We start from the raw sequence: 110,473 nt of genomic DNA on the forward strand, positions 1-110,473 counted from the left end.
CCCCGGGGTGGCAAAGGTTCTTCTGCCAGCACTAGCCAGCTCATGGGACACACATGGCAAGGGGACCATGTGAACCAAGCATGGATTTCACACTGATTGTCGGGAGGTGTGTCTAATGGTAACTGCTGATTACGCTAGAGTGCCCCGTTTGGACACCACACAAAGAAACCCTGGCTCGACAGGCATACCTTTCAAGTGGAAAAGCGCCTGCTCAAAATCCTATGAAAGGGAGAGGAGATGATGAGTCATCCCGTGCCTGCACGCGTCTCCGAAGTTACCCTAAGTGACTGAGGCAGCATGAGATGGCGGAAGGAGCCGGACTCGCTGTCTCGCTCCATGAGTCATCCTGGGCCAAGCGTTCCCTTCTCTGGTTCTTGGTATTGTTTTCCTCGAAGTGGGAGCAGTGATCGCCGCCAAGCCTAGCTTCCGAGGTCTTTGAGGGGAAGAGATGAGACGGTGCGTGTGAAAGCATGCCGGGAAAAGGCCAACAGCAAAGGGACACCCGGCCACAGGCGGCTGCTTAAGCACAACGATGTCCCTAGAGCCACCGGGGTCATCTGATAGGCTCATGCCGGACCTCGGGACTCAATGCTCCTGTCACTCGCATTGTCTTCCTGCCACCATCCCTAGGCTTGGTGTCTTGCACTGTGTCCTCAGGGGTGGGGACAAGATGGTGTCCAGGCGCGTCTCTCCTCGGATCATTCATGATTCCAGCGGAAGCACAGGACAGAGGTCGAGACTTCAGGCGCTGGAGTCAAAAGATGTCATCCCGTTGGCTCCAATCTGCACGTCAAAGGCTCCACTGGAGAAGATTTCTGACGCCTCTTTTGCTTTGGTGGCTCCCACCCTGCCGGGATGGAGCTGTCTACGTCCCGGCGCACCGGCCTGAGGCTCGGCAGGGGCGAGCGCGGCCGCTGACGAGGGCCGGCCCCCCTCAGAGCCCCTGCCCGCAGCCCAGCGCCGTCACGCTTTGGACTGCCTCTCGTCCGTCCACTCCTGCTTTGTGCTCTGCAGAGCTTGCGTCTTCTGCTCGTCCACTTGCACGTAGTCTACTCTCTGCTCCTCTGAGAAGAGGAGTTTCTGAAGGGGGAGAACAGAAAGCTTTCGTTACATCCAATTTAAAAATTCGGCACAATGTCAGTCAGTCTCTGGTGGCTTACAGTGTCGAGTATTGGCTGGCCCTCCCTCCTGGGTCGTCACTTGCAGAAGTGTCACGCTGCGTGTGAATGTGCGTGAATCTCTCCTCACCTCTGCTCCCTTCAACTTGGCCCTAGCCAGCTGACTCGCCTTGACCAGTATAACGTGAGTGGGGTGACGGGTGCCCCTCCTAAAGAGAAGAGAGGCGTCCTGCGATCCTGCACTCTCCCTTTTTCCCCTGCCAGGACACCGGCATGCCTCACGTGGGGACCGTGACGGACTGTCCCACAGGCGACAACTGAGAAGCCTTTGCGGTCGAAAGCCGCAGAGATTCGGGGCTTGTCTTCACTGCACAGCCGACCAGAACTGGCTAATGCACCGTCTGTGCTTCTCTGTCTATCCCGCTGACCAGCTTTGCTGGACTATCATTTTAGGTTTGTGGAATGAAACGAAAGGTAAAGGGCAAGTGGGAGCTCATTCAGCAAAAGGGAAGGGAAGCCTCCCAGACTCTTCTTTTCTCCACACACACAAAATGAAATTACACTGTATATTCTGTTCAGCAAGTGATTTTTCTCATCAAACAATAATACACTGTTAGCGCAGTCTAGACTACGACCATCCCTTGCTAAGAAATATCTAGCCGCTGTCCACTGCTTACCAGCCACTCATTCCATGGCTTCCCCTGTGCAGTGACTGACAACAGTCAATGGCTAAGGCCCCTTACACGTATTAACTCACTGAATCCTCACGACAGGCTTCAACATAGGTGTTATTTCTGCTGACCACTCCACAGACAAGAATACTACTCAGAGGAGTCAAAACTGCCCAACCTGGCACTTGAGGCCCTTGACGGAGCTGTTTCAAAGCCAGCTGACAGCTCCCGTCACCACTCCCCAGAGTCTAGCCAAACGGGGCTGTTACTTCTTCCCTCAGCAGGCCCTTCCTATGCCTGGACTACACTTTACCCCACCCTCATCTCTGCCAGAGCAATTTCTCAACAAACCTTATGGTCCGAATTTTGAAGAGCACGAAGACTACGTCCATTTACACATAGACATGCAAAGAACGTTCCCCCCGAGGGAGATACACCAGGACTTCTGGGCGGCAGAATTAGGGCTGATTTTAAGACTCTTCACTGTACGTGCCTGTATGTCTCAGACTTTGCAAAGAGAACATCCATGGTGGAATCATCGAAACAAAATCCAAACCGAAATGGAATCTCCTGGGAATTCTCAGACACAGAGTACTTCCTACCTGCTGCACAGGGGCTGGTGACGCTGAGTTGAAGTCCAGGGCTAAATAATCCAGGCTGAATTTCCTCGTCCACGTCAGGGCTCCACTGCTCAGCAAGTTGGCTTCTCCGTGCTCCTCCTAGAAACCAACGTCACAGGATGCGCGTTACCAATTTCGGGCCGGGCCGCCCAGGGGAAGAGCAGCTGCCATCGGACAACAGCGGCCCGACGAGTCCTGTGCAGCTCGGCCTGCACCTCGGAAGGAGAGCTGGCTTTGAAATACAATACAGCCCATTTGGCCTTCACATGAAGCTATGCCTTCATTCACCATTGAAGCAGCTGGCCAAAATCTCCCCCCAAGAAGAAATCATTTCACGGATCTGACAGGCCCATGATACCTTAGAGACTTTAAATCCTGAAAAGGTCAATCACACTTACGAAAGCTTTCATAAAGACATCCCAAGTGCATTTAAAGATACTTTATACAATACAAACAGGGATAACGTGTGCAGCACACAGCCATGGCATCTCCATCCGGCTTCAGACTACACCACCGCTACACGACACACACGGCACATGCCGAGGGCCCCCTTCTACTGCTGCCTTCTTGCCCCCCAAGGGGGTGAGTGCTATCCTGAACTTGGTGTTTACCACTTTTGTTTTTAAAGATGGTTTTATGAATGTGTGAGTGTCCTTAAGTGACATACTGTTTTGTTTTGCCTGTTTTGAACTTTTATCAATAGAACCGTATTGTATGCATTTTTGGTGACTTCAACTTGCGCTCCATTTACATACTTCACATTCACCCATGTCAGTGCCCTATTTCATTCATTTTCATTAGCATACATGATTCCATCGCATAATTTATTTAACTGTTCCACCAACAACAGACATTTGAGTTGTTTCCAGTTTGGAGGCTCTTACAAGCAATGCTGCTGTGAGCATTCATGCACCTGTGGAAGAATTTCTAGGGCGTGTCCCTGGGATGGGGGCCCCTTCAACTTGACTATCACCAGCCTGATATGAGGAAAATGGTACTTTACTGTGATTTGATTTTCCACGCCCTTGATAACTTAATTAATTGGCCATCCTTTCATATGTTTACGGGTCATTTCTTTTTTTCTCTTCTGTGAATTATCTGTTTTAGGTTTGTTTTTGTTTTGCTAATTTTTACACTGAAGTGTTTGTATTTTTCTGATTTTTCTCAGTACTCCCTCACGTATCTAAGAGACTAATAATTTGTTGGTTATGTGTGTTGCTAATAGCCCATCACAGTCTACAGTGGGTTTTTCTTGGTGTTTTTTAAGTTAAGAATTGTTCTCGCTTTTAATGTAACATATCAAGATTTTCCTGAGTAGCTTCTTGCTCCTGTATTTTGTTTAAAGCGTTCTTCCTATGCTGAGGTTGTAATTTGTTTTCCCACATCTTCTTCTAAGTTATAACGTTTTTTCCTTTACATTTAAGTAATAATCTAACCTCAACTCATTTTGACATGTGGTGGTGACACAGGGATACAATTAATTGCCTTTTGTTCTGTTTGTACCCCACGTGGGCAGCCCTCCTTTCCCCAGGAATGCAGCCTCTGTTCACATATCACGTTCCCATATGTGACTGGCTGGTCAGTCCTGCTGACTGTTTCTGCTGCATCTGAGACACTCACATCGCTTTTCTCCTTTAACGTGTTAATGAGCTTGACTGACTTGATAAGATTCCTTTAATTTATGGCCCTGACAGCTCACCTCTCGGGGGGTATTTGTAACAATAAGAGACTTGAAAAAAAATGTTTCTCCTTCTGGCACAGTTTTTGTTTCTTCCAACCTGTTTGTTTGGTTTCTGTCTTTATGCTAGAGCTTCCCTGAGATGTCTGATAAAATCATTGGCGCTCTGCTCATATTTAAGAGTGAAAGGCCAAAACGCTGATCCGAAGCTCCGACTATATGGGTGGTGCTTGTCAGCTGTGGGGTTCACTGCAAGGTGACCTTGCCGGACGATTTTCTGGGGGTGCCCCTAATATTATGACCCATGTCTTGCCTCTTGGGCTGCTCAAATAGGTCAGAGAACTGTCTTCGAATCTCTAGACCCAATTGTAAAGGTCTGGTTGTCAACATTCTGGAAGAGAGCCGCTGGAAAAGGGCTCGGGAAAGGCTCGCGTATCTATTGTGCCTATTTACTTACGTTGTTTTCAGCCTAGTATTCTCGGTCAGATGTGTCTAGCATCCCCCAGGGCAGAGACCCCTTGTTTTACTCTCTCCAGAGACTACACTTCATCTTTTGTGTGAAGTAGGAGAGGGGAAGTCACAGAGGTCAGCCTCCGGGGAGTGGGGGTCTTGCCTTCCCCCGCAGTGTATTTAGGATTCAACTCTCTTGGGTCTGATAAATCATTTACTACAAATCCACCTGCTTTCCAGTTTCCAATACGTTACTGTGTTGTCTTCTTCAGTTCTTCACAGCCGCGTGGGTTTATGCCTTTAACAAATCCTTCACTGTGATTTTAGAGGATGGTTTGGGACGGAGGGAAAAGAGAAGTCCGTGGTCAATCTGCCGTCTTTACCGAGATGTCCATGAACAGGTTCTCAAATGTTAAACCCACTTTGCGTACCTGGAAAAATTCCGACTTGTTCGTGCATATTTTTTAAATTAATTAATTAATTAATTTATCTTTGGCTGCGTTGGGTGTTCGTCGCTGCGTGCGGGCTTTGTCTAGTTGAGGCGAGCGGGGGCTACTCTTCGCTGCGCTGCACGGGCTTCTCATTGCGGTGGCTTCTCTTGTTGGGGAGCACGGGCTCTAGGAGCGTGGGCTTCAGTAGTTGTGGCACGCGGGCTCAGTAGTTGTGGCGCACGGGCTTCGTTTCTCCGCGGCATGTGGGATCTTCCCCGACCAGGGCTCGAACCCGTGTCCCCTGCATTGGCAGGTGGATTCTTAACCACTGCGCCACCAGGGAAGCCCGTTCATGCACATTTTCAGTTTTATAAAGTGCTGAACTTATTTTACTAAAATCTTTAGGATTCCTTATGTAAACAGCTTTACTGAGATAGAATTCCATACCATGCAATTCGCTCACTTAAAGTGTACAATTCGGTGGTGCTTAGGATATTCACATGTTTGTGCAATCATCACCTCAATTTTAGAATATTTTCATCACCCCCAAACAAAATCCTGCACCCCTTAGCCGTCATCCCCTAGTCCCAGTCTCTCCCCAAGCTCTAGGCAACCACCACGAATCTAATTTCTGTCTCTATAGGTTTGCTATTCTAGACATGTCATACAAATGGAATCATACAATACGTGGTTGTGATACTGTGATTTACAAGAAATATATATTTGGTCGTTCAGATGACCAAATATTTATTTCTCATATATAGTTGGTCTTCAGTCCACAATTCCTGGGTCACAGCTCCCAAAGCCCTTCGAATTTCCTACGTGTTGAGAATGACAGAGATGTCGCTTATGACAGGAACGAGGTGACTTTTAGGTGGCACCTAACAACGTGCCTCCTACTTGCCAGGAGAACCAACCATGTGGTCGGAAGCTTGGAACTTTCAGCCCCACTCCCCGGCCCCACCCGATCTCCGGGGAGTGGGGAGGGGCTGGAGCTTGACTCCATCGCCAACGGCCAATGATTTCACCAGTCACACTGTATAATGAAGCCTCCATAAAACCCAAGAGGACTGGGTCCAGAGGGCTCCCGGGTTGGTGAACACGTGGGGGTGCTGGGAGAGTGGCCCCTGGTGACGGCGTGGAAGCTCCGGGCCCTTTCCTCATGCCTCGCCCTGTGCCTCTCTTCCATCTGGATGTTCATCTGCATCCTTTATCATACCCTTTTAGAATAAACTGGTAAACGTAAGTAAGTGCTTCCCTGAATTCTGTGAGCTGCCCTAGCGAATGAGTCAAACCCAAGGAGGGGGACGTGGGGACCCCCCATCTGTAGCCAGCCAGTCAGAAGCACAGATAACAACCTGGGACGGTGACTAGCAGCTCAATTTGGAAGGGGTGGGCGGTCCTGTAGGACTGAACCTGCAACCTGTGGAATCGGATGCTATCTCCCGGGAGAAAGGGCCAGAATGGAGTTGACTCCTCGGACACCCTGCCGGTGTCCGAGAATTGCTTGGTGTTATGTGGGAACCCACCCCAGCCAACACACACACATCCTGGAACTGGGTCCAGAAGTCCAAAGGAGTGGTCTTTTGTGACTGGCTTCTTTCACTCAGCGTATTGTTTGCAAGGTTCATCCTTGTTGTCTCATGGATCTGATTTCATGGTATGGCTGCATAACACTCCATTGTGTAGCCATACCACATTTTATTCACCCGTTCAGCATTTGGTGAACACTTCGGTTGCTTTCGCTCGTTGGCCATTATGAAGAATGATGCTATGAACATTCACGTGCAAGATTTGGTTGGACTTATTCTTGCTTAGGAATTTTAACCTGCATGAATGAGTGAGATTGATATATAATTTTCTACTTGTGTTAGTGCTCTTTGTTTTGGTATCAAGTTATTTTAGCCTTACAAAATAAGCTGCGTAGTATTTCCTCTTTTTGCCTTTCCCTGGAGGTGCTTGTGTAAGACTGCAATGATCGCTCCCTTTTGACAGAAGGTTTCTGTAAAGTTTTGGGGGCCTCGTGATCCTTTGTAGTAAAAACTTCCCTACGTATTCAGTTTCTCTAATAATTTGTGTTTTCTGTTTTTACTTGAGTCAGTTTTTAATAATATTTTTCTGAGAATTTGCCTGTTTTCACTAAAGTTTTCAAACTCACTCAATATGAAGTTGTTCATACTATTCTCACGTCATTAATCTCTGATGTATCTGCAATTATTACCTCCTTTGCATTCTTAATATTGTTTATTTGCATGCATTGCTTTCTCTTGATCCGTTGCATTCAATTTTAATCTCTTAAAAGAGCAAATTAGGTCGGTGGTGATTCTAATTTTGCTGTTTATTTTGTTAATTTCTGTTCTCACTTTTATTCATTTTCCTTTCATGGGGTTTACTTCTTCAATTTATTATTATGAAAACTTTCTAATAATCAGCCAAATTGAAGAAGATATGCTATGAACACCCATATACCTACCATCCACATTCTACCACTAACATCTGACTACAGTGAACTATTTGTGAGTCTTTGGACTGAGGATTGGTGTCTTTCATGAACTGTGAGAAACTGACATTATCCCTTCACATACTGCTTCTCTATTTTTTCCCTATTATCTCCTTCTGCAAGGCCGACTGGACAAATGTTTGACCTTCTCATGCTATCTTCCGTTTCTCAACTTTGTTTGTGTTTTTATCTCCTTGTCCTGACTTATCAGTAACTTCAAAACTATATTCTAGTTCACTACATTACTCTTCGGGTTTAGTCTGTTTAACTCACCCATTGAGTTTCTAATTACATCCCTATTTTTATGTCTAGAAGTTCTAAATGGTCTTTTCTAACCCACGTGGTCATTTTTAAATAGTATCTTGTGACTCAGTCCAACTGTCAACTCCTCATCTTCTTTTTTAAATATATAAAACATAGTTATTTTATATGTGAAATCTAATATTTCTAATAACGACTTACTTCTATATGTGATTTTACTTTTTGTAATTCCTATTGATCCTCAGGATTTGCAATTTCTCAATATTTTTGGCCCGAGAGATCCCCTTTCCTTTCTTGGCAGTTGAGTTTTGGATTTAAAAAATACATTTAAAACTATATTCTCTACCATTTTAAGATGATTTTTAGATGGTGGTCATGTGGTTTTCACAGTACCTTGCCTACTGAAGTGCTTCATCAAAGTTTAAAAAATAGAACAGGGACTTCCCTGGTGGCGCAGTGGTTAAGAATCCACCTGCCAATGCAGGGGACACGGGTTCGAGCCCTGGTCCGGGAAGATCCCACGTGCCGCGGAGCAACTAAGCCCGTGCGCCACAACTACTGAGCTTGCGTGTCACAACTACTGAAGCCCGCGAGCCACAACTACTGAAGCCCTTGCGCCTAGAGCCCGTGCTCCGCAACAAGAGAAACCACCGCAATGAGAAGCCCGTGCACCGCAATGAAGAGTAGCCCCCGCTCGCCGCAACTAGAGAAAGCCCACGCACAGCAACGAAGACCCAACGCAGCCAAAAAGAAATTAATTAATTTTAAAAAAAGAATATGTTTTTAAAACATCCTGCTGGTCATCAAGAAGATAACAGCAATACCAATGTTTTTGGAAATGGGCGAAGGATATGAATAGGCTAGTTACAGAAAAGGAAATCCCCAAAGGTCGCAAGAATATAGTAGGAGTGCAGACGGGTACAGCCATAGCAGAGAGCAGCGTGGCGCGACTGAATCCAATGACGGCTGCCCATCCCTAAAGCCCAGCAATTCTGCTCCTGGGAACTTGCCACTGGTCCCCTTAATGGGTATGTATGAGGATGTCCATCAGGTGTTTTTCGCGGAGGCGGGAGTCAGAGCCCCCTAGACGTCCCACTGACCCTCCTTCTGCCCTTATTTCAGACCCTCAGGTGGGCCTGGTTAATTCATGAGTTTCCTCTTGTGATATGGACGACAGCAGAAGCCAACTTGCTAGACCCTTGCTCAGTACATTCTCTGGGCTTTTCCCACACATGTCCAACCAGTGTCCACGCCTACTCACTACCTACCCATGTGAGTCCGGTTCTGCAGTGATGGTTTTTTTCCCTTTTTCCAGTGATGATGATTAAAACCTATTTGCTAAACCTAAAACTAAAAAACTATAAGAATGTCTGCTCATGGCTGCCCCTCTGCAACTCCCACAGGGGAACCTGGGACAGAGAGCTCATTGAGTCTTCCGTAAGTGACTGTGAGGCTTTAATTCCCACTTGGCTTTCGTACAGGACCGCGGCTCGGCCTCCCTAGGCAGTCGGCGGTGGTGGGAGTGGGTACAGCGTGGAGATCAGCAGATGCAGGGCCCCTGCTGCGTCTGGAGAGCCAGTGTTAAAGCTTCACCAGTGCAGCACTGGCAGCCCGGGCGAGGGCGCCTGCTGAGTGAGCGTCCACCTTGGGGCAGCCTCTGGGGCCGAGGGCAGGGCTGCGGAAGGACGGTGACCAGCCCAGCAGGTGGAGGAGTGGCCTGCAAACAGCCGAGAGGAAGCCAGACCGGCCCGTGTCACCTCCTGGCCCTGGGACGCGAGGGGCCGGGCCGGCCCAGGGGGGACCTGTGAGGCCTTGGCTGGCGCATCTCTCAGGACAGCTGACGTGGATCAGCTCTCCGGCAGGAAGGATGCTGTTTCTGGGTTCGGTCAGGTAAGCCAGTGGCTCCGCGCTAAGAGTACGCACGGGAATCTAGCCCGGGTTAGCTGAGCAGCGCTGGCCTATGGCCTGAGCGTCCAGTCCCTCCCCCTCCCCCTCCCCCAGCTCACCCATGGAAGCCCTAAGCCCCCCACGGGATGGACTCTGGAGGCGGGCCTTTGGGAGGTAATAGGGTCTGGACGAGGTCATGCGGGTGGCACCTCCATGATGGGGTCAGTGAAGACGCCCACCAGCCCTGACCTCCCAGCTCGGCGGAGACCCCGCTGCTTGGAGGTCCTACGCTTCCCCTGCTGTTTGCGGTTTACTCTGGGCTTTACCGGGGGGCAGGGTCGGAGGGCTATGGGGGTGCGTGGGTGGCCCTTATTGCCTGGAGCAGATGGTTTGGGAGACGGGTCAAGGCCTCGGGAACGGAAAGGCGGCGTTCCCGTCTCGGTGGTGACTCCGTGGGCACTCGGCACCCGCCCCACGCCGCCCGGCGCCGGACAGGAGGGGCAGGTCTGCGCAGGCGCATCCGGGGCGCCCAAAAGGAGCGGGGCTTCACGCCGGAGCTGAGTCTGTGCAGCCCGACGGGGCCTCTGGGGCGGCCCGTGGGGGGCAGGGCGGCAGCCAATCCGGAGCCGGGAGGCGTCGTCAGGGGTGTCTGCGCAGGCGCCCTGGGCGTCCCGGGGCCGAAGGGGCGGGGCCGCGTGAGGCGCGCAGGCTCTCTCCTCGGCTCTCAGAGGGACGCGCGGCGGCCATGCAGGCCCCGGGGGACGGCAGCGCGGCAGGCGCAGGGGGCCGAGGTGGCCAGCAAAGCTCCGGAACTCCTGGTTGCCAGAGAAGATCAGGTAGCCCTGAAGGCGAGGGTGGTCCCTGGCGCCTGGAAGCCCGGCGTGGGCCTGGCCGAAGAGGAGCAGCGATGGGAGGCCCTGCTGCAGGCCCTCAGGGTAGGCGGGCGTCACGTGCCCTAAGACGTGGTGGAGGTGCAGCGCTCGCGGCTGTCCGGCCTGGAAGAAGACAGCTGGTGCTGTATCCTTTCCGTGGAGCCTCCCTGGGCTGGGGCAGCGGTGCGGTGGCCGGGTACGTGGCGGCCGCCTGCGGAGGGGACGGAGGGGAGCGCAGGGCGCAGTCAGGGGCAGCAGGGGCGGGCAGCCTGGCAGGAAAGGGGATTGTCAATGCCTGAGGAGCCTGGAGGGTGGGGAAGGACCGAAGGGTTAGGGAGGCGGCTCCGGGCGGTCTCATCCTGGGGTAAAAACGGGCCTCTGAGGTGTGGGCAAGCCCGAGATACCAGCAGATTCAGTAGCGGATGGTGCCTTAACCACGTCTCCCCCAGCAAGCTCACAGTGCCTTTCCGATCCCCCCTGGAGGCACACATGGCCCACAGAGCTGTGATCGCAGGTGCCCAGCGTGACCCAGGCGTGATTCAGCAGGAATATACAGTGAATGGCAGTGCCCTAACTATGTGAGTTCCAGAAGAGTCTGCCGTGGGCGGGGGTCGGTGGCAGGTGCTGGGATCTGATCTCTGTCTTAAGAGTGCTGTGATGGGGCCGCCCATATAGGGGCTTGGTATAAGGAGGGGGCTGGGGGCTGGTGCCCTGGACCTACGTGAGCGATCTCCCCTTTAACCTGATTTCCCTTTTCCCTCACTTGTAGTAGATGGACTGCTGAAGACCTTGATCTCTTTCAAATTTACATCGACTCCGTCTTCGATCAGCTTTCCCGGGTGATTGGGAATATTCAGCACCTTTGGTTCCCGCCTCCCTAAAGGCTACGCGAAGGAAAGGGGGCTGAGGGCTAACCTTGTGTCCCCTACTAGGCAAGGCTTAGGGAATTCAAACTTGAGTAATCACCACTTTGTTATTTGGGTTTAATGTTTTGCCAGTACTGGCCCTTGGTATCTCTTGGTTCACTTGTTCGGTTTCCCTGCGGCTCGAGGAGTGGGATGCTTCAATGTGTATTACTGCAGAAAATAAAACTAGGCTACTGTTTTGTGTCACAGTTTCTTTTCAGCTGATGCATTTCTGGATTTTTTATCTTTGTCCTCGTGTTGGAGGGAAGGTTCTGGAATTCAGATATTCCAGTAGTACAAGGTAATTGAAGACAGTTTAGGAAAATGAAAATCAAGCCCGATGTTCAGCACTAACTACTGTCAACATTTTAGAACTAATTTTTTAGTTGTACTTGCACGCTAAATGTATAACGGTATGCAATGTAGAAGTCATCAAGTTTAGCGTTAAATTTTTTCCTGACTTTTTTTCATTTAACATACTAGCTTCTCCACATTCTAAAAACTCTTCAAAAATATGTTATTGAGTGAAGGTATATAAGATGCATCATAATGTAATCATTGAACATTTAAGTTGTTTTCAGTTTTTTCATTGCTACGGTTAACGATTCAATGGAATTCATGTATGTAATTCTTTCCATGAATGGTTATTTCCTTAAAGTATATTCCAAAAGTTAGAAATATTGATCTAAATGTTTACTTTTCTATTTCTTTTTTGAGACTCTTGATCACAGGGAATTCCCTGGCAGTCCAGTGGTTAGGACACCGTGCTTCCACTGCAGGGGGCACGGGTTCGATCCCTGGTTGGGGAACTAAGATCCTGTAAGCCACGTGGCATGGAAAAAAAAAGAGACAGAGAGAGAGAGAGAGAGGAAACAGACTGTCTTTAAAAAAAAAAAAAAGACTCTTGTCACAATTTCTCTTCAGAAAATACACCTACTACCAGATTTCTGGTTTCCTAACATCCTTGTCACAATTGGCTTGGTTTCCTACTAGAATTAAAAACTTGGTTTGCACAAGAAGAGAAAAGCCCTAGGCACAGTAAAATAGCAGTGTTGTGGCTGACTGGACTTGTTTCAGATCAGTGCAGAAAAGTGCTGGTACAAGAACAATTAGTTGAGCGTTTGGGCAGGCGGAGTTAGCTCCCTCTGATATCCTTTATCCTGTGATCTTGCTAAACTCACTGACTGGTTCTCCTCACTCTTGTACATTGCATTCGGTTTTCTACATAGACAATCACGTTGTCCGCAGAGAAAATTTTACTTCTTCCTTTCCGATTGGGATGTCTTTTATCAATTGATCTGTCTCCTCATAACGGGCTGGAGTTTTCTGAATCTTAGCATACCCTTTTCCTTGGGTGCTGGGTATTTTTTTTCCTAAGTATATTCCAGAACTTCAAAAAATCTAATATTGTTAACTTACTTGGAAACAGTTTGATCCTTCTGAGTCTTGCCTTGAGACTTTATGGGTGGGAGCAGAGCAGCTTTTAGTTTTCCACACTACTGAGACAAGATCCCTCTGAGTACTGTATATGATGTCACCCGAATTCGGAGTTTCGACTAGCGGACCCTCCGCCCTTGGGCACGGTTCTCCCCCTGTGCCGCTGTGTCCTCTCCGGTCCTCCACCCACCAGCTCCGGCTGCCTGCGCTCTGCGATCCACCCCCGAGACCCGGGGAGGCGGCTGGACTCGGTCCGGACAGTCCGTGTAGACAGCAAGCTGGGGCAGCTGCACGGCTCACCTCTTCGGGGTCTCAGCTCCCAGAGGTCACTGAGGGTCCTCCCTCGCCTGAGGCCCAGTTTCTTCACAGCCTGTGTTTCATATCTTTTGGCTGCATTTAGGGGATTCTTGCCAGCCAGTGGCGGGGAGATCCGGTCCCTGTTCCTGCATGTGCATGAGCGGAGTCTGCCGGGACAGAACCCAGAGAGCTCTGGCCGCGTGGGCTGGAGGGAGGGGGACGCTGGTGCTGGGGATGGTGGCGGTGGGCATGGTGATGACGGTGATGAAGGAGCATCTCCCCCGCCGGCACGCAGCAGCTCTGGTGGCTACAGTGATCCTGCCTTTCAAAATGTAAGTCAGGTCACGTCTCCCCTGCCTAATTCCCGTCACGGGCTCCATTCTCACCCAGAACATAAGCCAGAGGTCCTTGTAATGGCCAGCAAGCCCCCACATTCTAATCTGTGAATCCCCCATTGCCCCTCTTACCTCCTCTGCTCTCTCTTGCTCACTCCACGCCAGCCACGCTGGCCTCTTGCCTGTGCCCTCAACATTCCAGGTTTTCTACTGAGTTAGGGCTTTTGCACAGTCTGTTCTCCCTGCCTTGAATGTGCTCTCAAATACTGCGCCTGGCTGACTCTCTCATCTCCTGCGAGTCTGCCCGGATCTCATCTTCTCACCCTACTTCTTCCTGTGGCCACCAACAGCGCAGTGTGCAGCCAATCCTCTTCATGCTCTTCTTTTCCACACCACTCATCACCTTCTCTAATACAGTATAATTTACAAGTTGACTTTTTATTTCCTGCCTCTTCCCCATAGAGATAACCACTATTCTGACTTCTACCACCGTAGAGTATGAAAGTGAATTAAAAGTCTCATGTTGAAGACCTAAACAATGGACATGATTTAAAATTTCAAGACAGATATAAAACAGTTAGGATGCAATTGTTCATGCAAAGGTAAGCAAAAGATAAAACTCATGGAAATGGAGGCTTTGACCATGAAACCAAGACCAAAACAACAGTGCTGGACAGAAGCCAAATGGCTCTGATAAGGCAGAGGGGACGCGTGCCATGGATCGTTCTGCCTTCCCCGTGGAGCTCCCCCAGGAACCGATGTCTGTACGCGGCGGCAGAGTGGGGTCAGGTTCGTTACCATCCCCGTGGAGCTCCAGTGACCTGGCAGCCTTGACTGTCCCCGCGGCTCTCCAGCCCCCCTCTGCCATCGGTAAAGTGCCTGTGGCGGGGAGTGTGCGTCTCAGCTCTGCTGTCTCCCGTCGGGCCCCCTGCTCCAGCCTCCACCACTGCCACTCGCTCTCAGTTGCAGAAAATAAAAACTAAATTTATAACAACAAATGACAATTAAAATAAGGAAATGATAACGATAAATTCAACTTAAGATCAAGGAAAATAAAGAAGTAGAAAGCTGGCAACTTAGGGAGCTGTCTGCTGAAGTAAAGGGGCCAGAGCACGAGGGGCCTGGGGCTCAGAGACCTTTAGGTCAGGTTTCCCGGCCCCTGCTTCTGAGGTTAGCCCTGTGGGCCGACCTGCTCTCCTTTAGGTCAAGGGCTCGGTCTGGAGTGTGTGTCAGGAAAAAGCGTTCATGGTAATCAGCCTCGTACTTGACCAGGGGGAGGAATTTCACGTGGCTTCTCCTCCTTCCTCTCAGCACCAGGACTCCCGTTGGCTGTAGGGTCTCTGCTTTTGGCCTGTTTTCCCCAGACCTGAGCCCCTGCTACTCTGGCGGTCTCTGCCTCACATCGTGGCCTAGAGATGCTGCTGACCTGGCAGCCAGGGCAACTGGGAGTCTCAGCCATAGGGAAAAGGGAGGCGGTGGCACAAGAGACCCCCTCTGGGGAGAAGCAAGCTGGGCGCTGTTGCTTTTTAATGTCAGTAATGACAAAGGTGGTGTTATACGTGGCATCTGGCAGAGCCGGTAACTTTACTGCCAATGATCGGAGCTAGTTGCTGACCCAGGTGTCAAGATGTGGTTTGGCTGAGCAGGAGCAGCGCTGCTTACAGCCACCCGCTCAACTGTTTGCAGCGAAGTAACATGGATGCAGGTCATGCCATGGGAGTCAGGTGAAGTCTGTTGTACTTGAAAATGGCAATGAAGTCTACTTCCACTTATTCAGGTTTCAGAATGTGTCCCGTAGTTTTTCAGATGTCGTCACTTAAATAAGAGGGCACTTAGGTCACGATTCCTCTCCTTATAAGACTTTTATTAATGCCAGACATGAAATAGTAAAAGCGTAGTGAATTGTTAAACATCTGCACGGTTGTGGATACAAAGGTGGTTTGAACGGGGCCCGAGGAGGAGGCCTTGAGAGGGGGGAAGCCAGGCCTAAGGGGAGCCATCAGTCTCGACCCGGACCCAACGGCCACGACTCAGCTGCTGCTTGCTGCGTGGTGAAGTGGCCTGGACACTGAGTCCCCAGGGTCACACCATGCGCTTGTAGCCAGGCTGTGTGCTGGGCCTCAGGGCTCCTCCCTCCCCAAGGAAAGCTTAACTCCCAACGTTCCTGGGCCTGTGGACTTAGGCTTGAGACCCTTCGGTCCCCCTTTCTGCATGACAAAACCCCTGATCTGGAAGTATTTCCTAATGAAAGGAGACGGAAGGAAACGGAGCAAAAAGGAGCTACAGAAAATAATGCGAGATTAATTGCTGCACTGTCCTGTTGATTCCCAGATCTTCTAGAAAGGTGTACTCTGCGCAGTGTACAGACATGCCATGTGTACTTGACTTGGAGTGGTATCTGGGATCATTTCTGGTAAAAAAAAACCAAAAATCCCTCAGACCCCATCAGAATCATAGCCCTCCATTACACGTGGATTACCTCTGCCGGAAAACAAGATTTGGCCGGCATCGTTGTGATTTACGGTGCCTTTCTCAGGAGCATATGCTGCCGTCAGCTCAAAACTACCTGTATTTTGTGTCCCTGAATCATTATGCCTTTGTGTAGCCATCCATTAGCAGTTTTGTCAAAGCAAGACATAATCCCATACACCCTGGGAATCCCATACACCCAAGACATAATCCTATACGCCCTGGCGAAGTCATATTTTTTTAAATCCCTAATCACTTCCAAACAAGTCACACTGCTCAAGTGTCTATTGTTTCGTGCAGTAAGTATGTCCCTGGAAACGTTTTGTAGAAACAGATTTTTGTTTTTGGGTCAACTGGATGACATTTCACTGCCGACAAAATTTCAGCTGCCTTTACTATTCCAATCTATCCTCAACCTGCTGAGGTACTTGACACTTGGACGAACAGTTTTTCTGCACTGGCCTTGGTCAGGCAATCAGTGACCTAAACACAGGTGGCCCACACATAGGGAAGCCACCGTCTATGGGAACTGGCAGTCCGTAGCCCTGGATTCCTGCCTGAGGCTCTGTGACTCCTTGCAGGTCACAGAAGGAAGAAGGCAGCTCCTTACAGGCTCTGGCCGGGGAGCCGGCCGTGGGCTCAGGGGGCCCTCTCGTGGCTCCACCCAGGCTCACTAAGGACTCTTAACTTAGTCCAAGCCCTTGGCAATTGCCCCCCGTCTTGCTCTGGGAAGAAAACGATGTCACCAGACCGTGCTGCTTTGAACATCAAAATTACTTCTTTTCTGGTCTGAAAAACCAAGATTTTGGCACTTACCTTCGGAGCAGTTCGAGACCCTGAAACCCTGCAGCAAAGCCTACAGTTGCCCTGCCTAACCCTGGCTGCCGCAGACCTGCCCGCCTACGTGATCCATCCCCGTATATGAGACACCGTGGCCGAGCAGTGGGCCAGAACCTGCCGACTACCCAGTTGTTCAGATTTGTCTTCTGGCTGCAGGTGCTCAGAAGGATCAGGTAGGGGCATTAAGTAAAACTCCGTGCCCAATCGAGCCTGTCGTCTGGGTCCCCTGAACCCCAGTGCCCCAGGAAGGAAGGGGTGACAAGATGCCCTCATTGCATGGTGGGAACGTGTGCACGCTCCAGAGCTAGTCACCACTAAAGCAGAAGGGAAACATTAGCCGGGAAACCCGAGACTTGAAGTCACCGGTTTTTGGTTGGTTTGTTTGTTGTTGTTTTTTGGGTCATAACAATCACTCAGACGCTTGAGTCCAGCACAGTGTGGCCAGGGATAGCTTTCCCCGGGGTGGCAAAGGTTCTTCTGCCAGCACTAGCCAGCTCATGGGACACACATGGCAAGGGGACCATGTGAACCAAGCATGGATTTCACACTGATTGTCGGGAGGTGTGTCTAATGGTAACTGCTGATTACGCTAGAGTGCCCCGTTTGGACACCACACAAAGAAACCCTGGCTCGACAGGCATACCTTTCAAGTGGAAAAGCGCCTGCTCAAAATCCTATGAAAGGGAGAGGAGATGATGAGTCATCCCGTGCCTGCACGCGTCTCCGAAGTTACCCTAAGTGACTGAGGCAGCATGAGATGGCGGAAGGAGCCGGACTCGCTGTCTCGCTCCATGAGTCATCCTGGGCCAAGCGTTCCCTTCTCTGGTTCTTGGTATTGTTTTCCTCGAAGTGGGAGCAGTGATCGCCGCCAAGCCTAGCTTCCGAGGTCTTTGAGGGGAAGAGATGAGACGGTGCGTGTGAAAGCATGCCGGGAAAAGGCCAACAGCAAAGGGACACCCGGCCACAGGCGGCTGCTTAAGCACAACGATGTCCCTAGAGCCACCGGGGTCATCTGATAGGCTCATGCCGGACCTCGGGACTCAATGCTCCTGTCACTCGCATTGTCTTCCTGCCACCATCCCTAGGCTTGGTGTCTTGCACTGTGTCCTCAGGGGTGGGGACAAGATGGTGTCCAGGCGCGTCTCTCCTCGGATCATTCATGATTCCAGCGGAAGCACAGGACAGAGGTCGAGACTTCAGGCGCTGGAGTCAAAAGATGTCATCCCGTTGGCTCCAATCTGCACGTCAAAGGCTCCACTGGAGAAGATTTCTGACGCCTCTTTTGCTTTGGTGGCTCCCACCCTGCCGGGATGGAGCTGTCTACGTCCCGGCGCACCGGCCTGAGGCTCGGCAGGGGCGAGCGCGGCCGCTGACGAGGGCCGGCCCCCCTCAGAGCCCCTGCCCGCAGCCCAGCGCCGTCACGCTTTGGACTGCCTCTCGTCCGTCCACTCCTGCTTTGTGCTCTGCAGAGCTTGCGTCTTCTGCTCGTCCACTTGCACGTAGTCTACTCTCTGCTCCTCTGAGAAGAGGAGTTTCTGAAGGGGGAGAACAGAAAGCTTTCGTTACATCCAATTTAAAAATTCGGCACAATGTCAGTCAGTCTCTGGTGGCTTACAGTGTCGAGTATTGGCTGGCCCTCCCTCCTGGGTCGTCACTTGCAGAAGTGTCACGCTGCGTGTGAATGTGCGTGAATCTCTCCTCACCTCTGCTCCCTTCAACTTGGCCTTAGCCAGCTGACTCGCCTTGACCAGTATAACGTGAGTGGGGTGACGGGTGCCCCTCCTAAAGAGAAGAGAGGCGTCCTGCGATCCTGCACTCTCCCTTTTTCCCCTGCCAGGACACCGGCATGCCTCACGTGGGGACCGTGACGGACTGTCCCACAGGCGACAACTGAGAAGCCTTTGCGGTCGAAAGCCGCAGAGATTCGGGGCTTGTCTTCACTGCACAGCCGACCAGAACTGGCTAATGCACCGTCTGTGCTTCTCTGTCTATCCCGCTGACCAGCTTTGCTGGACTATCATTTTAGGTTTGTGGAATGAAACGAAAGGTAAAGGGCAAGTGGGAGCTCATTCAGCAAAAGGGAAGGGAAGCCTCCCAGACTCTTCTTTTCTCCACACACACAAAATGAAATTACACTGTATATTCTGTTCAGCAAGTGATTTTTCTCATCAAACAATAATACACTGTTAGCGCAGTCTAGACTACGACCATCCCTTGCTAAGAAATATCTAGCCGCTGTCCACTGCTTACCAGCCACTCATTCCATGGCTTCCCCTGTGCAGTGACTGACAACAGTCAATGGCTAAGGCCCCTTACACGTATTAACTCACTGAATCCTCACGACAGGCTTCAACATAGGTGTTATTTCTGCTGACCACTCCACAGACAAGAATACTACTCAGAGGAGTCAAAACTGCCCAACCTGGCACTTGAGGCCCTTGACGGAGCTGTTTCAAAGCCAGCTGACAGCTCCCGTCACCACTCCCCAGAGTCTAGCCAAACGGGGCTGTTACTTCTTCCCTCAGCAGGCCCTTCCTATGCCTGGACTACACTTTACCCCACCCTCATCTCTGCCAGAGCAATTTCTCAACAAACCTTATGGTCCGAATTTTGAAGAGCACGAAGACTACGTCCATTTACACATAGACATGCAAAGAACGTTCCCCCCGAGGGAGATACACCAGGACTTCTGGGCGGCAGAATTAGGGCTGATTTTAAGACTCTTCACTGTACGTGCCTGTATGTCTCAGACTTTGCAAAGAGAACATCCATGGTGGAATCATCGAAACAAAATCCAAACCAAAATGGAATCTCCTGGGAATTCTCAGACACAGAGTACTTCCTACCTGCTGCACAGGGGCTGGTGACGCTGAGTTGAAGTCCAGGGCTAAATAATCCAGGCTGAATTTCCTCGTCCACGTCAGGGCTCCACTGCTCAGCAAGTTGGCTTCTCCGTGCTCCTCCTAGAAACCAACGTCACAGGATGCGCGTTACCAATTTCGGGCCGGGCCGCCCAGGGGAAGAGCAGCTGCCATCGGACAACAGCGGCCCGACGAGTCCTGTGCAGCTCGGCCTGCACCTCGGAAGGAGAGCTGGCTTTGAAATACAATACAGCCCATTTGGCCTTCACATGAAGCTATGCCTTCATTCACCATTGAAGCAGCTGGCCAAAATCTCCCCCCAAGAAGAAATCATTTCACGGATCTGACAGGCCCATGATACCTTAGAGACTTTAAATCCTGAAAAGGTCAATCACACTTACGAAAGCTTTCGTAAAGACATCCCAAGTGCATTTAAAGATACTTTATACAATACAAACAGGGATAACGTGTGCAGCACACAGCCATGGCATCTCCATCCGGCTTCAGACTACACCACCGCTACACGACACACACGGCACATGCCGAGGGCCCCCTTCTACTGCTGCCTTCTTGCCCCCCAAGGGGGTGAGTGCTATCCTGAACTTGGTGTTTACCACTTTTGTTTTTAAAGATGGTTTTATGAATGTGTGAGTGTCCTTAAGTGACATACTGTTTTGTTTTGCCTGTTTTGAACTTTTATCAATAGAACCGTATTGTATGCATTTTTGGTGACTTCAACTTGCGCTCCATTTACATACTTCACATTCACCCATGTCAGTGCCCTATTTCATTCATTTTCATTAGCATACATGATTCCATCGCATAATTTATTTAACTGTTCCACCAACAACAGACATTTGAGTTGTTTCCAGTTTGGAGGCTCTTACAAGCAATGCTGCTGTGAGCATTCATGCACCTGTGGAAGAATTTCTAGGGCGTGTCCCTGGGATGGGGGCCCCTTCAACTTGACTATCACCAGCCTGATATGAGGAAAATGGTACTTTACTGTGATTTGATTTTCCACGCCCTTGATAACTTAATTAATTGGCCATCCTTTCATATGTTTACGGGTCATTTCTTTTTTTCTCTTCTGTGAATTATCTGTTTTAGGTTTGTTTTTGTTTTGCTAATTTTTACACTGAAGTGTTTGTATTTTTCTGATTTTTCTCAGTACTCCCTCACGTATCTAAGAGACTAATAATTTGTTGGTTATGTGTGTTGCTAATAGCCCATCACAGTCTACAGTGGGTTTTTCTTGGTGTTTTTTAAGTTAAGAATTGTTCTCGCTTTTAATGTAACATATCAAGATTTTCCTGAGTAGCTTCTTGCTCCTGTATTTTGTTTAAAGCGTTCTTCCTATGCTGAGGTTGTAATTTGTTTTCCCACATCTTCTTCTAAGTTATAACGTTTTTTCCTTTACATTTAAGTAATAATCTAACCTCAACTCATTTTGACATGTGGTGGTGACACAGGGATACAATTAATTGCCTTTTGTTCTGTTTGTACCCCACGTGGGCAGCCCTCCTTTCCCCAGGAATGCAGCCTCTGTTCACATATCACGTTCCCATATGTGACTGGCTGGTCAGTCCTGCTGACTGTTTCTGCTGCATCTGAGACACTCACATCGCTTTTCTCCTTTAACGTGTTAATGAGCTTGACTGACTTGATAAGATTCCTTTAATTTATGGCCCTGACAGCTCACCTCTCGGGGGGTATTTGTAACAATAAGAGACTTGAAAAAAAATGTTTCTCCTTCTGGCACAGTTTTTGTTTCTTCCAACCTGTTTGTTTGGTTTCTGTCTTTATGCTAGAGCTTCCCTGAGATGTCTGATAAAATCATTGGCTGTCTGCTCATATTTAAGAGTGAAAGGCCAAAACGCTGATCCGAAGCTCCGACTATATGGGTGGTGCTTGTCAGCTGTGGGGTTCACTGCAAGGTGACCTTGCCGGACGATTTTCTGGGGGTGCCCCTAATATTATGACCCATGTCTTGCCTCTTGGGCTGCTCAAATAGGTCAGAGAACTGTCTTCGAATCTCTAGACCCAATTGTAAAGGTCTGGTTGTCAACATTCTGGAAGAGAGCCGCTGGAAAAGGGCTCGGGAAAGGCTCGCGTATCTATTGTGCCTATTTACTTACGTTGTTTTCAGCCTAGTATTCTCGGTCAGATGTGTCTAGCATCCCCCAGGGCAGAGACCCCTTGTTTTACTCTCTCCAGAGACTACACTTCATCTTTTGTGTGAAGTAGGAGAGGGGAAGTCACAGAGGTCAGCCTCCGGGGAGTGGGGGTCTTGCCTTCCCCCGCAGTGTATTTAGGATTCAACTCTCTTGGGTCTGATAAATCATTTACTACAAATCCACCTGCTTTCCAGTTTCCAATACGTTACTGTGTTGTCTTCTTCAGTTCTTCACAGCCGCGTGGGTTTATGCCTTTAACAAATCCTTCACTGTGATTTTAGAGGATGGTTTGGGACGGAGGGAAAACAGAAGTCCGTGGTCAATCTGCCGTCTTTACCGAGATGTCCATGAACAGGTTCTCAAATGTTAAACCCACTTTGCGTACCTGGAAAAATTCCGACTTGTTCGTGCATATTTTTTAAATTAATTAATTAATTAATTTATCTTTGGCTGCGTTGGGTGTTCGTCGCTGCGTGCGGGCTTTGTCTAGTTGAGGCGAGCGGGGGCTACTCTTCGCTGCGCTGCACGGGCTTCTCATTGCGGTGGCTTCTCTTGTTGGGGAGCACGGGCTCTAGGAGCGTGGGCTTCAGTAGTTGTGGCACGCGGGCTCAGTAGTTGTGGCGCACGGGCTTCGTTTCTCCGCGGCATGTGGGATCTTCCCCGACCAGGGCTCGAACCCGTGTCCCCTGCATTGGCAGGTGGATTCTTAACCACTGCGCCACCAGGGAAGCCCGTTCATGCACATTTTCAGTTTTATAAAGTGCTGAACTTATTTTACTAAAATCTTTAGGATTCCTTATGTAAACAGCTTTACTGAGATAGAATTCCATACCATGCAATTCGCTCACTTAAAGTGTACAATTCGGTGGTGCTTAGGATATTCACATGTTTGTGCAATCATCACCTCAATTTTAGAATATTTTCATCACCCCCAAACAAAATCCTGCACCCCTTAGCCGTCATCCCCTAGTCCCAGTCTCTCCCCAAGCTCTAGGCAACCACCACGAATCTAATTTCTGTCTCTATAGGTTTGCTATTCTAGACATGTCATACAAATGGAATCATACAATACGTGGTTGTGATACTGTGATTTACAAGAAATATATATTTGGTCGTTCAGATGACCAAATATTTATTTCTCATATATAGTTGGTCTTCAGTCCACAATTCCTGGGTCACAGCTCCCAAAGCCCTTCGAATTTCCTACGTGTTGAGAATGACAGAGATGTCGCTTATGACAGGAACGAGGTGACTTTTAGGTGGCACCTAACAACGTGCCTCCTACTTGCCAGGAGAACCAACCATGTGGTCGGAAGCTTGGAACTTTCAGCCCCACTCCCCGGCCCCACCCGATCTCCGGGGAGTGGGGAGGGGCTGGAGCTTGACTCCATCGCCAACGGCCAATGATTTCACCAGTCACACTGTATAATGAAGCCTCCATAAAACCCAAGAGGACTGGGTCCAGAGGGCTCCCGGGTTGGTGAACACGTGGGGGTGCTGGGAGAGTGGCCCCTGGTGACGGCGTGGAAGCTCCGGGCCCTTTCCTCATGCCTCGCCCTGTGCCTCTCTTCCATCTGGATGTTCATCTGCATCCTTTATCATACCCTTTTAGAATAAACTGGTAAACGTAAGTAAGTGCTTCCCTGAATTCTGTGAGCTGCCCTAGCGAATGAGTCAAACCCAAGGAGGGGGACGTGGGGACCCCCCATCTGTAGCCAGCCAGTCAGAAGCACAGATAACAACCTGGGACGGTGACTAGCAGCTCAATTTGGAAGGGGTGGGCGGTCCTGTAGGACTGAACCTGCAACCTGTGGAATCGGATGCTATCTCCCGGGAGAAAGGGCCAGAATGGAGTTGACTCCTCGGACACCCTGCCGGTGTCCGAGAATTGCTTGGTGTTATGTGGGAACCCACCCCAGCCAACACACACACATCCTGGAACTGGGTCCAGAAGTCCAAAGGAGTGGTCTTTTGTGACTGGCTTCTTTCACTCAGCGTATTGTTTGCAAGGTTCATCCTTGTTGTCTCATGGATCTGATTTCATGGTATGGCTGCATAACACTCCATTGTGTAGCCATACCACATTTTATTCACCCGTTCAGCATTTGGTGAACACTTCGGTTGCTTTCGCTCGTTGGCCATTATGAAGAATGATGCTATGAACATTCACGTGCAAGATTTGGTTGGACTTATTCTTGCTTAGGAATTTTAACCTGCATGAATGAGTGAGATTGATATATAATTTTCTACTTGTGTTAGTGCTCTTTGTTTTGGTATCAAGTTATTTTAGCCTTACAAAATAAGCTGCGTAGTATTTCCTCTTTTTGCCTTTCCCTGGAGGTGCTTGTGTAAGACTGCAATGATCGCTCCCTTTTGACAGAAGGTTTCTGTAAAGTTTTGGGGGCCTCGTGATCCTTTGTAGTAAAAACTTCCCTACGTATTCAGTTTCTCTAATAATTTGTGTTTTCTGTTTTTACTTGAGTCAGTTTTTAATAATATTTTTCTGAGAATTTGCCTGTTTTCACTAAAGTTTTCAAACTCACTCAATATGAAGTTGTTCATACTATTCTCACGTCATTAATCTCTGATGTATCTGCAATTATTACCTCCTTTGCATTCTTAATATTGTTTATTTGCATGCATTGCTTTCTCTTGATCCGTTGCGTTCAATTTTAATCTCTTAAAAGAGCAAATTAGGTCGGTGGTGATTCTAATTTTGCTGTTTATTTTGTTAATTTCTGTTCTCACTTTTATTCATTTTCCTTTCATGGGGTTTACTTCTTCAATTTATTATTATGAAAACTTTCTAATAATCAGCCAAATTGAAGAAGATATGCTATGAACACCCATATACCTACCATCCACATTCTACCACTAACATCTGACTACAGTGAACTATTTGTGAGTCTTTGGACTGAGGATTGGTGTCTTTCATGAACTGTGAGAAACTGACATTATCCCTTCACATACTGCTTCTCTATTTTTTCCCTATTATCTCCTTCTGCAAGGCCGACTGGACAAATGTTTGACCTTCTCATGCTATCTTCCGTTTCTCAACTTTGTTTGTGTTTTTATCTCCTTGTCCTGACTTATCAGTAACTTCAAAACTATATTCTAGTTCACTACATTACTCTTCGGGTTTAGTCTGTTTAACTCACCCATTGAGTTTCTAATTACATCCCTATTTTTATGTCTAGAAGTTCTAAATGGTCTTTTCTAACCCACGTGGTCATTTTTAAATAGTATCTTGTGACTCAGTCCAACTGTCAACTCCTCATCTTCTTTTTTAAATATATAAAACATAGTTATTTTATATGTGAAATCTAATATTTCTAATAACGACTTACTTCTATATGTGATTTTACTTTTTGTAATTCCTATTGATCCTCAGGATTTGCAATTTCTCAATATTTTTGGCCCGAGAGATCCCCTTTCCTTTCTTGGCAGTTGAGTTTTGGATTTAAAAAATACATTTAAAACTATATTCTCTACCATTTTAAGATGATTTTTAGATGGTGGTCATGTGGTTTTCACAGTACCTTGCCTACTGAAGTGCTTCATCAAAGTTTAAAAAATAGAACAGGGACTTCCCTGGTGGCGCAGTGGTTAAGAATCCACCTGCCAATGCAGGGGACACGGGTTCGAGCCCTGGTCCGGGAAGATCCCACGTGCCGCGGAGCAACTAAGCCCGTGCGCCACAACTACTGAGCTTGCGTGTCACAACTACTGAAGCCCGCGAGCCACAACTACTGAAGCCCTTGCGCCTAGAGCCCGTGCTCCGCAACAAGAGAAACCACCGCAATGAGAAGCCCGTGCACCGCAATGAAGAGTAGCCCCCGCTTGCCGCAACTAGAGAAAGCCCACGCACAGCAACGAAGACCCAACGCAGCCAAAAAGAAATTAATTAATTTTAAAAAAAGAATATGTTTTTAAAACATCCTGCTGGTCATCAAGAAGATAACAGCAATACCAATGTTTTTGGAAATGGGCGAAGGATATGAATAGGCTAGTTACAGAAAAGGAAATCCCCAAAGGTCGCAAGAATATAGTAGGAGTGCAGACGGGTACAGCCATAGCAGAGAGCAGCGTGGCGCGACTGAATCCAATGACGGCTGCCCATCCCTAAAGCCCAGCAATTCTGCTCCTGGGAACTTGCCACTGGTCCCCTTAATGGGTATGTATGAGGATGTCCATCAGGTGTTTTTCGCGGAGGCGGGAGTCAGAGCCCCCTAGACGTCCCACTGACCCTCCTTCTGCCCTTATTTCAGACCCTCAGGTGGGCCTGGTTAATTCATGAGTTTCCTCTTGTGATATGGACGACAGCAGAAGCCAACTTGCTAGACCCTTGCTCAGTACATTCTCTGGGCTTTTCCCACACATGTCCAACCAGTGTCCACGCCTACTCACTACCTACCCATGTGAGCCCGGTTCTGCAGTGATGGTTTTTTTCCCTTTTTCCAGTGATGATGATTAAAACCTATTTGCTAAACCTAAAACTAAAAAACTATAAGAATGTCTGCTCATGGCTGCCCCTCTGCAACTCCCACAGGGGAACCTGGGACAGAGAGCTCATTGAGTCTTCCGTAAGTGACTGTGAGGCTTTAATTCCCACTTGGCTTTCGTACAGGACCGCGGCTCGGCCTCCCTAGGCAGTCGGCGGTGGTGGGAGTGGGTACAGCGTGGAGATCAGCAGATGCAGGGCCCCTGCTGCGTCTGGAGAGCCAGTGTTAAAGCTTCACCAGTGCAGCACTGGCAGCCCGGGCGAGGGCGCCTGCTGAGTGAGCGTCCACCTTGGGGCAGCCTCTGGGGCCGAGGGCAGGGCTGCGGAAGGACGGTGACCAGCCCAGCAGGTGGAGGAGTGGCCTGCAAACAGCCGAGAGGAAGCCAGACCGGCCCGTGTCACCTCCTGGCCCTGGGACGCGAGGGGCCGGGCCGGCCCAGGGGGGACCTGTGAGGCCTTGGCTGGCGCATCTCTCAGGACAGCTGACGTGGATCAGCTCTCCGGCAGGAAGGATGCTGTTTCTGGGTTCGGTCAGGTAAGCCAGTGGCTCCGCGCTAAGAGTACGCACGGGAATCTAGCCCGGGTTAGCTGAGCAGCGCTGGCCTATGGCCTGAGCGTCCAGTCCCTCCCCCTCCCCCTCCCCCAGCTCACCCATGGAAGCCCTAAGCCCCCCACGGGATGGACTCTGGAGGCGGGCCTTTGGGAGGTAATAGGGTCTGGACGAGGTCATGCGGGTGGCACCTCCATGATGGGGTCAGTGAAGACGCCCACCAGCCCTGACCTCCCAGCTCGGCGGAGACCCCGCTGCTTGGAGGTCCTACGCTTCCCCTGCTGTTTGCGGTTTACTCTGGGCTTTACCGGGGGGCAGGGTCGGAGGGCTATGGGGGTGCGTGGGTGGCCCTTATTGCCTGGAGCAGATGGTTTGGGAGACGGGTCAAGGCCTCGGGAACGGAAAGGCGGCGTTCCCGTCTCGGTGGTGACTCCGTGGGCACTCGGCACCCGCCCCACGCCGCCCGGCGCCGGACAGGAGGGGCAGGTCTGCGCAGGCGCATCCGGGGCGCCCAAAAGGAGCGGGGCTTCACGCCGGAGCTGAGTCTGTGCAGCCCGACGGGGCCTCTGGGGCGGCCCGTGGGGGGCAGGGCGGCAGCCAATCCGGAGCCGGGAGGCGTCGTCAGGGGTGTCTGCGCAGGCGCCCTGGGCGTCCCGGGGCCGAAGGGGCGGGGCCGCGTGAGGCGCGCAGGCTCTCTCCTCGGCTCTCAGAGGGACGCGCGGCGGCCATGCAGGCCCCGGGGGACGGCAGCGCGGCAGGCGCAGGGGGCCGAGGTGGCCAGCAAAGCTCCGGAACTCCTGGTTGCCAGAGAAGATCAGGTAGCCCTGAAGGCGAGGGTGGTCCCTGGCGCCTGGAAGCCCGGCGTGGGCCTGGCCGAAGAGGAGCAGCGATGGGAGGCCCTGCTGCAGGCCCTCAGGGTAGGCGGGCGTCACGTGCCCTAAGACGTGGTGGAGGTGCAGCGCTCGCGGCTGTCCGGCCTGGAAGAAGACAGCTGGTGCTGTATCCTTTCCGTGGAGCCTCCCTGGGCTGGGGCAGCGGTGCGGTGGCCGGGTACGTGGCGGCCGCCTGCGGAGGGGACGGAGGGGAGCGCAGGGCGCAGTCAGGGGCAGCAGGGGCGGGCAGCCTGGCAGGAAAGGGGATTGTCAATGCCTGAGGAGCCTGGAGGGTGGGGAAGGACCGAAGGGTTAGGGAGGCGGCTCCGGGCGGTCTCATCCTGGGGTAAAAACGGGCCTCTGAGGTGTGGGCAAGCCCGAGATACCAGCAGATTCAGTAGCGGATGGTGCCTTAACCACGTCTCCCCCAGCAAGCTCACAGTGACTTTCGGATCCCTCCTGGAGGCACACATGGCCCACAGAGCTGTGATCGCAGGTGCCCAGCGTGACCCAGGCGTGATTCAGCAGGAATATACAGTGAATGGCAGTGCCCTAACTATGTGAGTTCCAGAAGAGTCTGCCGTGGGCGGGGGTCGGTGGCAGGTGCTGGGATCTGATCTCTGTCTTAAGAGTGCTGTGATGGGGCCGCCCATATAGGGGCTTGGTATAAGGAGGGGGCTGGGGGCTGGTGCCCTGGACCTACGTGAGCGATCTCCCCTTTAACCTGATTTCCCTTTTCCCTCACTTGTAGTAGATGGACTGCTGAAGACCTTGATCTCTTTCAAATTTACATCGACTCCGTCTTCGATCAGCTTTCCCGGGTGATTGGGAATATTCAGCACCTTTGGTTCCCGCCTCCCTAAAGGCTACGCGAAGGAAAGGGGGCTGAGGGCTAACCTTGTGTCCCCTACTAGGCAAGGCTTAGGGAATTCAAACTTGAGTAATCACCACTTTGTTATTTGGGTTTAATGTTTTGCCAGTACTGGCCCTTGGTATCTCTTGGTTCACTTGTTCGGTTTCCCTGCGGCTCGAGGAGTGGGATGCTTCAATGTGTATTACTGCAGAAAATAAAACTAGGCTACTGTTTTGTGTCACAGTTTCTTTTCAGCTGATGCATTTCTGGATTTTTTATCTTTGTCCTCGTGTTGGAGGGAAGGTTCTGGAATTCAGATATTCCAGTAGTACAAGGTAATTGAAGACAGTTTAGGAAAATGAAAATCAAGCCCGATGTTCAGCACTAACTACTGTCAACATTTTAGAACTAATTTTTTAGTTGTACTTGCACGCTAAATGTATAACGGTATGCAATGTAGAAGTCATCAAGTTTAGCGTTAAATTTTTTCCTGACTTTTTTTCATTTAACATACTAGCTTCTCCACATTCTAAAAACTCTTCAAAAATATGTTATTGAGTGAAGGTATATAAGATGCATCATAATGTAATCATTGAACATTTAAGTTGTTTTCAGTTTTTTCATTGCTACGGTTAACGATTCAATGGAATTCATGTATGTAATTCTTTCCATGAATGGTTATTTCCTTAAAGTATATTCCAAAAGTTAGAAATATTGATCTAAATGTTTACTTTTCTATTTCTTTTTTGAGACTCTTGATCACAGGGAATTCCCTGGCAGTCCAGTGGTTAGGACACCGTGCTTCCACTGCAGGGGGCACGGGTTCGATCCCTGGTTGGGGAACTAAGATCCTGTAAGCCACGTGGCATGGAAAAAAAAAGAGACAGAGAGAGAGAGAGAGGAAACAGACTGTCTTTAAAAAAAAAAAAAGACTCTTGTCACAATTTCTCTTCAGAAAATACACCTACTACCAGATTTCTGGTTTCCTAACATCCTTGTCACAATTGGCTTGGTTTCCTACTAGAATTAAAAACTTGGTTTGCACAAGAAGAGAAAAGCCCTAGGCACAGTAAAATAGCAGTGTTGTGGCTGACTGGACTTGTTTCAGATCAGTGCAGAAAAGTGCTGGTACAAGAACAATTAGTTGAGCGTTTGGGCAGGCGGAGTTAGCTCCCTCTGATATCCTTTATCCTGTGATCTTGCTAAACTCACTGACTGGTTCTCCTCACTCTTGTACATTGCATTCGGTTTTCTACATAGACAATCACGTTGTCCACAGAGAAAATTTTACTTCTTCCTTTCCGATTGGGATGTCTTTTATCAATTGATCTGTCTCCTCATAACGGGCTGGAGTTTTCTGAATCTTAGCATACCCTTTTCCTTGGGTGCTGGGTATTTTTTTTCCTAAGTATATTCCAGAACTTCAAAAAATCTAATATTGTTAACTTACTTGGAAACAGTTTGATCCTTCTGAGTCTTGCCTTGAGACTTTATGGGTGGGAGCAGAGCAGCTTTTAGTTTTCCACACTACTGAGACAAGATCCCTCTGAGTACTGTATATGATGTCACCCGAATTCGGAGTTTCGACTAGCGGACCCTCCGCCCTTGGGCACGGTTCTCCCCCTGTGCCGCTGTGTCCTCTCCGGTCCTCCACCCACCAGCTCCGGCTGCCTGCGCTCTGCGATCCACCCCCGAGACCCGGGGAGGCGGCTGGACTCGGTCCGGACAGTCCGTGTAGACAGCAAGCTGGGGCAGCTGCACGGCTCACCTCTTCGGGGTCTCAGCTCCCAGAGGTCACTGAGGGTCCTCCCTCGCCTGAGGCCCAGTTTCTTCACAGCCTGTGTTTCATATCTTTTGGCTGCATTTAGGGGATTCTTGCCAGCCAGTGGCGGGGAGATCCGGTCCCTGTTCCTGCATGTGCATGAGCGGAGTCTGCCGGGACAGAACCCAGAGAGCTCTGGCCGCGTGGGCTGGAGGGAGGGGGACGCTGGTGCTGGGGATGGTGGCGGTGGGCATGGTGATGACGGTGATGAAGGAGCATCTCCCCCGCCGGCACGCAGCAGCTCTGGTGGCTACAGTGATCCTGCCTTTCAAAATGTAAGTCAGGTCACGTCTCCCCTGCCTAATTCCCGTCACGGGCTCCATTCTCACCCAGAACATAAGCCAGAGGTCCTTGTAATGGCCAGCAAGCCCCCACATTCTAATCTGTGAATCCCCCATTGCCCCTCTTACCTCCTCTGCTCTCTCTTGCTCACTCCACGCCAGCCACGCTGGCCTCTTGCCTGTGCCCTCAACATTCCAGGTTTTCTACTGAGTTAGGGCTTTTGCACAGTCTGTTCTCCCTGCCTTGAATGTGCTCTCAAATACTGCGCCTGGCTGACTCTCTCATCTCCTGCGAGTCTGCCCGGATCTCATCTTCTCACCCTACTTCTTCCTGTGGCCACCAACAGCGCAGTGTGCAGCCAATCCTCTTCATGCTCTTCTTTTCCACACCACTCATCACCTTCTCTAATACAGTATAATTTACAAGTTGACTTTTTATTTCCTGCCTCTTCCCCATAGAGATAACCACTATTCTGACTTCTACCACCGTAGAGTATGAAAGTGAATTAAAAGTCTCATGTTGAAGACCTAAACAATGGACATGATTTAAAATTTCAAGACAGATATAAAACAGTTAGGATGCAATTGTTCATGCAAAGGTAAGCAAAAGATAAAACTCATGGAAATGGAGGCTTTGACCATGAAACCAAGACCAAAACAACAGTGCTGGACAGAAGCCAAATGGCTCTGATAAGGCAGAGGGGACGCGTGCCATGGATCGTTCTGCCTTCCCCGTGGAGCTCCCCCAGGAACCGATGTCTGTACGCGGCGGCAGAGTGGGGTCAGGTTCGTCACCATCCCCGTGGAGCTCCAGTGACCTGGCAGCCTTGACTGTCCCCGCGGCTCTCCAGCCCCCCTCTGCCATCGGTAAAGTGCCTGTGGCGGGGAGTGTGCGTCTCAGCTCTGCTGTCTCCCGTCGGGCCCCCTGCTCCAGCCTCCACCACTGCCACTCGCTCTCAGTTGCAGAAAATAAAAACTAAATTTATAACAACAAATGACAATTAAAATAAGGAAATGATAACGATAAATTCAACTTAAGATCAAGGAAAATAAAGAAGTAGAAAGCTGGCAACTTAGGGAGCTGTCTGCTGAAGTAAAGGGGCCAGAGCACGAGGGGCCTGGGGCTCAGAGACCTTTAGGTCAGGTTTCCCGGCCCCTGCTTCTGAGGTTAGCCCTGTGGGCCGACCTGCTCTCCTTTAGGTCAAGGGCTCGGTCTGGAGTGTGTGTCAGGAAAAAGCGTTCATGGTAATCAGCCTCGTACTTGACCAGGGGGAGGAATTTCACGTGGCTTCTCCTCCTTCCTCTCAGCACCAGGACTCCCGTTGGCTGTAGGGTCTCTGCTTTTGGCCTGTTTTCCCCAGACCTGAGCCCCTGCTACTCTGGCGGTCTCTGCCTCACATCGTGGCCTAGAGATGCTGCTGACCTGGCAGCCAGGGCAACTGGGAGTCTCAGCCATAGGGAAAAGGGAGGCGGTGGCACAAGAGACCCCCTCTGGGGAGAAGCAAGCTGGGCGCTGTTGCTTTTTAATGTCAGTAATGACAAAGGTGGTGTTATACGTGGCATCTGGCAGAGCCGGTAACTTTACTGCCAATGATCGGAGCTAGTTGCTGACCCAGGTGTCAAGATGTGGTTTGGCTGAGCAGGAGCAGCGCTGCTTACAGCCACCCGCTCAACTGTTTGCAGCGAAGTAACATGGATGCAGGTCATGCCATGGGAGTCAGGTGAAGTCTGTTGTACTTGAAAATGGCAATGAAGTCTACTTCCACTTATTCAGGTTTCAGAATGTGTCCCGTAGTTTTTCAGATGTCGTCACTTAAATAAGAGGGCACTTAGGTCACGATTCCTCTCCTTATAAGACTTTTATTAATGCCAGACATGAAATAGTAAAAGCGTAGTGAATTGTTAAACATCTGCACGGTTGTGGATACAAAGGTGGTTTGAACGGGGCCCGAGGAGGAGGCCTTGAGAGGGGGGAAGCCAGGCCTAAGGGGAGCCATCAGTCTCGACCCGGACCCAACGGCCACGACTCAGCTGCTGCTTGCTGCGTGGTGAAGTGGCCTGGACACTGAGTCCCCAGGGTCACACCATGCGCTTGTAGCCAGGCTGTGTGCTGGGCCTCAGGGCTCCTCCCTCCCCAAGGAAAGCTTAACTCCCAACGTTCCTGGGCCTGTGGACTTAGGCTTGAGACCCTTCGGTCCCCCTTTCTGCATGACAAAACCCCTGATCTGGAAGTATTTCCTAATGAAAGGAGACGGAAGGAAACGGAGCAAAAAGGAGCTACAGAAAATAATGCGAGATTAATTGCTGCACTGTCCTGTTGATTCCCAGATCTTCTAGAAAGGTGTACTCTGCGCAGTGTACAGACATGCCATGTGTACTTGACTTGGAGTGGTATCTGGGATCATTTCTGGTAAAAAAAAACCAAAAATCCCTCAGACCCCATCAGAATCATAGCCCTCCATTACACGTGGATTACCTCTGCCGGAAAACAAGATTTGGCCGGCATCGTTGTGATTTACGGTGCCTTTCTCAGGAGCATATGCTGCCGTCAGCTCAAAACTACCTGTATTTTGTGTCCCTGAATCATTATGCCTTTGTGTAGCCATCCATTAGCAGTTTTGTCAAAGCAAGACATAATCCCATACACCCTGGGAATCCCATACACCCAAGACATAAACCTATACGCCCTGGCGAAGTCATATTTTTTTAAATCCCTAATCACTTCCAAACAAGTCACACTGCTCAAGTGTCTATTGTTTCGTGCAGTAAGTATGTCCCTGGAAACGTTTTGTAGAAACAGATTTTTGTTTTTGGGTCAACTGGATGACATTTCACTGCCGACAAAATTTCAGCTGCCTTTACTATTCCAATCTATCCTCAACCTGCTGAGGTACTTGACACTTGGACGAACAGTTTTTCTGCACTGGCCTTGGTCAGGCAATCAGTGACCTAAACACAGGTGGCCCACACATAGGGAAGCCACCGTCTATGGGAACTGGCAGTCCGTAGCCCTGGATTCCTGCCTGAGGCTCTGTGACTCCTTGCAGGTCACAGAAGGAAGAAGGCAGCTCCTTACAGGCTCTGGCCGGGGAGCCGGCCGTGGGCTCAGGGGGCCCTCTCGTGGCTCCACCCAGGCTCACTAAGGACTCTTAACTTAGTCCAAGCCCTTGGCAATTGCCCCCCGTCTTGCTCTGGGAAGAAAACGATGTCACCAGACCGTGCTGCTTTGAACATCAAAATTACTTCTTTTCTGGTCTGAAAAACCAAGATTTTGGCACTTACCTTTGGAGCAGTTCGAGACCCTGAAACCCTGCAGCAAAGCCTACAGTTGCCCTGCCTAACCCTGGCTGCCGCAGACCTGCCCGCCTACGTGATCCATCCCCGTATATGAGACACCGTGGCCGAGCAGTGGGCCAGAACCTGCCGACTACCCAGTTGTTCAGATTTGTCTTCTGGCTGCAGGTGCTCAGAAGGATCAGGTAGGGGCATTAAGTAAAACTCCGTGCCCAATCGAGCCTGTCGTCTGGGTCCCCTGAACCCCAGTGCCCCAGGAAGGAAGGGGTGACAAGATGCCCTCATTGCATGGTGGGAACGTGTGCACGCTCCAGAGCTAGTCACCACTAAAGCAGAAGGGAAACATTAGCCGGGAAACCCGAGACTTGAAGTCACCGGTTTTTGGTTGGTTTGTTTGTTGTTGTTTTTTGGGTCATAACAATCACTCAGACGCTTGAGTCCAGCACAGTGTGGCCAGGGATAGCTTTCCCCGGGGTGGCAAAGGTTCTTCTGCCAGCACTAGCCAGCTCATGGGACACACATGGCAAGGGGACCATGTGAACCAAGCATGGATTTCACACTGATTGTCGGGAGGTGTGTCTAATGGTAACTGCTGATTACGCTAGAGTGCCCCGTTTGGACACCACACAAAGAAACCCTGGCTCGACAGGCATACCTTTCAAGTGGAAAAGCGCCTGCTCAAAATCCTATGAAAGGGAGAGGAGATGATGAGTCATCCCGTGCCTGCACGCGTCTCCGAAGTTACCCTAAGTGACTGAGGCAGCATGAGATGGCGGAAGGAGCCGGACTCGCTGTCTCGCTCCATGAGTCATCCTGGGCCAAGCGTTCCCTTCTCTGGTTCTTGGTATTGTTTTCCTCGAAGTGGGAGCAGTGATCGCCGCCAAGCCTAGCTTCCGAGGTCTTTGAGGGGAAGAGATGAGACGGTGCGTGTGAAAGCATGCCGGGAAAAGGCCAACAGCAAAGGGACACCCGGCCACAGGCGGCTGCTTAAGCACAACGATGTCCCTAGAGCCACCGGGGTCATCTGATAGGCTCATGCCGGACCTCGGGACTCAATGCTCCTGTCACTCGCATTGTCTTCCTGCCACCATCCCTAGGCTTGGTGTCTTGCACTGTGTCCTCAGGGGTGGGGACAAGATGGTGTCCAGGCGCGTCTCTCCTCGGATCATTCATGATTCCAGCGGAAGCACAGGACAGAGGTCGAGACTTCAGGCGCTGGAGTCAAAAGATGTCATCCCGTTGGCTCCAATCTGCACGTCAAAGGCTCCACTGGAGAAGATTTCTGACGCCTCTTTTGCTTTGGTGGCTCCCACCCTGCCGGGATGGAGCTGTCTACGTCCCGGCGCACCGGCCTGAGGCTCGGCAGGGGCGAGCGCGGCCGCTGACGAGGGCCGGCCCCCCTCAGAGCCCCTGCCCGCAGCCCAGCGCCGTCACGCTTTGGACTGCCTCTCGTCCGTCCACTCCTGCTTTGTGCTCTGCAGAGCTTGCGTCTTCTGCTCGTCCACTTGCACGTAGTCTACTCTCTGCTCCTCTGAGAAGAGGAGTTTCTGAAGGGGGAGAACAGAAAGCTTTCGTTACATCCAATTTAAAAATTCGGCACAATGTCAGTCAGTCTCTGGTGGCTTACAGTGTCGAGTATTGGCTGGCCCTCCCTCCTGGGTCGTCACTTGCAGAAGTGTCACGCTGCGTGTGAATGTGCGTGAATCTCTCCTCACCTCTGCTCCCTTCAACTTGGCCCTAGCCAGCTGACTCGCCTTGACCAGTATAACGTGAGTGGGGTGACGGGTGCCCCTCCTAAAGAGAAGAGAGGCGTCCTGCGATCCTGCACTCTCCCTTTTTCCCCTGCCAGGACACCGGCATGCCTCACGTGGGGACCGTGACGGACTGTCCCACAGGCGACAACTGAGAAGCCTTTGCGGTCGAAAGCCGCAGAGATTCGGGGCTTGTCTTCACTGCACAGCCGACCAGAACTGGCTAATGCACCGTCTGTGCTTCTCTGTCTATCCCGCTGACCAGCTTTGCTGGACTATCATTTTAGGTTTGTGGAATGAAACGAAAGGTAAAGGGCAAGTGGGAGCTCATTCAGCAAAAGGGAAGGGAAGCCTCCCAGACTCTTCTTTTCTCCACACACACAAAATGAAATTACACTGTATATTCTGTTCAGCAAGTGATTTTTCTCATCAAACAATAATACACTGTTAGCGCAGTCTAGACTACGACCATCCCTTGCTAAGAAATATCTAGCCGCTGTCCACTGCTTACCAGCCACTCATTCCATGGCTTCCCCTGTGCAGTGACTGACAACAGTCAATGGCTAAGGCCCCTTACACGTATTAACTCACTGAATCCTCACGACAGGCTTCAACATAGGTGTTATTTCTGCTGACCACTCCACAGACAAGAATACTACTCAGAGGAGTCAAAACTGCCCAACCTGGCACTTGAGGCCCTTGACGGAGCTGTTTCAAAGCCAGCTGACAGCTCCCGTCACCACTCCCCAGAGTCTAGCCAAACGGGGCTGTTACTTCTTCCCTCAGCAGGCCCTTCCTATGCCTGGACTACACTTTACCCCACCCTCATCTCTGCCAGAGCAATTTCTCAACAAACCTTATGGTCCGAATTTTGAAGAGCACGAAGACTACGTCCATTTACACATAGACATGCAAAGAACGTTCCCCCCGAGGGAGATACACCAGGACTTCTGGGCGGCAGAATTAGGGCTGATTTTAAGACTCTTCACTGTACGTGCCTGTATGTCTCAGACTTTGCAAAGAGAACATCCATGGTGGAATCATCGAAACAAAATCCAAACCGAAATGGAATCTCCTGGGAATTCTCAGACACAGAGTACTTCCTACCTGCTGCACAGGGGCTGGTGACGCTGAGTTGAAGTCCAGGGCTAAATAATCCAGGCTGAATTTCCTCGTCCACGTCAGGGCTCCACTGCTCAGCAAGTTGGCTTCTCCGTGCTCCTCCTAGAAACCAACGTCACAGGATGCGCGTTACCAATTTCGGGCCGGGCCGCCCAGGGGAAGAGCAGCTGCCATCGGACAACAGCGGCCCGACGAGTCCTGTGCAGCTCGGCCTGCACCTCGGAAGGAGAGCTGGCTTTGAAATACAATACAGCCCATTTGGCCTTCACATGAAGCTATGCCTTCATTCACCATTGAAGCAGCTGGCCAAAATCTCCCCCCAAGAAGAAATCATTTCACGGATCTGACAGGCCCATGATACCTTAGAGACTTTAAATCCTGAAAAGGTCAATCACACTTACGAAAGCTTTCATAAAGACATCCCAAGTGCATTTAAAGATACTTTATACAATACAAACAGGGATAACGTGTGCAGCACACAGCCATGGCATCTCCATCCGGCTTCAGACTACACCACCGCTACACGACACACACGGCACATGCCGAGGGCCCCCTTCTACTGCTGCCTTCTTGCCCCCCAAGGGGGTGAGTGCTATCCTGAACTTGGTGTTTACCACTTTTGTTTTTAAAGATGGTTTTATGAATGTGTGAGTGTCCTTAAGTGACATACTGTTTTGTTTTGCCTGTTTTGAACTTTTATCAATAGAACCGTATTGTATGCATTTTTGGTGACTTCAACTTGCGCTCCATTTACATACTTCACATTCACCCATGTCAGTGCCCTATTTCATTCATTTTCATTAGCATACATGATTCCATCGCATAATTTATTTAACTGTTCCACCAACAACAGACATTTGAGTTGTTTCCAGTTTGGAGGCTCTTACAAGCAATGCTGCTGTGAGCATTCATGCACCTGTGGAAGAATTTCTAGGGCGTGTCCCTGGGATGGGGGCCCCTTCAACTTGACTATCACCAGCCTGATATGAGGAAAATGGTACTTTACTGTGATTTGATTTTCCACGCCCTTGATAACTTAATTAATTGGCCATCCTTTCATATGTTTACGGGTCATTTCTTTTTTTCTCTTCTGTGAATTATCTGTTTTAGGTTTGTTTTTGTTTTGCTAATTTTTACACTGAAGTGTTTGTATTTTTCTGATTTTTCTCAGTACTCCCTCACGTATCTAAGAGACTAATAATTTGTTGGTTATGTGTGTTGCTAATAGCCCATCACAGTCTACAGTGGGTTTTTCTTGGTGTTTTTTAAGTTAAGAATTGTTCTCGCTTTTAATGTAACATATCAAGATTTTCCTGAGTAGCTTCTTGCTCCTGTATTTTGTTTAAAGCGTTCTTCCTATGCTGAGGTTGTAATTTGTTTTCCCACATCTTCTTCTAAGTTATAACGTTTTTTCCTTTACATTTAAGTAATAATCTAACCTCAACTCATTTTGACATGTGGTGGTGACACAGGGATACAATTAATTGCCTTTTGTTCTGTTTGTACCCCACGTGGGCAGCCCTCCTTTCCCCAGGAATGCAGCCTCTGTTCACATATCACGTTCCCATATGTGACTGGCTGGTCAGTCCTGCTGACTGTTTCTGCTGCATCTGAGACACTCACATCGCTTTTCTCCTTTAACGTGTTAATGAGCTTGACTGACTTGATAAGATTCCTTTAATTTATGGCCCTGACAGCTCACCTCTGGGGGGGGGTATTTGTAACAATAAGAGACTTGAAAAAAAATGTTTCTCCTTCTGGCACAGTTTTTGTTTCTTCCAACCTGTTTGTTTGGTTTCTGTCTTTATGCTAGAGCTTCCCTGAGATGTCTGATAAAATCATTGGCTGTCTGCTCATATTTAAGAGTGAAAGGCCAAAACGCTGATCCGAAGCTCCGACTATATGGGTGGTGCTTGTCAGCTGTGGGGTTCACTGCAAGGTGACCTTGCCGGACGATTTTCTGGGGGTGCCCCTAATATTATGACCCATGTCTTGCCTCTTGGGCTGCTCAAATAGGTCAGAGAACTGTCTTCGAATCTCTAGACCCAATTGTAAAGGTCTGGTTGTCAACATTCTGGAAGAGAGCCGCTGGAAAAGGGCTCGGGAAAGGCTCGCGTATCTATTGTGCCTATTTACTTACGTTGTTTTCAGCCTAGTATTCTCGGTCAGATGTGTCTAGCATCCCCCAGGGCAGAGACCCCTTGTTTTACTCTCTCCAGAGACTACACTTCATCTTTTGTGTGAAGTAGGAGAGGGGAAGTCACAGAGGTCAGCCTCCGGGGAGTGGGGGTCTTGCCTTCCCCCGCAGTGTATTTAGGATTCAACTCTCTTGGGTCTGATAAATCATTTACTACAAATCCACCTGCTTTCCAGTTTCCAATACGTTACTGTGTTGTCTTCTTCAGTTCTTCACAGCCGCGTGGGTTTATGCCTTTAACAAATCCTTCACTGTGATTTTAGAGGATGGTTTGGGACGGAGGGAAAACAGAAGTCCGTGGTCAATCTGCCGTCTTTACCGAGATGTCCATGAACAGGTTCTCAAATGTTAAACCCACTTTGCGTACCTGGAAAAATTCCGACTTGTTCGTGCATATTTTTTAAATTAATTAATTAATTAATTTATCTTTGGCTGCGTTGGGTGTTCGTCGCTGCGTGCGGGCTTTGTCTAGTTGAGGCGAGCGGGGGCTACTCTTCGCTGCGCTGCACGGGCTTCTCATTGCGGTGGCTTCTCTTGTTGGGGAGCACGGGCTCTAGGAGCGTGGGCTTCAGTAGTTGTGGCACGCGGGCTCAGTAGTTGTGGCGCACGGGCTTCGTTTCTCCGCGGCATGTGGGATCTTCCCCGACCAGGGCTCGAACCCGTGTCCCCTGCATTGGCAGGTGGATTCTTAACCACTGCGCCACCAGGGAAGCCCGTTCATGCACATTTTCAGTTTTATAAAGTGCTGAACTTATTTTACTAAAATCTTTAGGATTCCTTATGTAAACAGCTTTACTGAGATAGAATTCCATACCATGCAATTCGCTCACTTAAAGTGTACAATTCGGTGGTGCTTAGGATATTCACATGTTTGTGCAATCATCACCTCAATTTTAGAATATTTTCATCACCCCCAAACAAAATCCTGCACCCCTTAGCCGTCATCCCCTAGTCCCAGTCTCTCCCCAAGCTCTAGGCAACCACCACGAATCTAATTTCTGTCTCTATAGGTTTGCTATTCTAGACATGTCATACAAATGGAATCATACAATACGTGGTTGTGATACTGTGATTTACAAGAAATATATATTTGGTCGTTCAGATGACCAAATATTTATTTCTCATATATAGTTGGTCTTCAGTCCACAATTCCTGGGTCACAGCTCCCAAAGCCCTTCGAATTTCCTACGTGTTGAGAATGACAGAGATGTCGCTTATGACAGGAACGAGGTGACTTTTAGGTGGCACCTAACAACGTGCCTCCTACTTGCCAGGAGAACCAACCATGTGGTCGGAAGCTTGGAACTTTCAGCCCCACTCCCCGGCCCCACCCGATCTCCGGGGAGTGGGGAGGGGCTGGAGCTTGACTCCATCGCCAACGGCCAATGATTTCACCAGTCACACTGTATAATGAAGCCTCCATAAAACCCAAGAGGACTGGGTCCAGAGGGCTCCCGGGTTGGTGAACACGTGGGGGTGCTGGGAGAGTGGCCCCTGGTGATGGCGTGGAAGCTCCGGGCCCTTTCCTCATGCCTCGCCCTGTGCCTCTCTTCCATCTGGATGTTCATCTGCATCCTTTATCATACCCTTTTAGAATAAACTGGTAAACGTAAGTAAGTGCTTCCCTGAATTCTGTGAGCTGCCCTAGCGAATGAGTCAAACCCAAGGAGGGGGACGTGGGGACCCCCCATCTGTAGCCAGCCAGTCAGAAGCACAGATAACAACCTGGGACGGTGACTAGCAGCTCAATTTGGAAGGGGTGGGCGGTCCTGTAGGACTGAACCTGCAACCTGTGGAATCGGATGCTATCTCCCGGGAGAAAGGGCCAGAATGGAGTTGACTCCTCGGACACCCTGCCGGTGTCCGAGAATTGCTTGGTGTTATGTGGGAACCCACCCCAGCCAACACACACACATCCTGGAACTGGGTCCAGAAGTCCAAAGGAGTGGTCTTTTGTGACTGGCTTCTTTCACTCAGCGTATTGTTTGCAAGGTTCATCCTTGTTGTCTCATGGATCTGATTTCATGGTATGGCTGCATAACACTCCATTGTGTAGCCATACCACATTTTATTCACCCGTTCAGCATTTGGTGAACACTTCGGTTGCTTTCGCTCGTTGGCCATTATGAAGAATGATGCTATGAACATTCACGTGCAAGATTTGGTTGGACTTATTCTTGCTTAGGAATTTTAACCTGCATGAATGAGTGAGATTGATATATAATTTTCTACTTGTGTTAGTGCTCTTTGTTTTGGTATCAAGTTATTTTAGCCTTACAAAATAAGCTGCGTAGTATTTCCTCTTTTTGCCTTTCCCTGGAGGTGCTTGTGTAAGACTGCAATGATCGCTCCCTTTTGACAGAAGGTTTCTGTAAAGTTTTGGGGGCCTCGTGATCCTTTGTAGTAAAAACTTCCCTACGTATTCAGTTTCTCTAATAATTTGTGTTTTCTGTTTTTACTTGAGTCAGTTTTTAATAATATTTTTCTGAGAATTTGCCTGTTTTCACTAAAGTTTTCAAACTCACTCAATATGAAGTTGTTCATACTATTCTCACGTCATTAATCTCTGATGTATCTGCAATTATTACCTCCTTTGCATTCTTAATATTGTTTATTTGCATGCATTGCTTTCTCTTGATCCGTTGCGTTCAATTTTAATCTCTTAAAAGAGCAAATTAGGTCGGTGGTGATTCTAATTTTGCTGTTTATTTTGTTAATTTCTGTTCTCACTTTTATTCATTTTCCTTTCATGGGGTTTACTTCTTCAATTTATTATTATGAAAACTTTCTAATAATCAGCCAAATTGAAGAAGATATGCTATGAACACCCATATACCTACCATCCACATTCTACCACTAACATCTGACTACAGTGAACTATTTGTGAGTCTTTGGACTGAGGATTGGTGTCTTTCATGAACTGTGAGAAACTGACATTATCCCTTCACATACTGCTTCTCTATTTTTTCCCTATTATCTCCTTCTGCAAGGCCGACTGGACAAATGTTTGACCTTCTCATGCTATCTTCCGTTTCTCAACTTTGTTTGTGTTTTTATCTCCTTGTCCTGACTTATCAGTAACTTCAAAACTATATTCTAGTTCACTACATTACTCTTCGGGTTTAGTCTGTTTAACTCACCCATTGAGTTTCTAATTACATCCCTATTTTTATGTCTAGAAGTTCTAAATGGTCTTTTCTAACCCACGTGGTCATTTTTAAATAGTATCTTGTGACTCAGTCCAACTGTCAACTCCTCATCTTCTTTTTTAAATATATAAAACATAGTTATTTTATATGTGAAATCTAATATTTCTAATAACGACTTACTTCTATATGTGATTTTACTTTTTGTAATTCCTATTGATCCTCAGGATTTGCAATTTCTCAATATTTTTGGCCCGAGAGATCCCCTTTCCTTTCTTGGCAGTTGAGTTTTGGATTTAAAAAATACATTTAAAACTATATTCTCTACCATTTTAAGATGATTTTTAGATGGTGGTCATGTGGTTTTCACAGTACCTTGCCTACTGAAGTGCTTCATCAAAGTTTAAAAAATAGAACAGGGACTTCCCTGGTGGCGCAGTGGTTAAGAATCCACCTGCCAATGCAGGGGACACGGGTTCGAGCCCTGGTCCGGGAAGATCCCACGTGCCGCGGAGCAACTAAGCCCGTGCGCCACAACTACTGAGCTTGCGTGTCACAACTACTGAAGCCCGCGAGCCACAACTACTGAAGCCCTTGCGCCTAGAGCCCGTGCTCCGCAACAAGAGAAACCACCGCAATGAGAAGCCCGTGCACCGCAATGAAGAGTAGCCCCCGCTCGCCGCAACTAGAGAAAGCCCACGCACAGCAACGAAGACCCAACGCAGCCAAAAAGAAATTAATTAATTTTAAAAAAAGAATATGTTTTTAAAACATCCTGCTGGTCATCAAGAAGATAACAGCAATACCAATGTTTTTGGAAATGGGCGAAGGATATGAATAGGCTAGTTACAGAAAAGGAAATCCCCAAAGGTCGCAAGAATATAGTAGGAGTGCAGACGGGTACAGCCATAGCAGAGAGCAGCGTGGCGCGACTGAATCCAATGACGGCTGCCCATCCCTAAAGCCCAGCAATTCTGCTCCTGGGAACTTGCCACTGGTCCCCTTAATGGGTATGTATGAGGATGTCCATCAGGTGTTTTTCGCGGAGGCGGGAGTCAGAGCCCCCTAGACGTCCCACTGACCCTCCTTCTGCCCTTATTTCAGACCCTCAGGTGGGCCTGGTTAATTCATGAGTTTCCTCTTGTGATATGGACGACAGCAGAAGCCAACTTGCTAGACCCTTGCTCAGTACATTCTCTGGGCTTTTCCCACACATGTCCAACCAGTGTCCACGCCTACTCACTACCTACCCATGTGAGCCCGGTTCTGCAGTGATGGTTTTTTTCCCTTTTTCCAGTGATGATGATTAAAACCTATTTGCTAAACCTAAAACTAAAAAACTATAAGAATGTCTGCTCATGGCTGCCCCTCTGCAACTCCCACAGGGGAACCTGGGACAGAGAGCTCATTGAGTCTTCCGTAAGTGACTGTGAGGCTTTAATTCCCACTTGGCTTTCGTACAGGACCGCGGCTCGGCCTCCCTAGGCAGTCGGCGGTGGTGGGAGTGGGTACAGCGTGGAGATCAGCAGATGCAGGGCCCCTGCTGCGTCTGGAGAGCCAGTGTTAAAGCTTCACCAGTGCAGCACTGGCAGCCCGGGCGAGGGCGCCTGCTGAGTGAGCGTCCACCTTGGGGCAGCCTCTGGGGCCGAGGGCAGGGCTGCGGAAGGACGGTGACCAGCCCAGCAGGTGGAGGAGTGGCCTGCAAACAGCCGAGAGGAAGCCAGACCGGCCCGTGTCACCTCCTGGCCCTGGGACGCGAGGGGCCGGGCCGGCCCAGGGGGGACCTGTGAGGCCTTGGCTGGCGCATCTCTCAGGACAGCTGACGTGGATCAGCTCTCCGGCAGGAAGGATGCTGTTTCTGGGTTCGGTCAGGTAAGCCAGTGGCTCCGCGCTAAGAGTACGCACGGGAATCTAGCCCGGGTTAGCTGAGCAGCGCTGGCCTATGGCCTGAGCGTCCAGTCCCTCCCCCTCCCCCTCCCCCAGCTCACCCATGGAAGCCCTAAGCCCCCCACGGGATGGACTCTGGAGGCGGGCCTTTGGGAGGTAATAGGGTCTGGACGAGGTCATGCGGGTGGCACCTCCATGATGGGGTCAGTGAAGACGCCCACCAGCCCTGACCTCCCAGCTCGGCGGAGACCCCGCTGCTTGGAGGTCCTACGCTTCCCCTGCTGTTTGCGGTTTACTCTGGGCTTTACCGGGGGGCAGGGTCGGAGGGCTATGGGGGTGCGTGGGTGGCCCTTATTGCCTGGAGCAGATGGTTTGGGAGACGGGTCAAGGCCTCGGGAACGGAAAGGCGGCGTTCCCGTCTCGGTGGTGACTCCGTGGGCACTCGGCACCCGCCCCACGCCGCCCGGCGCCGGACAGGAGGGGCAGGTCTGCGCAGGCGCATCCGGGGCGCCCAAAAGGAGCGGGGCTTCACGCCGGAGCTGAGTCTGTGCAGCCCGACGGGGCCTCTGGGGCGGCCCGTGGGGGGCAGGGCGGCAGCCAATCCGGAGCCGGGAGGCGTCGTCAGGGGTGTCTGCGCAGGCGCCCTGGGCGTCCCGGGGCCGAAGGGGCGGGGCCGCGTGAGGCGCGCAGGCTCTCTCCTCGGCTCTCAGAGGGACGCGCGGCGGCCATGCAGGCCCCGGGGGACGGCAGCGCGGCAGGCGCAGGGGGCCGAGGTGGCCAGCAAAGCTCCGGAACTCCTGGTTGCCAGAGAAGATCAGGTAGCCCTGAAGGCGAGGGTGGTCCCTGGCGCCTGGAAGCCCGGCGTGGGCCTGGCCGAAGAGGAGCAGCGATGGGAGGCCCTGCTGCAGGCCCTCAGGGTAGGCGGGCGTCACGTGCCCTAAGACGTGGTGGAGGTGCAGCGCTCGCGGCTGTCCGGCCTGGAAGAAGACAGCTGGTGCTGTATCCTTTCCGTGGAGCCTCCCTGGGCTGGGGCAGCGGTGCGGTGGCCGGGTACGTGGCGGCCGCCTGCGGAGGGGACGGAGGGGAGCGCAGGGCGCAGTCAGGGGCAGCAGGGGCGGGCAGCCTGGCAGGAAAGGGGATTGTCAATGCCTGAGGAGCCTGGAGGGTGGGGAAGGACCGAAGGGTTAGGGAGGCGGCTCCGGGCGGTCTCATCCTGGGGTAAAAACGGGCCTCTGAGGTGTGGGCAAGCCCGAGATACCAGCAGATTCAGTAGCGGATGGTGCCTTAACCACGTCTCCCCCAGCAAGCTCACAGTGACTTTCGGATCCCTCCTGGAGGCACACATGGCCCACAGAGCTGTGATCGCAGGTGCCCAGCGTGACCCAGGCGTGATTCAGCAGGAATATACAGTGAATGGCAGTGCCCTAACTATGTGAGTTCCAGAAGAGTCTGCCGTGGGCGGGGGTCGGTGGCAGGTGCTGGGATCTGATCTCTGTCTTAAGAGTGCTGTGATGGGGCCGCCCATATAGGGGCTTGGTATAAGGAGGGGGCTGGGGGCTGGTGCCCTGGACCTACGTGAGCGATCTCCCCTTTAACCTGATTTCCCTTTTCCCTCACTTGTAGTAGATGGACTGCTGAAGACCTTGATCTCTTTCAAATTTACATCGACTCCGTCTTCGATCAGCTTTCCCGGGTGATTGGGAATATTCAGCACCTTTGGTTCCCGCCTCCCTAAAGGCTACGCGAAGGAAAGGGGGCTGAGGGCTAACCTTGTGTCCCCTACTAGGCAAGGCTTAGGGAATTCAAACTTGAGTAATCACCACTTTGTTATTTGGGTTTAATGTTTTGCCAGTACTGGCCCTTGGTATCTCTTGGTTCACTTGTTCGGTTTCCCTGCGGCTCGAGGAGTGGGATGCTTCAATGTGTATTACTGCAGAAAATAAAACTAGGCTACTGTTTTGTGTCACAGTTTCTTTTCAGCTGATGCATTTCTGGATTTTTTATCTTTGTCCTCGTGTTGGAGGGAAGGTTCTGGAATTCAGATATTCCAGTAGTACAAGGTAATTGAAGACAGTTTAGGAAAATGAAAATCAAGCCCGATGTTCAGCACTAACTACTGTCAACATTTTAGAACTAATTTTTTAGTTGTACTTGCACGCTAAATGTATAACGGTATGCAATGTAGAAGTCATCAAGTTTAGCGTTAAATTTTTTCCTGACTTTTTTTCATTTAACATACTAGCTTCTCCACATTCTAAAAACTCTTCAAAAATATGTTATTGAGTGAAGGTATATAAGATGCATCATAATGTAATCATTGAACATTTAAGTTGTTTTCAGTTTTTTCATTGCTACGGTTAACGATTCAATGGAATTCATGTATGTAATTCTTTCCATGAATGGTTATTTCCTTAAAGTATATTCCAAAAGTTAGAAATATTGATCTAAATGTTTACTTTTCTATTTCTTTTTTGAGACTCTTGATCACAGGGAATTCCCTGGCAGTCCAGTGGTTAGGACACCGTGCTTCCACTGCAGGGGGCACGGGTTCGATCCCTGGTTGGGGAACTAAGATCCTGTAAGCCACGTGGCATGGAAAAAAAAAGAGACAGAGAGAGAGGAAACAGACTGTCTTTAAAAAAAAAAAAAGACTCTTGTCACAATTTCTCTTCAGAAAATACACCTACTACCAGATTTCTGGTTTCCTAACATCCTTGTCACAATTGGCTTGGTTTCCTACTAGAATTAAAAACTTGGTTTGCACAAGAAGAGAAAAGCCCTAGGCACAGTAAAATAGCAGTGTTGTGGCTGACTGGACTTGTTTCAGATCAGTGCAGAAAAGTGCTGGTACAAGAACAATTAGTTGAGCGTTTGGGCAGGCGGAGTTAGCTCCCTCTGATATCCTTTATCCTGTGATCTTGCTAAACTCACTGACTGGTTCTCCTCACTCTTGTACATTGCATTCGGTTTTCTACATAGACAATCACATTGTCCGCAGAGAAAATTTTACTTCTTCCTTTCCGATTGGGATGTCTTTTATCAATTGATCTGTCTCCTCATAACGGGCTGGAGTTTTCTGAATCTTAGCATACCCTTTTCCTTGGGTGCTGGGTATTTTTTTTCCTAAGTATATTCCAGAACTTCAAAAAATCTAATATTGTTAACTTACTTGGAAACAGTTTGATCCTTCTGAGTCTTGCCTTGAGACTTTATGGGTGGGAGCAGAGCAGCTTTTAGTTTTCCACACTACTGAGACAAGATCCCTCTGAGTACTGTATATGATGTCACCCGAATTCGGAGTTTCGACTAGCGGACCCTCCGCCCTTGGGCACGGTTCTCCCCCTGTGCCGCTGTGTCCTCTCCGGTCCTCCACCCGCCAGCTCCGGCTGCCTGCACTCTGCGATCCACCCCCGAGACCCGGGGAGGCGGCTGGACTCGGTCCGGACAGTCCGTGTAGACAGCAAGCTGGGGCAGCTGCACGGCTCACCTCTTCGGGGTCTCAGCTCCCAGAGGTCACTGAGGGTCCTCCCTCGCCTGAGGCCCAGTTTCTTCACAGCCTGTGTTTCATATCTTTTGGCTGCATTTAGGGGATTCTTGCCAGCCAGTGGCGGGGAGATCCGGTCCCTGTTCCTGCATGTGCATGAGCGGAGTCTGCCGGGACAGAACCCAGAGAGCTCTGGCCGCGTGGGCTGGAGGGAGGGGGACGCTGGTGCTGGGGATGGTGGCGGTGGGCATGGCGATGACGGTGATGAAGGAGCATCTCCCCCGCCGGCACGCAGCAGCTCTGGTGGCTACAGTGATCCTGCCTTTCAAAATGTAAGTCAGGTCACGTCTCCCCTGCCTAATTCCCGTCACGGGCTCCATTCTCACCCAGAACATAAGCCAGAGGTCCTTGTAATGGCCAGCAAGCCCCCACATTCTAATCTGTGAATCCCCCATTGCCCCTCTTACCTCCTCTGCTCTCTCTTGCTCACTCCACGCCAGCCACGCTGGCCTCTTGCCTGTGCCCTCAACATTCCAGGTTTTCTACTGAGTTAGGGCTTTTGCACAGTCTGTTCTCCCTGCCTTGAATGTGCTCTCAAATACTGCGCCTGGCTGACTCTCTCATCTCCTGCGAGTCTGCCCGGATCTCATCTTCTCACCCTACTTCTTCCTGTGGCCACCAACAGCGCAGTGTGCAGCCAATCCTCTTCATGCTCTTCTTTTCCACACCACTCATCACCTTCTCTAATACAGTATAATTTACAAGTTGACTTTTTATTTCCTGCCTCTTCCCCATAGAGATAACCACTATTCTGACTTCTACCACCGTAGAGTATGAAAGTGAATTAAAAGTCTCATGTTGAAGACCTAAACAATGGACATGATTTAAAATTTCAAGACAGATATAAAACAGTTAGGATGCAATTGTTCATGCAAAGGTAAGCAAAAGATAAAACTCATGGAAATGGAGGCTTTGACCATGAAACCAAGACCAAAACAACAGTGCTGGACAGAAGCCAAATGGCTCTGATAAGGCAGAGGGGACGCGTGCCATGGATCGTTCTGCCTTCCCCGTGGAGCTCCCCCAGGAACCGATGTCTGTACGCGGCGGCAGAGTGGGGTCAGGTTCGTCACCATCCCCGTGGAGCTCCAGTGACCTGGCAGCCTTGACTGTCCCCGCGGCTCTCCAGCCCCCCTCTGCCATCGGTGAAGTGCCCGTGGCGGGGAGTGTGCGTCTCAGCTCTGCTGTCTCCCGTCGGGCCCCCTGCTCCAGCCTCCACCACTGCCACTCGCTCTCAGTTGCAGAAAATAAAAACTAAATTTATAACAACAAATGACAATTAAAATAAGGAAATGATAACGATAAATGCAACTTAAGATCAAGGAAAATAAAGAAGTAGAAAGCTGGCAACTTAGGGAGCTGTCTGCTGAAGTAAAGGGGCCAGAGCACGAGGGGCCTGGGGCTCAGAGGCCTTTAGGTCAGGTTTCCCGGCCCCTGCTTCTGAGGTTAGCCCTGTGGGCCGACCTGCTCTCCTTTAGGTCAAGGGCTCGGTCTGGAGTGTGTGTCAGGAAAAAGCGTTCATGGTAATCAGCCTCGTACTTGACCAGGGGGAGGAATTTCACGTGGCTTCTCCTCCTTCCTCTCAGCACCAGGACTCCCGTTGGCTGTAGGGTCTCTGCTTTTGGCCTGTTTTCCCCAGACCTGAGCCCCTGCTACTCTGGCGGTCTCTGCCTCACATCGTGGCCTAGAGATGCTGCTGACCTGGCAGCCAGGGCAACTGGGAGTCTCAGCCATAGGGAAAAGGGAGGCGGTGGCACAAGAGACCCCCTCTGGGGAGAAGCAAGCTGGGCGCTGTTGCTTTTTAATGTCAGTAATGACAAAGGTGGTGTTATACGTGGCATCTGGCAGAGCCGGTAACTTTACTGCCAATGATCGGAGCTAGTTGCTGACCCAGGTGTCAAGATGTGGTTTGGCTGAGCAGGAGCAGCGCTGCTTACAGCCACCCGCTCAACTGTTTGCAGCGAAGTAACATGGATGCAGGTCATGCCATGGGAGTCAGGTGAAGTCTGTTGTACTTGAAAATGGCAATGAAGTCTACTTCCACTTATTCAGGTTTCAGAATGTGTCCCGTAGTTTTTCAGATGTCGTCACTTAAATAAGAGGGCACTTAGGTCACGATTCCTCTCCTTATAAGACTTTTATTAATGCTAGACATGAAATAGTAAAAGCGTAGTGAATTGTTAAACATCTGCACGGTTGTGGATACAAAGGTGGTTTGAACGGGGCCCGAGGAGGAGGCCTTGAGAGGGGGGAAGCCAGGCCTAAGGGGAGCCATCAGTCTCGACCCGGACCCAACGGCCACGACTCAGCTGCTGCTTGCTGCGTGGTGAAGTGGCCTGGACACTGAGTCCCCAGGGTCACACCATGCGCTTGTAGCCAGGCTGTGTGCTGGGCCTCAGGGCTCCTCCCTCCCCAAGGAAAGCTTAACTCCCAACGTTCCTGGGCCTGTGGACTTAGGCTTGAGACCCTTCGGTCCCCCTTTCTGCATGACAAAACCCCTGATCTGGAAGTATTTCCTAATGAAAGGAGACGGAAGGAAACGGAGCAAAAAGGAGCTACAGAAAATAATGCGAGATTAATTGCTGCACTGTCCTGTTGATTCCCAGATCTTCTAGAAAGGTGTACTCTGCGCAGTGTACAGACATGCCATGTGTACTTGACTTGGAGTGGTATCTGGGATCATTTCTGGTAAAAAAAAACCAAAAATCCCTCAGACCCCATCAGAATCATAGCCCTCCATTACACGTGGATTACCTCTGCCGGAAAACAAGATTTGGCCGGCATCGTTGTGATTTACGGTGCCTTTCTCAGGAGCATATGCTGCCGTCAGCTCAAAACTACCTGTATTTTGTGTCCCTGAATCATTATGCCTTTGTGTAGCCATCCATTAGCAGTTTTGTCAAAGCAAGACATAATCCCATACACCCTGGGAATCCCATACACCCAAGACATAATCCTATACGCCCTGGCGAAGTCATATTTTTTTAAATCCCTAATCACTTCCAAACAAGTCACACTGCTCAAGTGTCTATTGTTTCGTGCAGTAAGTATGTCCCTGGAAACGTTTTGTAGAAACAGATTTTTGTTTTTGGGTCAACTGGATGACATTTCACTGCCGACAAAATTTCAGCTGCCTTTACTATTCCAATCTATCCTCAACCTGCTGAGGTACTTGACACTTGGACGAACAGTTTTTCTGCACTGGCCTTGGTCAGGCAATCAGTGACCTAAACACAGGTGGCCCACACATAGGGAAGCCACCGTCTATGGGAACTGGCAGTCCGTAGCCCTGGATTCCTGCCTGAGGCTCTGTGACTCCTTGCAGGTCACAGAAGGAAGAAGGCAGCTCCTTACAGGCTCTGGCCGGGGAGCCGGCCGTGGGCTCAGGGGGCCCTCTCGTGGCTCCACCCAGGCTCACTAAGGACTCTTAACTTAGTCCAAGCCCTTGGCAATTGCCCCCCGTCTTGCTCTGGGAAGAAAACGATGTCACCAGACCGTGCTGCTTTGAACATCAAAATTACTTCTTTTCTGGTCTGAAAAACCAAGATTTTGGCACTTACCTTCGGAGCAGTTCGAGACCCTGAAACCCTGCAGCAAAGCCTACAGTTGCCCTGCCTAACCCTGGCTGCCGCAGACCTGCCCGCCTACGTGATCCATCCCCGTATATGAGACACCGTGGCCGAGCAGTGGGCCAGAACCTGCCGACTACCCAGTTGTTCAGATTTGTCTTCTGGCTGCAGGTGCTCAGAAGGATCAGGTAGGGGCATTAAGTAAAACTCCGTGCCCAATCGAGCCTGTCGTCTGGGTCCCCTGAACCCCAGTGCCCCAGGAAGGAAGGGGTGACAAGATGCCCTCATTGCATGGTGGGAACGTGTGCACGCTCCAGAGCTAGTCACCACTAAAGCAGAAGGGAAACATTAGCCGGGAAACCCGAGACTTGAAGTCACCGGTTTTTGGTTGGTTTGTTTGTTGTTGTTTTTTGGGTCATAACAATCACTCAGACGCTTGAGTCCAGCACAGTGTGGCCAGGGATAGCTTTCCCCGGGGTGGCAAAGGTTCTTCTGCCAGCACTAGCCAGCTCATGGGACACACATGGCAAGGGGACCATGTGAACCAAGCATGGATTTCACACTGATTGTCGGGAGGTGTGTCTAATGGTAACTGCTGATTACGCTAGAGTGCCCCGTTTGGACACCACACAAAGAAACCCTGGCTCGACAGGCATACCTTTCAAGTGGAAAAGCGCCTGCTCAAAATCCTATGAAAGGGAGAGGAGATGATGAGTCATCCCGTGCCTGCACGCGTCTCCGAAGTTACCCTAAGTGACTGAGGCAGCATGAGATGGCGGAAGGAGCCGGACTCGCTGTCTCGCTCCATGAGTCATCCTGGGCCAAGCGTTCCCTTCTCTGGTTCTTGGTATTGTTTTCCTCGAAGTGGGAGCAGTGATCGCCGCCAAGCCTAGCTTCCGAGGTCTTTGAGGGGAAGAGATGAGACGGTGCGTGTGAAAGCATGCCGGGAAAAGGCCAACAGCAAAGGGACACCCGGCCACAGGCGGCTGCTTAAGCACAACGATGTCCCTAGAGCCACCGGGGTCATCTGATAGGCTCATGCCGGACCTCGGGACTCAATGCTCCTGTCACTCGCATTGTCTTCCTGCCACCATCCCTAGGCTTGGTGTCTTGCACTGTGTCCTCAGGGGTGGGGACAAGATGGTGTCCAGGCGCGTCTCTCCTCGGATCATTCATGATTCCAGCGGAAGCACAGGACAGAGGTCGAGACTTCAGGCGCTGGAGTCAAAAGATGTCATCCCGTTGGCTCCAATCTGCACGTCAAAGGCTCCACTGGAGAAGATTTCTGACGCCTCTTTTGCTTTGGTGGCTCCCACCCTGCCGGGATGGAGCTGTCTACGTCCCGGCGCACCGGCCTGAGGCTCGGCAGGGGCGAGCGCGGCCGCTGACGAGGGCCGGCCCCCCTCAGAGCCCCTGCCCGCAGCCCAGCGCCGTCACGCTTTGGACTGCCTCTCGTCCGTCCACTCCTGCTTTGTGCTCTGCAGAGCTTGCGTCTTCTGCTCGTCCACTTGCACGTAGTCTACTCTCTGCTCCTCTGAGAAGAGGAGTTTCTGAAGGGGGAGAACAGAAAGCTTTCGTTACATCCAATTTAAAAATTCGGCACAATGTCAGTCAGTCTCTGGTGGCTTACAGTGTCGAGTATTGGCTGGCCCTCCCTCCTGGGTCGTCACTTGCAGAAGTGTCACGCTGCGTGTGAATGTGCGTGAATCTCTCCTCACCTCTGCTCCCTTCAACTTGGCCCTAGCCAGCTGACTCGCCTTGACCAGTATAACGTGAGTGGGGTGACGGGTGCCCCTCCTAAAGAGAAGAGAGGCGTCCTGCGATCCTGCACTCTCCCTTTTTCCCCTGCTAGGACACCGGCATGCCTCACGTGGGGACCGTGACGGACTGTCCCACAGGCGACAACTGAGAAGCCTTTGCGGTCGAAAGCCGCAGAGATTCGGGGCTTGTCTTCACTGCACAGCCGACCAGAACTGGCTAATGCACCGTCTGTGCTTCTCTGTCTATCCCGCTGACCAGCTTTGCTGGACTATCATTTTAGGTTTGTGGAATGAAACGAAAGGTAAAGGGCAAGTGGGAGCTCATTCAGCAAAAAGGAAGGGAAGCCTCCCAGACTCTTCTTTTCTCCACACACACAAAATGAAATTACACTGTATATTCTGTTCAGCAAGTGATTTTTCTCATCAAACAATAATACACTGTTAGCGCAGTCTAGACTACGACCATCCCTTGCTAAGAAATATCTAGCCGCTGTCCACTGCTTACCAGCCACTCATTCCATGGCTTCCCCTGTGCAGTGACTGACAACAGTCAATGGCTAAGGCCCCTTACACGTATTAACTCACTGAATCCTCACGACAGGCTTCAACATAGGTGTTATTTCTGCTGACCACTCCACAGACAAGAATACTACTCAGAGGAGTCAAAACTGCCCAACCTGGCACTTGAGGCCCTTGACGGAGCTGTTTCAAAGCCAGCTGACAGCTCCCGTCACCACTCCCCAGAGTCTAGCCAAACGGGGCTGTTACTTCTTCCCTCAGCAGGCCCTTCCTATGCCTGGACTACACTTTACCCCACCCTCATCTCTGCCAGAGCAATTTCTCAACAAACCTTATGGTCCGAATTTTGAAGAGCACGAAGACTACGTCCATTTACACATAGACATGCAAAGAACGTTCCCCCCGAGGGAGATACACCAGGACTTCTGGGCGGCAGAATTAGGGCTGATTTTAAGACTCTTCACTGTACGTGCCTGTATGTCTCAGACTTTGCAAAGAGAACATCCATGGTGGAATCATCGAAACAAAATCCAAACCGAAATGGAATCTCCTGGGAATTCTCAGACACAGAGTACTTCCTACCTGCTGCACAGGGGCTGGTGACGCTGAGTTGAAGTCCAGGGCTAAATAATCCAGGCTGAATTTCCTCGTCCACGTCAGGGCTCCACTGCTCAGCAAGTTGGCTTCTCCGTGCTCCTCCTAGAAACCAACGTCACAGGATGCGCGTTACCAATTTCGGGCCGGGCCGCCCAGGGGAAGAGCAGCTGCCATCGGACAACAGCGGCCCGACGAGTCCTGTGCAGCTCGGCCTGCACCTCGGAAGGAGAGCTGGCTTTGAAATACAATACAGCCCATTTGGCCTTCACATGAAGCTATGCCTTCATTCACCATTGAAGCAGCTGGCCAAAATCTCCCCCCAAGAAGAAATCATTTCACGGATCTGACAGGCCCATGATACCTTAGAGACTTTAAATCCTGAAAAGGTCAATCACACTTACGAAAGCTTTCATAAAGACATCCCAAGTGCATTTAAAGATACTTTATACAATACAAACAGGGATAACGTGTGCAGCACACAGCCATGGCATCTCCATCCGGCTTCAGACTACACCACCGCTACACGACACACACGGCACATGCCGAGGGCCCCCTTCTACTGCTGCCTTCTTGCCCCCCAAGGGGGTGAGTGCTATCCTGAACTTGGTGTTTACCACTTTTGTTTTTAAAGATGGTTTTATGAATGTGTGAGTGTCCTTAAGTGACATACTGTTTTGTTTTGCCTGTTTTGAACTTTTATCAATAGAACCGTATTGTATGCATTTTTGGTGACTTCAACTTGCGCTCCATTTACATACTTCACATTCACCCATGTCAGTGCCCTATTTCATTCATTTTCATTAGCATACATGATTCCATCGCATAATTTATTTAACTGTTCCACCAACAACAGACATTTGAGTTGTTTCCAGTTTGGAGGCTCTTACAAGCAATGCTGCTGTGAGCATTCATGCACCTGTGGAAGAATTTCTAGGGCGTGTCCCTGGGATGGGGGCCCCTTCAACTTGACTATCACCAGCCTGATATGAGGAAAATGGTACTTTACTGTGATTTGATTTTCCACGCCCTTGATAACTTAATTAATTGGCCATCCTTTCATATGTTTACGGGTCATTTCTTTTTTTCTCTTCTGTGAATTATCTGTTTTAGGTTTGTTTTTGTTTTGCTAATTTTTACACTGAAGTGTTTGTATTTTTCTGATTTTTCTCAGTACTCCCTCACGTATCTAAGAGACTAATAATTTGTTGGTTATGTGTGTTGCTAATAGCCCATCACAGTCTACAGTGGGTTTTTCTTGGTGTTTTTTAAGTTAAGAATTGTTCTCGCTTTTAATGTAACATATCAAGATTTTCCTGAGTAGCTTCTTGCTCCTGTATTTTGTTTAAAGCGTTCTTCCTATGCTGAGGTTGTAATTTGTTTTCCCACATCTTCTTCTAAGTTATAACGTTTTTTCCTTTACATTTAAGTAATAATCTAACCTCAACTCATTTTGACATGTGGTGGTGACACAGGGATACAATTAATTGCCTTTTGTTCTGTTTGTACCCCACGTGGGCAGCCCTCCTTTCCCCAGGAATGCAGCCTCTGTTCACATATCACGTTCCCATATGTGACTGGCTGGTCAGTCCTGCTGACTGTTTCTGCTGCATCTGAGACACTCACATCGCTTTTCTCCTTTAACGTGTTAATGAGCTTGACTGACTTGATAAGATTCCTTTAATTTATGGCCCTGACAGCTCACCTCTCGGGGGGTATTTGTAACAATAAGAGACTTGAAAAAAAATGTTTCTCCTTCTGGCACAGTTTTTGTTTCTTCCAACCTGTTTGTTTGGTTTCTGTCTTTATGCTAGAGCTTCCCTGAGATGTCTGATAAAATCATTGGCTGTCTGCTCATATTTAAGAGTGAAAGGCCAAAACGCTGATCCGAAGCTCCGACTATATGGGTGGTGCTTGTCAGCTGTGGGGTTCACTGCAAGGTGACCTTGCCGGACGATTTTCTGGGGGTGCCCCTAATATTATGACCCATGTCTTGCCTCTTGGGCTGCTCAAATAGGTCAGAGAACTGTCTTCGAATCTCTAGACCCAATTGTAAAGGTCTGGTTGTCAACATTCTGGAAGAGAGCCGCTGGAAAAGGGCTCGGGAAAGGCTCGCGTATCTATTGTGCCTATTTACTTACGTTGTTTTCAGCCTAGTATTCTCGGTCAGATGTGTCTAGCATCCCCCAGGGCAGAGACCCCTTGTTTTACTCTCTCCAGAGACTACACTTCATCTTTTGTGTGAAGTAGGAGAGGGGAAGTCACAGAGGTCAGCCTCCGGGGAGTGGGGGTCTTGCCTTCCCCCGCAGTGTATTTAGGATTCAACTCTCTTGGGTCTGATAAATCATTTACTACAAATCCACCTGCTTTCCAGTTTCCAATACGTTACTGTGTTGTCTTCTTCAGTTCTTCACAGCCGCGTGGGTTTATGCCTTTAACAAATCCTTCACTGTGATTTTAGAGGATGGTTTGGGACGGAGGGAAAACAGAAGTCCGTGGTCAATCTGCCGTCTTTACCGAGATGTCCATGAACAGGTTCTCAAATGTTAAACCCACTTTGTGTACCTGGAAAAATTCCGACTTGTTCGTGCATATTTTTTAAATTAATTAATTAATTAATTTATCTTTGGCTGCATTGGGTGTTCGTCGCTGCGTGCGGGCTTTGTCTAGTTGAGGCGAGCGGGGGCTACTCTTCGCTGCGCTGCACGGGCTTCTCATTGCGGTGGCTTCTCTTGTTGGGGAGCACGGGCTCTAGGAGCGTGGGCTTCAGTAGTTGTGGCACGTGGGCTCAGTAGTTGTGGCGCACGGGCTTCGTTTCTCCGCGGCATGTGGGATCTTCCCCGACCAGGGCTCGAACCCGTGTCCCCTGCATTGGCAGGTGGATTCTTAACCACTGCGCCACCAGGGAAGGCCCTCCTTTGCATTCTTAATATTGTTTATTTGCATGCATTGCTTTCTCTTGATTGGTTTCGTTCAATTTTAATCTCTTAAAAGAGCAAATTAGGTCGGTGGTCATTCTAATTTTGCTGTTTATTTTGTTAATTTCTGTTCTCACTTTTATTCATTTTCCTTTCATGGGGTTTACTTCTTCAATTTATTATTATGAAAACTTTCTAATAATCAGCCAAATTGAAGAAGATATGCTATGAACACCCATATACCTACCATCCACATTCTACCACTAACATCTGACTACAGTGAACTATTTGTGAGTCTTTGGACTGAGGATTGGTGTCTTTCATGAACTGTGAGAAACTGACATTATCCCTTCACATACTGCTTCTCTATTTTTTCCCTATTATCTCCTTCTGCAAGGCCGACTGGACAAATGTTTGACCTTCTCATGCTATCTTCCGTTTCTCAACTTTGTTTGTGTTTTTATCTCCTTGTCCTGACTTATCAGTAACTTCAAAACTATATTCTAGTTCACTACATTACTCTTTGGGTTTAGTCTGTTTAACTCACCCATTGAGTTTCTAATTACATCCCTATTTTTATGTCTAGAAGTTCTAAATGGTCTTTTCCAATCCACCTGGTCATTTTTAAATAGTATCTTGTGACTCAGTCCAACTTTCAACTCCTCATCTTCTTTTTTAAATATATAAAACATAGTTATTTTATATGTGAAGTCTAATATTTGTAATAATGACTTACTTCTATATGTGATTTTACTTTTTGTAATTCCTATTGATCCTCAGGATTTGCAATTTCTCAATATTTTTGGCCCGAGAGATCCCCTTTCCTTTCTTGGCAGTTGAGTTTTGGATTTAAAAAATACATTTAAAACTATATTCTCTACCATTTTAAGATGATTTTTAGATGGTGGTCATGTGGTTTTCACAGTACCTTGCCTACTGAAGTGCTTCATCAAATTTTAAAAAATAGAACAGGGACTTCCCTGGTGGCGCAGTGGTTAAGAACCCACCTGCCAATGCAGGGGACACGGGTTCGAGCCCTGGTCCGGGAAGATCCCACGTGCCGCGGAGCAACTAAGCCCGTGCGCCACAACTGCTGATCCTGCGTGTCACAACTACTGAAGCCCTTGCGCCTAGAGCCCGTGCTCTGCAACAAGAGAAACCACTGCAATGAGAAGCCCACACACCACAACGAAGAGTAGCCCCCGTTCGCCGTAACTAGAGAAAGCCAGCGCGCAGCCAAAAAAATAAAAAGAAAGAAAGAAAAAGAAAATGAAGAACAAAGCTGGAGGAATCACACACCCTGATTTCAAACTATACTATAATCAAAGTAGTGTGGTACTGGCACAAAAACAGACACATAGATTAATGGAACAGAATAGACCCCATAAATAAATCCATACTTATATGTTCGATTAATCTACGACAAAGGAGGCAAGAATATACAATGGAGAAAAGACAGCTTCTTCAATAAATGGTGTTGGGAAAACTGGACAGATACATGCAAAAGAATCAAACAGGACTACTTTCTCACACCATATACAAAAACAAATTCAAAATGGATGAAATTCAAATACAAGACCTGAAACCATAAAACTCCCAGAAGAAAACATACACAGTATATTCTTTGACATGGGTCTTAACAATATTTTTTGGTTATGTCTCCTCAGGCAAGAGAAAGAAAAACAAAAAATAAATAAAAGGGACCACATCAAACTAAAAAGCTTTTGCACAGCAAAGGGAACTATCAATAAAACAAAAGGGTAGCCTACTGAATGGGAGAAGATATTTTCAAATGATACATCTGACAATAGGTTCATATCCAAAATATACAAATAACAAATACAACTCAACAGCAAAAAAACAAACAACCTGATTAAAAAATGGGCAGAGGACCTTAATAGACATTTTCCCAAAGAAGACATACAGGTGTCCAACAGATAGATGAAAAGATGCTCAACATCACTAATCAGCAGGTAAATGCAAATCAATACCACAATGAGACCTCACCTCACACCTGTTAGAATGGCCATCATCAAAAGAACACAAGTAACAAATTTGGTGAGGATGTGGAGAAAAGGGAACCCTCTTACACTGTTGGTGAGAATGTAAATTGGTGCAGCTGCTATGGAAAACAGTATGGAGGTTCCTCAAAAATTAAAAATATGATTCAGTAATTTCACTTCTGGGTATATATTCCCCCCCCCCCAAATACAAAAACACTAATTCGAAAAGATACATGCACTCTCATGTTCACTGCAGCACTATTTACAATAGCCAAGACATGGAAGCAACCTCAGTGCCCATCAATAGATAAATGGATAAAGATGTGGTATATGGATGTGTATATATATGTGTGTGTGTATGTACATGTGTATATATATATATATATATATATATATATATATATATATATACACACACACACAATGGAATGTTACCCAGCAAAAAAAAAAAAAAAAGAAATCTTGCCATTATGACAACATGGGTGCATCTAGAGGCTGTTATGCAAAAGTTAAATAAGTCAGAGAAAGACAAATGCTAAATGATCTTACTTATACGTGGAATCTAAACAAAACAATAACAAAAACCAAACAACAGGGGCTTCCCTGGTGGCACAGTGGCTAAGAATCCGCCTGCCAATGCAGGGGACATGGGTTCGAGCCCTGGTCCAGGAAGATTCCACATGCTGCAGAGCAACTAAGCCCACACGCCACAACTGCTGAGCCTGCGCTCTAGAGCCCGCAAGCCAAAACTACTGAGCCCACGAGCCACAACTACTGAGCCCGCGAGCCACAACTACTGAAGCCCATGCGCCTAGAACCTGTGCTCCACAAGAGAAGCTACCGCAATGAGAAGCCCGCACACCACAACGAAGAGTAGCCCCCACTCACTGCAACTAGAGAAAGCCCGCGCGCAGCAATGAAGACCCAACGCAGCCAAAAAAAAAAAAAAGCCAAAAACAAAAAATGAAAACAGACTCATAGATACAGAGAACAAATGGGTGGTTGCCATAAGGGAGGGAGTGAAGAGTGGGCAGAATAAGTGAAGGGGATTTGGAGGTACACACCTCCATTATATAATAAGTAACCCATGGGAATGTACTCTACAGCGTAAGGAACAGGATCAATAATATTGTAGTGTCATAGAGGGACAAATGTTTACTAGACTTATCATGGTGATCATTTCATTCATGTATGCAAATGTCAATCATTATGTAGTACACCTGAGACGAACAAAATGTTGAACGTCAACTATATTTCATTAAAAAATAAAGTAGCTAAAGAAGGATAGGTGACTTTAATAAAACAAAACTTGTATTTCAGCCCCTAGCCTAAATTTTTACATTCAGATAAGAACTTGTCCTCAAAGAGAAAAAAATTATGCATATGATTATGTACAAAATCGAAACTGAATTATATTAGTTCTGTCTACCAAATGGGTTGTTTTGTGGAACAACTGAAATAATGTAAATCAAAGTCATTTGAAAATATCATATTACTGAATTTAAAACACACAACTGAATGAGATGGGATAGGCTTTAAATTCATTTATGTGGTGGTTCCCTCAGAGCTACCTTCCTTCAGCCAGTTTTCTGGGCTCTTAATCTACTGTGTCATATTGCCTAGTAATGTACAGAGACAGTCATTAATCAATGATTATAAACAGGCAAGAAACCAATCCTGAATTATGTTGTTAACGAAACACTGGTCTTTCTCACAACCTCAAAGATCAGAAATAACTGCTAGTGTCTGGAATGACTCTGCACTTGCTTCTATGAGGCCATAGATTCACTTCCCTTCTCTGTTCTCTGGAGACAAAGCACAGCTGGGCAGTATCTTTTATAAGATTGTTTTCTTCTAGAAGTTTCCCAAGGGCCATTACTAAGTGTGAAAAATATTGGGGATACCACAGCAGACTGGATATGAGCCACTTTCCACCTGCATATGGGTACTCACAGCACTTTCTAATCTGTCAAATAGAAAGGCAAAATGAAGCATTTAACTGCTGCTTCACTGGAGATGACTGCTTTGAGAATTTTCAATGCCTGTTACTGTCACGTATAGGAAGGCAGAGTTCTCTTCTCGAAAGTATATAGTCTCAGTGCCTTGAACACTGTCCTTCTAAGATCTCTTTTTCAAAATTTCATAGTTTAAACAGAGATTCTCTCTAGAGTTCCCTACATTTTAAAGATCTGGCTAAAGGGCCTGATAATTGCCAGAGGTGCTAAAAGACCCTCTTTCTCTTCAGTAACCCATTCTCAACAGAATCCAAAGTAGAGAGAATGGAAGGGACAACAGAGGGCAGGAGGAGAGATTGAACCATAAATCGTTCATCAAAGGATCGAGATGTCGGGTCTCTGTGCACTCTGGGCCACAGAAAGACTCTACCAGGAGTCTCCAGAGACTAGACCCATCCATGACCTGGGACACTGGGCCACCCTCCCAACAGAACTCTAAGTGATTCATCTTTGGTAAAGGTTCGGAGGCAGTCAGGGCAGGGCTACCCGGTGGTGTGGTGGAAGGGAACATCCAATGTGTGAGTTTTCACAGCTTAGACTCTGGGCATCCAGGGAGCTACAAACCTACTGGGGTCAAACACGATATCCCAGCCATGGTGAAAAGAATTGCCAGCATTTCCATTTTCCCATTACACGTTGCAGCCCTGGGTATACTTAAAACTGTGGCCTCAAAATGGTACGAGGAGCTGAATATTGCAGGAAAGAAAACCGACTTCATAACAACTTGTTCCCAGTCTGGAAAACACTGTAAGCTGGTATTACAGTCAAGTAATTGTTTCAAGATTTTACGGGACTTTCTGAACGCTATGTTTCCTTTACAATGAACTGATAAGAATATAGATTGGGGTGAAGAATAAGAAGAGTGTGAAAAATATAGGATTACCATTTGCATGTAGCTTTGTTCCTCTTCTCTGGAAACAGAATTGGCAAAAAATCTTGCAGAATTAATACCATTTCTTTCTGGAGAGAGAAAGCTGGTTCGATTGCTAAGAACAGAAATATAGATGAGGTCAAAGCAATGTCTTACAGCTGCTCTGAAAGCCAGCCAAGAACTGACATGGCCCCTCTGGGGTTTTGGCCCTCGCCCCTCGCCCCCGCTTCCCCATGCAACTTCCTTCTGGCCAAAGCAATTCCTGAACCAGGAGAGAGACTACCCCGCAGCTGCCGTCCTGCTATGGGGCAAAGGGTTCCCAATTCTCAAAGGCTATTTTTTTTCCAGGCCCTCCATGTGACACAGCTCATGAGCTTTCTAGAAAGCGACCAAGGCATCATATCATTTAGAGAAAAACAAAACAAAACAAAAACGCTCCTTTGAGGCTCTTGTTTCCATTCAAAGCAACCAGGAAAAGTAAGGAAGTGTGGTCATTCCTTTGATAGGATGAGACCAAGACTACAAATCCACTTTCATCCTACTCCCAAGTTAGAAGCAGAGGCCAAGGCTCTGCAGTTCTGTCTGGAAATGTAGTTCACTGCAGAATTCTGCTTTACAGAGCCATTGTGTCCTGTGGCATATAGGGTGAACTAAGAAACTCCCAGGCCAGGCTCAGGACTCTGAAATTCCTACAAGGACTGAAATTGCTACAAGGTGAGATGAGAGAGTGCAGATACAGTTGGGGGTTTGTCTACTGAGTCCATGTGAATTGGGATTGAAAAAGAACCTTTCTCTGTTGGTACTAGGGTTGTAGCATGTAAATAAGGATCTAAGGGACAGCTATCTCAGGCCGTGAGGATTGTGCAACAGAGAAGCAGACATGAGAGAGAGGTTCCCAGCAGCACTCTCGTTCCCGATCCCGTTGTCCTGGGAGATTCACTTATGGTCCTTCCTCTGTGACCTACAAAACACTTCCGGCTCGGGATAATAAATCCCATCCCTCGTTCGGCTTAAGCTAGATTGAGTGGGCTTCGACTACCTTTAACCACCGAGGCCTGAGTAACGCTGGGAGTGCACCAGATGAGGCCCCTGTGAGCAATCAAAGACTCACCAAGGCACAGTGTGGGTTCTGGTGAGAGACGTGTGTTCCCGGATGGTGGAGAGGCTTTTCAGGTCCAGGGGAGGTGACCGTGCTACAAGATAACACATGACAACCAACATGGTAAGTTCTCAGGGGTTCAAGGCCAGAAACTGAAGACTATAAAACTATGCCATTCCATCAGATCCACATTTACTTACGAGCAGTACTGGTGATGATGGTGCTTTTCGCTGTCCTACCCTTCCCTGCCTCACTGGGAGCAGAGGGGACGACCACCGAGCCAGTGGCCACGTGAGCAGCTGGGCTTACATCCAGTCACTACACACTTACTGAGAACTCACTGTCAGGCGTGGCTCTAGGTGTCCCAAACTGCAACCGTACCTTTCTTCCCCATCTCTCTGCCTAGTTAAGAGTCATCTTCGGGTCTCAGCTCAACATGTCCTGCTTAGGAAGGCCTTCTTTGACCTGCAGGCGAGATAAGGCCCGGCTCATGGGCTGTCCTGAGTCCCTGTGCTTACGCTTCACAGCGCTCGCCCACTTCGTGACGCCACATTCAGCTGTGATGATCTGATTCGGCTCTAGGCCGACCGCGTTCTGGGAGCACAGGGTTTTCTGGCTTGTTCACTGCAGTAGCCTTGGCATCTGCCTCAGCAGCCCACCTCGCTGAGTTGGTCGTGAGCGTATTCCTCTAGTGCTGCCTTGACCAGCTTGGTTTCCTAGCTCTTTCCTCCACTAGGCCACACAGGTGGAGAGTATTTAACTCCGCTCCCTATTGCCAGTGACTTTCGTGCTGCTCAATCAGTTTCCCAGGAGCCTCAGACCCGCCAGGTGCTGAGCTGGAAAGGACATATGCGTCGTGTAGCCTCCGGGGAGAAGGTCTCTCCCGGCTGTGATGCACCCTGGTCTCGGCTTCACCGAGCAGCGCCTCCTGGCTTCACCCCCCGCCTCTGCTGCTTGGGCCGCAGGCTCCATCCCCGGAGCCACGCGCGTAAGAACCAGCTCCCCCCGGCCCACGCGTCCCCATTAATCCACAACCACACGTCCATCCAAAATCTCTGTGCCTCCATCACTAGGTCTTTTGGAGCTCTAACATCCAACGTGGTAGCCACTAGCCACATGTGGCTGTTGAAATTTAAATGCATTAAAATTAAATAAAATTTAAAAATTCAGTTGCACTGGCCACGTTTCACTTGTTCAACAGCCACATTTTCTTCATTACAGAAAGTTCTGTTGCACAGCGCTGCTACAGGAAAGTCACTGAGCAAAACAACAGTATCTACCTCAAAGTCAAAGGTTCCTGTGAAATGGTTTCTGACCAGCCCGAATGGCTATTTCCTCTAAAGCTCACGAGACAGGGTCTGTTCTCCTATTAGTACCTATTGAATAACTCTACTTTTTCTTCCAGGTGGTTTGGACATATCTTTCTCCCTGCTTGCTTCCTCATCTGTGCCTCCCCCAGAAATGTGATTTGACTCGAATTGAAGAGGGGGAGGCTGGAGCGGACCAGGCATAAGCAGATGACTTAGTTCCAGCTCTGGGTGTGGCCACCTGAAGCAGTAGAGGTGGCGATGGAGCCAATAGAGTGTCAGGGGTCGCGGTCACTGTACCAGGTATTGCCTTGGAATCGCCCAGCCCTACTGGGCAGGTGACGACGAGCTTTGAAAAAGGAAGTTAGCAAGTTACTCTGACCTGCTTTTGCTTATCCCCTCTTCACCCTCCTCCCTGCCTGTTCCTGCCGCTCACCTCCATGTGCCCCTGCCCCACACACCTCTTCTGCCGGGCGCTAGCAGGGCACTGAGCGACGTGGCATACGACCAGGTCTACATTCAGGGATCAGTGTCAAAGGCCATTCTTGGCTGCCTTACACAAGGTGGACACTGTGATTACATTTAAGTGCTGTCTAAACAAAGAGAGGCCAGGTGGGTTCCATTCCCACCCATCCTCACTTATTTCTGGGACTTTGTCAGGGAAGCAGCCAAAGATGAGTCCTCTGGAATGAACTTGGCTTCAGAGGCTGCATTTGCCGGGCCACAGTGATTGCAAGTCCCCCGGTTCCTTTTATCCTGACGATCTGGGGCAGCAGGGCTCCTCAGCCCTCCCCACTCAATCCCAGCCATTTCTCCCTGCCCTTGTGCTTCCCAGGCCTCTGGGCTGGTTTCTCTAGTGTCCCCTTCCCAGAGACGGTCAGGAGGGAAGCTTTTCCACAAGGCCACCAGACCTTCCTCCCCAGTCCCACACAGCAGGCCTGGGGAAGTGACTTACGTTTCCTCTGAGGCTTGAGATCTCTATTCACAGGGGGAGGCTCCAGGTCCACCGGGAGCTCAGGCAATGGGCTGGAGATGCTTCCTGAGCTCATTGGGATATAGTCGTCAGGGCTGCAGTGGGGTCCGAGAGCAGAGGCGATGGCCTGGGGGCCCATGGGCACGTAGCTGTCCTCAGTGCTGGTGGAAGCCGGAGGGGACATTGGGAAGAACCTGCACGGCTGCAAGGCAAAGCACAGAATAGCCATGAAAACTGCTTCCAGGGGGCAGCCTCAGCTGCACGTGGCATTTCAGTTGCAGATTATCCAAGAATAACTTTGAACTTTCTTAGGAAAGTCAGACAAGCCTCTAACTCAAGCTCTGCCTCTGGACTTATCGTGTGAGGTAGGTGATGACTCACCTAGATCTCATGCTGGAAGACAGAGGTTAATGAATTTATGCAAATGCTTTAAGTATCATGTGATGACTTCAGCAGGTACCCCAAGTTCGGGGAAGCGTCTGGACCATTAGAACTGGCAGGGTCCTCACAGCACAGGAAGTCCAGTAGCTCCCAGACAAGTTTTAGCCTTAATGGGAGACTGGAAGGGTCCTCAGAGATTCACAGTGCTGTCTCAAAAGACATCATGGGAACATAAATAGGTCAGGCTATTTTTTTGGTAAAAATTGAGGCTTAGGGGCTTCCCTGGTGGCGCAGTGGTTGAGAATCTGCCTGCCAATGCAGGGGACACGGGTTCAAGCCCTGGTCTGGGAAGATCCCACATGCCGCGGAGCAACTAAGCCCGTGAGCCACAGTTACTGAGCCTGCGCGTCTGGAGCCTGTGCTCCGCAACAAGAGAGGCCGCGATAGTGAGAGGCCCGTGCACCGTGATGAAGAGTGGCCCCCGCTTGCCGCAACTAGAGAAAGCCCTCACACAAAAATGAAGACCCAACACAGCCATAAATAAATGAATAAATAAATAAATAAAAATTTAAAAAAAAAAAATTGAGGCTTAAAGAAACTCAAGTACCAAACTTACCAAATTTAAACTTAGCCGCTTATCTCGGTGTCTTAAAGATTGGCCTTCTACATCACCTGCAGGAAACAAGCAGGGTGGTGAAAAATGCGGAAAACATCAGTTGATACTAGGCTCCAAGTACCTATGCACCTCAGGGCCCTGTGTGCAGCTCCAGAGAGGGAGAGAGACTTGCTATTGAGTCTAGCTGGGCAGTCAGAACGCCTTCCCCCCGCAGATGGAAAGCGGACCAGGTTTTGAAGAGGTTGCTGTATGATGGCTTCAGTTCTCTCTGTGAACTGGGGAGAGTCAGAGCAAGTAATTAACAAATGCTCGTTGCATTTGTTACATGAATTTTCTGCACTTAGAGATGGTAGAGGCAGAGCTGGAGGTTTGAGGAGAGGAGAGCAGGCGTGAAATAGCCCTTGTGATGAGCAGGAGCACGGGGTGAATAAAAGAGCGATAGCCTTTGCAGAGCAGCGGCGCGAATCGGTGACCATGAATTTCTGAAGCAAGAGCCAGCGCCTCAGGTACAGATCCGGAGAGAGAGGAGAGCTGGATGAATCCAGGATCAGACATTTGTGAGACGGATGTGACATAAACAGTGTGATGTAAAAATTTAGAATAACTGTTGAACTGAAATAGGAGATGTCCAGAAGGTAGCAAGATATATGGGCCTAGATTCAAATGAGACCTGCTTAGAGATGGCAGTCAAAACCTAAGAGTAGAGGAGATGATCTAGGTTGTAAATGTTGAGAAAAGTTTAAATATAAAATCCTAGAGACTCTCAATATTCAAAGAGTAGGAAGATGAGCACTGGCTCATGTTGAGAGAGAGCAAGCAGAGAAGGAGGAAAGTCAGGGGCCCCGGACTGCGAGAGCCCACGGGAGGAGATGGTGGCTGGTGGCAGGGAACACCGCCAAAAAGGGCCCTCAGCACGTGGGGACCGGAGCAAAGTGTCTTCCTAGAACTTGGACATGTAAAAAGCCAGGCTGCCTCTGAGAAATAAACTGAAGAGTCAACGTCATCTTAAAGCAAGAGAATAACTCCCAGCTCAGAAAGATGTGATGGAGATTGATGGAATTAAGACCAGACAGTATAAAACTCTTAGAGGAAAACATAGGCAGAACACTCTCTGACATAAATCGCAACAAGATATTTTTTGACCCACCTCCTAGAGTAATTAAAATAAAAACAAACAAATGGGACCTAATGAAACTTAAAAGCTTTTGTACAGCAAAGGCAACCATAAACAAGACGAAAAGCTAACCCTCAGAATGGGAGAAAATATTTGCAAACGAAGCAACTGACAAAGGATTAATCTCCAAAATATACAAGCAGCTCATGCAGCTCAATATCAAAAAAAAAAAAAAAAACCAATCAAAAAATGGGTGAAAAAAAAAAAAAATGGGTGGAAGACCTAAATAGACATTTCTCCAAAGAAGACATACAGATGGCCAAGAAGCACATGAAAAGATGCTCAACATCACTAATTATTAGAGAAATGCAAATCAAAACTGCAATGAGGTATCACCTCACACCAGTCAGAATGGCCATCATTAAAAAGTCTACAAACAACAAATGCTGGAGAGGGTGTGGAGAAAAGGGAACCCTTATGCACAGTTGGTGGGAATGTAAATTGATACAGCCACTATGGAGATCAGCATGGAGGTTCCTTAAAAAACTAAAAATAGAACTACCATATGACCCAGCAATCCCACTATTGGGCATATACCCAGAGAAAAACATAACTCAAAAAGATACATGCACCCCAATGTTCATTGCAGCACTATTTACAATAGCCAGGACATGGAAGCAACCTAAATGTCCATTGACAGAGGAATGGATAAAGAAGATGTAGTACATATATACAATGAAATATTAGCCATAAAAAGGAATGAAATTGGGTCATTTGTAGAGACATGGATGGACCTAGACAGTGTCATACAGAGAGTGAAGTAAGTCAGAAAGAGAAAAAAAAATATCATATATTAACCCATATATGTGGAACCTAGAAAAATGGTATAGATGATCCTATTTGCAAAGCAGAAATACAGACACACATGTAGAGAAGAAATGTATAGACACCAAGGGGGAAGGGGGGTGTGGGATGAATTGGGAGATTGGGATTGACATATATACACTATTGACGTTATGTGTAAAATAGATAACTAATGAGAACCTACTGTATAGCACAGGGTAACCTACTCAATGCACTGTGGTGATGTGAATGGGAAGGGAGTCCAAAAGGGAGGGGGCATATGTATATGTATACGGCTGATTCATTTTGCTGTACAGTAGAAACTAACACAACATTGTAAAGAACTATTCTCCAATAAAAATTAATTTTACAAAATACTGAAATCATAATCCAAGAAAAGGTCCACAAATAAAGTAACACTCAAGTCTAATATTGAAAGGGCCCATCAAGTACCTGGAATAAATAAATGGTCAATTCTACCCAGAATGTAAAATCTATTAAAACACTATATCGATAAAAATGACAGAATGAAACAGATGAATTAAATAACCAGTTCAAAGCTAAAAAAGAACAATAGAGAAAATGAAAAGAAATCATAAAGATAAAAGCAAAAAATAATAGAGTACAGAGAAAAAGTGGAATTAATTTTAAAAAACCAAAATCTTGGTTTCCTGGGGAAAATATTTAACCTAAAGGCAACCCACTAGCCAATCTAATCAATAAAAGAGGGGGGCACAAATATGCAAAATAAGAATTGACAAGGAAAAAATTATCATTGAAACAGAGGAAATTTTTTTTTTAAAAAGAGACAGGGCTTCCCTGGTGGTGCAGTGGTTGAGAATCTGCCTGCCAATGCAGGGGACACGGGTTCGAGCCCTGGTCTGGGAAGATCCCACATGCCACGGAGCAACTGGGCCCGTGAGCCACAATTACTGAGCCTGCACGTCTGGAGCCTGTGCTCCGCAACAAGAGAGGACGCGATGGTGAGAGGCCCGTGCACCGTGATGAAGAGTGGTCCCCACTTGCCGCAACTAGAGAAAGCCCTCGCACAGAAACGAAGACTCAACACAGTCATAAATAAATAAATAAAAAAGAACGTGAATTTCTAAAAAAAAAAGAGACAATTCTGTATGCCTTTACACAAATAAATTTTAAAATCTAGATGAAATGGATAATTTTCCAAAAAATACACTACAGCAAAATTGACACAAAAAATTTCCAAAGAATAAAATAGACAAAGTTACGAAGATCAGATGGTTTCAACAGACAATTTTACCAAAACTTCAAAGACCAGACAGTCCCAATGCTTCACAAATTTGTTCAAGAGTTTAGAAAATCAAGGAATATTTCTAATTCTTTTTATGAGGCAAGTATAACTTTGGTAGCTAAACCTGATAAACATAAAATATATCAGAAAAGTACAGACTAATATCACTTATGATTAACAATGCAAAAATCCTAAATAAAATATTAGCAAACGTCATGCCCTCTTTGAACCATTACTGTAAAACTTCTCACTACCCTCTCCAAGTTGGGACACACAGTTTTAAGAGCATTTGCCTGCTGTGGCCCCCTTTGCCTGGCAAAGCAATAAAGCTATTCTTTTCTACTTCACCCCACAAAAATATTAGCATACAGAGGAAGGTGGTATTACTGGAATGGCTGAATGAGGAGCTCAGAAAAGCCGTTCCCCAAAAAACAATGATACAAGTGTACAAAATTATTTTTAAAAAGTCAAGCACAACTATTTGGGGACTCTGAAAATTTACCCAAAGCATACAACAAAGTTGTTGTATATTATATTGGGAAGGATTTATTGAAAAAAAAAACAACTACTGGACATCCGGTAAGAACACTGAGAATCCGTGGCATTTTAGCTTGGGGTGCTCCCATACCCCTCACCAGCTCACTCAGAAGTAGTTCTACCAGGGCAAGGCAAGTCGTGAAGACCAGAAGCTTCTTTGCCAAATGGGTCTAATTTGATTTGCATCAAAGCATATAAAAAACTCCATTCCTCTAGGTACTATCAAAAGCATACCAACAATTCATTTCATTGGGGTTCCAGGAGAAAAGAGACAGAAAAGCATTGAAAATGTATTTGCAGAACATATGGCTGAAAACTTCCCAAACCTAAAGAAGGAAACAGATATCCAGGTACAGGAAGCACAGAGGGTCCCAAACAAAATGAACCCAAACAGACTCACACCAAGACATATCATAATTAAAATGGCAAAAGTTAAAGATAGAGAATTCTAAAAGCAGCAAGAGAAAAATAGAGTCATTTACAAGGAAATCCCCATAAGGCTATCAGCTGATTTCTCTGCAGAAACTTTGCAGGCCAGAAGAGAGTGGAGTGATAGATTCAAAGTCCTAAAAGGGAAAACCCTGCAACCTAGGATAATCTACCCAGCAAGATCATTGTTTAGAATCAAAGGAGAGATAAAGAGCTTCTCAGACAAGCAAAAACAAAAAGAGTTCATCAATACTAAACCTATCCTAAAAGAAATGTTAAAAGGTCTTCTCTAAGCAGAAAAGAAGGAAAAATCTATAGGAAAAGGAAAATCCCACTAGGAAAAGCAAATATATAGTAATGACTGAGGATCAACCACTTAAATAAGCCAATACAAAGATTACAATACAAAAAATTATAAAATCAACTATAATTACAATAAAGAGTTAAGGGATAGACATAAAGATGTAAAATATGACATCAAAAACGCAAAATGTGGGGGAAGGGAGTAAAAAATGTAGATCTTTTAGAATTTGTTTGAACTTAAATGACTGTCAGTTTAAAACAAGTAGATACAGTTATAGGTCAACATATATGAACCCAATGATAACCACAAACGAAAAACCTACAATAGATACACAAAGACTAAAAAGAAAGGAACACAAACATAACACTAAAGAAAATCATCAAACCACAAGGGAAGACACAAAAAGAAGAAGAAATGAACAGAGAAGACCTACAAAAACAACCGGAAAACAAGTAATAAAATGGAAATAAATACATATCTATCAATAATTACTTTAGGGGCTTCCCTGGTGGTGCAGTGGTTGAGAATCTGCCTGCTAATGCAGGGGACACAGGTTCAAGCCCTGGTCTGGGAAGATCCCACATGCCGCAGAGCAACTAGGCCCGTGAGCCACAACTACTGAGCCTGCGCATCTGGAGCCTGTGCTCCGCAACAAGAGAGGCCATGATAGTGCGAGGCCCGTGCACCGCAATGAAGAGTGGCCCCCGCTTGCCACAACTAGAGAAAGCCCTCCCACAGAAACGAAGACCCAACACAACCAAAAAAAAATTAATTAATTTAAAAAAAAAAGAATAGCTCTTTAAAAAAAAAATTACTTTAAATGTCAATGGGCTAAATGCTCCGATCAAAAGACACAGGCTGGCTGATCAGATTAAAAACAAGATTCTTCAATATGCTACCTACAAGAGACTCACTTCAGGGCTAAAGACACACAAAGACTGAATGTGAAGGGATGGAAAAAAATATTTCATGCAAACAGAAATAACAAAAAAAGTGGGAGTAGCAATACTTCTATCAGACAAGACAGACTTTAAAACAAAAGCTATAACAAAAGACAAAGAAGGACACTATATAATGATAAAGGGATCGATAAAAAAAGAGGATATTACACTCATTAACAAATATGCACCCAATACAGGAGCCCCTAAATATATAAAGCAAATACTAACAGACATAAAGGAAGAATTGACAGTAACACAATAATAGTAGGGGACTTTTACATCCCACTGACATCAATGGACAGATCATCCAGACAGAAACTCAGTAAGGCAACAGTGGTCTTAAATGACACAATAGACTGGTTGGACTTAATATCTACAGGACATTGAATCCAAAACCAGCAGAATACACATTTTTTTTCAAGTGCACATGGAATGTTCTCCAGGATAAATCACATGCTAGGCCACAGAACAAGTCTCAACAAATTTAAGAGGATAGAAATTATATCAAGTATTTTTCCAACAACGGTATGAAACTAGAAATCAATTATAGAAAGAAAAATCGGAAAAGCACAAATGTGTGGAGACTAACCAATATGCTAATAAAGATCAATGGGTCAATGAAGAAGTCAAAGAGGAAATCAGAAAATAACTTGAGACAAGTTAAAATGGAAACACAACACTCCAAAATCTATGGAATGCAGCAAAAGCAGTTCTAAGAGGGAAGTTTACAGCAATACAGGCCTTCCTCAAGAAACAAGAAAAATCTCAAATAAACAACCTAACCTACCACCTAAAAGAATTAGAAAAAGAAGAACAAACAAAGGCCAAAGTCAGCAGAAGGAAGGAAATAATAAAGATCAGAGAGGAAATAAATAAAATAGAGATCAAAAAACAATAGACAAGTTCAATGAAACCAAGAGCTGCTTTTTTGAAAAGATAAACAAAATTCATAAACCTTTAGCCAGGCTCACCAAGAAGTAAAGAGAGAGGGCCCAAATTAACAAAATAAATGAAACAAGAGAAATAACAACTGATACCACAGAGATTTAAAACATCATAAAAGAATAGTACAAATAGTTACATGCCAAAGAATTGGAAAATTTCTAGAAATATACAACCTGCCAAGATTGAAACAAGAAGAAACACACAATTTGAACAGACCAATCACTAGTAGTGAAAATGAATTTGTATTAAAAAAAAAAAACTCCCAGAAAATAAAACTCCAAGGCCAAATGGCTTCACAGGGGAATTCTAACAAACATATAAAGAAGAACTAATACTTATCCTTCTCAAACTATTCCAAATAATTGAAGAGGACGGAACACTCCCAAATTCATTCTACAAGGCCACCATTACCTTGATACCAAAACCAAACAAAGACACTACAAACAAAGAAAATTACAGGCCAATATCTTTGATGAATATAGATGCAAAAATCCTTAATAAAATATTAGCAAACTAAATCCAACAATATATAAAAAGGATCATATACCATCAAAGGATCAAGTTGGATTTATTCCAGAAACACAAGGATAGTTCAATTTTTGCAAATCAATCAATGTGATACACCACATTAACAAAAGGAAGGATAAAAATCACATGATCATCTCAATAGACACAGAAAAATCATTTGACAAAATTCAACATCCATTCATGATAAAAACTCTCTTCAAGGTGGGTATAGAAGGAACATATCTCAACACAATAAAGGGAATGTATGACAAACCCACAGCTAACATTATACTTAACGGTGAAAAGCTGAAAACCTTTCCTCTAAATTCAGGAACAAGACAAGGATGCCCACTCTTGCCACTTCTATTTAACATAGTATTGGAAGGCCTAGCAACAGCAGTCAGACAAGAAATAGAAATAAAAAGCAACCAAGTTGGAAAGGAAGAAGTAAACAGTATTTGCTGATGACATGATACTTTATATAGAAAACCCTAAAGTCTCCACAAAAAACTATTAGAACTAATAAATGAATTCAACAAAGTTGCAGCATACAAGATTAATATACAGAAATCTGTCATATTTCTATACACTAATAATGAACTATCAGAAAGAGAAAGCAAGAAAATGATCTTGTTTAAAATCGCATCAAAAAGAATAAAATAACTAAGAATAAACTTAACCAAGGAGGTGAAAGACCTATACTCTGAAAACTATACAACACTGAGGATGATACAAACTCATGAAAAGATATCTTGCGCTCTTGGATTGGAAAAATTAATATTGTTAAAGTGTCCGTACGACCCACAGCAATCTACAGATTTAATGCAATCCTTATCAAAATACCCATATTTTTCACAGAACTGGAACAAATAATCCCAAAATTCATATGGATTTTTACCCTGAATGAAACTATGAAAGACCCTGAAATGCCAAAGCAATCCTGAGGAAAAAGAACAAAGCAGGAGGCATAACCCTCCCAGACTTAACACAATACTACAAAGCTACATTAATCAAAACAGAATGATACTGCCACAAAAACAGACACATAGATCAATGCAACAGAATAGAGAGCCCAGAAATAAACCCACACACCTATGGTCAATTAATCTACAACAAAGGAGGCAAGAATATACAGTGGAGAAAAGACAGTCTCTTCAATAAGTGGTGCTGGGAAAGCTGGACAGCTACATGTAAAACAGTGAGATTAGAACATTTCCTCACACCATATACAAAAATAAACTCAAAATGGATTAAAGACCTAACTGCAAGATCTGAAACCATAAAACTCCTAGAAGAGAACATAGAACACTCTTTGCCATAAATCATAGCAATATTTTTTGGAGCTAACTTCTAAGGAAAAGAAATAAAAGCAAAATAAACAAACAGGACCTAATTAAACTTAAAAAGCTTTTGCACAGCAAAGGAAACCACCAACAAAACAAAAAGCAACCTGCAGAATGAGAGAAAATATTTGCACATGATATGACCAACAAGGGTTTAATATTCAAAATATATAAACAGCTCATAAAACTCAATGTCAAAAAAACAAACAACCTGATTTAAAAATGGGCAGAAGAAGTGAATAGACATTTTTCCAAAGAAAACATACAGATAGCCAACAGGCACATGAAAAGATGCTCCAAATTTCTAATTATTAGAGAAATGCAAATCAAAACCACAATGAGGTATCACCTCATACCTGTCAGAATGGCTATCATCAAAAAGGCAACAAATAACAAAGGCTGGTGAGGATGTGGATGAAAGAGAACCCTTGTACACTGTTGGTGGAAATGTAAATTGGTGTAGTCACTATGGAAAAATAGCATGAAGGTTCCTCAGAAAACTAAAACTAGAGCTACCATATGATCCAGCAATCCCACTGCTGGGCAAATATCAGGAAAAAATGAAAACTCTAATTCAAAAAGACACATGCACCCCATTGTTCATAGCAGCAGTATTTAAAATAGCCAAGACATGGAAGCAACCTAAGTGTCCATCAACAGAGGAATGGATAAAGATGTGGTACATATATACAATGGAATATTACTCAGCCATAAAAACGAATGAAATTCTATCATTTGCAGCCATGTGGATGGCTCTTATGCTTAGTGAAATAAGTAAGTCAGACAGAGAAAGACAAATACTGTATGATATCATTTGTATGTGGAATCTAAAAAATAAATAAATGTATTATAGCAAAATGGAAGCAGACTCACAGATATAGAGAACAAACTAGTGTTTATCAGTGGGGAGAGGGAAAGGGGGAGGGGCAAGATAAGGTAGGGGATTAAGAGATACAAGCTACTATGTATAAAATAGATAAGCAACAAGGATATATTGTACAGCACAGGGAATTATAGCCATTACTTTGGAATAACTTTTTTATTTTTGGCCATACTGCACAGATTGCAGGATCTCAGTTCCCCAACCAGGGACTGAACCCGGGCCCTGGCAGTGAGAGTGCTGAGTCCTAACCACTGGGCTGCCAGGGAATTCCCTGGAATAACTTTTAATGGAGTATAATCTTTAAAAATACTGAATCACTATGCTATACACCTGAAACTAATATAATATTGTAAACCAGCTATACTGCAAAAAATAATTGGCCAGTGAAGTTCTTCACGTTAATAGGATAAAGGGGAAAAAAATCACATGATCATAAAATGTGTGAATAAATTCAATACCCTTTCATGATTTTAAAAAATAACATTTGGCAAAGTAGGAATATCAGAGAACGTCCTTAATCTAATGAATGGCGTCTATAAAAGTCTGCTGCAAACCACATTACAATGGTGAAACATTGGAAGCTTTCCATGTGAGATCGGGAATAAGACAAGGACCCCTGTTATTAATACTACTATTCAAAGATGTCCTGGCCTTCCTAGCCCAAGCAGTGACGTAAGAAAAAGAAAATGAAAGGTATGTTATAAAAGAAAAAACAAAGTTATTAGTATTTGCATGTGATATGATTGTATACAAAGAAAATGCAAATAAATATATAGTTTAGAAAAGGTAGATACAAAATCAAAATATAAAGCTGATTTATTTGTATGCAACAGCAAAGAAATTATTTAAAGTAAAATACCATTGGCAATCATGTAAAAAATAAAAAATGCATGGGAATACATTAATGAGATATGCAAGACTTCACTAAAAACCATAAAAATAAGGGGAATTCCCTGGTGGTTCAGTGGTTAGGACTCTGTGCTTTCACTCCTAGTTGAGAGTATGGCATTGGGGGAGGGGGAACTGGATGAAGGTCTGAAGGTGGTCAAAAAGTACAAACCTCCAATTCTACGATAAATAAGTACTAGGGATGGAATGCAGGACAAGATAAATATAAATAACTGCTGCATGTCATATATGAAAGCTGTTAACAAGAGTAACTCCTAAGAGTTCTCATCAGAAGGAAAAATTTTTTTCTATTTGTTTAATGTTGTATCTACATGAGATGACAGATGCTCACAAAACTTACTGTGGTCATCATTTCACGATGTATACAAGTCAAATCATTCTGTATTCCTTAAACTCATACAGTGCTGTACGTCAATTACACCTCAATAAAACCGGAAGAAAAATAAAAGAAGGATAAGGGATGTAGGCACGATAGATCCCAGTGGGCCTTGCACGCTATGCTAAGAAATTTAGATTTTATTCCAAGTGCAAAGAGAAGTCGTTAGATTGGTTTTTAGCAAGGAACTGACTATCTGATTTACATTTTTTAAGAGACCACTTGACTGCGTGTGGAAAACAGATTAGAGGCAGGCAAGAATGGTGGTGGTGTGATCTCAGGATAACGAGTTGTATTACAGTAAATATATTCAGATTTCATTTATGCTTTATAAAGAAGAGATAGTATATATTTCTGTATTGTTTAATTGTTCCCAGAAATTCTTCCTGTTCGACACTGTTTGGGCAGAAGCAACAAGGTGGCTGAATCCCAAAATCGTCATGAAATCAAGAAATTAAACCATGACGACTCGGAGAGCAAGCAGCTGAATGCAACAGAATGTGTTGCACTTGGAAAAGTGACGACAACACGACCCCCGCTTGTGTCATTTCACTGAGACTCATCACCTGAATAAGAGGTGAGATCCATCAACGAATTGGGTGACCATGACACCAGCTTGTCTCTCTTTGACAAGCACACTTTGGAACATGGTGACAATGAGCCAGCCTCGGGGGGTGACTTCCCTGGTCGCCAAGGCGGGGCATGAATGTCGTGGTTACCTTTACCTTTTCTATAAGTTGTACCAAAACACCCACTTAAGTTCTTTCATTTCTACTATTCCTTCCAATAAAATAATTTAGTAGCCCCTCCCCCCCAAAAAAAGAGAGTGGCAGTGGTGGAGGCTGGAGCAGGGGGCCCGACGGGAGACAGCAGAGCTGAGACGCACACTCCCCGCCACGGGCACTTCACCGATGGCAGAGGGGGGCTGGAGAGCCGCGGGGACAGTCAAGGCTGCCAGGTCACTGGAGCTCCACGGGGATGGTGACGAACCTGACCCCACTCTGCCGCCGCGTACAGACATCGGTTCCTGGGGGAGCTCCACGGGGAAGGCAGAACGATCCATGGCACGCGTCCCCTCTGCCTTATCAGAGCCATTTGGCTTCTGTCCAGCACTGTTGTTTTGGTCTTGGTTTCATGGTCAAAGCCTCCATTTCCATGAGTTTTAGCCTTTGTTTACCTTTGTGTAAAAGAGTCCAACGTTTGGATGGAGATAGAGGAGAGGAGAGGGGAGAGAGAGAGGGAGGGAGGGAGGGAGAGAGGGAGAGAGGGAGAGAGAGAGTGCGCATGCAAGGCAACCCTGTGAGAATCAACCGATTTCCAGAAAAAGGCCCAACAGGGACCAAGCTGATGGGGCTGGTTTATCTTGATGGTGACAGCTTGGCAAAAAGCCACATCACTTCAGCCAGGTAGAATTTGGAAAGAACATGTCAGGTGGGATGATAGATGAGGCTGACTGGATTGTTGAAAAATAGAGACAAGAGGTATGGTCTCCCACCTCAGCGCTCAGTCTGCATGTGAAAGGAAACGGATGGAACTGGGCCCAGCTGAGGCAAAAGACACCACCTTCTGTACCAAGTGGATCCCGGAGTGGCTGCAAACAAACACCAGCGTGTGGGCAAGGGCATGACAGGGGACCAGGGATCTGACTTCTTGCAGCATCTACAGGGACCCACGTACACCTCTCCCGGCGGGGCGGGTGGGGAGCTGGGGAGTGAGGGCTGCTGCTCGGGGTGTGCACTTCCAGCCGGGGCCTGACCCTGCCGGGGCACTGGGCTGGCCTGAGCGAAGGACGCTGGACAACGTCCTCATGTGGACACAAGGAGGAAAGAGGAGCCAGGCTTGTCTCGGTACCGAAGTTTAGCATCTGACACTTACCTTTCCAGGTTCTCATGTTATCTAAACCGGAGAGAGAGATTCTTCTCGGTACCACAGTGCCTTCTGGCTTCTTGATGCCACTGGGCCCACCACACGGGAGCTGTTCCTCGTGGCGCCGTTCAGAGAGATGGCTCGGCTTAGGGGGGCGGGGAGGTGGCGTGTTGGACATAACATCTAGTCCTTTTACCCCATAGGGCAAGGAAGCTTGGTTTTGATCTCGCTGGACGGTGGAATTTAAGGAAGTTTCCAGCACTGGTAAAGAAAAGTGGTCCCTGGACGGGCCATTGACATCTCTTGTCCAGATCAGGGCAGCCTGGGGCCTCGTGGAAGGGGCCTCTTGAGAACTGTTCCCAGAGCGTGAGGGGCAGGCCAGGTTCCCGGAGGGCAGTGGCTGCGGGCCGTCCACAAAAACGTCGTCGAAGGATGCCTGTTCCAGGGAGCGCTCCGAGTTTGACCAGCTGTCACATCTGGTGGGGACACTGAGGGAAGAAAAGCACATACATTTGACTGAGAGGCAGCAAGTCCCCGGCAGCGGTAGTCGGTACTGCTACACCCTTGGCAGAAGTCTGAAGGAGAAAGCCACCCACCCACCCATGCCTCTAATGTCGCCTCTACAACCCTCGGTGACACCAACCCCTTGATGCAGGGGAAAAAATGGCTCGTTGATTTTTTTCATCCTCTAAGTGTAAGATACGTATGAAAATGCAAGGTTAGAAAGGAAAGCCACAGTGCTGAAATGCATGAGTCATTCTACTTGGTGTGCCACAAGCTTCGGCCTCGGTAGTGGTTGATACGGATCTGTCCCTGCCCTGGCGGCAGCAGGAAGAGAGGGGAGTGCACATACACCCACTAGAAGATGCTACAGCTCAACGGCCGGAGGCGTACCTGGCGTGGTGCAGTCTTCCCGTCTCGCAGTTGGACAGAATCAGATAATCAGGAAGGAAGAGAAACCCTGACTCACTTCCGGTTTTCTCAGTGGCTACCGTACTAGTGCTCGGGTCATCTCTTGGCAGGGAGCTGACAGCAGGGGCGGTGTGAAGGGAGCTGGCGGCGGAGGGCTGCACGCAGAAAGGCGCGCGAGAGCCGCTCTCCACAGAATCTGCAGGAGAAATCATTTCCCAGCTGAACGTTTAAGAATGGCTAGAACACAGTTTCTCAAATGGCATCTAAGAGGCCAAAGAGAAGATGCAAATCACAGCTGGTGTTTGTACTGATGGAGGAGACCGTTTCCCCAAGCTATAAACAATGTCTGGGGAAGAAGGCCAATGTTCCAAGAGTGAAGTGCTGAATCAATTAAGAGCAAAAAACCCAAGGATTCTTGGCCTAAAAATCTGCAGTTAGATAGTCTACACACAGCCTCTTCATGGCCCTCGGCCACAGCTCTGCATCACTGTTTATTCACTCAACAAATATACTTACATTTTATATATATATATATACACACACATATTTATGCGTAACAAATATATGTACATAGACTTACATAAGCACTTGTGCACATATGCAGACATGCATATGTAGATATATGTCTATTTATGTCTATATACATACCTACTCTTGCACCTACTATGTGCCTGGAACCGTTCTAACTCTGCCCTCACAGCGTTAATGATTGACTGTTAGTGATGTCTAATGAAAAGGAATGAAAGAAACAAAGTGTTGTGATGGCTGGTAAAGTCCACATTCATAAACTCCCAATGAAAGGCCTGCTTCTATTTCCCTTTTGAACCAAGTTGGCAGGAATTCAGGATTCCTGAGTCAGAGTGGCCCAGAACTGCCTGGGTTCAAGTCCAGGCTCTAGTACCTAGCTGTCCTGACCTTGGGCAAGTCACCTGCTTGCTCCAAGCTTCCTTATCTGTAAAGTGCCTATGCTCATAGTACATATGCCACAGAATCGGTCTGCGGATGAGACGAGCTAATACAGGCTTGGTTCTCAGATGAAGAGGACTTAGCCCCTACATCCTCGTCAAAACTGAGGGGGGCTACAGGGAACAAAAGAGGTCATGGAGGGTTCTGGCTTCCTCCAACTTCAGGCCAGAGCTTTCTGTTTTCTGCCTGGGGCCTTACTTGTTTCTGTTCCCCTTAGGATATTGGGACACATGTTATGTATCTATATTTTAGCATAACTCCCAGATGAGGAAACAAACAGAGGAGACACATAACATGACGCGAAGATATGTATCTAGTGTGGGCTGAATGTATGGACTGGGGTGAAGCGTGAGCAGCGGTGTGACTGAGTAGGTTCACTTAGTAAGCTTCCCTGGGTCATGAAAAGAAAAGGACTTCGCTGGCAGGAAGCACACACACCCTCACGTCTGTCTAAAGAGAGATGCAACTCTGACTCTTCCGCGCCACCTAGCGTTAGAATGTGGGTATTTCAGTGGCAGATGATAAGCATACAGTAACGAGGCAAATGCTGAAGCAACTGCAGGCCATGGGATTTAGGGGTAAGGTTCTGCCGGCTAGACTAAGAGACTAAAAGAAAGCAGATTCGAAGTCTCATAGTTTGAAGATCAGGGCATGGTGCCAGGGCCTCAAGAACAAAATCCATGAAGGGGAGTTCACTGTAATCCCAAGTGCTTTATACCCAGTATATTATATAGAAAGGGCAGTGTGTGTGTGTGTGTGTGTGTGTGTGTAAAAGAGAGAGAGCAAGAGTGAGAGAAAAAGCGCCTCATGGGTCATTTGCTTCCACTGCCCAGAAATGGCTCACAGCAAACTTAGAGCTCATTTCCGTTGCAGACACTTTGAGCCACTTGGAGATAAGAGGAAACGTTACCTGCCTACGACAAGTAGCTTAGTTCTGTATTTCTACCTTCTAGTACTGAACAACCCAGTAGGCAACAGAAAAGCTGGAGTTCCTAGAATTTTTAAAAGACAGCGATATTTGATATTTCTAGAAAAACCGGCAGCAGCAGCATGGGGAAAATCAGAGCCGTACAAGACGTCCCCACCCACGTTTTGCTTTCACTGCATGCGCTCCCTGTAGCTCACGAGAGCAAAGCCAAGCTGCGGCTCTGAAGCCACCGAAGTGGCCCGTCACGCTCCGCGGGCAGCGCGCGTGGCTCGCGGCTCGGCCGCCGGGTCCTTTCCGGAGCTCCTCGGCGCAAGCGCAGCGGCCCCCGCCCCCCTTAGCCTCAGGAGCCCCCCGTCCGCTCTTACCTGCTATGTCATCCAGGTGGCCGAGGTTGCACACCTGACTGATGCTGTGCACCCACACCTGCATTTCCTCCTCCGTCTTGGCCACCAGATAGAACGTGCGAGATGCAGTCTTGACAACGAACACGAAATGGTTCTGGAATTCCTTACGAAGGAAGCCCGGGCCCGCGTGCTTCCAGACGGCGCACTCGCTGAGGTCGATGGCGCGGATGGGCTTGCGGGCGCGCTGGCTGCGGTAGTACTCCAGGACGTCGCGGTCGCCGCTCAGGCGGCCCCGCCGCAGCACGAACCAGCGCCTGCGCCAGGCCTGCGGGGAGGCAAGCGGACACGGCTTCTCAGACTCTGCCAGACGGACGAGGACACCGCCCGCTGTAACAGCGAGGCGCGAGGCCCAGCCGGCGGTGGCGTTGGATGAAAAGGACGCGCGCAGCCTCTTCAAGTCGGCTTTTCGTCAGTGATTTTAATGATCGGTCATCGCTGGGGAGTGTAGTGATGGGACCCACACCCCCAGGTCGATGAGAACTATGCAGTCATCACAAGTGAGTGATGCAGCAAAGGCATGCAGTACAAATTTATGTGTGCCCATGCTTTTTAAAAAAAAAACAACTTAATAATGAAGAACAAGAAGGAAGCTTTCTTATCACTGTCTACCTCAAGCCAAAAGCCAGTATCATACAGTCAAATCAGTGCCATCTAACATGGTCATTTAACTTGTAGAGAACTGCTCAACAAGTAAAGAAAAATAGTGTACACTGGAGAGGAAAGAGGATTATCATTAGCCGAAGTTGATGTGATTGTCTTTCTTTAAAATCCCCAATGAAGATTAAAATACAAGTAGAATTCTCAGAGAATTAAGTAACGTGCTGGTTCTGTTTCCTATGTGAGAGACTGTTTTCTAAGGGCTTTACCATAACCTATTTCATCTCCAAAACTATCCTATGGGACAGGTAACTATTTTTATGTCCATTTTATGTATGAAAACATTGAGGTTCAGAGAAATTCATGAGCCCAAGGTCACACAGCTAAGAAGCTGTAGGAATAGATTTGAACTCAAGTGAGGGTGGAAGGATCACTAAATATGAAGTAAAAAAAATAGAGAGAGGGGGCTGTGGGCAATTCTTTAGAGATGTCTGATTGTAAAGGGGGAGAGCTCTGGGGTCCAGGGATTTTTTTAAAGATGGAAGACACTTCTGCATCCACCCCCTAGGTCAGCCCGTCATAAAGGCTGGGGGCCGGGGCATGGGGCAGGCATTGTCTGGCCTAAAGCGATGCTCTATTCCCCGCTGAGAAGCACCATGACAATAGGAATCTGGGAAAGAGCCAAGCCTTGAGGTCAGATGATCTGGCAAAGCTTACCATGACCAAAAAAGAAAAGAGAATGATGCTCTGCGGTGCCACTGCAGCTTCAGGTGTGCCTGACATGTTTATATGCCCACCGGCTTTCACCCAGAGGCCGGGAGAAAAGGGAATGGGCACCGTGTGCAGTGTTCTCAGCTCCCTCCCTGCCCAGGGGCTGGGAGATCTGAGGCAGCAGAGAATCTGATGCGGCCATGAAGAGGGAGAGGCGGCTCTCACACGCGACCTGCAATCAGGGCTCAGAATTGAAAGCTGCTTTGAGGCCGTGGCAAGAGGCAGCATCAGAAGGGTGGCGGTCACCCCACATGGGGTTGGGACAGGGAGGAGGAAACCGTGCCCTTAATGATGGTGTAAAGCTCTAAGGAGAGATCTGGCCACTTGGAAGAGGGACAAAGCAGTGTAATTAAGTCTTTGTTTTCAAGACAAGAGAAATAACAGCATGTTTGTAGGTTCCTGAGTGATGGAAGAGGGAGAGAAGCATTAATCATTCAATAAATTCCTGTCACAAAAACATGGTACTGGATAGGGTGGAGGGAGCTCCAGCATCACCGTCAGGATGAGAGAACGCCCTGGGGTGCCCGGGGTACCCCAAACTTTCCAAAGGCCACTTCGGTAGGGAAATGTGAAGAGGAACTTTGTTGTACTTCCCAAAAATGATTCTAAAAGAGGAAGTCAAACTGGATGCTGAAACAAGTTTCAAGTTAACTGCTCTTAGTTTTATAGAAACACATTTCTTATCCTTTAATAACAGTGTTGGTGGGCAGTGGGGGAGGGGTCCACAATGCATCCTGCCAGATGGTGGAGATGGGGAAGGGGGTTAGAACTGGTCCCTGAAAGAGCTCACCATGTAGCTGGGATGCCGAGAGGGGTGGAAATATGAAATGGGTAGATTTCAACCCCGGGTAACGAGCGCGCTCTGGTAGGAAAAGAATGACACAGACATTCATTCAGCAATTATCTGTTGACACCCTAACATGCTGGCCACTGCTCAACAAGCCACGGGCCCTGCCACTCAGTCTCGTGGGCAGCAGGGGAAGTGGGCATATGGATAAACAGACAGCTGCAGTCAGTGAGATCAGTGCTATAATAAGGGAGAGCCAAAATGCTACGGGCACGCACAAGAGGCACCCTCCGGGGCGACGTGGGAGCCAAGCTGAGACTGAAGAAGGGCCCAGGAAGCAGCAGCATCCAGCACAGTCTGCATGCGAAACTCGCCAGCACGCCCTCCCTCAGGTTTTTAAATCTCTGCCTAAGAGTTGTGATTATAGAAAAGCAGAAATAACGTGTCCTTGGAGCTCTTTGCTAAGTAGGTGAAACCAGGCTTCTGGGCTTCTGGAAGTGAGAGACATGTGACAAAGACCCTTGAGAGCAAGCAGCCAGCACCAAAGTGAAGCTCTTCATAGTAACACTGTTCCACAAGGAAGTTATCAAAAGGACTCAGGAGCCAACCTGAAGATACTCCCACTGGTCGAAGATGGAACAATTCGAGCTTTAATAAATATAATAATTACGGTGGCTTGAAATCCATCAGATATGTTTAAATCTGGGAGTTCATCATGATATTAAAAGAGAAAAAAGAATTTGTCATCCTCAGAGGCTGTGATGGAACCGCTTCATTATCTTTTCATAAATGTATTCTGCTTAACAAAGGAAAACCAACGATAGACTTAGAATCTCACCATTCTGCTCTCCACAGTGAAATCATAGGTAGAGGTGTTCAGCCTCAACAGTTGCTAACTTATGAAGAGGAACGAGCAGACGTGAAAGTTCCACCCGCAAAGCCAGACAGTGGGAAATTCTGTGATCAAAGGCCCAGGTTCTTCAACAGATAAATGACAAGAAAAAGAAAGGACAGAGGTGATCCATGGAGCAAATGAGTCTTAAAAGATGTATCAGAAATTTTCTGTGGGATTATTTTTTATTGAAGTACAGTTGATTTCCAGTGTTGTGTTAGTTTCAGGTGTACAGCACAGCGATTCAGTTATACATATATTCTTTTTCAGATTCTTTTCCATTATAGGTTATTATGAGATACATACTGAATATAGTTCCCTGTGCTATATGGTAGGTCCTTGTTGGTTATTTTATATATAATAGTGTATATCTGCTAATCCCAAACTCCTAATTTATCCCTTCCCCACCCCCTTTGGTAACTGTAAGTTTCTCTTCTATGTCTGTGAGTCTGTATCTGTTTTGTAAATAAGTTCATTTGCATCACTTTTTTAGATTCCACATATAAGTGATATCATGTGATATTTGTCTTTCTCTGTCTGACTGACTTCACTTAGTATGATCATCTCTAGGTCCATCCCTGTTGCTGCAGACGGCATTGTTTCACTCTTTTTATGGCTGAGTAATATTCCATTGTATTATAGTGTCTAGGGGATGCTCTTTTGAGTGATAAAGACATTTAAAAACGCAAAGAAGAGATTTCTGTACATGTCAGGATAGCAGTCGTTCATGGGGCGGGCGGAGGCTGTGGTCCAGGTGGGGCACATGACGGGGCTGCAGAGTGGGTGGCAAAGGTATTTTTCAAGTGGTTGGTGGTTAAAAGGGGGGGGTCGCCACCTAATCATAATTCATTAAGCTGTACATTTGTCTTATGTGCTTTGCTGTATTTGTGTTTTCTTTTACACTGAAAAGGATTTTAAAACAATTCCTCTGGATAGGGCATGTTCATGGCTGCATTCACTATGTGCCAGGCACTGAGCACGGCGGGACCAGGGGCTGCGGGCTCTTCTGACTGGGGAGATGTTCACATTTCACAAGGGCAGGATTGCGGGATTCCACAGCAAAACACTGTCAGCTTGCCCTGGCAAATCGCTTCTCCCACTGCACACCGGTGGGCCCTGAGGGCTCTTCTAGCTCTGACCATAGAAAGATCTGTTTCCCATCAGCCTTTTCAGCCAGCCCACCAGTATCATCTCCAGCAACAAAAACCTGCAACATCCTGTAATCTTGTGGAAGAGTGTTTGTACTCATTTCTCAGATACGAAGAAGGTACAACTGAACTCCTCCAGGAAGGGGTGTTGAGATCACAGGCCCGTTGCTGATTCTGTGTTTACAAACACCTCCTGGTTGGTTTCTTGATAAAGAGGGACCACCCCGCCCCCAGGTTAAATAAAGGTACAAGCACTTGCAAGGCTCAGGCGGCTCCTGTGCAATGGCAGGCTCCCCATCCAGGGAACAGGGACTGAGACTTGAATCTGAGTTTCCCTGTTACGGATTGAACTGTTCCCTCACCCCCCCCCAAAAAAATTCCTGTGTTGAAGTCCTAATCCTCAATGCCTCAGAAGGTAACCTTATTTGGAGACAGGGTCTTTACAGAGGTATCAAGTTAAAATAAGGTCATTAGGGTGGGCCCTAATGTAATATGACTGGCAGAGTTGAGAAGACAGATGAGCATTCTGGATGGCTGAGGTAGCTGGAATTTGTAGGGAAAGGCACCAAAGAGGAGGGTGCTGAAAAGAGAGGGTAAAGAAAGAGCTGCAGAAATCTACCTGGGAATTCCCTCACGGGACTTAGGCTGAATACTAACACCCACACGTGTTGGGTGAAACCCCATGAGGTGAATCCAAAAACAACTCGTGGACACCCACAAAGTGAATGACTACCCGAGCTCACACGGGGCTGGGAGATGTTCAGACCAGCTCAAGTGGAGAAACCTGAAACATTCAGTAGAGACTCTAGAAAGGCCACACCTCAGAAGCTTTCAAGTTACTGAATTACCTGACAAAGACAGCTCAAGACTTTTTAAAGGAAGACAATGAAACCCAGACACTCAACAATATAATGTTTATGATGTAAAGCATTCCCCCCAAATTACTAGAAATGCAAAGAAGCACGAAAATGTGGTTCATAATCAGGAGAAAAATCATACAATAGACAGAGACCTAAAAATGACAGAGATGATGGAATAAGCACACAATGTTTTTAAAACAGCTCTTATAATGTATGACATTTAAAGGAAAATGTGTACATAACGAGGAGAGAGATAGAAGATATAGACAAGAACAAAATGGAACTTGTGGAGGTAAATGTACAATATCTGAAATGAAAAATTCACTGGATGTGTGGAACAACATCTTAAGCATCGAAGAAGTGCTTAGTGAACTGGAAGTGCATTTTTAGCAGCTCCCTGGGGAGAAATGAACAGACTCCCCAAGGACCTGCTAAAGATGCACATTCCTGGATCTCACGTCCAGAAAGGCTTACTCACCAGGCCTGGCTTGGGGCCCAGGAATGTGCATTTTTAACAAGCATCTCTACAGATTGTGATTCATAGAAGCAGCGCCCTTTCTAAAGGTACCTAACTGGCCAAGGATGAGAAGGAAGGAAGAGGTGAAAAGGGAGTTCAAGATGGACCGTTTCAACACTGAATTCCTATCCTTTTATGGGTTGTGAACCCCTTAGAAAACATGATGAAATTCATGGACCTTCTCTCATCACAAACATGTGTGCAGGGGCTTCGCTGGTGGTCCAGTGGTTAAGACTTCGCGCTCCCAATGGAGGGGGCGCAGGTTCGATCCCTGGTCAGGGAACTAGATCCCACATGCCGCAACTAAGTTGCATGCCGCAAGTAAGAGCCCACATGTCACAACTAAACAGCCTGCATGCCGCAACTAAGACCCAGCGCACCCAAAATAAAATTAATTAAAAAAAAAAGAAACGTGTGTCCATGTGCATGTGCGTGTGCACGTGCGTGTGCACGCACGTGCACACACACACTGTTCTGGACGGTTTTCCCTTATTGAACTACAAACACTCTCCCTCATGGCCTCACCCAGTATTTCTCTTAACAACCATCTATTTGCTGATGATTTACAAAATTATGTTTCCAACCTAGATCTTTCCCAGAAACTTCAGACCCATGCCTAAGGTCCGGCTTCGAGACCATGCTCATACTTGTTGAGTGAACTAATTCCACACGATTTCACAGTGCCCTGGACCTAGGTTTAAAACACAACTCTTGAGAAACATGACTAGCTTTGTGGGTTCATAACAAACCTCATCACCAGGATTTACTCATCACATATTTACGTGCTAGGAACTGGGGATGTGATGGGGAACCAGACAGACAAGTTCTCGAAGCTGGACCTTAGGCAGTCAGGCGAGGCTTGGTCCGAGCCTTTTAACTCAAACACAGCAAATGCTCCATCCACACATTGAGTACAGTGGGGTGTCAGCTACACGTTTCTTTTCTTTTTCTTAACTTATTTATTTAATTTATTTTTGGCTGTGTTGGGTCTTCATTGCTGCACACGGGCTTTCTCTAGTTGTGTCGAGCGGCGGCTACTCTTCCGTCGCAGAGCGCAGGCTTCTCATTGCAGTGGTTTCTCTTGTTGTGGAGCACGGGCTTCAGTAGTTGAGGCACGTGGGCTCAGTAGTTGTGGCTTGCAGGCTCAGTAGTTGTGGCGCATGGGCTTAGTTGCTCTGTGACCTGTGGGATCTTCCCGGACCAGGTCTCGAACCCGTGTCCCCTGCATTGGCAGGTGGATTCTTAACCACTGCGCCACCAGGGAAGTCCCTAGCTACACGTTTCTAAGATGAGCCTTTCTCAGTTAATAACACAGGCTATTGAGGCTGAAGATTACCATGGACAAAGGTTCAAAGTTTGAGCACTTTATTCCTACACTCAGTTCTATTTGCACAATAAAATAAACCTGGCTGGGTTAAGCAAGTTTCACTTCTTGGGCTCCAGAATTCAATAAAAGTGAAGTGCCCTGTCTGGATTGTATCCATCGTCGAAAGACACTGAAGTGAACTGAGAAACATCCTGCAAGTCTCTGAGGCTGTAAAGAGACACCCCTGATTTAAACTGCTCTTCTGGCCAGAGTGATTACTGTCCCTTTGTTTCAGCGGAATTGGCCTCCTGCCCCCTCTGCAGCGGTGAAATCCCAAAGCTATGAAATCATTTCCTCCGCATGTGCACAGGACCCATCAGCAAGCTGCCGGCATCGCCCGGCTTTCCAACTCGGGCTGAGGGAACGAAACCTCCATCGAGCTGCACTTGGAGCTGTGGGTTTTGATCCTTCAATATTACTGTCATCTGAGCCAGGGCAGTTTTCGACTCAAGCTGCCCAAGGAACCGTGCAGGCCTCTTCCCCTTTGGACCTGTGGATGTGTTCAGTGCTGCCCTGGCCCAGAGTGTCCAGGGCTCCAGGATTTGGGGCTCAGACTCCAAAATCTGAGTCTGTTCTGATTGCTTGCATGTGTTGGGCTTCTGAGCTGTTCTCGCAGGGGCCTTATCTGTCAGGCTGCAGGAGATGCCTTGATTAGAGGACAACACCGAGAAGAGATGTTGCCAAGGAGCTATGGGTGGCAAGGCCTAGCTCTAGTGTGAAAAGTGTTCGCGTTGTGTGCAAATTCTGTGGTGCAAAGTTGGAAGTGGAACTTGTTTGAGGAGCATGAGAAATTACATGCAGAAGAAAGGAACTTCAGAAACCAAGACCTGGCCCATGAACATCAGCTGGTCTCCAGCTCGCCCTGGGACTCTAGCCTGTGCCCATCTAGCCTGTGTGCTCTGTGAGGGCAGGACTGGGGGGGGTGGAGCTGGCGGAAAAGCTTAACAGGAGGAATCCTCATGTTGGAACAGATCTGTATATTGATTGCAGTGGTGGTCACAGGAATCTACACATGCAATGAAACTGCACTGAGACACACAGACACATGCACATACAACAGGTGAAACCTACAGCAGCTCCTGTTTGTTTACAAACTCCTGGGGATCTAGTTAGGTTTCTAAATAAGTTTACAAAAAGATGCTCAATCCAAAAGAACTCAAGAAAGTACAGAAAAGAAAAGGAAACCTACAGGAAGTGGGGAGCACATCAAAAGTACAAGTAAGATGCTCGATTTCAATCTAAATGCAGCAATCGTTACATCCAGTGGAAATGGACTCAGTACTCTGGCACAAAGATGTTTATGGAATGGGTCGCATGCAGGATGCTCATGATGGTCTCGAGGGCCATGTGCTATGACAGAATATACCACGTGGACGAATTTGTGGGTGCCAGGAAGGTTAGAGTGACAGAAGATGAAGCTAAAGAGGGGGTGGTGGCCAAATGGTGGAAGCCACAGTGGGCCTGAGGGAGGGGAGGGGTCGAAGCTGAATAGAGACTGCTTTATGACCGGGCAGGTGCTATTATTGCGTCATGTGTTACCAAGTGCTCAAGGCAGCTAATTTTCCAGAAAAAGAAGCTGGTCCTCAGAGAGATGGAGTGTTAGCTTTCCGCAGACTGTCCTGTCACGCGGAACTGTCAAAGCTGTTTCCCCGATCTAGCTTCAAGGTGGAATCTTTCTGTCCCTTCACACACAAACATTCTTCGCTGGAGTCCAGAAGACACAGAGGGAAAAGAGGCAAGAGGATTAAGACTGGCTCTTGTCTGATTGACTGACTTTTCATTTCCTTTTACATCTTTCTTCATCCCCCTTCTTCTGACTGGAACACACTTCCCCCACTGTGTTTTTCTTCTCATTGTGTTGCTATTAACGGATACTTAGTAAATGTTAGTGAGTGTTTAGAAAACCTAACAACTCCACCACCAACTGCCATTTGTAAGGCCCCCGGGAATCTTGGATGTGGTCCCAGAACACGAGATGAAAGAAAGCGTTTGGTAACAACTTGGAGGTTTATAGTAACTTCCCAAGACCCGCTCCTTTAAGCCCAGCTCCCATTTTCTTCCCAGTGGTGTCACCTTGAAAACACTCAGGAAGTTTGGGGTGCGGTTATGTGTTGCAAAAGGCGAACATCATTGAAGAAACAAAGTCCTGGTTAATGTTCTATTTTCTGCTGTGCTTTACTCAAGGGGGCCCCTTCTCTCCGCCTTCTACTTCCTCGCCAAGGGGGACCACAAAAGCCAGGGGACCCGAGGGCGGGGGGTCGGGAATTTCCAGGAGCAGGTTACATGGTCCTCTTGGTCCTGGCTCAGCGCCACTAGCCCCGGGATTGCTGGTGACCCTTCAGCCTGATGGCCTGTAACCTTCTGCCTGCCACCACACAGAGCCGGGACTTGTCGCAGGCGTGGAATAGCTTCCTGTGATTGTCCTGGAGACGGCCTGGCCCACGGGTTCCGCTTCCAGGCCTTGTCAAGAGAGGCAGACAAGTCCTGGATCTCTGCGATGTGGAAGGAGGAACCCTGAGGAGGACTGTTCGGCAGAGATAAGTGTGCCACTCTACGTGACGTGGACTTGACCTTCCTCGTGTACTGAGAGCTAAGTGCCACTCAATGTCCTGGGTGGTTTCTCATCATTTCTGAACTGGACACTTACAAATGAAATAATATGACCCTCACACCCAAGGGTGTCCCCTTGGGACGTTCCTTCGCCGCTGCTCAAGCTGAGCACACGGGGGTGAGGGCTCCTGGGACTGTCTCCGAAGGAGTCCATGAACGATGAGATGACACCGATCCCTTGGAATGCACAATAGTAATAATAATAGGTAACACGCACGTCCCGGGAACTGGTTGAAGTGCTTTGGATGGATTAAATGAAATCATTTAACCTGCACACAGGTCCTTAGAGCATTCTCTACGCAGGAGGAAAGGCGTGATGTGAACCAACTGGGATGGGGCGAGAGTGTGGACATGGTTACCAAGTCTAGGACAAAAGGTCTTGGAAAGGAGAAAATCCGGCCCCATTTTATACAAATGAGCTCACACTCCAGCAGGAGGCCCACCCCTTCTTTCTCCTGAAATACGTGAATTTGGAAGGCATTCGGAAAACCTGGTCTCTTGTGTTATTAGATGTAAGGTAGCTGAGGTTTAATGCTGAGGAAAATCGCTCTAAAATGCTCCCCCCGGTGCCTGGTGCCGAGAGCAAGCTCAGTCAATCTTGTCGAACAAGTTAATGAATGTCTAGCTCATTCCACCTGTAATCAAAATAAATTCTGCCTGAATTACATATTCACATTTAAATAAGGAAATGATAACAGGACTGAAAAGATAGGGTGGGCATTGACCTAACACCGGCCTCTGGGAAGGCTTTCCAAAAACATGACACGACAGCCACACATTCATTCCTCAGAAGTGGAGCCGTCGGTGCTGTTAACACTCGTGCTACCCGTGACTCAGCTGCCGGAGGGCAGGAGGGACGGAAAGAGGAGACAGCGGGCAGGAGACGGGTCCCAGCTGGCAGGCAGCTAACGGCCCCAGAGTGATGGTTACGGGGCGGCTCATCAGCACGAAACACTGTTTTGGCTGCAGGAAGTTGCCAAAACCGCCTCCCAGCCTCTGGCCAGCACAAAACTGTGACTCAAGAGAAGCGGTTCCGCCCGGGAGCCCACAGGATGCCAGTGCTGACTGAAGCCCGTGTCTCGGCCCAGGAGAAGCTGAGCTCCCAGAGGGCACCTGCCGGCGGCAGACTCGTCCCCAGGTACCTAGAGAGGAAAAGAACAGCCTGGCTTTCAGCTTGGTTTCACGACTTGCTGGGCTCAAAGGACAGACATCTGTTAGAAGGAAGACCCCTTTATTGTTTACAGTTCAAGGCCAATTCCCTGGGCCTCCTCCCTGCTGACCCCAGTGCATTTCTGCATGCCGGGAACGCACGTGCCAATCAGGATGCAGAAATGTTTGCTGGGTGAAGTGATGAGCACCGGTCCAGAGCAAGCCCCTCAAGCCGCTGCCCGCTGCGTCCGGCTTCCGCCCTGTTCCCCTCGCGGTCCCTCTCAGCTCCTGAGGGCTGAGCGTCCGGGGGGAGGAGTAGCCCACACCATTGTCCTCTCGTTCCTCAGTTAAGGATTTTTCACTGGCATCCTTCACAAATCTTTCTCCTATTTCGTCAAAGCTGTACCCTTCCAGGGGTAGATGAGACGTCTAACCTATCTCAGGTCTTTCCATGACTTGGTTAGATTTTCCTGCTCTATTTTGGACTCTTTTCAATGAGTTTCACAGAGGGGAATCACATAAACATGCATTCAGAAATAAGTTACTTTGTTTCTCAGAAACCTCTGTGAAAGATCCAGCAGTCCCATAGGACTGCTTGTTGTTTAAATGTGTATTTGTCTGGTGTCTCAGGAGGTTATATATTATTTCTTATGTTTCACATCCCTTTGTAGACCTTTTTCTATGCCCATTTTTCCATTGCGAGGCCGATCTTTTCCCTAATGATTTACAAGGATTATTCCTAGAAGTCAAGGATATAAACTCATTTGCCTTATAAGTTTATGTTGTTTTTGAAGCACCAGTGCCTAAAATCGTGCTCAGCATGCAGGAGATGCTCAGTAAATATTTGCTGAAGGACTGAAGGAATGAATAAATGAATGAACGGAAGTGTTTTATTCTCGTATAGCAAAAATCTGTGTTTCCCTTTATAGTTTTTCTATCATGTTTAGAAAGGTTTTCCCCACCCCAAGATCAGATTGAGATCCTACAACTTTCTCTTGTAGAAATTATATTTCATTGTCTTCCATTTAAACTCAATGCATCTGGAATTTGTTTGTCATGTCTCTATGAAGTGAGATTGATCCATAGTTTTATGAATTTGCTATCAGGGTTCCTGAAGAAGCTTGCATCTTTTTCTGTGCCTAAATAGTTTAAAGAGTGTGAGAGTGATCTGTTCTTTAAAGTTCAAAAGGTCGCAAATGTTACAACATTCTGAGTCAAGCATCTGTCTCGGAGGTAATTTCACTTCTTTCATATTTACCAAAATAACATTTTAGGGTGTAAGACTGTGAAGAGTGTACTTCTTGCCAGCAAGGCCATGTGAGAGTTCTCCTTTGGTGTGAAAATTTCGGTGGAGTTAAATTACAGTTTAAACGTCAGTTTAATTTCTAGTTACACCATGCTCAGGGCCCAAGACCCCAAACCACGGATTTCTTGTCAGCACTAAAAGCCACAATGTAACAGACTTGCTTCTTGTGAAATAGGAACTGGTGGTGATAAACCGAAACAACCACGGAAAAGGAGGCCTGGGAGGGGACAACAAAGCAGCCCACGAGGGGACCTAGCTGGCGTGTTGATATAAAGCAGGCACAGTTCTGATGTGTAAAGAAGGCAAAGTAAGCTGAGTTACGCAGCACGGCGGGATGCATCGTGAGGCTCTACCTGGAGGGAGACAGGCAAGAAAACAAGGTGCTCCACGGCAGAAGGAACGCGACTTTGATCCCTGACAGGATACGACAGGTGTGGAGGCCCCCCGGCCAGCGCTGCCCAGCATGCCTTGGGGCTTGGCTACACAGGGCCTCTGGGCTCATCCAGCCTGACACAAGATGATAAAAAAGTATTTTCCTACATTTTCTTTTAATCTTTTATGTTGAATTATTCCATGAATATAATTGTGAGAAGCCAAACAACTCACAAAAACTATAAAGGAACCAATTCCCAGATTTTCTTACAAAAGATAAAAAATATCTGCGTGGCAAGAGACCCCTTGAACAAAGTTGAGATGATGAATTTGTAGTGAGCTGCAATTGAATAAACAAAATACATAAAGAGCTTCTATGAAAACACTTCGATAAACGTAAATGACCTGGGCACCTGGAGGATGGCATTTCCATACTCTTGAGATTTGGAAGCCCCTGGAAGGAGCAGATTTAGGGAGATGACATTGCCCCGAGAGCTACATGATAGAGACCTCTGCTCTGTCTTGTTGCTTCGAGTGTGCTTTTATTTTGGAGAATGATAAACTTTACCCTTCATTTCACTCAGGCTTGTAAATGAGTTGAGGGAAATGGAACTCTAAGAATCACAACAAAGTACCTTTGGATGGAGAATTACTTTCTTCCTTTCGGATTTTTAGCCATTATACACAGTGACGTTAACATCCATGAACATACATCATTGTGCAAAGGTTTGAAAATTTTGTGCCAATCTGATGGGCAAAGGTATCACATTTTTAATTAGCAATTTTTGGTTATATGACTTGGGGCCATTAGTTTCTTCTTCTATGAAATGCTTATTTTCTCTCAGAAAATGAAAACACGTGAGTGTTGACTGTTACAATCTAGAGGCAGATGGGTCCATAGACAGGGGGGGTGGTAGCAGCTGCCAGCTTCCAATAAAAAAAGAACAAGATGCGACAATGGCTTTCTTTCTCCACTCTGGCTCTAGGTTCTGAACAGGTGGGAACTTATATCCTGAGAAGGACCTGAGGAAAGGTGGGAACTTATTTCCTTCTGTCGGGCCCAAATCTGGAGGTGGGTGTCACTTGATTCCTGGTGACCTTACACTGCAAATCAATAAAATGCTTCCCTCTCCTTTGCTTTCAGCTACCCAAAGATCATGACAGATTGGCCGAAGGACAAATTGCAAACGAAAAGGTGAAATTTACCAGTAAGAAATGCAAGGTCCAGTCCCCGGGCCTCAACAAAGCAAAACATCAACAGCACAAGCAGAGACTGGAGGAAAGAGAGCTCAGCAAGAGCAGAGAGGAAAACGCAGTTCTCTCGACAGGAAGCCAGGCGGGTGTGAGTCAGCGGTGGGGTGGCCGCCAGCCCCGAGCCAGGGGGACCTCCAGCCTCCAGGCAGGGAGGGGGCAGCTGGCTCCACTCGGCCTGGCGCTCTGATCCCAGGAGCGCACTCAGTCCTGGTAGCAGCTCGGAGGAGGTGGATCGATGGCCTGAGAACCTGGAAGGAATGGCGGCATCGACCAGCCACCCTCACACCGGATGCCAGCGGGACTCCCAGGTGAACAGAGCAAGGTGTGTTCCGTGTAATCTCAAGAGGTAACAACACCGGGCTGGATTCTCCCAGTCGGAGCTGTCACACAATTCTTTGGGAATCGTGTTTATGTAACCGGTTTCCTGTTGCTGGAACTGTCCGGATAACAAGTGATTGCTCAAAAACGTGGCCAGTATGTAACGAGATGACCACTGACACCCTTTCCAATCACTGAAGTTTACAGAACTGCACTGCGAGCGGGCTTACGGAACACCCTGCTCAACGGCCCCTGTCTCTCTCAGACGTTTTGATTAAGCAGTCAAGAAGTCCCATTGGTTATTTCTCTAAAATCATTCTCATATTCTTCCTTTTTGCTGCACTCCCATTAATACCCTTTGTTTTCCAGTCTCCCTTACAGCTGGAATACAGACTCTGATGGTCTCTCCTGCCACTTTGGCCTCAAGATCGCTTCTGCAGACCTGACGACAGTCTGCTAGCCACCTAATTAAATAATCATCTAGTTCCCAGTACTACGAGGTGGGCATTTGCTTCTCAATGTGCTGCAGATCGTAAAGCAGAAGGATGACAAGCTCCAAGACTTAAATTCTTGGCTCAAACCACGGTTGGAAAACTAGGCTTTCTATGATAGTGCTAAGACTCTCTTCTAGCTTACGTGCGCAGGTTGAGATCACCCACAACGAACCTGGGTTTAACGCTGCAAGTTGCCGAATTATTCCACCGGGTCTTATAAGTGAAACGAAGGGCACGCTTCGAAAAGACTGGACCTGGAGAGTTGGAATGGGGACATTTGATGGCATTTGGCTGAATCTGAGCCCCACTGGGAGGACCACCAAGGAGTCAGACTCCTCGGGAAGGAAGGTTTCGATCACCTCACCAGGCCAACAACGCTGATCAGCTAAGGCATTGTCTTTCCCCTTTCTTTTCCCTACTGTTTTCTGTAGGATGTGTTGGTGGCAGTGAACTCGAGCTAAGTGGCATCGTTCAGCCTGTCAGGCACCCGCAGTAGTGATAGCAGGTTTCTCACCAGAACTAGTTCTGAGTTGTGGTTTGGGGTGTTTTTTCCTGGCTGTTTAACCTCAAAGCTGGTTCTCCAGCCCTCTCACCATTTCTGTCAGAGACCCAATATCATTCTGATCAGCTCTTTTTCTGCTTAAATCAGTCAGGATCAGCTTCTGTTGCTTGCAAATTAAAACCCTGACTAGTACAACATCTACAAAGAGTGTGTGGTCAGTCCAAGTTTCCTCATCTCTAAAACACACCGAAACTGAATGAAGAAATAATAAATAGAAAAGGAGAAATTAAAGTTAGAAAAATTAAAAAGTAGGACTTATTAATAATCGAAAAACTGGTTCACTGCCAAAACAAAAATCAATAAAACAGAAAACACCAACTAACCTAACCAACAGAGGAAAAAGGAACAGAGCACAAATTCACAATGACAAGGAAGCAATACCTCTGAGAAGAGTAAAAACAAATTAAAAAAATCATAAAAGCATTTCATAAAATTATATGTGATGAATTTGATGGCCTGGATGAAACAGACACTTTTCCAGGAAGAGTATAATTTATAAAACTGACTCAGGGAGAGATAGACTAAACAGACCAATTTCCATAAAAGAAATAGAGTTGACAAAGATCTAAACACACAAAAAAGGCAACAGATATAGTTTAGAGGGGAATTCTGCCAAAATTTTAAAGGGCTGTTAATTCCAACTCTACTTGAAATATTCTAGAATATGGCAAACTTACAAATTTTTATATGACCCAAGTATAACATTTATGCCAAAATCTGCTAAAGATTGTACAGAAATAAATAAAGCCAAACTTAAAGCCAAAGACCAATCTCACTTATGAATGTTGATGCAAATATCCAATATAAAATATCAGTATGAATAATCCAACAACACAATGAAAAATATACCTTGTCCAACTGGGGCTTATGCCAGAAATGTAAAGGTGGTCTAATATTAGATAATCTATTAATAGAATTCATTGCTTTGCCAGATTTAATGAAAAAGTCATATGACCATCACTAGAAATGCTGAAAAACTTCTTAATAAAATTCAGCAATGACTTCTGATTAAAAAAAAAGAAAACTCAGTAATACAGGAATTGTAGAATATTTCACTAACATAAAGAAAATATATTCTCCTAGCCCCAAAGTCAATATTTTTCTTTCTTTCTTTCTTTTTAAAGTATTTAAAAAATTTTTTTTAAGTATTTAAAAAAGAATTTTTTTTAAGATTTTAAAAAATATTTATTCTTTGGCTGTGTTGGGTCTTCGTTGCTGCACATGGGCTTTCTCTTTAGTTGTGGCGAGCAGGGGCTACTCTTTGTTGCGGTGCATGGGCTTCTCATTGCGGTGGCTTCTCTTGTTGTGGAGCACAGGCTCTAGGCGCGCGGGCTTCAGTAGTTGTGGCTCGCGGGCTCAGTAGCTGTGGCTCACGGGCTCTAGAGCGCAGGCTCAGTAGTTGTAGCCCACGGGCTTCATTGCTCTGCGGCATGTGGGATCTTCCCAGACCACGGCTCGAACCCGTGTCCCCTGCATTGGCAGGCGGATTCTTAACCACTGCACTATCAGGGAAGCCCTCTTTCTTTTTTTAAAGAGCAGCTTTATTGAAGTATAATTGGCACACAAAGAACTGTACATAACTAATGTGTACAATTTGATGAGTTTGACATATGTAGACACCTGTGAAATCATCACCACAGTCAAGGTAGTAGACATATCCATCACCTCCCAAAGTTTTCCTGTGTTCCTTTGTGTGTGTGTCAATGTGTGTGCAGTAAGAACACGTACATGATATCTACCCCTCTAACAACTTTTAAGTGCATAATATAGTATTGTTGGCTATAGGCATTATGCTGTACAGCAGATCTCTAGAAATAATTTATCTTGTATAACTGAAACTTCATACCAATACAGGCCAGCAATTCCACTTGCGGGTATATGCTCAAAAGAATTGAAATCAGGATCTCAAAGAGATATCTGTCCTCCCATGTTCATCCATCAGAACATTGTTTACAAAGCCAAGACATGGAAACAATCTAAGTGTTGGATGATGGATGAATGCATAAAGAAAATGTGGTATGTCCATACAATGGAATATTATTAAGCCTTAAAAAATGCAATCCTGCCATTTGTGACATATGGATAAACCTGGAGGACATTATGTTAAGTGAGATAAGCCAGACACAAATGGACAAATACTGCATGATTCCACTTATATGAGGTCCCTAGAGCAGTCAAACTCATAGAAGCAGAGAATTGGATGGTGGTCACTGGGGGACAGAGGGAGAAGAAAGTGGGGATTTGTTGTTCAATTGGTATAAACTTCTAATATTTTTTCTTAATAGGAAAACATTGAAGGCATGCTTATTAAAGTCAAGATCAAAATAACCTTGCCCATTGTCAATACTACTGTTTCACATTGGGGTGTTAACCAACACATTTGGACAAGAGGAAAAAAAACAAGATACATAAGAATTGAAAAAGGAAGTGGTAAAACTCTTTCTATTTTGGGGACTTCCCTGGTGGTCCAGTGGCTAGGCTCCAAGCTCCCAATGCACGGGGCCCAGGTTCCATCCCCAGTCGGAGAACTAGATCCTGCACGCCACAACTAAAGAGCCCACATGCCGCAACTAAAAGATCCTGCCTGCCGCAACTAAGACCTGGCGCAGGCAAATTTTAAAAAAATGAAAATAAATAAACTCTTTCTTTTTTGGATGACATGATTGTATACACAGGAAATCCCCAAAGAAGAATCAACTGAAAAACTACTACAAAAAGTAAGAGAATTCAAAGGTAAGAGGATAGAATATTAATGTTGGAATTATATTGGACCCAATTTTGTGCATCTTGGCGCCACCTGCCTTCCAGGCCCAGCTGCTCACTCAGTGGGGAGCCATGGTCTCTGCTGAGAGACCCTCCCACCCTTCCCAGACCCGAGCCAGTGAACCCTCAAATACTCCAGTTCCTTCCACCACTTCTGGATTCAGATGAGACACCAGGCCAAAAAACACTGGCTTTCCCAGTGGCTGCCCCAAAAGACACTGAGAAACAGGAGCCATAAGGGAACTGGCAGATACATTTATCTCCCTTCTTTGTTGCAAAAGACAGTTTCAAGGTGAATCGGTTCTACAGAGCCTGTCCAAATCCATCCAAATGACCCAACCAGTGGCTGTGTTTTCTCATGAAATCATGGCCAACTCAGTAACACACGAATTTGCATGTTCTTTCCTTTTTTCCCTTTTCCCATCACTCTCACTGCATTGAGATTACAACCTCAACAAAGCCTTGGCAAATAAGCCTTGGCTCAAGTTCTGTTTTCTAAGGAATTCAGGTGAAGACAGAAACCAATAGCCCTATGAATACAAACAAACAAACAAAAAACCCCAAACAGGCAAAAGCCTAATAAGAATTGTGTAAAGACCAATGTGAAAAAAACTTGGAAATACTCCTGTAAGACATAAAAGCTGACTTGGATAGAAAGGCTCCACACCATAATGTCAGTTCTAAGTTAATTTAAAAATCTAACTTAACCCTCCTCCCCAATAATAACAGGTTTTGTTTTGAAATTAAGCAAGCCGATTCTCAAGTTCATGTGGGAAAATTAAATCAAAACTAGCCAAACTAAACTCTAAAAACTCTTAAAACTCTATAACTCTAAAAACTCCAAAAAAAGAACAATAAAGGGGGACTAGCCATATCACTCACTATTCAAATCAACTGTAAAACCTCTATAATGAAAACAGCTTAATAATGGCACATGAATTGACAGAGGGACCAATGGAAGTTGAACCAGAAATTGAACCAGAAATAAATGTGGGAATTTCATATATGATAAAGAAGGGCAGTATCTCAAATCAGTGGGGATACAGATGAACTTTTTAATAAGTAGTGCTGGCAAAACTGTACAGCCATTTGGAAAAAAATAAAGTCGGATCCATTCCTTACATCTGCACCAGGATAAACTCCAAATGGATCCCAAATCTCAATGTAAAAAATAAAACACACAGTCCGGGGCTCCTGTCTGCTGCCATCCAGCTGCCTGCCCCAGACTTGGCACCCAAGTGCCCTAAGCGCTGAGCAGGTGACCTCCCTGGGGAAGAATGGCCGTGGGCCTTGCCTGAAGGGTGAGAAATGTGCAAAGTCGCTGCCCTGATGGGGCCACACCCAAAGGCTTGGTGGGATGGAGCTGAGGGTCACGCTTTCAAGTCAACCCAGGTTTTGGAGACCCCATCCCCGGCCACCTGCAGGCACTTGGGTGCCCCCTGTAGACCCCCATGCCCTCAATATACCTGAACACTCGGGGAAAAAAATGAATAAAACAAAACAAGGGGCTTCCCTGGTGGCGCAGTGGTTAAGAATCCGCCTGCCAATGCAGGGGACACGGGTTCGAGCCCTGGTCCGGGAAGATCCCACATGCCGCGGAGCAACTAAGCCCGTGCGCCACAACTACTGAGCCTGCGCTCTAGAGCCCGTGCTCCACAACAAGAGAAGCCACTGCAATGAGAGGCCCGCACACCGCAACGAAGGGTAGCCCCTGCTCACTGCAACTAGAGAAAGCCCGCGCACAGCAACGAAAACCCAACACAGCCAAAAAATAGATAAATAAAATAAATAAATTAAAAACAAACAAACAAAACCATACAAGCACCAGAAGAAACCACAGGTGAATTCCTTTAAAAACCAGGGAGGGGAAAAGGCCTTCCTAAATCTGACTGAGAATCCAGAAGCTGTAAAAGAAAATATTGACACATTCTACTAGATACACTTTTATCTTTTGCACACACACACACACAAATAACATAAGCAGAGTCAAAATACAAGTGACAAACAGGGGAAATGTATACATATCTCTTCTCACAAAGGACTAATCACCTCTCAGAAATTGCGACTAAAAAGACCAACAATGGAGAAAGAGCACACAGGAAAATAAACATGTCAAGAAATGTTCAACCTCCCTCTGAATAAAAGAACTGCAAATTAAAACGACACAGAAATACCATTTCTCACCTATCAGATGGCAAAAATCCCAAAGTTGAACAACACATGCTGGAAGGAATGCAAAATGGAACATTCATTAATGTCTACTAAATTTATAGATTCATAGCCCCAGCAATCCCAGCTCTGGGAATCATACAGATATACCTGCACAAGTGCAAAATGTCACATATACCATGCTACTAGTTGTGGCAATGGTTGTAAAATCAAAAGAGTGGAAACAACTCAGGTGTCCAAAATAGGGAACTGGTTGAATAAACACGCTACAGCCACACAGCAGGACACTGTACAGCTGTCAAAAATAGTGAAGATCTCTGGTCACTGACATGGGCAGAATTCTAGAACAAAATTTTTGTTTGAGAATTTTCAAGATCTACTCTCTTAGCAACTTTCATGTATACAATTCAGTGTTACTAGCTATAGTCGGGATGCTGTATATTATATCCTTAGGACTTATTTATTTTATAACTGCGAGTCTGGACCTTTGGCCCACCTTCTCCCATTTCACCCCCCAACCACCATCCCCCACCAATCTGTTCTCTGTATCTTTGAGTTCCTGTTCAACTTTTTTGTTTTTTAAGATTTTACGTAAAAGTGAGATCACATGGCATTTGTCTTTCCCTATCTGACTTACTTCACTTAGCATAATGCCCTCAAGTTCCATCCTTGTTGCTGCAAAGGGCAAGATGTCATTCTTTCTTATGGCTGAGTAATATCCCATTGTATGTATATGTATGTACCACATCTTTATCCATTCATCTGTTGATGGGCACTTAGGTTGCTTCCACACCCACCTTGAATATTGTAAATAATGCTGCAATGAACATGGGGGTGCAGATATCTTTTCAAGTTAGTATTTTCATTTTCTTTGGATAAATATCCAGAAGTGGAATTGGTTGATCATATGGTGTTCTATTTTTAATTTGGGGGGGAATCTCCATACTGTTCTCCATAGTGGCTGCACCAATTTACATTCTCACCAACAGTGCAGGAGGCTTCCCTTTTCTCCACACCCTCACCAACACTTATCTCTTGTCTTTTGATGAAGGCCATTCTGACAGGTGTGAGGGGATATCTCACTGCGGTTTTGATTTGCTTTTCCCTGATGATTAGTGATGTTGAGCATCTTCTCATGTGCTTGTTGGCTGTCTGTATGTCTTCTTTTTTTTTTTTATTGGAGTATGGCTGCTTTACAATTTTGTGTTATCTTCTGCTGTACAGCAAGGTGAATCAGCTATATGTATACATATGTCCCCTCTTTTTTAGATTTACTTCCCATTTAGGTCACCACAGATCTCTGAGTAGAGTTCCCTGTGCTTGTCTGTATGTCTTCTTAAATGAACAGACTAAGATATAGAATGGGATATTGTGTAAGAAAGTGGAGGATGAGAAGCTATGTACATATGTCCTCGTATTTATAGAAGGAAATACTGGAAGTGTGAAGGAAAAAACTAAGAGAAATAGTTACTTGAGGGCTAAGGGCAATTAAGATGGATGAAGACAGAGGTGAGGGAGAGATTTTTCATATTTGAATCATGTAAGTGTGATACTTATTCAATAACTGTTTAAAAGCTGAGATAAAAGCAGAAGAAGCAACTGAACAAAACTGCCCCAAAACAGACCCATGAAAGGATTGAAGACTTAGGTTGCAATTAAAATCATGCTGTACAAACATAAATACAAATGTCTTGTGTACATGAAAAGATGCTCAACCTCACTCATAAAGAAATTCAATTAAAATAAAATACCATTTATCAACTATTGACTTTAAAAAGATCAAAACGTTTGATAATACACTATATATTTGGGGCATTGCAGAGAGACAAGCACTTTGATATCTATTGGCATTTTACATTCACATACACTTCGACTAAGAAATTCCACTTCTAAGCATTTTTTTACAAGCAGAATTAATTGCACATGACTCCACAGACCAATGTACAAAAATATTCACAGCAGCATTGTTTATAGTAGCATGGGACTGGAAACAAGAAAAGGTCTATCATAGTAGCTCCATACAGTGAAATATTATGAAGTTGTTAAAGATAATGAGAAAGATCTCTATGTGCTGATATGGAACAATCCCCAAAATATATTAAGAAAGCGGGTTATAAAATAGTGAATATAGTATACTACCATTTGTTCAAAAAATATGCTTGTATATGCATGGAATATATCTGGAAGGAAAATCCGCAATGCTTGCAGCTGGAGGGGGAAACTTACTTTTCACTGTATATACTTTAATATGCTTTGATTTTGAATCATATGCATATATTCCTTAAAAATACACTCTCTCTGGCAACATATAATGAAAATTTATATAGAGGAAGGACTCTTCAACAAATGGTGTTGAATCAATTGATTAACTATTTGTAAAATACAGTGAGTATAAATACTAACTGAAGAACATGAAAACACTAGTTAGAAAAGGTATCTGCACCCCTATATTCATTGCAGCATTCTTCACAACAGGCAAGATTTGGAAACAACCTAAGTGCCCATTGATGGATGAATGGATAAAGATGTGTATACATACACAATGGAATATTACTCAGCCATGAAAAAGACTGAAATCTTGCCATTTGCAACAACACGGATGGCCCTAGAGGGTATTATGCTAAGTGAAATAAGTGAAAGACAAATACCAAATACCATATGATTTCACTCATATGTGGAATACAATAAACAAATCAAACAAAACATACAAAAACAAACACATAGATACAGAGAAGAGAGTAGTGGTTACCAGCATTATGCTAATGTCAAAACCAGAGAAAGATAGTACAAAAAAGAAAAACTACAGACCAATATCCCTCATGAACAAAGTCACAAATACCCTCAGCAAAATATTAGCAAATTAAATCCAGCAATACATGAAAAGGGGCTTCCCTGGTGGTGCAGTAGTTAAGAATCCACCTGCCAATGCAGGAGACATGGGTTCGAACCCTGATCCGGGAAGATCCCACATGCTGTGGAGCAACTAAGCCCATGCACCACAACTACTGAGCCTGTGCTCTAGAGCCCACGAGCCACAACTACTGAGCCTGCGTGCCACAGCTACTGAAGCCCACGTGCCTAGAGCCCATGCTCCCAACAAGAGAAGCCACCGCAATGAGAAGCCTTTGCACCGCAACGAAGAGTAGCCCCCGTTCGCCACAACCAGAGAAAAGCCCGCGTGCAGCAATGAAGACCCAATGCAGCCAAAAATAAAATAAAATAAATTTATTTAAAAAAACCCAAAAACATGAAAAGGATAAAACATCACAACCAAGTGAAGTTTATCCCAGCAACTCAAAGCTGGCTCCAGATACAAAAATCAATCAGAATAATTCACCATAGTAACAGACAAAAAAAAAAAACGAAGAAAAAGCATATTATTATTTTTACACATGCAAGAAAGGCACTTAACAAATCCAATTCACGATAAAAAGTTTCAGCAAACTAGCAATACAAGGGAACTTCAGCCTGAGAAAAGGCACCCACAAAAAGCCTACGGCTAATGTGCTTAAAAGGTGAAAGACTAAATGCTTTCCCCCTTAGATCAAGAAAAATCAAGGATGTCTGTTCTCATCATTTTTATACAATATTGATAGTATTGAAAGTTCAAGCTATAAATAAGTGAGTTTAGCAAAGTTGCAGGATACAAGGTTAATAAACAAAAATCAACTGACAAACGAATTCTAAAACTGGTATGGAAAAGCAAACGACCAACAATAGCCAAAACAACTCCGAAAAGATAAACAAAGTTGGAGGGCTAAAACTGCCTGATTTCAAGAATTATTATAAAGTTCTTGTCATCAAAACAGCATGGCGTTAGCATAAAGATGAACAAAGACATAAAGGGAACAGACTAGAGAACATAGAAATAGACTTACATAAATATGACCAATTGGGGCTTCCCTGGTGGCACAGTGGTTGAGAATCTGCCTGCCAATGCAGGGGACACGGGTTCGAGCCCTGGTCTGGGAGGATCCCACATGCCGTGGAGCAACTAGGCCCATGAGCCACAACTACTGAGCCTTTGTGTCTGGAGCCTGTGCTCCACAACAAGAGAGGCCGCGATAGTGAGAGGCCCGCACACTGCGATGAAGAGTGGCCCCCGCTCGCCACAACTAGAGAAAGCCCTCGCACAGAAACAAAGACCCAACACAGCCAAAAATAAATTAATTAATTAATTTTTAAAAAAATGACCAATTGATTTTTAACAAAGCTGCAAAAGTAATTCAATGGAATAAAGACAGTTTGTTCAATAAATGTAATTGGTTTGCAAGAAAATGAGTCACAACACAAATGTTACACCTTGTACACAATTTTTAACCCAAATGAATCATTGGTCTAAAGTGTAAAACTATAAATTTTTTAGGAAAAAAAACACAGGAGAAAATCTTCAGGATCTAGGGTTAGGCAAGAGTTCTTAGATTTGACAGTAAACATGATCCACAAAAGAAAAATGGACAAATTGGACTTAATCAAAACTTTAAAATCTCTGTTCTATAAAAGATACTGTAAAGAGAAAGAAAAGACAAACTATAGCCTGGTAGAAAATATTTACAAATTATATATCCAACAAAGAACTTGTATGCAGAGATAAAAGCAGTACCTGGATCTTAGTGTTGTTTTGAAGACTAAATGAGATAATTCAAATAAAGTCCTTAGTGCAGTGCCTGGCACATACAGCCACTCAATAAATGTGAATTATTATAATTTTATTATCATCACTGTTACAGCATTCTTTAAAGTTGAGAAAATAAAAGCAAGATAACTGTTCATCAACAGAGAAATTGTTAAAATATGTTACGTCTATGACCAGGAATGTTAGGCAATGGTTTCAAAGAATGAAGCAAATCTATATGTACTAACTTGGAAAGATGTCCAGGATTGTTGTGAAAAAAGAAAATCGCAGGACAGTTTGTATAGTATGATCTCATTTGTGCAAAAAGAAAATTGTATCTTCTTCGAAATTTTTAAAGAATAACACTAACCAAATTTCTAACAGTTGTCATCCCTAGGGAGGGGCGTGGAAGGGAATGAGGAGGGGTGCACAGGAAGAGTAGGATGTGGGGAAAATTAAAGAGGGTCTTTCACCTTTTACTGTATTTATTCCTAGATCATTTGGCTGTTTATAAGAATAAGTTTGTATATTTGTGAAACAAAAAACAGAAAAGAATCAACTATCTTTTAAAAGAGCAGTAATTCACCTGTCAGAATGGCAAAAAGTCTACAAACAATAAATGCTGGAGAGGGTGTGGAGAAAAGGGAACCCTCCTACACTGTTGGTGGAAATGTAGACTGGTGCAGCCACTATGGAGAACAGTATGGAGGCTCCTTAAGAAAGTAGAAATAGAGCTACTATATGATCCAGCAATCCCACTCCTGGGCATATATCTGGAAACGATGAAAAGTCTAATTCAAAAAGATACACGCACCCTAAAGTTCATAGCAGCACTATTCACAGTAGCCAAGACATGGAAACAACCTAAAAGTCCATTGACAGAGGAATGGATAAAGAAGATGTGGTACATATATCTACAATAGAATATTACTCGGCCATAAAAAAGAATGAAATATTTGCAGCAACATGGATGGACCTAGAGATTATCATACTAAGTGAAGTAAGTCAGAGAAGGCCAAATACCATATGATTTCACTTATATGTGGAATCTAAAAAAAAAAATACAAATGAACTTACAAAACAGAAACAGACTCACAGCCATAGAAAACAAACTTATGATTACCAAAGGGGAAGGGTAGGGGATAAGTTAGGAGTTCAGGATTAGTAAATACACACCACTATATATAAAATAGATGAACAACAAAGACCTACTGTATGGCACAGGGAACTATATTCAATATCTTGTAATAACCTATAATGAAAAAAATCTGAAGGTGTACAGCTGAAAGTAACACAATATTGTAAATTAACTATAGTTAAATTTAAATTTTAAAGAGCAGTGATAAAACTAACTTTCTTTCATAGATTCGAGAATGAAACACAAGCTTACCTCCGACTGAAGGACTTACCTAAATACAGACTTAGCTTCCATCTGTGGTTCACAAACATTAACAGAGAGCTACTTGGCTGGCAGCGCAAAGAACTAAGTTATTGCCCTAGTTGTGTCACTGAGTAGTTTTGCTATGTCATTGTGTAACAGGTGTGAGACTCTGGACTTCTTGAGGACAGGGATCAAGCCTCTTTTGCTCTCTCTAGCCAATGACCTAGGGCCTGGTTCAGAGCTGGTGCTCAATTAAAAGGAAGACGGAATGAGCACTCCCGACAGATCTGAGTGAAAAGCGGCTTGTGAGCACTGACAAATGATCGCCATCTAGTGGCAATACGGGATTCCTGCAGAACTTAAGAGACGAGCGGAAACTGACTTTGGGGGGTGTTTCAGGGACTCCTTTCAACCAAAGAGCATCGACTGCCGAAACGACTATGTCCCTCATTATAAAAAGTTCCCAACCTTAGCCTGAGAGGCCCAGGTTTATGTCTTGGAGTGTTGGTAAGATGACATCTAGGTAGTCTTGTGTCCTAAGTCTCCTCCTTCACCACCCCATCACACGCCCCACACGCCTACAAGCTGTGCAAAGTCCACGGCTGCCACACCTCCATTGCACCTCAAGAGAACGAAGCACATGTAATAACAGGTGTGGACACCCATGCCTTCCCGAGGTGGATGAAGTACTAATAAAGTTTCCTAAGCCAGTCTGGTAAGGACAAGATAGAAAACAGGACTGGAAAAAAATCTGCCACGAACTTTGCACTCCAGGTTCAGCACCTTCCTGCATCATCTGACAATATGCAGTAAACATTTAAGATGTCTCACGTTCCAAAGGGCAACAAGGAAAGCTACCTCGAGCTGGCTTTGCAAGTGCTGCTCTGTGACAGACCCTCACCCTGAGTATCAGTGAGTCTTCAAAGCAGATGCACCGTTAGCGAAGCAGCTGGGTGCCTTAGAGGCTGAGAAATAGTGGACCTCGTGTTTATAGACTCGGGGACTCAAGAAGAATGATGAAGGTAAACAGTGGTAGTAATCAGAAGAATCTAGGTGTGTCTACATCTATGGCATCTGCACGCTAAGTGGAACATGCCTCTAAAACGCTGCTCAGCGGAACAAACGGCAAAAAACTTCGCAAAGAGTCGCAAGAGACGGACACTAGTGTAGTCCCGGGTCAATGGAGAAAGGGGTCTGAGCAGCTGTACGTTGTAAAGACCTTGTCCCGAAGACGCGGGTGAACATAATGAATGTTCGAGCTGTGGCTCGTACATTTAAGGTGTGCTCTCCCGAGCGCCCCTTGTCTCATCCTAGCAAAAGTCCATGGTTCCCGGAGGTTCTCGAAAAGAGCGGTGTCCGCAGAAAGGAGAAGCTGAGAAGCGACAACCCGAGGAAGGCTGCGGACGGTCGTGTCCGATGGCACCTCCGCGGGAAGACGGTGCTCGCAGCCCCGCGGGAAAGCGGAGCCTCCGCGCCTGCCCCGTGCAGGCGGCGCGTCCCGGGCTCCCCGTCCCTCTCCCCCGCCGCGGCACGGCGACAGGGCCGCTCTCTCGGGCGGTCCCGGCGGCCGCTCCCGCACCGAGACGGGCGCCCGGGCTCGCCCCACCCGCCTCCCTCCCGTCGGCTCGGCGCGCTCCGGCTCGACGTGCGGTCTCGCTTTCCGTCCGCCGGCCTCGCCCGCAGCCCGAGCGCGGGGCTCCCGGGCCACTCCGAGGCCACCCCGCGGCCACCCGGGGCCCCGAGGACGCGCGGCGACGCCCCTACTCACGTAGCGCTGCAGCTTCCTCTCGGGGGGCGACTTGACGAGCCAGCCCGTGCACACGGCGTCGCCCGCGCTCATCGTGCCGCGCTTCCTCCGGCTGGGCCGGCGCCCGCGGCGGGAGGAAGTCGGCGGCGATGCCGGCGGGGCGGGCCCAGCGCCTGCAGCCCGCCCGCCCTCCCAGCGCCGCCCCCGCGGCCCCGCGACCCCCGCCCGGAGGGGCCGGGCGCCACCTCGGCCTCGGGCAGGAAAGCCCTGCGGGCTGGAGCCGGCCCCCCGCCGCCCTCGCCCCCGCCCGCGGTCGGCCGCGTCTGAAGGTCTGGTGCCCGGGCCTCGGGGTCACGAGAGCCGAAACCTAGACCCCACACCTGCGATGTCAATGCTTAGGGACAAAGAAAAGCCTAACTGCCCCTTGACTTCCCGTTTCCACTTGATGGTTTGCAAATTACTGCTTCTGCTGTGCCCCTCCCCCGAAGATCTCTTTATCCGGGGATGAGCTCTGCAGCAAAACTAAATCCAAATCATCCAGAATCAAAAGGTTCAAAACTGGAAGTGCTGTTTGCAGTCTCTTTGACCCGAAGCCTTTAAAACATGGATCCAAGAATGATGGTGCAGGCGGTGTGCTGAGCCCGGCAAGTAACTGCCACGCACACGACGCTCACGCAGACCTGCGGCTGCAGGGCCGGTGAGTATGCGCACCACCGAACAGGCATTAGCTCCCTGGATCCACACACACTATCAAGTGGGCTTGACCATGATCTCAGTTGTGCAGGTGAGTAAACTGAGAAACAGGATCATATCACCCTTCAAAGCCGCACAAGTAGGAACTCAGCTGAGAGGCAGCCAGGCCTGTCTGCGCTGCCCTTCAGGGCACACTCTGCCCTTTAGGAACACACTGTATACACAGCAAAGCACGGATACCAAACTTCGGGGCCGCGTCCACAATGCTAATCGAGGGATGTGTGGCGTCACCTGGCCAGCTCCCTGACCTGTAGTGCTCTTCTCCCTCGGTGTGACGCCTCCCCCTTAGAAGTGACACTTGGAAGTAACAAATG

At 47.0% G+C, this 110,473-nt stretch overlaps 1 protein-coding gene and 1 long non-coding RNA gene across 2 annotated transcripts; one reads left to right on the forward strand and one right to left on the reverse strand.

The window, feature by feature from the left end:
- Positions 1 to 49,792: 49,792 nt before the first annotated feature.
- Positions 49,793 to 109,546, reverse strand: GAB3 (GRB2 associated binding protein 3). Its single transcript, XM_057539105.1, has 10 exons — positions 109,428 to 109,546; positions 81,690 to 81,993; positions 79,413 to 79,626; positions 78,528 to 79,006; positions 66,255 to 66,310; positions 65,240 to 65,459; positions 62,990 to 63,071; positions 61,891 to 61,993; positions 54,060 to 54,176; positions 49,793 to 52,748 (listed from the first exon to the last, which is right to left on the reverse strand). The coding sequence occupies exons 1-10, from the start codon at positions 109,497 to 109,499 to the stop codon at positions 52,632 to 52,634; spliced, it is 1,764 nt and encodes a 587-aa protein (XP_057395088.1). The 5' UTR covers positions 109,500 to 109,546; the 3' UTR covers positions 49,793 to 52,631.
- Positions 95,089 to 97,275, forward strand: LOC130706534 (uncharacterized). The gene is made up of 3 exons (XR_009006756.1): positions 95,089 to 95,136; positions 95,248 to 95,679; positions 96,045 to 97,275. It is a non-coding gene; the product is annotated as an uncharacterized LOC130706534 (long non-coding RNA).
- Positions 109,547 to 110,473: the final 927 nt, after the last annotated feature.

This window comes from Balaenoptera acutorostrata, chromosome X (assembly GCF_949987535.1).
Source record: "Balaenoptera acutorostrata chromosome X, mBalAcu1.1, whole genome shotgun sequence".
Classification (NCBI taxonomy): domain Eukaryota; kingdom Metazoa; phylum Chordata; class Mammalia; order Artiodactyla; family Balaenopteridae; genus Balaenoptera; species Balaenoptera acutorostrata.

Coding starts and splice junctions, on each gene's coding strand:
- GAB3 (XM_057539105.1), bottom strand. CDS start 109,499: ATGAGCGCGGGCGACGCCGTGTGCACGGGCTGGCTCGTCAAGTCGCCC. Junction 79,627..81,689: donor CCACCTGGATGACATAGCAG/GTAAGAGCGGAC, acceptor TTTCTCCTGCAG/ATTCTGTGGAGAGCGGCTCT. Junction 52,749..54,059: donor CACCAGCCCCTGTGCAGCAG/GTAGGAAGTACT, acceptor CTCCCCCTTCAG/AAACTCCTCTTCTCAGAGGA.